The sequence below is a fragment of the Procambarus clarkii genome, chromosome 2 (genome assembly GCF_040958095.1).
Source record: "Procambarus clarkii isolate CNS0578487 chromosome 2, FALCON_Pclarkii_2.0, whole genome shotgun sequence".
Classification (NCBI taxonomy): Eukaryota; Metazoa; Arthropoda; class Malacostraca; order Decapoda; family Cambaridae; genus Procambarus; species Procambarus clarkii.
Window position 1 is genome coordinate 22,924,419 of NC_091151.1, and position 144,179 is coordinate 23,068,597.

The 144,179-nt window shown below is 43.5% G+C and overlaps 1 protein-coding gene across 1 annotated transcript; it reads left to right on the top strand.

The window, feature by feature from the left end:
• The first annotated feature begins 16,932 nt into the window (after positions 1 to 16,932).
• Positions 16,933 to 112,484, top strand: LOC138365884 (beta-1,4-galactosyltransferase 4-like). The gene is made up of 6 exons (XM_069326586.1): positions 16,933 to 17,203; positions 36,302 to 36,456; positions 74,172 to 74,253; positions 83,938 to 84,121; positions 99,180 to 99,398; positions 112,406 to 112,484. Exons 1-6 carry the CDS (start codon positions 16,933 to 16,935, stop codon positions 112,482 to 112,484), a joined length of 990 nt encoding a protein of 329 aa, XP_069182687.1.
• The last annotated feature ends 31,695 nt before the right edge of the window (positions 112,485 to 144,179 follow it).

The following is a 144,179-nucleotide window of genomic DNA, read 5'->3' on the forward strand; positions in this document are numbered from 1 at the left end:
AGGGTGTGGAGAAACTTCCGGAATAACAGAACACCAGAAAGCAGAGAGAGATACCAAAGAACCAGGAATGAGTATGTTAGGGTGAGAAGAGAAGCAGAGAAAAATTATGAAAAAGATATAGCAAACAAAGCCAAAACCGAACCAAAGCTGCTCCATAGTCACATTAGGAGGAAAACAACAGTGAAAGAACAGGTAATGAAACTTAGAACAGGCGAGGACAGGTATACAGCCCATATCAAGAGGATAACATCAGCGGCATATGCCAGGCTGGCCAACATAAGAACGGCATTCAAAAACTTGTGTAAAGAATCATTCAGAACCTTGTATACCACATATGTCAGGCCAATCCTGGAGTATGCAGCCCCAGCATGGAGGCCATATCTAATCAAGGATGAAACCAACCTGGAAAAGTTCAAAGGTTTGCCACCAGACTAGTACCCGAGCTGAGAGAGATGAGCTACGGGAATTAAACCTCACTTCGCTGGAAGACAGAAGTTAGGGGGACATGATCACCACATTCAAGATTCTCAAGGGAATTGATAGGGTAGATAAAGAAAGGCTATTTAAAACAAGGGGCACACGCACTAGGGGACACAGGTGGAAACTGAGTGCCCAAATGAGCCACAGAGATATTAGAGAGAACTTTTTTAGTGTCAGAGTGGTTGACAAATGGAATGCATTAGGAAGTGATGTGATGGAGGCTGACTCCATACACAGTTTCAAGTGTATGATAGAACCCAATAGGCTCAGGAACCTGTACACCTGTTTATTAATGGTTGAGAGGTGGGACCAAAGAGCCAGAGCTCGACCCCCACAAGCACAATTAGGTGAGAACATATATATATATATATATATATATATATATATATATATATATATATATATATATATATATATATATAAATGGAGTCCATATCCTCCCAAGACCTCTCTTCTTCCCCCCTCCCAAAGTCTCCCTTTGTGGGAAAATCTGGCTCCAGAATATTAATAATTGTAATAATATCGAATGACCACTCCCAATAAGGGAGAAATAAATTAATTATATAAATTTAATAAATTAGAGAACCCAGTGCCAATGGATCTCAGAAATAATTAATAATATAATGCGGTTGCTCAGGGAAATATTAGAACAATGCAGGTGATGAGTCACAGTGACGTGGCTAATGTAAGTTGACCAGACCCACACACTAGAAGGTGAAGGGACGACGACGTTTCGGTCCGTCCTGGACCATTCTCAAGTCGATTGTGATGAGGAAGTAGATGCAGGCAATAAATAGGCTAGAGAGAGGTGAAGAGCAAAGTGTAATAGAGGAGATAGTCGTAGGAATAAGAACTGCAAAAGCCTATTGGCTCATACGAGGCAGCTCCTATTATAACCACCGAATGAGAAGGAGATAGCAACAGGAATAAGAAGAGGATAGTAAGGGAACGTAAAGAAAACAAAGAACAGAAAAGAGAGAAGAGAGGAAGAAAAGGAAAGAGGAAGAAAGATAAATGGAAAGGCAAGCTTATGTTAGGTCACGTTTGTTAGAAAGATTAGAGCATTTAAGTATATACTGTGAAAGGGAAGAGTCAACAGCAATAACAAAGCCAGGACTCAAGTTCATGTTGGGTACATTGTGTATTAAAGCCGATTCAACAAGACGGCGTCTGTGTAGAGTAGAGGCAGAAAAGATTATTTTGGAGGAAGACCAATCAATAGGATGATTGGAATCCCCTCACATGACAGAAGAGAGCATTGTTAGTGTCTGCAGACTTAACACTTCTCTTGTGTTCTTTAAGTCTGTCATTCAGTGTACGGCCAGTTTCGCCAAAGTATTGGAGAGGACAAGACGAACAGGAAATAGAGTAGACACCAGCAGCATTAGAAGCAGGAGGCGCAGTGTGAACTAGATTGCTATGAAGTGTGTTAGTTTGTCAAAGGCGAGCTTTATGTCAAGAGGACGAAAGGTATTGGTAAAAGTTTTGAGTTCAGATATGAAGGGAAGGCATAGTACAGTGCTACTAGTGTTAGAAGCAGGTTTAGGATGAAAGAAATTTCGTTTAGCTTGAGAGTAGGCACAGTTGATGAAATGCAAAGGGTAACCAAGGCGAGAGAATGATTTGTAGATAAAAGCAATTTCAGAATCCAGAAACTGAGTGTCACTGATGCGTGGAGCGCGGGGGAAGAGAGAGACGAGGACACTTTTCTTAACAGAAGGAGGATGGTAGGAAAAGATGTAAATGTACATGCCACTATGCATGGGTTTACGGTAGATAGAGAAAGAGAACCCGGACACAGAGCTGTGAACGTGAACGTCAAGAAAGGGAAGGAGGGAATTAGATTCCCACTCAACTTTGAAATGGATAGAAGGAACCAGATTGTTAAGAGAGGAGAGGAAAGGCTGGAAAAGACTAAGGTCATGAGGTCATAAAGCAAAAATGTCATCAACATAGCGAAGCCAGAGAGAGGGACGAGTATTAATAGAAGGAAGAAGAACAGTTTCGAAGTATTCCATGTAGAAATTAGCAAGAACAGGGGAGAGAGGGGAACCCATAGCAACACCGAAAGTTTGAGTGTAATATTTACCGTTAAAGATAAAGAGTTAGAGTCAACACAGAGTCTAATGAGTTCGAGTGTGAGAATATGGTTTCTCAAGAGTCTCCCACAGCTGATTTGAATGGCTCATTGCAGTGTACAGTGCACTGATCTTGTGCACAAGCCTATCTCTCTTAATCCTGGATAGTGACCTGGCATGTTGGGTATCTCCAGAATGCCCACTTAACCAGGAACACTTTTATAATACGGAGGCCGCCGTATGTCCAGGCAGGAAGTAGATACAGGGAGTTAAGCATACTTGCCACCAAGGGTTAGTGAGTACATTGGCCGGTGCGGATCGTGAGAAGAGTAGAGGGGACGCCTGTGAAGCGACAGTGTGACCCTGAGGTCAACCTCAACAGGCACAATGGAGAATAACAGCTATGATGTGGTCGTGACGTGTTCATGACGTCACTCCTGCTACTGATCATCGAACGGTCATTATGACTGGTTCCCGCGCATTTGCTGCAATGCTATTGGTCAAATTGTAACTCTTTTTGTGTTGTGTGCCACGAGATGCCCGGCAGCCCTTGTAGAGTATTCTCGTGAGGGAACTACTGCATAGAGGACGTGTAGCTGTTCTATCTATTCGGCCAAATAAACTGAACACCGTCCATTCCTCACCGTCAAGTTAACTCAGCGTCTTTGCGATATACGACACACTCGCCCAGAATCACGAGTGTGAATATATTGTTCAGAAGCCTAAAGTGACAAATCTCCAGAGCGAAACAGACTGGTATCAGGTAACCCCTGGTGACAAAGATCGTTGTGAGTGACTTAGAGTGAACTAAGGCAGTGCCACCACCTAAGTAATCTGTGTGTGACTTTACCACAATGTACCTGTACCACAGCGTACAGTGTAGTGCATGGTACCATATAACCTGCAGCCACCAGCCGCCGCCGCCCTAACTGTACCACGTGACGTCACCACCCTTACTCACCGTTAGTGCCAAGAGTGTGTGCGTGTGTCTGTATGCCCTATTGCGAGTACCCTCCGTGTCTACGAGCGAAACCAGCTATCAGGGCACCTACGAGTTCTTGCATAAATGTGCCTGAGTGAGTGAGTGAGTAAAGAGAGGTACCTTATCTGTAAGTACAAGATCTTGTCATTGTTTTATTTTGTCTGTGTTGATCTGAGGTATCAACCACAGTTTTCACTTTCTCATACCTGTCACAGGTTATAGGTGAATCGACGGTGTATGCGTGTTTATCTGTGTGGTATCACGGCATTTCACTGGTCTGTTGAATGTGAGCTTCACATACACCACACATTTAGTTATTGTTTGATAATATTATTGCGCATGTTATTGCCTGCCCCATTGACAGTGTAGTTGTTGATTTATTGCATATCATCATTACCCGAGTATCCGGTTGGAACTCTTGTGATCCCCTTGCATACCGGCAGTTAGGTTGCCATGTTAATGATTGGCTGTCAACTGTGTTAAGTTAGGTGTTTCGCCACGAGTGGATACGAGTCGATTAGCCAGACGTCAAGAGTCTCCCTAATACAACCATAGCTTTGCTGACGCCCATCTAAAGTAAATCAAGCACCCTGTGTACTAGTGGTTAAGTTAGTAAATAAACTACTGTTAAGCTTTATGCGGTGTTTCCGTTGAACCACTTCTGAATACTGCCAACGTTACTCAAGCCTTCAGCTCTAGGTGTCTTCAACACCGAGTTGCCTAATTCACTAAACTATAAATATGATGAGGACCCTAGGAGTCCCTTAAAGTGATAAATCATTGAGGAGATTCCAACGATCAGCGTGGAGCAGGACCAGGTGAGGCTGGTCTGAGAAGAGACCCTCAAGGGCTCTAACTCGACCTTGCTGCCAGGCCCTGTACGGTTGCTCTCGTATTTTCTATTCTGCTAATTCCGACAGTTTCGTGAGCGTCTGCCACATGTACATTGGCGACGTACGCATTGCAGTCGTGAAAGCAAAAAAGAAACCCCCACATCGAGGAAAACGTCAGTGGGAAGCGGGAGAGGAAGAAGGCCCTCAGACGCCTTCTGTCTAAGGAAAGAGAGAACGTCATCGAGCGGAACATTAGTGAACAGAGAGTCGACATCAAGAGTAAGCATCTTACAAGAGGGTTGCAGGCGCAGTCTTTCTATGAAGTCCTGAGAGTGATGAAGGTGGGCAGGGGAAAAAGTGCCAAGGAAAGGCGTCAGGGTTTTAGCGAGCCAGGAGGCAAGAGGATAGCTGACACAGCCCCGTGAAGAAATGATAGGACGAAGAGGAACACCAGGTTTATGAGTCTTAGGCAGACCATTAAAATAAGGAAGAGAAGGGCAGATGACACGGAAACGTTTTCCTCAAACTCAATGGCAGGGACCTCTACAATGGGTGCCATCATTCCTTAAATGCTGAGGAAAACCCAGCAGCCATGTCCACAGTCATGGAAGTTGTAATGAAAGCATTAACTTCATATGAGGCAGCAAGATGCATGAGTCAGCTAATGGAAAGATAAAGAGCTGTAGTCATGGTAGGTATTAGGGAACAAGGAGGTTCCAGTGCAGGATGAGTGGTGGGCTAATGATAAAGCTGCAGTGTCAGGGATTCCGAAGGAGATACAAATAGAAGAGGCTGAGCAATACAATAGAAAAAGTTTTCAGGCTAGGCCAGTACAACAAAGACAAAAATCGATTGATAAAGGTAGTATTCAGGAATGAGGCCACCAAAAAGACATTATAATAAAGAAGAGCAAACTGCAATATTTAAGGGAATACAGAGAGGTATTCCTTCAGCAGGACATGAAAAGGAACGAGACTATGCAGGCAGGAAGGAAAAGGTGAAGGAAGCCTGGGAACCACAGCCTCCAACCCAACAATCCCAGAGGGGAGTGGGGAACCCAACACCAACAATTCAGGAACCCCAGAAAGTACTGCAACACCCCCACCTGCCATGCAATAAGAGTCCTCAACACCCTAAACCAAATCCTTTCCTTTCCCTTACACAATGCCCACCATACTTCCCAAATTCTCCCTCACCCCGAGCCCCCTGTCTCCCCATCCCCTGCTCTTCTTCCTGCCTGAAGGAGGCACAGGCAAGATCTAAGCCCTCTATCTCCCAAACTACCTCCCCCCAAACATCTGGTAACAACCCCACATTAGAACAAGCCCTCACCCTGAGAACTCTCTGTCCCCCTTTCCTTACCCCTTGGACTTCTTATCCTAAGCAGGCCCAGACAAGATCTAAGCCCTCCATCCTGCACCCAACCTCCCTACAAACCTCTGGTAACTACCCCACAGGAGGATGAGCCTACCCAAGTAGCCCTGCCAATGGAACAGCTTGCTACACCAGTAGAGAGTGTGTGTGATAATGGATATATGAAAATAAGCTTCAAGGTAATGGACTCAAACATCGACGGGATTACTAACGAAGCAAGTGAACTGGCCGAAAGGGCACAGGAAGAAAACCAAGATGTAATAGGACTCACAGAAACAAAATTGGAATCATAACAAATATAGTGTTTCTGCTCGACTACTATATAGTAAGGAAAGAGAAGGAAGGGAGAGCAGGAGAAGGAGGAGTGGCCCTACTGATAAGGAATGACTAGAATTTTTAAGAGGTGTAAATTCTGGGCTGTAAAGGATTCAGAAACTACATAACAGGAACTATGGCAATGGGGGGACCTACGATAATAGTGACAGTCATTTACACTCCTGCACTAAATGACATAGACCCAGACAGGAGTTCGATAGGAACAAAATGACAACCATTATTATAATAGAAAGAGCAGCTTCAGTTGACTGCAGGAATGGATTTAGACCTTAATCATGGTCGACTTCAACCATAGAAAGATAGACTGGGAGAATAGGGAAACTACATGGAGATGCAGATATAATTAGAGCTAAACTCTTGAAGTGGCAACAAGAAACTTTCTGAGCCAACATATTAAGGAATCCACAAGATTGAGAGGCAATGATGAACCAGCTAGACTCGACCTGATATTCACCTTGAATGAGTCAAAAATAAGGGAAGTAAAATATGAAGCACCCATGGGAATGAGAAACCCACAGTGTATTGACATTTGAGTATCTGGTGGAGGTAGGGATAACCTATCGAAGGAAGCGATCTGAAAGGAAAAGCTAATTTACTGAAGAGGAAAGTATGACAAGACGAGGAACTTCCTAATAGAAATACCATAGGAAACAGAACTCAGAAAAAAAGACTGTACAATATATGATGGACTACGTCACCCAGAAGTGCGAGAAAGCTGCAGAAAAGTTTATCTCGGCCCAAAATCACTATCAATGAATTAACTTAATTAACCCCATTGTCAACTAGTGGGGCTAGGTATTCTAAGTCTCCTTGTTTCATTATCTGACTTAATTTTTAACTTACTCTTAACTAGTCATTTACTGAAATTATTTAATTGAGTGCATTAATAGTTCTTCAGGTCTTATTAATTATACATTCATAACTGAACTATTTATAGTTAATAATCATTAGCATAAATTTGCCTATGTTTATTATTCAACTTTTCTTTGATTTCATTTATTACCTAGGTTGCCTAGCCTCGCCATGCTCCCTTACTCCATTGTACCCCTGGCTTTGCCTGCATCTCAAATTGCAAATTGTTACTTACAGTGTACCTGAGAGTACTTGTAAGCAATCTACCTCATTTTTTAATTTTTGCTCAATTTGTTTTTGTATTGTTTAGTCTTGTTTATATCTTTGTTTTGTATTTCTATATCTTTTGTTTTGTATAGTCCATGTTTATATGTTTTTTCTTTAATCTCATTTATTACCTAGCCTAGTCATACTCCCATACTCCATTGTACCCCTGTAAGCCCCTTGTAAGCTACCTCATTTTTTTCTTTTGTTATTCATTTTGTGTTTGTTTTGTACAGTATTGTGTACATATTTTTCCCTATTTTATAGCTTATTTCTACCGTGTAATTTGCCTTTCTTGCCTTGTTTTTCCTGCAATCAGCTTTTTTATGCAGACAAGTATAGACCCAGAACTAAACCTCTTATCCACTATCTATGACAATCATCACTTTAATTATCTAAATTGCAGATATTTTGCAGCACATGACTGTTAGATCCCTAGGTAAACACTTCGATGATGTTAGTGCCTTGATTGAAACTATTGACAACAAATTCTCTTTTATTATACTTACTGAAACATGGTTGAAAGAGGATAATACTCAACTCTTTAACATGCCTAACTACTCGGCAATTCACAACTGTCGTCAAGTTCAGAGAGGTGGTGGCACTGCTCTTTACTACCACCAAGAACTAACATGCTTAAAAGAAATTAGAACTAGAGACTGCTATGGGGAGTATATCTTCGCCAGCTTCAGAGTCAAGGGTGCCGAGTCTGTCCTGTCTGTGGGTGCAGTCTATAGAATTCCTAACACTGATGTGTCTGAATTCAACTCAAACCTTAGAAATCTAATACTTGATAACAGACTGAACAAAAACCACCTAATTACCGCAGGGGACTTTAATATTGACCTCTGCGAGCCTGAACACCCTACTGCTGTTAGCTTCCTCAACTGTATGAATTCCTGCTTCCTCATACCCTTAATCACTAGACCTACTAGAATCACTGATAGCACTGCCACGACTCTAGATCACATCTGGACAAACATAACCTCTCCGCTTACTTCAGGTATAATCACCGATAGCACTACAGACCACAACCCCACATTTCTCTTAACTAACATTAGCAAACCACCTCTAGAGTCAAGAGAGTTACGGTTTAGACTGCACAATGAAACTGCTATAGACAATTTTATAACTGCTGCTGATAATGTCAACTGGGAGTCCGAATTAGGTAACATAGAGGACATCAACCTAGCAGTGCAATCTTTTCTTCAAAAAACTCTTAGCCTTTATAGCACCCACTGTCCTATGCTTACAAAACTAGTCACAACCAAAAGGCTTAACAATCCCTGGCTTACAAAGGGAATACTTAAATCCATTAATAAAAAACATGACCTCGAGAAGAAGTATAGGTTAGGAATTGTCTCCAAAGAATTCTCAAAGAATTACTCATTATTGCTATCTAAGATAATTAAACGAGCCATAACTAAATACTACGAAGATAAATTTACCCAAATAAAGAGCAACATTAAACAAACTTGGAGCACAATTTCACAAATATTGGGATCAAAGAAGTCTTTAAATAACAAACCAACACTCCTGTCCAATAACGATGGTCAGCTTTCAGCCTCTGATTCTGCTATTGAGTTCAATAGGTTCTTCTCTTCCATTGGTTCATCCCTTGCAAATGATATTCCATCTTCCAGTACTGACATTAAGGACTATCTTACAGGTAACTATCCACAGTCTCTGTACCTAAAGCCTATTAATTCCACTGACGTCAATGAGATAATCCTTTCCCTTAAAACCAAGTCTAGTGCCCTTGAGGAGATACCAACTTTAATTTACAAAAAAGCCTCCAGATCTTTAGCCCCTGCTATTGCTTTGCTCTTCAACATGTCACTTGAACTCCAAACCTTTCCAGATATTCTAAAAAAAGCGAGAGTAACGCCTGTCCACAAATGTGGTGATCTCACAGATGTTAACAACTACAGACCTATATCAATTCTGCCAAACTTGTCAAAAAATTTTGAAAAACTAATCTATAAGCAGCTTTACTCATATCTAGCCAAACACAATATACTTAGCCCTTGCCAATATGGCTTCAGATCCAAAAAAAGCACTAACGATGCACTTATTAGTATGCTTAACTCGATTCATACAGCTCTTGATAAAAATGAGTTCCCCGTTGGGTTATTTGTGGACCTGCATAAAGCTTTTGACACTGTCAACCACCAAAACCTTCTTCTTAAATTACATCATTATGGAGTCAGAGGACACTCCCTGCAATACCTCAAATCCTACCTTACTGACAGGCTCCAATATGTTTCTGTGAATAATACAATTTCTCCCACCCTACCCATCAACATTGGTGTTCCTCAGGGAAGCATACTTGGCCCTCTCCTCTTTCTCATCTACATTAATGACCTTCCAAATGCCTCCCATCACCTCAAACAAATTCTATTTACTGACGACACAACCTTCATTTACTCCAGTCCTGACCCCCTTGCTCTAAATGCCACAGTAAATACTGAGCTAAATAAAGTCCATCTTTGGCTAACTGCCAACAAACTCACCCTTAACATTGACAAAACTTTCTATATTCAGTTTGGCAATAAATCCTCTAATCAAATAAATCTCAAAATAAACAATACTCAAATTTGTAACAAATTAGATGGCAAATTCCTTGGCATTCTCATTGACCACAAGCTGAATTTCCAGGGACACATTCTAAATATATAAAAAAAAGTTTCAAAAACTGTGGGTATTCTTTCTAAGATCAGATATTATGTACCACGCCCTGCCCTGGTGACTCTCTATTACTCCCTTATCTATCCATATGGTATGGCTCCCTTATCTCAACTATGGTATTTGTGCTTGGGGCTCTACTACCCAAAATCACTTACGTCCTCTAATTACTCAACGCAAAGCTGCTATTAGGACAATATCCAACTCTGGCCCCAGACATCACTCGGTACCCCTACTCAAATCTCTGAATATGTTAGACATTAAGTCACTGCACATTCTCTCATGTGTATTATACATATATAAAACGCTAAACTATAATGCCAATCCTGATCTCAAAAGCTTCATAGAAGGTTGTAACAGAACCCATGAGCACTACACCAGAAATAAATACAGTTTTGATATTCCTAGAGTACGACTTAATCAAACTAGAAATGCTCTACAAATCAAGGGTCCCAGAATGTGGAATGACCTTCCCAACCATGTTAAAGACTGAACCTCTCTCAACCAGTTTAAGATAAAAACGAAGCTATACCTAATAAATTCCCTGTAACCTACCTTACCCTTCTATTGTCAACCAATGTCTGTTTTTTTTTTAAAGAGCGCTGTTTGTCGACATAATTGTATTTGTGCTGCTTTTTCAGCTCTGTTTTCATTTCTTGTTTTCATTCTACTCTTTATGCTCAATTAGTATTAAGCTTGTCATTTAAGTTTTCCATGCCCGAAACGCTTTGCGTAATAGTGGCTTTAGGCATTGTATGTACTAGCTCTACCTATAAGTCAACCAATCTTTGTAAAAATTTCTTGTATGTATGTACCTTACCTAAATAAACATTTATTTATTATTTATTTATTTAAAAAAAGAGTCCCAACTCCTAACGTCGGTATCTAGAGTGGTGGCGGCCTTCTCTCATTCTACCAAAACTGTTATTTCAGTTTGTGTTCTTTTCGTTGTTGTAGCTCAATTTCTAACGCTAAGATCTATTTTCTCGTTCACGTTATTGTTCTAGTTCAGCTTCCTGTTCTCTCATTTCCCTTATTCTTTTGTCGGCGGCTGCTTCTAATCGTGCCTCTAATTGTTCATTTTCGTATGAGCTAGGGAAGATTTGTCTGCATCTTGATATTGTTCTAAGTGGTCGGAAGTGATGATATCATTGTCTGCTAAATAATCGAGAATCAGATTATAAATGTCTACTCCTGTGGTGCCAAGAGGCACAGTGAGGTGATACTCTGAGCTTAATGTCTAACAACTCTACTCTGGTGGCACGCACTAAACTAGGAAGTTCCTCCTCTGGGTTGACACGAAATGCTGCTAAGTAAAACATGGTAAATATAAAACAAATACAAATAAGAAGTAGTGGAAGAATTCGCTCGTATCCTGTAGGCTAAACAATAAGCGATATATACCAGACTGACTTATAAGCGATGTGGCAACATGCTTGTGAGTGATTGTTAATGAACTGGCAACACTGTAATTATCATGGAAGACAATATAAGACATAAATGCACAAGATAAATTACTGTACCTAATATTATAAAATGAAATTAAACTAACTCGATTGACATCAGTAAGGAATTGATGAATCAAAATAACTTTATGTTTCGAGGTAATAAAATTAAGAGGAACGTGTAGGGATGTCTTGACCCGGTACTCTAGTAAATTGTCTCTACTGTTGAGGATAAGGGCAAGAGGTTTTCTACTAGAGTTTCGGAGAACAACTGCAGAATTTATCATTCCTTGTGCTCTGTGAAAGAATAACAAACTCCCTACTTAAGCACTGAATCACGAATGGCAACGCTGTGACAAGGCTTTGTGTACGAGTCCCGAACCTACAACAAAGCTGTGATGTTAATAGAAATTTGGTCTAATACTTTCTTCCACTCTTGTAATGCAAAATGCAACTGTTTAGTTTTGAGACAAACCAAAGTACAAGATAAGTACCCGAGAGGGTGATTAGCCTGAATAAGTCACTTCAGCTGGGACAAAAACAGTATGGGCAAACATGGTAGAGCAACAGTTTAGCAGATTAACCATTATGAGCAAGAATTTGCATATAAAACATCACGTAACCACAAGTCAGTCTAATAAACAGATTACAAATTGTTACACCTGTAGTGAAATGATTCTTAGTCACAAATATAAAATTTACTTTAAAATGAATAATTAAAAAAAGTAAAATATGTATAATAGCTAAGTATACCAATTAACACATACATTTAGGCCATCGCTCCTATTCATTTATTTTTTATTATTATTTTCTACCACAGACGTGGCTACACATTTACAATGCTAACCAGCAAATATACATTTTCTTCTGTCCTCCATGGACAGGGTGAGAGATCTGTTAAACATATAGTTCAGGGATTTATTGAACAATCAAACACATAAGGTGATTGTAATGCTTTTAAAGTGCTAATCTAACCTACAGACATAAATACATAGAGTTACGTCTGCCCTACATAAAGTGGTCGATGTGTTCTATACATAGTATCATTAATGTGCATTTACAAAGGGGAAATGTAATTCTGATCAGCTTCCACATATACTTTATACACATACATATACATATGCACACATATACATATGCACACATATACATATACATATACACACACATTTATGGCTCTCCTACTCTGAGAGGGTAAGGTAGCTTATAGAGAAACTAGTGTGTTATTAAGCACTTAACCACTGAAGGTGCTTAAGGTGCTTTTACAAGCTCAAGTTATATATATATTTTTTTTATTTATAAAAGTAAGTACATAATAGCAAAGAACAAAATAGGCAATGACCAAAGGAAACAAAACATAAAAATAAACAGGACACACAGAACAGAGAAACATGAGAACAAACAGGATACACATAACAAGGAAACAAATAAGGAAACATACACAAGAAAAAATACAAAGAATATATATAAACCCGAAACGGACACTAAAGCCGTAAGTACACACGTACAAAAACCAACCAGCACCACAAACCACACACCCAAATACAGCAGATCAACACAACCAACCGCGCAAAACACATGCACAGAGTCGTAAGTACATTACCACAACCAGCAGTACAGAACAGATACATAATGACCTCGACATACATAAATAACCATCACCATACAACCTGTATACAAAGACATAATTACAGATCAGAAAAAAGGAAGTAAAAAATTAAATAACATATAACGGAAAAACAAGCCAGAAAGGCCACACACAAAACAAAGCAAAGAAATACAAAACCGGAACACACAGGAACCGAGAACAATCTTACCAACTACACACCCACACAACCACCCACCACAGAAGTGCACACACAACCACAAACACTGCAAAACAAAGACATCAATATTCATTATGTTTCTCAGGTTAAAGCGCTTCCACATACTTCCGACAATAAGCATTCCAAACTTTCCACTCCTGTTTGGTTGGGTAAATATCCCCCCAACGCCACGGCCGTTTCATGTACGTCGGAACCACTATATCAGGCGGACACTCGGGCGGACCTGGCTGCCCCTGGACAGAGGACGACGAAGACGTTGGAAGAAGTGGAAGAGACGGCAATACCACCACCGACGAAGCAGGAGACACCGTAGAAGAGGGTGAAGACTGCAGAGGCGGGAACACCGCCGCCGACACAACCGGAGGCACGGAAGAAGAAGGCAGAGACTGCTGAAATGGTAATACCGCCGCCGAAGAAGCAGGAAACACGGAAGAGGAGGGCGGAGACAGGAAAGGCGACAATACCGCTGCCGACAGATGGAGGACAAGATTCCTGGTACCACAAGAGACCCTACGCCACCTTCCGGAAGAGACAAAATTCAACCGGTGGGAAACTACGGCGCCAAATTTCTCAAAGTACCACCCTAGCAGGGCCTCCTTGAACTCGAAGGGAACACTACGTAATGCCACATATGTCAGAGAGCAACAGGGGTCGGAGATAGAAACAGTACCCACGTCGCCAGGGAGGGCAAACGAGCGCCCATCATAACGGGTCACGAAGTCATCAAACACATCCGGGGAGTGGAACTTGACAAGTGCACAGTGAGTCGTTAAAAGAACCAAACACATCCTCCACACAAACACGGAAAATCGATGAGAATAACCTCAACAGCGAGGTACGACGCCTGCTCCGTGAACTCAAGACCAATGGTCTCTGAACGGCGAATAGGGGGAAGGGGGGGCCCCCCCATCGCGCCAACCCCTAACAGCCAGAGGACTGCACCCCCAGTGCAGAGTCCACCAAAGCTGTGTCAAGACTGAGGGAGCGCTCGCAGCCCACATTCACACATGGCGTTCTCTGGTGGCCGACTCCAGCTCAGGTTATATAGTTACATCACATACATACATTGTATAGTTGATACAGTACATGGACAATCTTTGGTACAAATCCAATATATCATCAAGTGTTCCAGTATTCATATTTTATTTTTTATTTTTATAAAAAAAATACACAAGGTACAGCATGAAGAAAACAAGTACATAAACACAGGACAAAAGAACAAAAAGGGAAAACCCTAAAACGGGCACGGGAACGACCACATAAAACAGAACCGATACAGATAAATAGCATAAGAGATAAATAACATAAAACATAGGCACACGAATACAAACACAGGTGCAGAATAGTACAAAACACCACCAGGCCTCCGAAACTACTGACAAAGAGGCAATATAGAAAAATTCAGGAAACAAGAAAATAGAAATACATCAAATACATAAACAGGGAAATACAAACGGGAAGAACATAAATAACAGAAATAATGTACACATAATAAATCCAAGCACACACACACACACGTCGTATACAACCACATAAGCAGCACAAGGCAAAAAAACACATGGCACATGAAATAGACAAATAACAGTAAATAAAGGCAAAAAAACACCCAATGCACAGCAACAGTAAAACAAAAACCCCTACAAAGTAAAAAGGGGGGAACAATAATGTACAGAGACAGACGCGCAACAAGCACCCACACCAGAACGAACAGAACAAAGTAAACAAACCCACACAGGGCAAACTAGATGGCCCACGCAGGAGCCAGGAAAGAATCACACCTACACACAAGCATACCAAAACATAATCACATCTACAAAACCGTAAGTACAGAAATACAAAAAGAGAACACACAAACAAGCCCGGCCCAACCCAGACACAGGTGCAAAATAGTGCATAACAATAACAGGCCTCCTAAACCACTGAAATATAGGTAAAAGTACAAACTACAGGAAACAACAAAAATCAAAAACAGAAAAACAGCGAAATACATAAACAGTGAAATACAAACAGAAATAACATAAAAAACAGGAATGTAGTATAAATAATTAAGCAATACACGAGGCCAAGAAAAGAAACACACGCACACAAGCAACAAACACAACCACACCGCCCGCCACCCCAACACAAAACACGGGGCGCGCAATGACACGCAAGAAAGAACACCAAACACCCACAACTGCACACAACCACACCACAAACACGTATGAAAGGCAAGTACAACAAAATAGGCCACGCATGGGCAAGTACAACACCCACACTCACAGACAAGGACACCCACCTGTGCACGCAGGCACTGGGGAAACATCACACACAACACAGACTGAAACCAAACACACTAATCACTCATACTTCTCCGGGTACTCCAGAGCTGGAAACCGTAAATAATAAGCTTCCCAAAGAAGTTGGTCACCCTCATGAATCGGACGTCCATGTAGCGCTATAGGCCAAGGCATCAAATTCGGCACATCCGAGACAAAACACCGCACCCGTAGAACCCAGATGGTAGATGGGCACCAGGGAACAGGACACATCAGGTCATTACAGTCATAAACTACAGTTGCCCCGGGGCAGACCACCTCGCCGGACGAGAGGACGAAAGGGAAGGGTTTCTCCATAGGAAGCTGGTCACAGGGCCGCACACCAGGAAGCACACCGGACTGCACGACAGGCCGCACACCTGCCCGCCCACTAGCGCGTGACCTCTGGTCGACGCCAGGTACCGCACCGAGGTCCGCGGAGGGTGGCTCCGCAGGGGCCCCAGCACTCCCACCAACCGGAACAGGAGCAGAGTCCCCTCACCACACATCCTTTGACAACACCACTACAAGGTCGCGATCACCAAGGGCAACCGCCCACTGAGGGCAGCCACCAGCAGGAGGCACAGAGTCCAACACAGCGTCGGCCACAGCATCATCGTCCATTTCATCACGCTCCTCTGCCCATGACTGGCGAGGCGACGCACCCCGAGCCGAGCGACGGCGCTTAAAAAGACGCCGATGATCGTCGGAACTGTCACCCCCAGCAAGTGGTGCCCCAGAAGACCCAACGGTAGGCGGCCCCAAAGCCGGGGCAGCACGATCAATCAGAACAGTAGCCTCAACAGCACGGGGCAAAAAGCCACTACCATGCCCGGAGACCGGCAACGGAGAAGGATCAGACACAGCAGGCGGGAGAGCACACTCCAGCACACGTGAGGTATTCAGCACGGATGACAGAGGCGGTGCAGGCAAACAGGCACTAGGGAGCGAGGAAACCACCGAAGGCGACGAGGTAGATGAGGCAGAGGCAGAGGGCAGGGGGTAGGGCTCACCCACCACAACCCCGACAGCTCCGGGAAACAGACGGTCGCCGACAGGAGAAGCAGGCACCACCCCTACAGCAGCATCCAAGGCCCCCACGGAATCAACTGGCCGCGGATGCACCTCTGCAACCACCGAACGACGAAGATCCGAAGCAGGAGTCTCCAGGTCCACAGAGCTCACAGGAGGGGCAGACATACCAGGGCCAGACGGAACGTCCGCCGAAACCGCAGCAGGAACCACGCCAGTACCAGGACAGAGTGAGGGTCCGCCGAGGAAACCCCCACACTCAGACAAGCAGGGAAAGTCACCCTCCAGAAAAACCGAAGGGGCCTCAGCACGAGGAGCGTGACTGCCGGCTGCCACGTGGCCCTCAGCATCACACCGGAAACAGGTCCTTGTCTGGCCCTGATAAAAGATCCGTAGAGGGAGCTCTCGATACAAAATCCTGGACGGAAAAGGGATCGTGACTCGCATGATGTGCGCCCAAACGTACCCCTCGCAGCCGGCCCACACTCAGAGTGTTGAATCGGTGGTTCACCATCACACCATACCGCGTAAAGACCGACGTCAGCTCCTCCATGGGAAAAGTCACCGGCACACCGTGAACACTCACATATCTCAAGGACCCCCAGGGATCCGAAATCTCCACGGTCACAGCCAAATCAAGAAGAGTAAACGTGCGGGCATCCCAGAACGCCACAAGCTCCCAGTAAAACAAAGTCGTGGCGAAGGACACTGCCACTCAGGTAGGCGAGAGCTTTTCCAACCCTAACAAATCAGGGACGTCCACACGGAGCACATCCAACAGCACTACTTCCACAATGGGCCAGTCCACAGCACCAGAAAAATCCAAGCGCATCGTGTCAACCCGCCGAACTCGGGCATCACCACCAACAACCATACCGCCAGCCGGGTACACTGCACCGCAAACCGCAACCGCCCCCTCTCAACACCAGGCAACAACTGGCAGGTCAGGCGAGCACGTCTTGACCCTCTGGCGACCAACAAGCGAATCCTCAACCAGTATTCATATAGTAGTTACAGAGTTCAGCAGTCAGTCAATGTGGGGCCATTCTACAATATAATGTTCAAGGGAGTGCACGTTTTCTCTTTCACAAAGTTGACACATTGTGTACTCGACATATGGGTTTTAAGAAAGCAGATTGACAGACCCCCATTAATGTGAGGCAATACAATACTGCGGGTGTACTGGGCAGATGCTAAGTTGCACACACTCATTAAATTAAATAAAATGCACAGGCCTTTGCAGTGTGAGAATTGAGAAAGAGTGGAAGTAATACTCGAATTCGACAAACATATAACAATTTACTCTATAATAAAGAAATAACATCTGAATTACAAAAACCCCTGATTTACACCACTTGGGTGATACACAAGAGAAAGAATAACACACGAAAGATTACGTTAACACAAAGAGAATAAAATATGTGACTGAGAATAGTTACACTGAAGACAGCACATCCTGGGCAAGGAACGTCTGGCAGAACAGCTGACTTCATGACCACTCGTAATGTCATAATCCCAGAGCATCTGAAGAGAGACTGAAGATGACGGCTCGGGTCTGGTGTACTTATACCGCTGTTGGTGACGTCACATCATTTGTCTAAGGTGGCCGGAACAGGTCATCGCAGAATAACAAGCAATCTTTAGCTTACAACTGCCAACCGGCGAACACACCTGTGATGGGATGACGGGAGGTAAGGGATATACGCTGGGAGTATTGTCTAAACAGGTGTCTGGACTTTGATTGAGCTTCAGAACGGCTGATTTACGATAACTGTAGTTCTCGTTGCGTCGTAAGAAGGCTATCAACGACCAGGGTGAGAGTGAAGGGGCAGCTTACCCGGCAATGCAAGTGAATTATGTGACAATATATATATATATATATATATATATATATATATATATATATATATATATATATATATATATATATATATATATATATATATACATATATATATATATATATATATATATATATATATATATATATATATATATATATATATATATATATATATATATATATACATATATATATATATATATATATATATATATATATATATATATATATATATATATATATATATATATATATATATATATATATACATATATATATATGACCGAAATATATATATATATATATATATATATATATATATATATATATATATATATATATATATATGACCGAAAAGTAAGATTAATAATTCTAACACGAATTTTCTCAATCTTTCGTACATTTCTTTTCACTGTTGGTGGTAATTCAAAAATCAATTCTCCAAAATTCATTTTTTTTTCTAGTCTGACACGACACTTGAGCGCGTTTCGTAAAACTTATTACATTTTCAAAGACTTTAGTTAAACATACACAACTGAATAGAACTTACACATCTCCGATTTGTTTATATCTACATTTGAGTGAGATGGATGAGGTGAGGTGGTATTTAATAGGGTATTAATTTCATCAACACAAGACAGAACACGAAACAATATGTATGGAATAGAAGTGATTGTAGAAAGCCTATTGGTCCATATTTCTTGATGCTTCTATTTTGGAGCGGAGTCTTGAGGTGGGTAGAATATAGTTGTGTATTAATTGGCTGTTGATTGCTGGTGTTGACTTCTTAATGTGTAGAGCCTCGCAAACGTCAAGCCGCCTGCTATCGCTGTATCTATCGATGATTTCTGTGTTGTTTACTAGGATTTCTCTGGCGACAACACACAAATCATCGATAGATACAGCGATAGCAGGCGGCTTGACGTTTGCGAGGCTCTACACATTAAGAAGTCAACACCAGCAATCAACAGCCAATTAATGCACAACTATATTCTACCCACCTCAAGACTCCGCTCCAATATAGAAGCATCAAGAAATATGGACCAATAGGCTTTCTACAATCACTTCTATTCAATACCCATTGTTTCGTGTTCTGTCTTGTGTTGATGAAATTAATACCCTATTAAATACCACCTCACCTCACTCAAATGTAGATATAAACAAATCGGAGATGTGTAAGTTCTATTCAGTTGTGTATGTTTAACTAAAGTCTTTGAAAATGTAATAAGTTTTACGAAACGCGCTCAAGTGTCGCCTCAGACTAGAAGTAAAAATGAATTTTGGAGAATTGATTTTTGAATTACTACCAACAGTGAAAAGAAATGTACGAAAGATTGAGAAAATTCGTGTTAGAATTATTAATCTTACTTTTTCGGTCATATTTAATAATATATGTCTACAGGAAAGACTGCTACCAAAATATACTAAAATTAAAACGCACGACCCAGCAGCAAGGAATCAAGCCTTCACGATAAAATATATATATATATATATATATATATATATATATATATATATATATATATATATATATATATATATATATATATATATGCGAACAAGCCTGAATGGTCCCCAGGACAATATGCAACTGAAAACTCACACCCCAGAAGTGACTCGAACCCATACTCCCAGAAGCAACGCAACTGGTATGTACAAGACGCCTTAATCCACTTGACCATCACGACCGGACATAATGAGGTGATAGCCGAGGCTATTTGAACCACCCCACCGCCGGCACTCGGATAGTAATCTTGGGCATAGCATTTTACCAAATCACCTCATTCTTTGGGGCACACGTGAGGAACACAAATGCGAACAAGCCTGAATGGTCCCCAGGACAATATGCAACTGAAAACTCACACCCCAGAAGTGACTCGAACCCATACTCCCAGAAGCAACGCAACTGGTATGTACAAGACGCCTTAATCCACTTGACCATCACGACCGGACATAATGAGGTGATAGCCGAGGCTATTTGAACCACCCCACCGCCGGCACTCGGATAGTAATCTTGGGCATAGCATTTTACCAAATCACCTCATTCTTTGGGGCACACGTGAGGAACACAAATGCGAACAAGCCTGAATGGTCCCCAGGACAATATGCAACTGAAAACTCACACCCCAGAAGTGACTCGAACCCATACTCCCAGAAGCAACGCAACTGGTATGTACAAGACGCCTTAATCCACTTGACCATCACGACCGGACATAATGAGGTGATAGCCGAGGCTATTTGAACCACCCCACCGCCGGCACTCGGATAGTAATCTTGGGCATAGCATTTTACCAAATCACCTCATTCTTTGGGGCACACGTGAGGAACACAAATGCGAACAAGCCTGAATGGTCCCCAGGACAATATGCAACTGAAAACTCACACCCCAGAAGTGACTCGAACCCATACTCCCAGAAGCAACGCAACTGGTATGTACAAGACGCCTTAATCCACTTGACCATCACGACCGGACATAATGAGGTGATAGCCGAGGCTATTTGAACCACCCCACCGCCGGCACTCGGATAGTAATCTTGGGCATAGCATTTTACCAAATCACCTCATTCTTTGGGGCACACGTGAGGAACACAAATGCGAACAAGCCTGAATGGTCCCCAGGACAATATGCAACTGAAAACTCACACCCCAGAAGTGACTCGAACCCATACTCCCAGAAGCAACGCAACTGGTATGTACAAGACGCCTTAATCCACTTGACCATCACGACCGGACATAATGAGGTGATAGCCGAGGCTATTTGAACCACCCCACCGCCGGCACTCGGATAGTAATCTTGGGCATAGCATTTTACCAAATCACCTCATTCTTTGGGGCACACGTGAGGAACACAAATGCGAACAAGCCTGAATGGTCCCCAGGACAATATGCAACTGAAAACTCACACCCCAGAAGTGACTCGAACCCATACTCCCAGAAGCAACGCAACTGGTATGTACAAGACGCCTTAATCCACTTGACCATCACGACCGGACATAATGAGGTGATAGCCGAGGCTATTTGAACCACCCCACCGCCGGCACTCGGATAGATTAAGATTACCAAGATTACTATCCGAGTGCCGGCGGTGGGGTGGGTCAAATAGCCTCGGCTATCACCTCATTATGTCCGGTCGTGATGGTCAAGTGGATTAAGGCGTCTTGTACATACCAGTTGCGTTGCTTCTGGGAGTATGGGTTCGAGTCACTTCTGGGGTGTGAGTTTTCAGTTGCATATTGTCCTGGGGATCATTCAGGCTTGTTCGCATTTGTGTTCCTCACGTGTGCCCCAAAGAATGAGGTGATTTGGTGAAATGCTATGCCCAAGATTACTATCCGAGTGCCGGCGGTGGGGTGGTTCAAATAGCTTAGGCTATCACCTCATTATGTCCGGTCGTGATGGTCAAGTGGATTAAGGCGTCTTGTACATACCAGTTGCGTTGCTTCTGGGAGTATGGGTTCGAGTCACTTCTGGGGTGTGAGTTTTCAGTTGCATATTGTCCTGGGGACCATTCAGGCTTGTTCGCATTTGTGTTCCTCACGTGTGCCCCAAAGAATGAGGTGATTTGGTTAAATGCTATGCCCAAGATTACTATCCGAGTGCCGGCGGTGGGGTGGTTCAAATAGCTTAGGCTATCACCTCATTATGTCCAATCGTGATGGTCAAGTGGATTAAGGCGTCTTGTACATACCAGTTGCGTTGCTTCTGGGAGTATGGGTTCCAGTCACTTCTGGGGTGTGAGTTTTCAGTTGCATATTGTCCTGGGGACCATTCAGGCTTGTTCGCATTTGTGTTCCTCACGTGTGCCCCAAAGAATGAGGTGATTTGGTAAAATGCTATGCCCAAGATTACTATCCGAGTGCCGGCGGTGGGGTGGTTCAAATAGCTTAGGCTATCACCTCATTATGTCCGGTCGTGATGGTCAAGTGGATTAAGGCGTCTTGTACATACCAGTTGCGTTGCTTCTGGGAGTATGGGTTCGAGTCACTTCTGGGGTGTGAGTTTTCAGTTATATATATATATATATATATGTATATATATATATATATATATATATATATATATATATATATATATATATATATATATATATATATATATATATATATATATATATATATATATATGTCGTACCTAGTAGCCAGAACGCACTTCTCAGCCTACTATGCAAGGCCCGATTTACCTAATAAGCCAAGTTTTCATGAATTAATTGTTTTTCGACTACCTAACCTACCTAACCTAACCTAACCTAGCTTTTTCGGCTACCTAACCTAACCTAACCCATAATGATAGGTTAGGTTAGGTAGGGTTGGTTAGGTTCAATCATATATCTACGTTAATTTTAACTCCAATAAAAAAAGTTGACCTCATACATAATGAAATGGGCAGCTTTATCATTTCATAAGAACAAAATTAGAGAAAATATATTAATTCAGAAAAACTTGGCTTATTAGGCAAATCGGGCCTTGCATAGTAGGCTGAGAAGTGCGTTCTGGCTACTAGGTACGACATATATATATATATATATATATATATATATATATATATATATATATATATATATATATATATATATATATATATAGCCAGAACTCACTTCTCAGCCTACTATGCAAGGCCCGATTTGCCTAATAAGCCAAATTTTCCTGAATTAATATATATATATATATATACATATATATATATATATATATATATATATATATATATATATATATATATATATATATATATATATATATATATATATGTCGTACCTAGTAGCCAGAACTCACTTCTCAGCCTACTATGCAAGGCCCGATTTGCCTAATAAGCCAAATTTTCCTGAATTAATATATTTTCTCTATTTTTTTCTCATGAAATGATAAAGCTACCCATTTCATTATGTATGAGGTCAATATTTTTTTATTTGAGTTAAAATTAACGTAGATATATGACTGAACCTAACCAACCCTACCTAACCTAACCTAACATATCTTTATAGGTTTGGTTAGGTTAGGTAGGCGAAAAAGTTAGGTTAGGTTAGGTTAGGTAGGTTAGGTTGTCGAAAAACAATTAATTCATGAAAACTTGGCTTATTAGGCAAATCGGGCCTTGCATAGTAGGCTGAGAAGTGCGTTCTGGCTACTAGGTACGACATATATATATATATATATATATATATATATATATATATATATATATATATATATATATATATATATATATATATGTATATATATATATATTTATATATATATATATATATATGTGTATATATATACATATATATATATATATACATATATATATATATATATATATATATATATATATATATATATATATATATATATATATATATATATATATATATATATATATATATATATATATATATGAAAAACTTGCCCAATTTTATTTCAGGCTTAATGAAAATTGACAGGATTGAGGAGGGGGCCACTTATGATGCAGATATTTCTTTAGGTACGGTACTCGCGCCTACCACAACTGGCTTATAGTCAGATTCTCGATGTTATATGTGTGAAAAGTGGGTTAGGTCCCATGTGTCTTGCCGCCTTCCTCGTACTGTCAGACATCCTGTTTCACACATATATACATTTATAAAGAATGTATACAAACTTATGTTGTTACAAAAGCAGACTTAGTTCGCACACCGTTATTTCTTCCCCTTGTTAGAGGTGATCGTGTCTGGAAGAAGAGAAAACCATGCAAGTCAGACTTCGTGTGACATCTGATCGACGCCAACACTGACCAGTGTCAGTATACTCATCATGGTGAGCATCAATGATTCGCCAGACCAGTCTTCCAATCACAGCTATCCTAGGATCAGCAGGCAATGTACAGGCCAAGTTATGACGTGGCTTGGTGGTTATTCGGCACGTAAAGTGGTAAAAAAGACAGCTGTAGCATACCTGTTGATAACTACAATGATAGTGATGGTGTGTGTGATGGTGAGCAGCAGACCTGACTTCCATGTTATGCGAGCTTACAACACTCCCTCACTGCCTGGCTGCCCCTCTACACCTCCACACCTCCGTGAGTACTTAGCCCACAATATTATTTGTAGAATTTCCTAGTAACATTATTACCATAGTAAAATATTCAGTACAGAAGGTAATCAAGAAAATCGAGAACATAAATGTTTCAAAAGCTGTTGAATTGGAAAAGCCTTCCATTAGATACAAAACAAGGTTGTTTATTGATAACCTCATACGATAGTCTACAATGACGGTGACATATCATGAAATAAATGAACTCACAATTGTTTGACCCAAAGCAAATTTTATGTGTTCAACTATTTAGGAATAAATTGTTCTAAACATTAAATATGTTCAAATATTTGAGAATAAATTGCTCTGAACATTAAATATGTTCAACTATTTAGGAATAAATTGTTCTGAACATTAAATATGTTCAACTATTTAGGAATAAATTGCTCTGAACATTAAATATGTTCAACTATTTAGGAATAAATTGTTCTGAACATTAAATATGTTCAACTATTTAGGAATAAATTGTTCTGAACATTGAATATGTTCAACTATTTAGGAATAAGTTGTTCTGAACATTAATGTATTTGAAACAAGCAAAAAAGAATGATCACATATCTGTAAGACAACTAATGTTATATGTATGGTTATTTAAGAGGATATGCAGAATTGCACCTATAAACCTTTTTCACTGACATGTTCACCATACTTGGTACTAGAGAGAAAAAATAATAGTTTACCGTGGAAAATGTCTTGAAAGTTGCCATAAATTATGCAATTGAGAATAATTCACATGATGTCATCATTCCTACCGACTCTTAAATCTTCGCTCCATGCATTGTTGCCCAACCACTTGGGCAGGACTGTAGAGCGACGGTCTCACTACATGCATGTCGGCGTTCAATGCCCGACTGCCCAAGTGGTTGGGCACTATTCCTTTTTTCCCTGTTCCATCCCAAATCCTTATCCTGACCTCTTCCAAGTGCTATATAGTCGTAATGGCTTGACACTTTCTCCTGATAATTCCCTCCCTCGCTTCAGTCATTGTTATCCAACCAGCACAGAGATAATATCCAACTCATTACAGAAATCCTACATAGGAAAAGAAGCACAGAATCTAGGGCTGTCAATCACCCTAAATTGGATACGAAGTCATATTGGCATAGATGGTAATAAAAAGGCAAACTTCCACTGCTCTACCTGTTGATCAGATTAAAATATCTCCAAGTTTTTCTCAGATTAAGGAGCAAATCAAGAAGAAAATACTCCCAACTATCAAACGTTGCCACAGAGCCAAAGTAGCGGAAGAAGACGTCATTCATTGAAGACTAAGCCACCCTTTGGGTGGCTTAGTCTTCATAAATCAATCCTGTCTCCCTCCATAGCGACTACAATGATTAAAAGAGCAGTTGAAGAATGGGACCTCTACTAGCCCATTCCCACTAGCCATGGAAACGGCTAGTGAATACCGAGCATCGATATCCACCACGAAGATAATGTTTTAAAAACAGGACTAAAACCAGTGTAAATCCAGTCTGCACAACTGAGGTTCCCTTTGTGCTGGACACCCAGCTGTAGCCAAACTTCTCTTGATGATGTCATTCACTGTTTCATGTCTGGCACTCTTCCCTTGTGACTTATGCCAGATGAAACCTAGGCTGCCGTGTTGGTCTGCCGACGCATAGCAGCAGATACACCAGTGTTCGGTGGAGAAAGGGGCAGCAAGGCGAAGGGCAACACCAATATTTAGGTCCCGATGATTCATACGAGTGCCTAAGGCGGAATTAGCAACAGCCAACAGGAAGTTCCTGGCATGGGGAGCTTGCACAGCTAGGAGACGCACTTTATCCTTCCCAGAAGCTGCCTTCAACATTGATGTGGCAATGTTCTCCACTATTGGGCTATCCCATTTGGCACGTTTACAGTCGTTTGGAAAGGTTGGTCGAGGTTGAGAGTTGATAAGAATGTCCCATCCACTAATTTTGGATCATAAATCCCAATGGAGTCTCTTGGGTATTCTGGCAGTGTCTCATTCACTAATTGACCTGTAATATTGGTGGAGGATAAGAATGACGGCAATACTAACTGTGTCACCTTGCGAATACCTATACCCCCAAGTCTAACGAGGACCGTTGCTTGGTTCCATTGGTCATCTTGCAGGGAGAGGTTTAACACTTGCGTGGTTATTGACTTTAGGAGTGCGTCATATTTTGTTAATTTTGGGCTGTCGAAGGAGAGAGCACACCTTAGGAAATATGTAAGTGTGGGCAAAGCCAGGCACCTTTTGAGGAGGTACAAAGCATCGTCAGCATCCAAAGCCCCTATTCTTCCCTCCATCCTTCTTAGGTGCCATATTACACGATTTTTAATTATTGTTTAATGTCAACTAAACATTTTTTACTAGTTGTTTATAAGAAGGACTGCAACTGTTCTATGTTTCAGTATCGCACCCTAAATAGAAAGGGAGTTATTGTTATTTTTTGTTTTTTTTCCAACGAATTTTACACATTTTCAATATATTTCACAAACCATATGTTTCAAATGAAATCGTTTTATGACACTCATCTAATACATTATCATATAAAAGAGGATTTGTATTGAAAGGATTATCCAAAATATGTTGAGTTTTACTAATACAGGTAGTCAAAGTTCCCCCAAAATATATGCCAATATTTCATGTTTGAAAATGAAGTATAAAATCAATAAATGAACCTAGAAAAAGTGCTTAATATAGTCTGTAGAGACGTAAACTCTACATAGAAGATGTAAATTTCATTTAAATTGAAAAAAAGAATGAACGCTGCAAAGTAATTTTAACTTAATGGACAATAAATAAGATCAAAGATTCTGCCTCCTGTGGTTGAAGTTGACTTCAACCAATTTCTTCCAAAACTTGCATCCTTACAGATATTCTTATGTTCTGTAAGGTATATAAGTTTCATGAAAATCGGCCGATAAAAAATATGAAAAAAAAAATTGAGAGAAAAAAAATCTCAATTAATTTTTTATATTTTTTTTGGCATAAAACTAAATATTAAAATACGTTATGCTATTGTGATAGCTTAGAGTCATAGACATGATTTCAGTTGACACTTTTGTTTGATGTTAATTTTTGACCATTTTGGAAAATTTTCAACACATAATTCAACATTTTTTTTTCCCTTCCTATTTATGCTACGATGCTGAGACTTGGGCCAGTTGAACTACATTTTACATACTACTAGACAAAAAAGTTTGATTGAAATCAAACCAGTTTTCATTTATCGCATTTTTCAGTACTACGGCCCCTTAGGTCATTCAGCATTTCTTCGAGGATTACCTCAATGGCACTCGAGCCCAGAGGGGCCCATAGCAGCACACCGTTGGCTGGAGCGATCACTGGGGTGATCGCTCCACCATATATATATATATATATATATATATATATATATATATATATATATATATATATATATATATATATATATATATATATATATATATATATATATATATATATATATATATATATATATACATATATATATATATATATATATATAAATATATATATATATATATATATATATATATATATATATATAAATATATATATATATATATATATATATATATATATATATATATATATATTTATATATATATAAATATATATATATATATATATATATATATATATATATATATATATATATATATATATATATTTATATATATATATATATATATATATATATATATATATATGTATATATATATATATGTATATATATATATATATATATATATATAAATATATATATATATATATATATATATATATATATATATATATATAAATATATATATATATATATATATATATATATATATATATATTTATATATATATATTTATATATATATATATATATATATATAAATATATATATATATATATGTATATATATGCAAACAAGCCTGAATGGTCCCCAGGACTATATACAACTGAAAACTCACACCCCAGAAGTGACTCGAACCCATACTCCCACAACTGGTATGTACAGGGACGCCTTAATCCGCTTGACCATCACGACCGGACATAAGGAAGTGATAGCCGAGGCTATATGAACCACTTCCCCGCCGGCACTCGGATGGTAATCTTGGGCATAGCATTTTATCAAATCACCTCATTCTTTGGGGCACACGTGAGGAACACGGCTTGTTTGCATTTGTGTTCCTCACGTGTGCCCCAAAGAATGAGGTGATTTGATAAAATGCTATGCCCAAGATTACCATCCGAGTGCCGGCGGGGAAGTGGTTCATATAGCCTCGGCTATCACTTCCTTATGTCCGGTCGTGATGGTCAAGCGGATTAAGGCGTCCCTGTACATACCAGTTGTGGGAGTATGGGTTCGAGTCACTTCTGGGGTGTGAGTTTTCAGTTATGTATATATATATATATATGTATATATATTATTAAATATGACCGAAAAAGTAAGATTAATAATTCTAACACGAATTTTCTCAATCTTTCGTACATTTCTTTTCACTGTTGGAGGTAATTCAAAAATCAATTCTCTAAAATTCATTTTTATTTCTAGTCTGACGCGACACGAGCGCGTTTCGTAAAACACGAAACAAGGAGCCTTCGTGAAAACAAGGAGATAGTTGTCAGGAGAGGTGACAAGTCGCCAATATACGTCATTCTTAAAAAAGACGAATATCTGGCGAAAATGAACCTCATACTCTCTGACCAAACTAAATTCCAAAGGGTAACGAAGGACACTACAGCCGAATTGAAAGCAAAGGTCAACAAACTAATCGAAACTGTGAACGCCAAGAAATCAGGACTAGACCTGCCAAAGATTATTGGGGAATATAAACCTGGATATGCGTATGGAAATGTCAAAACACACAAGCCTAGAAACCCACTTCGGCCAATCATTAGCCAGATACCCACACCCACGTACAGACTAGCGAAGCGACTCAACGTCCTGCTGACTCCTTATGTCCCTTGCGCCTTCAGCCTGAAGTCGCCAAAGGAATTTGTTGACTTACTGCGGGGCACACGGGCCACAGGAATAAGAGCCTCGTTGGACGTAAAATCGCTGTTCACCAACGTACCAGTGAACGAGACAATCGGGATGATAGCCGACAGAGTGTATCGTGATCCAGCCTGTACTCCTCTTGACATACCAGAAAATATCCTAAGGAAACTACTCCAAGCTTGTACTAAAGAGGCACCCTTCTTGAGCCCGGATGGGCACATATATAAGCAAGTAGATGAGGTCGCCATGGGTTCTCCCCTAGGTGTCCTGTTTACGAACTTCTACATGGGTACCATCGAGCAAAAAGTCTTAGTCGACATGAACTTGAAACCGGATATATACTGCAGGTATCTTGACGACATTTTTACACAGGTACCTGATGTCAGACATCTGCAGGAGCTGTAGGAGGCATTTGAGATGCCTCCTTCAGGTAGAATCTACCCACTTCAAGACTCCGCTCCAATATAGAAGCATCAAGAAATATGGGCCAATAGGCCCTCTGCAATTACTTCCATTCTCACCTTCAATACCCATTATTTCGTGTTCTGTCTTGTGTTGAAAGTTTGTTTTCACCTCATCCAAAACTGATGTAACATATCACCTCACCCAAATGCAGGTATAAAAAATCGAAGATGTTTAAGCTCTATTCAGTTATAGTTGTGTGTGTGTAAACTAAAGTCTTTGAAATTGTAATAAGTTTTATGAAACGGGCTGAAGTGTCGCGTCAGACTAGAAATAAAAATGAATTTTGGAGAATTGATTTTTCAATTACCATGAACACTGAAAAGAAATATAATAAAGATCGAGAAAATTCGTGTTAGAATTAATAATCTTACTTTTTCGGTCATATTTAATAATATATATATATATATATATATATGAATGAAAACTCACACCCCAGAAGTGACTCGAACCCATACTCCCAGAAGCAACGCAACTGGTAACTACAGGGCGCCTTAATCCGCTTGACCATCACGGCCGTCAAAAGGAAGTGATTGCCGAGGCTATTTGAGCCACTTCCCCGACGGCAACTCGGATGGTAATCTTGGGCATAGCATTTCACCAAATCACCTCATTCTTTGGGGCACACGTGAGGAACACAAATGCGAACAAGCCTGAATGGTCCCCAGGACTATATGCGAATGAAAACTCAAACCCCAAAAGTGACTCGAACCCATACTCCCAGAAGCAACGCAACTGGTAACTACAGGGCGCCTTAATCCGCTTGACCATCACGGCCGTCAAAAGGAAGTGATAGCCGAGGCTATTTGAGCCACTTCCCCGACGGCAACTCGGATGGTAATCTTGGGCATAGCATTTCACCAAATCACCTCATTCTTTGGGGCACACGTGAGGAACACAAATGCGAACAAGCCTGAATGGTCCCCAGGACTATATGCGAATGAAAACTCACACCCCAGAAGTGACTCGAACCCATACTCCCAGAAGCAACGCAACTGGTAACTACAGGGCGCCTTAATCCGCTTGACCATCACGGCCGTCAAAAGGAAGTGATAGCCGAGGCTATTTGAGCCACTTCCCCGACGGCAACTCGGATGGTAATCTTGGGCATAGCATTTCACCAAATCACCTCATTCTTTGGGGCACACGTGAGGAACACAAATGCGAACAAGCCTGAATGGTCCCCAGGACTATATGCGAATGAAAACTCACACCCCAGAAGTGACTCGAACCCATACTCCCAGAAGCAACGCAACTGGTAACTACAGGGCGCCTTAATCCGCTTGACCATCACGGCCGTCAAAAGGAAGTGATAGCCGAGGCTATTTGAGCCACTTCCCCGACGGCAACTCGGATGGTAATCTTGGGCATAGCATTTCACCAAATCACCTCATTCTTTGGGGCACACGTGAGGAACACAAATGCGAACAAGCCTGAATGGTCCCCAGGACTATATGCGAATGAAAACTCACACCCCAGAAGTGACTCGAACCCATACTCCCAGAAGCAACGCAACTGGTAACTACAGGGCGCCTTAATCCGCTTGACCATCACGGCCGTCAAAAGGAAGTGATAGCCGAGGCTATTTGAGCCACTTCCCCGACGGCAACTCGGATGGTAATCTTGGGCATAGCATTTCACCAAATCACCTCATTCTTTGGGGCACACGTGAGGAACACAAATGCGAACAAGCCTGAATGGTCCCCAGGACTATATGCGAATGAAAACTCACACCCCAGAAGTGACTCGAACCCATACTCCCAGAAGCAACGCAACTGGTAACTACAGGGCGCCTTAATCCGCTTGACCATCACGGCCGTCAAAAGGAAGTGATAGCCGAGGCTATTTGAGCCACTTCCCCGACGGCAACTCGGATGGTAATCTTGGGCATAGCATTTCACCAAATCACCTCATTCTTTGGGGCACACGTGAGGAACACGGCCGTGATGGTCAAGCGGATTAAGGCGCCCTGTAGTTACCAGTTGCGTTGCTTCTGGGAGTATGGGTTCGAGTCACTTCTGGGGTGTGAGTTTTCATTCGCATATAGTCCTGGGGACCATTCAGGCTTGTTCGCATTTGTGTTCCTCACGTGTGCCCCAAAGAATGAGGTGATTTGGTGAAATGCTATGCCCAAGATTACCATCCGAGTTGCCGTCGGGGAAGTGGCTCAAATAGCCTCGGCTATCACTTCCTTTTGACGGCCGTGATGGTCAAGCGGATTAAGGCGCCCTGTAGTTACCAGTTGCGTTGCTTCTGGGAGTATGGGTTCGAGTCACTTCTGGGGTGTGAGTTTTCATTCGCATATAGTCCTGGGGACCATTCAGGCTTGTTCGCATTTGTGTTCCTCACGTGTGCCCCAAAGAATGAGGTGATTTGGTGAAATGCTATGCCCAAGATTACCATCCGAGTTGCCGTCGGGGAAGTGGCTCAAATAGCCTCGGCTATCACTTCCTTTTGACGGCCGTGATGGTCAAGCGGATTAAGGCGCCCTGTAGTTACCAGTTGCGTTGCTTCTGGGAGTATGGGTTCGAGTCACTTCTGGGGTGTGAGTTTTCATTCGCATATAGTCCTGGGGACCATTCAGGCTTGTTCGCATTTGTGTTCCTCACGTGTGCCCCAAAGAATGAGGTGATTTGGTGAAATGCTATGCCCAAGATTACCATCCGAGTTGCCGTCGGGGAAGTGGCTCAAATAGCCTCGGCTATCACTTCCTTTTGACGGCCGTGATGGTCAAGCGGATTAAGGCGCCCTGTAGTTACCAGTTGCGTTGCTTCTGGGAGTATGGGTTCGAGTCACTTCTGGGGTGTGAGTTTTCATTCGCATATAGTCCTGGGGACCATTCAGGCTTGTTCGCATTTGTGTTCCTCACGTGTGCCCCAAAGAATGAGGTGATTTGGTGAAATGCTATGCCCAAGATTACCATCCGAGTTGCCGTCGGGGAAGTGGCTCAAATAGCCTCGGCTATCACTTCCTTTTGACGGCCATGATGGTCAAGCGGATTAAGGCGCCCTGTAGTTACCAGTTGCGTTGCTTCTGGGAGTATGGGTTCGAGTCACTTCTGGGGTGTGAGTTTTCATTCGCATATAGTCCTGGGGACCATTCAGGCTTGTTCGCATTTCTGTTCCTCACGTGTGCCCCAAAGAATGAGGTGATTTGGTGAAATGCTATGCCCAAGATTACCATCCGAGTTGCCGTCGGGGAAGTGGCTCAAATAGCCTCGGCTATCACTTCCTTTTGACGGCCGTGATGGTCAAGCGGATTAAGGCGCCCTGTAGTTACCAGTTGCGTTGCTTCTGGGAGTATGGGTTCGAGTCACTTCTGGGGTGTGAGTTTTCATTCGCATATAGTCCTGGGGACCATTCAGGCTTGTTCGCATATATATATATATATATATATATATATATATATATATATATATATATATATATATATATATATATATATATATATATATATTATTAAATATGACCGAAAAAGTAAGATTAATAATTCTAACACGAATTTTCTCAATCTTTCGTACATTACGCTTCACTGTTGGAGGTAAATCAAAAATCACTTCTCCAAAATTCATTTTTATTTCTAGTCTGACGCGACACGGGCGCGTTTCGTAAAACTTATTACATTTTCAAAGACTTCACAAATACACAACTGATTAGAACTTACGTATCTCTGATTTTATATCTACATTTGAGTGAGGTGGGAGGGGTGATGTGGCATTAACACAAGACAGAACAAGAGGGGATATTAATAGGGTATTAAAAGTATCAACACAAGACAGAACATAAACAATGGGTATTGAATAGAAGTGTTTGTAGAAAGCCTATTGGTCCATATTTCTTGATGCTTCTATATTGGAGCGGAGTCTTGAGGTGGGTAGAATATAGTTGTGCAATAATTGGCAGTTGATTGCTGGTGTTGACTTCTTGATGTGTAGTGCCTCGCAAACGTCAAGCCGCCTGCTATCCCTGTATCTATCGATGATTTCTGCGTTGTTTACTAGGATTTCTCTGGCGATGGTTTGGTTATGGGAAGAGATTATATGTTCCTTAATGGAGCCCTGTTGCTTATGCATCGTTAAACGCCTAGAAAGAGATGTTGTTGTCTTGCCTATATACTGGGTTTTTTGGAGCTTACAGTCCCCAAGTGGGCATTTGAAGGCATAGACGACGTTAGTCTCTTTTAAAGCGTTCTGTTTTGTGTCTGGAGAGTTTCTCATGAGTAGGCTGGCCGTTTTTCTGGTTTTATAGTAAATCGTCAGTTGTATCCTCTGATTTTTGTCTGTAGGGATAACGTTTCTATTAACAATATCTTTCAGGACCCTTTCCTCCGTTTTATGAGCTGTGGAAAAGAAGTTCCTGTAAAATAGTCTAATAGGGGGTATAGGTGTTGTGTTAGTTGTCTCTTCAGAGGTTGCATGGCTTTTTACTTTCCTTCTTATGATGTCTTCGATGAAACCATTGGAGAAGCCGTTATTGACTAGGACCTGCCTTACCCTACAGAGTTCTTCGTCGACTTGCTTCCATTCTGAGCTGTGGCTGAGAGCACGGTCGACGTATGCGTTAACAACACTCCTCTTGTACCTGCCTTACCCTAACTCTGTAGGGTAAGGCAGGTCCTAGTCAATAACGGCTTCTCCAATGGTTTCATCGAAGACATCATAAGAAGGAAAGTGAAAAGCCATGCAACCTCTGAAGAGACAACTAACACAACACCTATACCCCCTATTAGACTATTTTACAGGAACTTCTTTTCCACAGCTCATAAAACGGAGGAAAGGGTCCTGAAAGATATTGTTAATAGAAACGTTATCCCTACAGACAAAAATCAGAGGATACAACTGACGATTTACTATAAAACCAGAAAAACGGCCAGCCTACTCATGAGAAACTCTCCAGACACAAAACATAACGCTTTAAAAGAGACTAACGTCGTCTATGCCTTCAAATGCCCACTTGGGGACTGTAAGCTCCAAAAAACCCAGTATATAGGCAAGACAACAACATCTCTTTCTAGGCGTTTAACGATGCATAAGCAACAGGGCTCCATTAAGGAACATATAATCTCTTCCCACAACCAAACCATCGCCAGAGAAATCCTATTAAACAACACAGAAATCATCGATAGATACAGGGATAGCAGGCGGCTTGACGTTTGCGAGGCACTACACATCAAGAAGTCAACACCAGCAATCAACAGCCAATTATTGCACAACTATATTCTACCCACCTCAAGACTCCGCTCCAATATAGAAGCATCAAGAAATATGGACCAATAGGCTTTCTACAAACACTTCTATTCAATACCCATTGTTTCTGTTCTGTCTTGTGTTGATACTTTTAATACCCTATTAATATCCCCTCTTGTTCTGTCTTGTGTTAATGCCACATCACCCCTCCCACCTCACTCAAATGTAGATATAAAATCAGAGATACGTAAGTTCTAATCAGTTGTGTATTTGTGAAGTCTTTGAAAATGTAATAAGTTTTACGAAACGCGCCCGTGTCGCGTCAGACTAGAAATAAAAATGAATTTTGGAGAAGTGATTTTTGATTTACCTCCAACAGTGAAGCGTAATGTACGAAAGATTGAGAAAATTCGTGTTAGAATTATTAATCTTACTTTTTCGGTCATATTTAATAATATATGTCTACAGGAAAGACTGCTACCAAAATATATATATATATATATATATATATATATATATATATATATATATATATATATATATATATATATAAATATATATATATATATATATATATATATATATATATATATATATATATATATATATATATATATATATATATATATATATATATATATATATATGTCGTACCTAGTAGCCAGAACGCACTTCTCAGCCTACTATTCAAGGCCTAATTTGCCTAATAAGCCAAGTTTTCATGAATTAATTGTTTTTCGACTACCTAACCTACCTAACCTAACCTAACCTAACTTTTTCGGATACCTAACCTAACCTTAGCTATAAAGATAGGTTAGGTTAGGTTAGGTAGGGTTGGTTAGGTTCGGTCATATATCTACGTTAATTTTAACTCCAATAAAAACTAATTGACCTCATACCTAATGAAATGGGTAGCTTTATCATTTCATAAGAAAAAAATTTGAGAAAATCTATTAATTCAGGAAAACTTGGCTTATTAGGCAAATCGGGCCTTGAATAGTAGGCCAAAAAGTGAGTTCTGGCTACTAGGTACGACATATATATATATATATATATATATATATATATATATATATATATATATATATATGTCGTACCTAGTAGTCAGAACGCACTTCTCAGCCTACTATGCAAGGCCCGATTTGCCTAATAAGCCAAGTTTGTTTTAACAAATACTTTAGTTATTTCATTTATGCACTCACTATCCAATGGCAGTACATGTGCTTATAATTTAAAATGTGCTTGCACACCTTGTATATGTGATTGGTGGCTAACCAATCTCCCACTTGCAACCATGTCTACCGACAGGTGGTAATTTGGCAATTGAGGAGAAGGTGAACATCAGTGAAGCGGAGGCGCGTCACAAGGCAGGAGTGATGCAGGGCGGGTTCTCCTCGCCACAGCACTGTGTAGCCAGATGGTCCCTCGCTGTAATTGTGCCATACAGGAATAGGGAAACCCAGGTTTGTATTCACTGATTTGTTTTTTAGTTCTCAGTTTTCTGTTATCATTGTTGCTCTTCTTTAAAGCTTTTAATGACCCAACTACCTATTATTATAAAATAAGTTTTCTTTAATCCCAAGATGACGCCTGTTATGACCTTTCTTTGCCAATAATTCGGGTTCTTTTCGTCTCTCTTTCTATAAGGCGTCAGTGCCTCTTTCTTCACAGATCCAACCCCAAGTGAGGGTGAAGTTATCAAGAACTGAGCAGTTTTTTCACTATTATTATTTTCTACCACAGACGTGGCCACGCATTAACAATGCTAACCGCAATATATATACATTTTCCTCTGTGACAACCAAACGGGGAAGAGGGTTAAACAACACTAGACTAAAACCAAACCTAACCTATGTCTATATATGCACAATATGATAATATATTATAATATAAATTTATATTTGAGAAAATTCCTGTTTTGAATGAACAACATGTAAAAATTTATCAATGCGTCTTTGGGGTTGACCGCTGGATGAAATGGACTTGAGTCGAGGACGGGTTACACAGTTTACATATGGTCAGGTCAACATCAGAAACGTGGTAAAAACTCCCAGTTATTTCCTATTTAACATATAATCCTTATTATATGTTATTATTCAGTAACTGAGTTTTGGAGGAACCGCTCCTGTGACAGGTAAGTCCACTACGGGCTTATTATAGCCCGTGTTGTATGAAACTTTTTGTTCCGAATAGCTAAATCTAAAATAACAAACAATTGCTTAATAGCTCACCAAATTGTTTAAGAAAATAATGCGCAGACTAATTTAATTCTTCTTTTGTGTGCCATAAAATATTTAAAATTTTCTTTGATTTCTGAGAAAGAAAACTTAAAAGATGAGGAACACTTCTATCAAAGTATTAGGAATGTTCAAGACAAAAATCAGAATTTAATTAATATGAAACTCTGCAGATCTTAGAAAGTTGTATGAATATTTCTTCAAGATAGAGTGGGCACCTTTGGCAAGCCGCCGACTTCCTGTCCCTGTTGAGGCCACTAGAGAAATAATAATTCACTGCGTCTGGGGACAGGAATCCAGAGTGTATGCATCCACGATTGGCTTTTAACGAGGCCAAACTTTAATCTTAATTTTCCCCAGAAAATGACACCAAATCGTTTAACAACCAGCCACCCATTCACTGCTGGATGAACATAGACTACAGTTAATGACTGCCGCCCAGTCAAACCTACCGGCCAATATTCGAACCCAGGCCAAAAAGCGCTCACGAAGCACTGGACGAGTGCCTTACCACTGCGCCACAAAGACTGTACCTGGCAAGTGTGACTGCACTGTTTCTCTCTTACTAGCAAGACGTATCACGTGAAAGGTGCCAGGTGGTTATGCTCAGGCTTGGTCAGGAGGGGGGGGTCAATGAATGGTCACAGAGGGCCAACATTCATAAAAAGCTACCAATTACCTTTTATTCAATCAATATAATTTGTCATTCTTTTCTGTAAGTATATAACTTACACTACATGTGCACATGTATACACATGTACATGTGTATACATGTACATGTGTATAGAAATGCATAAATCATAGGCATTTATCACCAAGTAATACCTAGTGAACAGTTCAAAATGGGGCCTACATATTCCATCTGGTCTGGGCCTATTACCAGCTTTGCTCAGGCCGACATTTGTGCTGACACTGTTAATGGTGACACTGTCTGTCAGTGGCAAGGAGTCAGCGGGGCGGGGCATTTGATTTGGGATAAGATTGACTTGTCACCAGTCTCCGTGGTGTAGTGGTAAGACACTCGCCTGGCGTTCCGCGAGCGCTTTGCCATGGCTTCGTATCCTGGCCAGGGAGGATTTACTGGGCGCAAATCCTTAACTGTAGCCTCTGTTTAACTCAACAGTAAAATGTGTACTTGGTTGTAACAACGATTCTTCGCGGTAGGGATCGTATTCCAGGGACCTGCCCGAAACGCTACGCGTACTAGTGGCTGTACAAGAATGTAACAACTCTTGTATATATCTAAAAAAAAAAAAAAAAATTCAGCCAAAAATGAACTTGCTGATGGAAGATGAACACAGCTGAACCTGGCAGTCCTAATGCCACTGGGAAAGCTCTCATCGCGGGCAATGAAACAATTACTGGTAAAATAGTCAATGATGAACTAGGTAAAAAGTTGGATAGAATGTTTGGGGTCAGTGTTTCACTGATAGAGCTAACACATCAGTATAGATACTAACACCTGATGCAGACCGACATATTCTGGCAGCAGAAGCAGCAACACTGATGCAAGCAGCAACACTGATGCTGGCAGCAACACTGATGCAAGCAGCAACACTGATGCTGGCAGCAACACTGATGCTGGCAGCAACACTGATGCTGGCAGCAACACTGATGCTGGCAGCAACACTGATGTCAGCAGCAACACTGATGCTAGCAGCAACACTGATGTCAGCAGCAACACTGATGTCAGCAGCAACACTGATGTCAGCAGCAACACTGATGTCAGCAGCAATACTGATATCAGCAGCAACACTGATCTCAGCAGCAACACTGATGTCAGCAGCAACACTGATGTCAGCAGCAACACTGATGCTAGCAACAATACTGATGTCAGCAGCAATACTGATATCAGCAGCAACACTGATCTCAGCAGCAACACTGATGTCAGCAGCAACACTGATGTCAGCAGCAACACTGATGCTAGCAACAATACTGATGTCAGCAGCAATACTGATATCAGCAGCAACACTGATCTCAGCAGCAACACTGATGTCAGCAGCAACACTGATGTCAGCAACAACACTGATATTAGCAGACAACACTAATGCTAGCAGTATCAGTGTTGTTAGCAGCAGCAGCATCTGGGTTGTTATTCTCATTAACATCTAGCCAATAGACGTTTGGTGAGTGCATGGTTGAGACTAAAGGTCTAGATCTAAGATTATAAGTGCTGGCAAGCGGAAGGTCTACGTCAAGTGGTCTGTCAACCACAATAGGTGGTGTCCCTATAGAAGAATCTGTCTGGGCATGGTCATTGCCATTTTTTGCATCAGACTCACCAGCAGTAATTTTAGCTAACTTCATGTGGTATAAATATTCGTTTATAAATTATCTTGTTAACAAATTCTTAAGTCTGTACTTGTTAATCTTGATAAGCTCTATTACCTTATATGGACCTAAAAATTTCTTAGTTAACGTGTACATAGGGCCAGACCTGTGTTCGTTAAGTACCATTACTACAGATCCGACAGTCATCTTACTGGACTTAGCTTGAGCATTCCTTTGCTGGAGTAAACTCTGCAGTTGTCTTGGATAAGTGTTCTCATATTTTCTTAAAGACTGGTTGCATTTGTCAATGCATTACTTGAAAAAACATCTAGGTTATACAAAGGAGTAGGGGGTGAATTGATCACTTCATTGGGAAGAATCTTATATGTACCATAAAGAATAGCATGAGGAGTGTCTCCTGTAGAAGCATTAATTGAAGAGTGTATGGCACACTGAATTAAGGATATAAACTCATCCCAATTACTGTTATCAAAAATCAATGTGACTCTCAAGGCATCTAACACTTTTCTGTTTGTACGCTCTGCATAGTCTGTTTGTATGCTCTGCAAACATAGTACTTGCTGGGTTATATGGCATAATACTACATTTTTTTAATGTTATATAATTCACACAAACTAGTTAAGAAACTATTACTGATCTCGGAACCATTATCTGAGAGAATTACTTTTTGCATACTATATCTACAAATTATTTGGTCATGGAATGCACTGGCTATAGTTTCTGCTGTTTTGTTCAGGATAGGAACTACCTTACCTTGAGGTTACCTTGAGGTGCTTCCGGGGCTTAGCGTCCCCGCGGCCCGGTCGTCGACCAGGCCTCCTGGTTGCCGGAGGCCGCCAGTTCTAGTTCGCAATAACGTGAAAATTTTTCAACCATTACAAGCAAGTGTTTGTTACCCTTTTCAGTTTCTGCAAAATTTGTCAACAAATATATTGATACTCATTCCCAAGGGGCTTTAGTTGCTGGGTACACATGAATTGGGTTAGGTCCAATGATGTGTCCCTTGTACTGTAAGCAGGTTAAACTTCTGTCAACATAATGAGCAATTCTTTAGCCCTTTTGGGCCAAAAATACTTCAATCGACCTTACTAGAGTGTACAATCCTTTCCTGGATGTGCATTTACAGGAGCATCATGGATGATCTTTAACACAGTTGGTACCAAGACAGCTGGAACAACTAACTGATAACACTTCCCTGGGGGTGTCCCTAGCTTTACTATTCTACACAGTAAATTGTCTAACATTACTAGTTCTTTCAATGTTACTGGGGCTTGTGAATCCGACGAGTATCTTGCTAAATCAAAAACTTAATGACAGGTGCCCATATGTGGTCTTGTTTTTGTTCTGTCTCTACTACTATAGCATCTCATGCTGGGTAATTTAACTGGATATGCAGCTATGTGTCAAGAAAATGCATCAGCTACAACATTTTGTTTTCCTGGGATATACCCAAATGAAGGATTAAATTCTTGAATTGTGAGTAAATATCTGGCAAATATCTGGTTGATGATCTGTAAGAACATGAACTGGGTATGTTGACCATACCACACACTAGAGGGTGAAGGGACGACGACGTTTTGGTCCGTCCTCGACCATTCTCAAGTCGATTCTCACAATCGACTTGAGAATGGTTCAGGAAGGACCAAAACGTCGACGTCCCTTCACCTTCTAGTGTGTGGTCTGGTCAACATACTTCAGCCACGTTATTGTGACTCATCGCCAGCATGAACTGGGTAAATTGTATTCCTGAAATGTTTAAAAGCCCATCCAACTGCTAGAGCTTCACGCTCTGTTGCACCATAATTTTTCTTTTCCTTAGACAATGTACAGCTAGTTGAGCTATTGCATGATCTCTGTGACCTTCAGTTTGAAGTAATGCTGCACCTAAGCCTATTTCATTAGCATCTCTGACCAACATAAAAGGTTTAGAAAAATCTGGGTACCTATGAACAGGTGAAGAGATGAATGCTTCTTTGAGCTTCCTGAAAGACTGTTCTTGGGCTTCTTCCCAAACAAAGGGTTCATCGTTTCTTTCCAACTTGTAAAGTGGAGTGGCTATTGTAGAGAATCCAGCAATAAACGAACGATAAAATCCTAGAAAACCTGTAAACTGCCTCACGGCTTCTGCAGTACGAGGCATTGGAAAATCACGGGCAGCAATAATTGTTTATTCATTTAAGGTAATGCCTGAAGAGGTGACTGTATGACCTAGGAAATTAATCTTCTCCTTTAAAAATGAGCACTTTGAGAGTTTTATTTTTAAATTTGCTTCTACAAGCTTTGCAAGTACTTTCTCAAGGTTCTGGAAGTGAGTCTGAATACCAAAAGAGTACTACCTATCAATATACTAAATAGGCTTGTCATGAGCCTTGAAAACGCGAAAGAAATCCTTAAATTCTGGCCATGACTGGAGGCTAACAATGGCTTTCTCATTATCTACAAAATGAGCATCACCTTTGGTGGAGTCAAAACTTGACCTAGCAATTGCCAAGTAGTCATCATCAGAAGGTTCTGAGAAATGCACTTTGGCCTTTGCTTCCACTTTGCTAAACCATGATTCCAATACGTGAGATACTCCAGCAAAAAGTAGAATAGCCATCTCCTGTAAGGGGCGCTGGACATTAGTACGAGCAACTGCTCCATTTGAGTCAGAAGGAGTTGCAACAGTTGCAGGCATTGTCACTAACTTAGTGTGTGCTTGAAACTCTAGGTATAAGATTAGAATTTACAGAATAACAACATTCAGAAAATCAAACTAGGCTCAAGTAAGTAAATGCAAAGAATAAACATTTAAATTATAGTTAGGCACGACAAAATAAATGGGAATCAGCAAAATTGTAAATTAAATATGCAATCTGGTATGAACATGACTTGAATCTAGAGTAATGTAATTAATTAAACCAGGCAAAGCATAACAAATTTGATTATAAACCTAGAAGGTGTAATTGCAAATTTCAAGAAAAATAATTAAACAAATATAGAATTCAACACTCAAGATGTGGCATAATAAAAGCTTAATAATTAATATAATGCAGAAAAATGCACTCAAAAGAATCAACATGTAATGCAGGACATTTGGGCAATAAGGCATCAAGAATTTAAAACAAAATTAACTTCCTGTAAAATTGTAAATAAAATGGATTGTTGAAAGAATAAAAAAATTACACTGCAATTTTATAGCAAATGCTGTAATTAACTGGTAAAGTACTATAAAAACAGGTAATTTAAGGAACACTTAAATTGATGACATGGTACAGTAACAATTTTTTTTTTAATTTTCCCCCAAGGGGTGAGTTTATTGGGCAGCGCCACTCATCCTGTGAGTGGACATACCGCCTTAGCAGCATGTACAACACTCCCCAATAGGAAGAAAACCCACTTAGTTGTTCATCCTGTCACTTGTACCCAGACACAGCTGGGACTTGCTTAACTGTCTCAAGTGAACAGTTCCTCAAACAAGAAGATTAACATCTGTCAGCCTTTAAAATCTTATGTTATCTTGCGGGTGTAAAATGGGGGAATCTTTTAAGAACAGTATCAAAATTAGACAAATAGTGTTTTCCTAACTCAAACAATGTGGGGTTTATTATTCTACACATATTTCTAATGTCTCTCAGGTGTTCACATTCTTTCAGGTAATGGTAAAGGCAGTGTCCGTCACTCTCATCGCAGATTCTGAAACTCTGCTGCTCAACTGTTTTTTTCCATTCCGAATCGCCATGGATATTTGTATCCAAGGCGGATTCTCACTATTACTGATACTCTCCCACGGTCACCTCCTCTTCGTTCATAATGATTAGGGTTGCCAGCTGCAACCATGTTGTACCAGCATACAGATTTATTGGTTTGTGCTTCTATCCTCCTTTCTTCAGTTACCCTGTCACAGTGATATTGCCTGACAATACTTCTAATTTGTAGCAGAGTCTTGGGTATGAAGTATTCAATATGGTCTCCTTCAGCGCCTTCAGCAGCCAGCACATCTGCTCGTTCATTCCCACATATTCCAACATGGGAGGGGATCCACAGAAACTTGACGACTCTTCCCTGATTGATTAGTACCCTTATATCTCTCTTAATTTCAGTGACTATCGCAAGATTTTCTGCCCGATTTTTACTTAGGCTTTGCAGTGCTGCTTTTGAGTCAGTGCAGATCACTGCGCCATTAGTGTTTCATTCAAGGAATCTTAACGCCATAACAATGACAATTAGCTCCGGTTACGATGAAGAGGCATAGTTCTCAATGCGTGCCTTCCCTCCATTTTTGCATTGAAAGGCATTATTCCTAATTACAGTGAATGCTGCACCAGCCCTGCCAATGACAGAATTAGATGACCCATCAGTGTAAATTTGTTCTAGTTCATCTCTGGCTTCTTTATAAATGTCCCAGAGATACTTGTGCCTCATTTCTTGTGGTATCATGTTGGAGTTTTTGTTGCCATTTCATTGATGATAATCCTGCATGAGTCATCCTCCCAGGAAGATAACCTCTCTACAGGCAAGAGCTCACGGGCTTGCTCAAGCAGGTGAAGCTCTTCGAGGTAGCAGGCTGATCTGTGATGCCCTTCTTTGCTTCTCCTGTTTCCTCCTATTAACAGCACAGAACCCAGAGTTTTCTTGCAAATATCATTGTAATAGGGATCTCTGGTTATCCTAATTGCAAGTTTAGCATTCAGTTCCTTAATCTTGCTTTTAACACTGGGGAAGGACAACTCCTCTCGTAGATTAGACGATTTGGCAGTTCTTGGAACTCCAAGAATGATTGTCATTGCTTCATTCTCTATGCTTTCGAGCCTTTTCACTTCGTTTTGGGAGTAGGTACACAAAACAGGTGCAGCATAGTCTATGACGGAGCGCACATGAGCTGTGTACACCATTTTAAGGACGGCAATAGAGGTTCCTTATCCATTCCAGGCCATAGGTTTTCAGTGCCCTGAGTCGACTTTTGCATGTTCCTATGAGTTGGTTGAGCTCTTCTTTCTTTCCCTTGTGAGAGCCGACAATGATGCCAAGGTACCTGTGGTGGTCAACCCAATCAAGTGTTACACCATTAATTTGTAGTTCTTCATTTGCCCCCTGCTTGTGATGGGAGTATGCCTTCGTCTTGTTTGTGGAGAGAGTGAAACCGAACTCAACACATATCCTTCCAAGGAGTTCAATGGACTGTTTAATTTTTTCCAAGGTGGGAGCTTGTATTAGGACATCATCTGCATATCCCACTTGTTGTGTTCCTTCCGGAAAATCAATATTTGCAATGGCGTTCATAAGTACATTGAATAGTGTAGGGCTTAAGACTCCGCCTTGGGAGGGGGGGTTCCCTAGTTCCATATTCATTGTTTTTGAGACTGCTCCATTGAAGCATACCTTGACCTTCCTCCCTGTGACGTAGTCTTCAACCCATTTTAAGAGTCTCCCCTTGACACCCACGCATGCAAGCTCATCCAGTATCACAATTACCTGCGCTTTGTCGAAGGCTTCATTACACACATAAATCACAATTGTGTGATGCATCAAATGAACAAATGCACAAGGGCCGTGATGAGGATTCGAACCTGCGTCCGAGAGCATCCCAGACGCTGCCTTAATCGACTGAGCTACGACATGGTCAAAAGGAGTTGAAACCGAATTTCTACTGAACTTACTGGATCCTGCAGCCTCTCCGAGGCACAAACCAGGGTTTGAGCCTCTGACGCAGGTTCGAATCCGCGGCATGGCCCTTGTGGATTTGTTCATTTGATGCATCACGCAATTGTCATTTCTGTGTGTGATGATGTAAGGGCGAAGAGGGAGAACGGTCTATTGACATAGCTCGAGTGCATGGGGGAGTTGTGTAAAACCCTGGTTTGTGCCTCGGAGAGGCTGCAGGATCCAGTAAGTTCAGTAGAACTTCGGTTTCAACTCCTTTTGTCCATGTCGTAGCTCAGTCGATTAAGGCAGCGTCTGGAATGCTCTCGGATGCAGGTTCGAGTCCTCGTCACGGCCCTTGTGGATATGTCTAAGGCTCCTTTGATGTCAACAAATACTGAGTACCTAGCCTTGTGATTAGCCAAGTAATTAACTATACAGTTTGCTGTGCTCCGTCCTTTAACAAATCCATTGGCCCCCTCCCCTAACCTGCCTATTTTGTTCAACAGTCGGCTTAGGATTATCTTTTCAGGCATCTTGCAAGTGCATGACATAAGACTGATAGGTCTGTAATTACCAAGTTCAATGGGCTTCGGTATGGGAACAATTATTGCGTGTTTCCATTGTGTGGGCAACACTCCACTTAGGAATGACTTGTTAAACAGGTGGAGTAGTGGATTCCCAGACACTTCACACAGTGCATTGAGTATGTCGTAGGTGACGCCATCTTCACCAGGTGCTGTACATTAACCCCTTTTCATAGCGCCCCTTACTTCCTGGGCTGTGATCGTTTCTCCATATTCGTCATCATTAGACAGTGCCCTTGTTATCCTTATTCTTCTGTCATTATGTCGGAGGAGCTGTTTCCTGCTTTCTCCTGCAGGGAAAGAGTAGGAGGAGGAGGATGCATCACTCCACTTGTGAATTAGTTCTTCAGCCTTACCCTGGGGCACCATTTGGTCCGGAAGACATCTCCCGTCACGCAGGGTGCAGTCGCACCACCACAGATCTCCAGTATCATCTATTGATACTGGTGATGGCTCAAAAGGGCCACCACTTACGGGCTATTTATGCCCGTGCCACCTTTTGGGTGGCTTCATCTTCATCTTAACACATTCACAAGGGAGACATCTCCCGTCATGCAGGGTGCATTCGCACCTCCACAGATCTCCAGTATCAGCTCCTGATACTGGTAATGGCTTAAAATGGCCACCACTTACGGGCTATTTATGCCCGTGCCACCTTTGGGTTGCTTCATCTTCATCTTAACACATTCATAAGGGAGACATCTCCCGTCATGCAGGGTGCATTCGCACCTCCACAGATCTCCAGTATCAGCTCTTGATACTGGTAATGGCTTAAAAGGGCCACCACTTACGGGCTATTCATGCCCGTGCCACCTTTTGGGTGGCTTAATCTTCATCAATCAATCAATTACCCTGGGGGTTTTTGTGAGCCGCTGGCCTGGCTCTGGCCCCCCTTAGCTATCTGAATTTTTGCCCACACTTGTCTTGCAGATGTTTCCCTTCCAATAGACCTAGTGAACTCAAGCCATTGTCTCTCCCGCTCTTTAATCTTCTCTTCCCTGGCTACTTGACACACAGTTTTAAACAGCTCTTTGGTACTTTCAATGGGATGTCTCCGGTACTCTCTACTCATTTGCGCTAAGCATCTTTATGTAATCGTTCTGATACCATTTTATTTGTCTTCCTCTGATGGTTACTTCGCCCAGTCGTACGGCGCAGAACTCTGAGACAGCTCTCAATTTGGTGATTAAGGTCATCAACAAATGTATCAATGTCTTCAGGGATTTGGTATTCCGTGAACCAGTCACTCATCTTATTTATGAAGTGTGGTCTCGTATCTGGTCCGAGTAATAACCTTTTTCTTCTACTTGACTCTTTCTTCTTCTTGCTCATGTCGACGGTGGTAATCAGTGCCAGTGGTCACTACATAAACTGTGTACAATGTGTGTACTGGCATCCGTGTCCTGTGCATTCAGCAGGAGAGCATAGTCTAATCTTCCTCCTCTGAGTTGAGTTGGCTGTTCATCACCCAGGACTCTAAGGTTTTCACTCCCCCTGACATAGGGTGACAGTTTCCGTCCATTGATATTGGGTTGATGACAGTTGGCTTCAAAGTGTGGGTGCCTGGCATTAAGGTCACCGACCAGCAGGGTAGGTTCCTCATTAACAAATTCAGGTAGTGTGTCAAGATCAAGTTTAGTCTGTGGCACATATAGGCTGATTATATGTAGGGCATTATTGTTTAAGTTAAGGGTTACCCCCAATGATTCATACTCATCCCCCATGTGGAGGTCATCAATAATCTGTGCAGGTATGTTGATGTTTACACAAGTGATAAGACCCCGTTTTCTTTCCCCAGCGGGATTTTTTTTTTTTGTTAATTATGAGGTACATCTGCATTAGTGAAGCTACCCTAGACTATATGAAGTGGAATACAGTGTGTCAAAAGAGAGCTAACTAGGTGATGCTAAAAAATCCCCATCACACAGGATGGTTAGTCATACAGAGGCATGTGATAAGCAGTCTGCACTGGCAGACTCCGGATGCATTTTGAGGATATCATCAACACAAGATTGAATAAGGTGGCAGTGGTAATAAAAGCCCCCATCTCGCAGGATGGTTAGTCATACAGGGCTATATGTTTAGTAGCCGGCACTGGCAAATTTTGGGTACACTGTGAGGATATCTTCAAGAATACGAGAGTGAATAAAGTAATTGCAGAGCTCCAAGTACCCCATGCCAATTGGTCTGAAAGGTCTAATAACTGGGCATTCAGTGATGTAGTGCGGGAGATCGTGCCGTAGTTCCTGTTCACAGAGTTTGAAACTGGAGTGCTCGGTAACGGTAACCCAACCTGATCCTTGCAACCACTGTGTCGCACAGTCTAGTGGACGTTTTGTGCTACCCATAGATATAGGTTTCAGATCTGAACAAATCATAGCTTCTAATACTAGTACTTTCAGGTCGTTGGGAGTCAGTAAGTTCTTTCCTATCAGATCTGAGTGTTTGAACCAATACAGTTTTGACAGCAGAGATGGGGATACCTAGATCTAATTCAACTTCAAACTTGTTACACGCTAATTTGGCTGCAATGTCTGTCTCATTATGACTCATTGTTTCTGCTGTATTGTGCCTACCAATTTTTGTCAACTACCATTCAAGCTGTCATTGCAATCAATCTTAGCTACCTATGTGCTTTAATATACTGTACCTACAATTTTCTCTCATCTTCTTTTTTTCATTTCATGTAACTGTTATCATTTTTTTGTCTATAAATTTTGCAAGTATTTACCTCCTTAAAATTTTCTTAGATTAAGGACCTGCCCGAAACGCTGCGCGTGGTAGTGGCTTTACAAGACTAATAATTACCATGTGTGAAGGTATCCATACAAAGGAGATTCGAGACCCTTTACTCTGTGCATCAATTAGGTCATTTATAATTGGGAGTAAGAGGTTCTTGCTGTCGATCTTCCAAGAGAAGTTTTCGATTGCTTGAAAAGCAAACTTTGAATCACAAAATATTATTCCTCCTCCATTATTTTTTAATGTACTGGTAGCTAGGTGTAATGCTGCTAGTTCTGCTTGTGTGGAGGTCAGCCAGTTGTTTAACCTGACACTGACAGTCTTTGTGCAAATATTATTTCTATAAAACCTACATGCTGCTGCAGTCCGTCCAGTAAAGGATTGGACTGAGCCATAGGCGTAGACACAGTGCTCGTGAGATCTTAAACTCTCGATGGAGGAGGCAATTGTTTCAAGTGTGACAGCTTTGAGAAGAGCAAGGTTTCATTATCTTTATTGGTGACAGGTGTGTATGATACTTGAATGGTGGGGTACAGATAAAGAGGAATATCACAGACAGGTAGATTGCACTTAAAAGAAATGTTAAGTTTAATGAGATTGTTGCTCAGTCAATTATCATAAAAGGAGTGAGTTGGTATGTCGGCACAAGTCAAAAGGGTGTTAACAGCACTAAATAATTTGGCTCTGAGCAATGCAGGAGATGTGGGATCTCTCATGACTTTAAGGCAAAAGGTGGTGTTGACTTGCATTATTCTCTCTAGTATGGTTGGAAGCTTCAGATCTTCCCGCATGTTGATGATTCTTGTGTATCTTGGAGCACCAAGAATTATCCTCATGGCCTCATTCTGTACTACTTCAAGTTTGTCCAACACAGAGGAGGGGAAATTAATTAAGTGCAGAGCATTGCAATCAACGAGAGATCTAACGAACATCATATAGAATAGTCTAGCATATTTAATATTGATACCAATATTCTTACCAGTAAGTGTTCTCAATGGTTTTAGTCTTTCTTTTAACCTACGGTGTAGATCATTTACAATATCACTGTTAATACCAACTCCAAGGTATTTGTGCTGCCTACACGTTTCAATGTTCTGGTTGTTGACCTTGAGGGAAGGGAAAACTTGCGATATCCGCTGAATCTTGGGTTGAAGTCATCACCCACCAGCGTCTCCTGTAGCACTATGACGTCAATTTGGTGTTCACAGACGTAGTGTATGAAAGCATTAATACTATTGCGAACTCCATTGCAGTTCCGTTGTTGTATAGTGAGATATTCTGCGATGTTATTATCCATTTTGAGGTTGTTTGTCATCAGATGCGCTATGTGTGTGTAATTATTATGTTCATGTGTGTGTTATCGTGTATTCCATGGTGTTTGGAGTTACTGTGTGTACTGGTGATACTGTGTGTCCTGGTGTTACTGTGTGTACTGGTGTTACTGTGTGTACTGGTGTTACTGTGTACACTGGTGTTACTGTGTACACTGGTGTTACTGTGTACTCACCTAGTTGTAATCACCTAGTTGTGTCTGCAGGATCGAGCATTGACTCTTGGATCCCACCTTTCGAGCATCGGTTGTTTACAGCAATGACTCCTGTCCCATTTCCCTATCATACCTGGTTTTAAAATTATGAATAGTATTTGCTTCCACAACCTGTTCCTGAAGTGCATTCCATTTTCCCACTACTCTCACGCTAAAAGAAAACTTCCTAACATCTCTGTGACTCATCTGAGTTTCAAGCTTCCATCCGTGTCCCCTCGTTCTGTTACTATTCCGTGTGAACATTTCATCTATGTCCACTCTGTCAATCCCTCTGAGTATCTTATACGTTCCTATCATGTCCCCCCTCTCCCTTCTTCTTTCTAGTGTCGTAAGGCACAGTTCCCTCAGGCGCTCCTCATACCCCATCCCTCGTAGATCTGGGACGAGTCTCGTTGCAAACCTCTGAACCTTTTCCAGTTTCATTATATGCTTCTTCAGATGGGGACTCCATGATGAGGCGGCATACTCTAAGACTGGCCTCACGTAGGCAGTGTAAAGCTCCCTAAATGCCTCCTTACTTAGGTTTCTGAATGATGTTCTAACTTTTGCCAGTGTAGAGTACGCTGCTGTCGTTATCCTATTTATATGTGCCTCAGGAGATAAATTAGGTGTTACGTCCACCCCCAGGTCTCTTTCGCACGTCGTCACAGGTAGGCTGTTCCCCTTCATTGTGTACTGTGCCTTTGGTCTCCTATCTCCTAGTCCCATTTCCATAACTTTACATTTGCTCGTGTTGAATTCCAGTAGCCATTTCTCTGACCATCTCTGCAACCTGTTCAGGTCCTCTTGGAGGATCCTGCAATCCTCATCTGTCACAACTCTTCTCATCAACTTTGCGTCATCCGCAAACATCGACATGTAGGACTCTACGCCTGTAAACATGTCGTTAACATATACAAGAAATAGAATTGGTCCCAGCACCAATCCTTGTGGTACTCCACTTGTTACTGTTCGCCAGTCCGACTTCTCGACCCTTACCATAACTCTTTGGCTCCTTCCTGTTAGGTAGTTCCTTATCCACGCTAGGACCTTTCCCCCCACCCCCGCCTGCCTCTCGAGCTTGAACAGCAGTCTCATGTGCGGTACTGTATCAAAGGCTTTTTGGCAGTCCAGAAATATGCAGTCTGCCCAACCATCTCTGTCCTGTCTTATCCTCCTTATTTTATCATTGAATTCCAGAAGGTTTGTTAGGCACGATTTCCCTGTCCAGAACCCATGTTGATGTTTGTTCACAAACCTAATGTTCTCCAGGTGTGCAACCAGTCGTAGCCTAATTATTCTTTCCAGTATTTTACAGGGGATGCTTGTCAGTGATACAGGTCTATAGTTAAGTGCCTCCTCCCTATCACCTTTCTTGAAGATCGGCACGACATTTGCCTTCTTCCAGCAACTGGGCAATTCTCCCGACATAAGTGACTCATTAAAGATCATTGCCAGAGGCACGCTGAGGGCCTGCGCTGCTTCTTTTAGTATCCACGGTCTGGTCCAACTGCATTAGTTGCATCTAGAGTTGTCAACTGTTTCATTACCTCCTCTGCTGTCACCTCTATATCTGATAGTCTTTCATCTAGGGTAACCCCTTCCAACAATGGGAGCTGCTCAGGCTCGGTAGTGAACACTCCATGGAAACTGGCATTCAGTGCCTCGCAGATTTCCTTGTCACTTTCAGTGTATGCCCCCTCTGTCTTCGTCTTGTCACTTGGTCGTTCACCGACATTTTTCTTCTTATATGACTGTTTAGTAACTTAGGTTGTTTTTTCGCTTTGATTGCAATATCGTTCTCATAGTCCCTTTCTGATGTTCGTCTTATGTTAATGTAATCGTTCCTAGCTCTGTTGTATCTGATCCTGTTGTCCTCTGTCCTTTGTCTTCTGCACTTCCTCCACTCCCGCCTGCTGGCCATTTTTGCTTCCTGACACTGCCTATTAAACCATGGGTTATTATATTCCTTCTTATTTCTTCCTTTTACTGTTGGTATAAATCTCTCTTCGGCCTCCTGGCAGTTCTCTATGACTAGGTCCATCATATCTTGGACTGTTTTTCCTCTAAATTCTTCCTCCCACTGCACTTCACCCAGATAGTCCCTTATAAACTTATAGTCCCCTTTCTTGTAGTCAACTCTCCTTTCCCAGACCTCTTGTCCCATGGTCATAAGTTTGAATTCCATCATGTACTCACACTGGTGTGACACTGGTGTGTGTGTACTGGTGTTACTGTGTATTGGTGTTACTGACTGTACTGGTGTTACTGTGTGTACTGGTGTTACTGTGTGTACTAGTGTTACTGTGTATTGGTGTTACTGACTGTACTGGTGTTACTGTGTGTACTGGTGTTACTGTGTGTACTGGTGTTACTGTGTGTACTGGTGTTACTATGTGTAGTGGTGTTACTATGTACTGGTGTTACTGACTGTACTGGTGTTACTGTGTGTAGTGGTGTTACTGTGTACTGGTGTTACTGTGTGTACTGGTGTTACTGTGTGTACTGGTGTTACTGTGTGTACTGTGTGTAGTGGTGTTACTGTGTACTGGTGTTACTGTGTTTAGTGGTGTTACTGTGAACTGGTGTTACTGTGTGTACTAGAGTTACTGTGTGTACTGGTGTTACTGTGTGTACTGGTGTTACTGTGTGTACTGATGTTACTGTGTATTGGTGTTACTGTGTGTACTGGTGTAACTGTGTACTGGTGTTACTGTGTACTGGTGTTACTGACTGTACTGGTGTTACTGTGTCTACTGGTGTTACTGTGTGTACTGGTGTTACTGTGTGTACTGGTGTTACTGTGTGTACTGGTGTTACTGTGTGTAGTGGTGTTACTGTGTACTGGTGTTACTGTGTGTAGTGGTGTTACTGTGTACTGGTGTTACTGTGTGTACTAGAGTTACTGTGTGTACTGGTGTTACTGTGTGTACTGGTGTTACTGTGTGTACTGGTGTTACTGGGTGTACTGGGGTTACTGTGTGTACTGATGTTACTGTGTATTGGTGTTGCTGACTGTACTGGTGTTACTGTGTCTACTGGTGTTACTGTGTGTACTGGTGTAACTGTGTACTGGTGTTACTATGTACTGGTGTTACTGTGTCTACTGGTGTTACTGTGTCTACTGGTGTTACTGTGTGTACTGGTGTTACTGTGTGTACTGGTGTTACTGTGTGTACTGGTGTTACTGTGTGCACTGGTGTTACTGTGTGTACTGGTGTTACTGTGTGCACTAGTGTTACTGAGTGTACTGGTGTTACTGTGTGCACTAGTGTTACTGTGTGCACTGGTGTTACTGTGTGCACTGGTGTTACTGTGTGTACTGGTGTTACTGAGTGTACTGGTGTTACTGTGTGTACTGGTGTTACTGTGTGTACTGGTGTTACTGTGTGACCTGGTGTTACTGTGTGCACTGGTGTTATGTTTGCACTGTTGTTACTGTGTGTACTGGTGTTATTGTGTGCACTAGTGTTACTGAATGCACTGGTGTTACTGTGTACTGGTGTTACTGTGTACACTGGTGTTACTGTATACACTTGTGTTACTGTGTACTGGTGTTACTGAGGGTACTGGTGTTACAATGCACTGGTGTTAGTGTGTGTACTGGTGTTACTGTGAGCACTGGTGTTACTATTTGAACTGGTGTTACTGTGTGCACTGGTGTTACTGTGTGCACTGGTATTACTGTGTGCACTGGTGTTACTGTGTGCACTGGTGTTACTGTGTGCACTGTTGTTACTGTGTGTACTGGTGTTACTGTGTGCACTGGTGTTACTGTGTGAACTGGTGTTACTGTGTGCACTGGTGTTTCTGTGTGCACTGGTGTTACTGTGTGCACTGGTGTTACTGTGTGCACTGGTGTTACTGTGTGCACTGGTGTTGTTGTGTGCACTGGTGTTACTGTGTGCACCGGTGTTACTGTGTGTACTGGTGTTACTGTGTGTACTGGTGTTGCTGTGTGCACTGGTGTTACTGTGTACTGGTGTTACTGTGTGTACTGTTGTTACTGTGTGTAGTGGTGTTACTGTGTGTACTGGTGTTACTGTGTACACTGGTGTTACTGTGTACTGGTGTTACTGTGTGTACTGGTGTTACTGTGTACTGGTGTTACTGTGTGTACTGGTGTTACTGTGTACTGGTGTTACTGTGTGCACTGGTGTTACTGTGTGTACTGGTGTTACTGTATACACTGGTGATACTGTGTACTGGTGTTACTGTGTGCACTGGTGTTACTGTGTACTGGTGTTACTGTGTGCACAGGTGTTACTGTGTGCACAGGTGTTACTGTGTGCACTGGTGTTACTGTGTACTGGTGTTACTGTGTGTACTGGTGTTACTGTGTGCACTGGAGATACTGTGTACTGGTGTTACTGTGTGCACTGGTGTTACTGTGTGCACTGGTGTTACTGTATGCACTGGTGTTACTGTGTGCACTGGTGTTACTATGTGCACTGGTGTTACTGTGTGCACTGGTGTTACTGTGTGTACTGGTGTTATTGTGTACTGGTGTTACTGTGTGCACTGGTGCTACTATGTGCACTGGTGTTACTGTGTGCACTGGTGTTACTGTGTGTACTGGTGTTACTGTGTGCACTGGTGTTACTGTGTACTGGTGTTACTATGTGTACTGGTGTTACTGTGTACACTGGTGATACTGTGTGCACTGGTGTTACTGTGTGCACTGGTGTTACTGTGTGCCCTGGTGTTACTGTGTGTACTGGTGATACTGTGTGCAGTGGTGTTAATGTGTGAACTGGTGTTACTGTGTGCAGTGGTGTTACTGTATGCACTGGTGTTACTGTGTGAACTGGTGTTACTGTGTGCACTGGTGTTACTGTGTGCACTAGTGTTACTGTGTGTACTGGTGTTACTGTGTACTGGTGTTACTGTGTGCACTGGTGTTACTGTGTGCACTAGTGTTACTGTGTGTACTGGTGTTACTGTGTACTAGTGTTACTGTGTGCACTGGTGTTACTGTGTGCACTAGTGTTACTGTGTGTACTGGTGTTACTGTGTACTGGTGTTACTGTGTGCACTGGTGTTACTGTGTGCACTAATGTTACTGTGTGTACTGGTGTTACTGTGTGTACTGGTGTTACTGTGTGTACTGGTGTCACTGTGTGCATTGGTGTTACTGTGTGTACTGGTGTTACTGTGTGTACTGGTGTTACTGTGTGCACTGGTGTTACTGTGTGCACTAGTGTTACTGTGTGTACTGGTGTTACTGTGTGTACTGGTGTTACTGTGTGTACTGGTGTCACTGTGTGCACTGGTGTTACTGTGTGTACTGGTGTTACTGTGTGTACTGGTGTTACTGTGTGTACTGGTGTCACTGTGTGCACTGGTGTCACTGTGTGTACTGGTGTCACTTTGTGTACTGGTGTTACTGTGTGCACTGGTGTCGCTGTGTGCACTGGTTACTGTGTGTACTGGTGTCACTGTGTGCACTGGTGTCACTGTGTGTACTGGTGTCACTGTGTGTACTGGTGTTACTGTGTGCACTGGTGTGGTGGTGTCCTGGTTGTGTCTGCTGACGTACCTCAGCAGCATGTGTTGCACCATCTTGCACCAGTCTCTGGCGTGCAGGACCTCCACTTGATGGACTCTGCTGTTGCAGGATGGTGAGGACTGGTTCATGAGTCGTCTTAAACCGGCAGAGGGTTTTTTCAAGTTCCGTTTGCTTTTGCAATATTTGGAGGACGGTTGGATGAGGTTGTATCATGCGGTCTAATATTGCTTTGCCACAAACGGGAGTGACAACCTCCTGGGAGTCAGGATGGGGGTCAACTAGTGGGGCAGCGGCAGTGTGGGTAGCTGGAGTGCCTGGAGGGGGAGCCAGATGGGAGACAGTGGAGGGGTCTTGTTCATTGGCAGGGGTTTGGGGGGTTGGTTGGTGGTGTGACACCGTGGGTAGAGATTGAGGTGTGGGTGCGTGGGTTCCCGGGAGGGGGAAGAGGTAACATTTAATTTGAAATGCTGAAAGAAAAACTTCCAATTAAGGTCTGGGGAAAAAAATATATATAAGAATAGTCTGTAGTGCACTTCTTACTGCTGGAAAAACGTATTTCATACTTAATAAATAATAAATAATAATAATAATAATAATAATAAATAATTTTTTATTCAGGAAAAGTACATACATACATAGTTGATTTACAAACATAATGTTGGATTTATAGACAGAGCTAGTACATACAATACCTAAAGCCACGAATACGCATAGCGTTTCGGGCAAGGTGTGGAGGAAAAAAACACTAAGACTAAAACTTAATAGTAATTGGGATTAGGTATAAATTGTGTTAAAAAATAAATAAAAAATGAAAAAGGGGGGGCATAGCAGAAATCAGCAATTTTACAAGTTGGATAACAAACAGCATTGTTTAACAAAAGCAAGACATGGGTTGATGTTTAGGGGGTAAGGTAGGTTACATGGAGTTAATTAAGTACCACTTGGTTTTACTCTTAAACTGGTTGAGAGAGATACAGCCTTTAACATGATTGCGGAGACCATGCCACATTCTGGGTCCCTTAATTTGTAGAGCATTTCTAGTTTGGTTAAGTCGCACTCTTGGAATATCAAATAGGTATTTGTTTCTGGTGTGATGCCTATGAGTTATGTTACAATCTTCTAGGAAGCTTCTAACGTCAGGATTGACATTGCAGTTCAGAGTTTTAAATATACAGAGTACGCATGAGAGGATGCGCAGTGACTTAATATCTTATATATTCAAAGATTTGAGTAAGGGTACCGAGTGGTGTTTGGGGCCAAAGTTAGATATTGTTCTAATAGCAGCTGTGTGTTGAATATTAAGAGGACGTAAATAATTTTGTGTAGTAGAACCCCAAGCACAAATACATTGAGATAAGGATAGATGAGAGAGTAATAAAGCGTCACCAGGGCAGGGCGAGGTACATAATATCTGATATAAGAAAGAATGCCAACAGTTTTAGATTTTTTTATATATATTTAGAATGTGCCCCTGGAAATTCAGCTTGTTATCGATGAGAACACCAAGAAATTTTCCATCTACTTTGTTATTAATTTGGATATTGTTTATTCTTACATTAATTTGATTTGAGGATTTATTGCCAAACAAAATATAGAAAGTTTTGTCAATGTTAAGGGCGAGTTTGTTGGCAGTTAGCCAAAGATGGACTTTATTTAGTTCTGTGTTCATTGTGACATTAAGAGCAAGAGGGTCAGGACTGGAGAAAATTAAATTTGTGTCGTCAGCAAATAGAATTGATTTGAGGTGTTGAGAGGCATTTGGAAGGTTATTAATGTAGATGAGAAAGAGGAGAGGGCCACGTATGCTGCCCTGAGGAACACCCATGGATATGGGTAGGGTGGAAGAAATGGAATTATTCACAGAAACATACTGGAGCCTGTCAGTAAGGTAAGACTGAAGATATTGGAGGGCGTGACCTCTGACTCCATAATGATGTAATTTAAGAAGAAGGTTTTGGTGGTTGACAGTGTCAAAACTCTTACGCAGGTCAACAAATAACCCAACAGGGAACTCATTTTTATCAAGAGTTGCATGTATCAAGTTAATCATACTAATAAGTGCATCGTTAGTGTTTTTTTGTGTCTGAAGCCATATTGGCATGAGCTAAGTATATTGTGTTTGGCTAGATAAGAGTAGAGCTGCTTGTAAATTAGTTTTTCCAAAATTTTTGACAAGTTTGGCAGAAATGATATTAGTCTGAAGTTGTTGACATCGGTGAGATCACCTCATTTATGGATTGGGGGATTACTCACGCTTTTTTAGAATTCCTGGAATGATTTCGATTTCAGTTGATTTGTTGTACAGCAATGCAATGGCAGGAGCTAAAAATCTGGAGGCTTTTTTTGTAAATTAGAGTTGGTATCTCAGCAAAAGCACTAGGCTTAGTTTTAAGGGAAAGGATTATCTCATTAACATCAGTGGAATTAGCAGGCGTTAGGTACAGAGACTGTGGATAGTTACCTGTAAGGAAGTCATGAACATTAGTACGGGAGGATGGAATATCATTAGCCATGGATGACCCAATAGACAGAAGAACCTATTGAATTCAATAGCAGTATCAGAGGCTGAAAGCACACCATCATTATTGGACTGCACTGGATCAGAATGAACTTGGAACCACTTGGAATATTACTAATGCACAATGGAATCTTGTTCCACAAAACACCACAATTAAGCTGTGAGTGTGGAGTGGGCAGCCACCTCCTCTGCTATCAAGTTCACTGAAGGTAGCGATGTACAACACGCCTCACATTACCCATCATCCAATTCCCTATGTTGCACGTAACGGAGCCTTCAAAGATACCATCTCCCAGGATTTTGCAACAAACTGGAAAACGTCACGCTCACCTTTGCACTATGGGTCCATTAAAAACAAATGGGAAACTTGGAAACATGTCCGATATAAAAGCAGAGAAGTAAGTAAGTAAGTAATTATCAAAAGAAGGCACCAAACCGGGAAGGCTATGTAGCACCATCAAATACGCAAAATAATCAGAGGGCGCTAAATATCACCAAGGATGCCAATACGAGAACAAAAACGCATAAGGCGAACGATATCAAAAGTATCCGAGTCACCAAGAATTCTATCGAGGGACAGGTGACCGCGAGGGGCGGTCGGAAAGCAAGACACACGCTCGTCCTGGAAGTCAGGACACTCAAGAAGGACATGCACGACCGTAAGAGGGACAATGCAACTAGGACAATAAGGAGCAGGGCGGTGCTCCATCAAGTGACCATGGGTTAAGCGAGTATGGGCAACACGCAACCTCGCCAGAGCTGTTTCCCACCGCCGGTTACGGTGGAAGGAGGACTGCCACGAGGAAACACAACATTTAAGAGTACGTAGCTTGTTACCAGTAACAGACAACCAAGAAGCTTGCCAACGGGTAAGGACTGAGGAATGGATAACCGGGTAAAAGTCGGAATACGGAATGCCTTTACGAGAGATGGGACAAGAGCGAACAGCTTCCTTGGCGGCAGCATCCGCACGTTCATTTAAAGACACACCAATATGGCTGGGAACCCAACAAAACTCAACCGACTTAAATTTACTGTGAACGAGAAACAGCCAATGCTGGATCTCGACAACTACTGGATGAACCTGATTAAAGGACCCGAGAGCCATGAGGGCACTACGAGAGTCAACAACAACTACAAAGGAAGACTGACAACGAGAAAGCAGGAGACGAAGAGCATAGAGAATAGCATAAAGTTCCGCTGTAAAGATGCTAGTCTCCGGAGGCAAGCGACACATATAAGTGCGATCAGGAAAAACAACAGAGTAGTATTATAGACTGTGGGTTGGTTGGTGTTGTCGTCGTTGATCCTTCTCTACGGACAACCCAACCCACAACTCGGTAGAGTGCTTATACTAGGAGATCACCCTTGGCGCTTCTGGCTCTTGGAGAGGGGCTCAATGTCACACGTTTAGGGGATGCGGCTCCAACACTTAGCCTCGTTGTCACGTGCACACACCCACTCGAGCCGCTGTGACTCCCCACTCTCTCCTTAGGTGATATGATCTCCTCAATCCCCTTTTTGACTTATTAGTATTACCTTTTACCCTGTCCACGGCAGTGGTTCTTGGTTCTTTCTCTCTCTCTCTCCTTCTTTACTACCTCCTGGGAAGCCTCACTAGGACAAGGGCAAACACCAGCAAATTGGGATACATTTACTGGACAAAGCACATACACGATACATACACACATATAATAATAATGAATCCTATACTCTATAATATCACAATCAGGTTGCACTCCAACACCATCAGAACTCTATTATCAGCTTATCAAATGGTATCCTATCTCCTGGTTCACCACCTGATACTATCAACCTCCTCAAGTTGATCAAGTCTACATACGCTGTTGCACTATCAGCAAGATAATGTATATATAGAAAACCAGCATTTGAATGCAATAACATATATCAGTATAAATGTTCATTGATACACAACAATGATTAATCGATCAATATCAGTCCTAGAACGCATACATCTGTAGGTAATCCAGCCTACGACTGTAACTCTAAACTTCAGTATAAAAAAACTCCTTGACATAAGAATGCCAGCAGTCACTCACCTCTCACTGCGTCTTGCATGCTAATGACAACCAAACACTATCAACTCCCTATAAGTAATCCACCAGAACTTCCCCTTCCACCTCTGGAAGTTCACTACCCTAATATCCTAAGGTTCTTCCGGGCTTCACTACCAGGATCCTCTGCAGCTCCTCCAGGCTGCTATCATGAAGTTTCCTTGAGCAACTACGGTGCTTCACCCTTCTGCTAGGGTCCTCCACAGCTCTCTTGGCTGCTACACCATGAAGTTTCCCCGAGCAACTATGGTGCTTCTCCACATCTACAGAAGCACGTGACACTCCTCTTCACTGCTGCTTCTCCTCACAGCTCGAGGTCCTCTGCTCCACTATCTTGGAGTCTCATCAGCTACTTCATCTGCTGGCTTCGAAGTTCTCAGCAACTTCTTCCCCAAAGAACAAACCTGCAACCCATCGACACTCCAATAAAATGTTCCCCTTTAACACATAAACAAAATATATTCACACAATATGTTTGCCTCAAACCTCTATCTGTTCTCTACATACAGTGAGAGTGGACTCCCCCGTTTTGGGCGGGTCCATACTCCACCTCGCCTGGCGGCGGTCCTCACTCGCTGGGAGGGTCTTCCTCCGTCAGGAGCCGGGCTCCCTCAGTCGTCCGTCAGAGCTCAGAGGGGACGGACGTCGCTCCGTGCTCCTCCCTCTTCACTCTCCTATTTCAGGCTTTCTGCCTTATTAAAACATGTCTAACTTATAAATAAACATTGCTACTGTCGCTGGGCACACGACCAACTACAAGCAATCACTATGAACTGGCGTATATCGTGCTTACCACAGATTAACTGATCGAGGGCACTTTCCCTCTGACGGCGTCTGGTCAGGGCGCTCCACACAGCCCACGAAAATGCCTCTGAGCAGCTTATTAAACTCTCCTCGCCGTCCAAGACTTGACACCACAACGTTCTCAGCTCAATTCCACAGCTGGCACGTCTGCACACTTCTCTTCTCTTAGAGATATATCACTAGGGGTTCCCTTCTGGCGGGAGCTCAAACGGAGCGCGGCTTCCCCCTGCGATGTCTGGCACTCAAGTGAGGTCAAGGTCCTCCGGAAGTGAGCCTCACGCCTCCAGCAAAACGTCCACATCTCCTCGCCTGTCATTTATCTGTTTTCTTCTTCATTGCCCATAATCTCAAACTGTTATACATATCCAAGCAACTATTTTACATATGCGTTATCACCTCAATATTTGCTAGACCTTCTAATCAGGTCAGGCTTGATGAATAACTCTCAAGGAGGGAGACTCGTTTCTCCTGCAGGCTGAGATCATAACACTCCCCTCCCCTTATTTTGAGAGTTATTCCAGTGGCAAAGCTCGGGATAATACATCCGCCACCACACTGTCTCGTTCTTCAACCGATTGGTTCTACCGGTCGATCTGCTTACGTACTCCTTTAGGAGTCTACAATTAGTTCGTTGCTCCTTGCAACATCTTGCTCACAACTCGCCAGAAACACGATCTTCTCACAAACGATTTGACCTCTCTGACACCTCAAAGCTAGGCTGTCCTCCTTGGACCCCTGCGCTCCATCGGTCCACTCTACTTATTGTTTCCACCCTCCGTTTCCTCGTCTTCTTCTCTTCACGTCCAGAGTCAGACATCTACTGTCTGTACCTCCTCTGTCGTCTTCACGCTTCCATCTACTGCCATTATACTTTCGTCTCCTGCCATCATACTTCACTCCCTCGTCTTCACCGACGATCCTCCCTTTCGTCTCTTCATTTATCCGAGACATCCTGTTTGTCTTCCATCGAGTCCTCGGCTTTCTTCTATTCCTCCATGCTTGCATCATCATCCTCTTCTCACATTTTTCACCTCTATACAACTCCCTTTCTTCTCCTTCAGGGGCCATGGTACCAGGATTTAAAAAATTGTTGTAGGGTATTCATAATTTATTATCCTGATACATGTGAAAGGTGCTGCACCTAGGCCAAGTTTCAGCATCTCAGCCTAAATAGAGACGGAGAAAAAAAAACAACAAAAAAAAAGACGAATTTTTCAACCATGTTCAATTGATTTCACAGCCCACAATTGTGAACCAAAATCATTTATACGACACTCAGCTATGACCTTACTATATAATAAAGATTTGCATGTCACATTATTTTCCTAGATGTATTTAGTGCAATAATACAGATTTTATAAAAGTTTCCCAAAAACGTATGCAACAAAATGAAGTGTATCATTATTTATAAAATCAATAAATCTACGTAGATAAGAATAATGACATGCGTTTATAGAGGCGTAAACTCTACATATAATGTGCAAGTTTCATGTAAATAGAATAATAAATAAAGGCTGTGAAATTTTATCTAGTTGTAAAAGTTGGAGTTGCGTAGCGCGCTCGACAAGTTTACTGAACCTGCGGTCACTCGTGACTGGTGATTTACGCATTGCGGCCAGCTCGTATGGAGAGCTCGCATGCATCTAGCTGTCAATGCTTTTCTCTTGTTCGTTTGGTAAGTCATATTGCAGTACAAATAGCTAAAAATAGCAAAAATAGCATGTTCTGGGAGATATTGTGTGAGCGCGTCAGCATACATCCTCTCTCCATGAGAGACACGCAGTCACTTACTGCACCACCCTCGTGTCAGACAATAGAGTGTTGCCATTTGTGTGAGTTTATATTCATTTTATGCATAACATGTTATTTTCAACGCTATTACGAAAAATAAGACATCTACAACGTAAGATACAATACCCCGCGGCGTACTCACGGCGCGAGGACCAGATTCACGAAAGTTGCAGCGGGAAATTTGACTCTAATTACGTTATTTTTCAAGATATCATTAAACGGTTTGGACCACAGTGTTGCCAGAACGTTGTAGTATTTTTCGTAATTTTTCGTAAATATTCCATTTTTCATCGGATTTTCGTTTACCATGGCCCCTTCAACTCTTCTTCGTTCCCTAAAAGTTTCTTCAGGCACTATACTACATCCAACAGCACTCGACCATACATGTCGCTTTGCCTCTCCCAAAGTGCTCGTAAGCATCTCTCCACACATACTGTCTTTTCTCCTTTCATTTTCCCGGCTATTACTCTTCTTCACTATCTCTCCTCCACGTTTTTTTTTTTTTTTTTTTTTTTTTTTTTTTTTTTTTTTGAGATATATACAAGAGTTGTTACATTCTTGTACAGCCACTAGTACGCGTAGCGTTTCGGGCAAGTCCTTAATCCTACGGTCCCTGGAATACGATCCCCTGCCGCGAAGAATCGTTTTTTCATCCAAGTACACATTTTACTGTTGCGTTAAACAGAGGCTACAGTTAAGGAATTGCGCCCAGTAAATCCTCCCCGGCCAGGATACGAACCCATGACATAGCGCTCGCGGAACGCCAGGCGAGTGTCTTACCACTACACCACGGAGACTGCTCAAACTGCTTTTCTGTGAAACATGTCAACTCTTGACATCTCAAACAACTTAACTCTACTATCCAGATGCCTCTGTGCTCGTGGACAACTTGACGTTCTACTTCCGTCCTCAGTCTGTCCACATCTTTCCTCATTCCTACTCAGCACAGTTGCATTCACCTTCCAACTCTCAGTTTCAGCAGTCTGGGCTTTACTCAGGTCCGCTCTCTTCACATGATTCTTCTTCGGCTGGGTCATCTTCACTTTTGACCTCACCGAGACTTCATTTTCCTGGGCTGGACCTTCATCAAACAGCCATGCTATATCTACATCGATATCTTCCACCGGTTGAATCGACACTGTATCATCTTCTCCAGTGTCTCCCTCGTCGGCCACCTCTGCCCTCATCACTACCGAGACAGGGTACTCAATGGCTTGGCGGTCTCCTGACGCATCTCCTCGGATGTCAGTCAGGTTCACACTCTCAGGTGTCTCACCCGTGCCGTGGCCTTCTGGGCACTCCTCTGGCACAGTCTCCGCTATGACTCTTGGCAACACCTTTGTCCCGCACAAGTCATTCCCCAGGATCACTTGGACTCCTGGAATAGGTATGTCGGGGCACACTCCCAACATCACCTCCGCCGACACATATTCCGACCTTAGCTGGACAGTACATACGGGCATGTCACTCTCAGACAATAACCCATATACTTTCATCTTCCCACTGCCAGCTAACCGTCGACCATTCAAAATCAGGCTTCTCGTAATCAAGCTCTGATTAGCTCCGGTATCTCTTAAGATACCAACTTCTACCTCAGGTTGGCCTCTTATACTGATCCAACCTTTGCTCATGAACGGCCTATACCTCTCGTTCACTAAGTTCACCTTCTGTGGTTTGTCTCGGAACACATTAGTATATTTACTTCGTGGGTCACACATGGCCAGGGTCACAACTCTCTTGCCCTGCCGACAATCTCGCATCACGTGACCCAATCCGTTACAATTGTAACATCTCATCTGGGAAAAGTCTCTTCTATATGTACCAGAGTAGCTCTGACTCTGCCCACTCGTATTGGAGTTCCTTGGGCCAGACGTACTACTCGTACTTTGTGGGGCTTTACTGGACTCTTGATTTCCTGGATAACGATCAGTTTCTCGTTTAGCTCCTCCATCTTCACTTTCAGATGAAGTGCGCGACCTACTCTACTGAGTTTTAGGGTACTTACTTTTATCTGCCCATTTATCAAAATTCTTCTCATCCCAGACTCTTCTGGGTCTCTCATAATTTCTTCCTCCCCAGACTCCACTGGGTCTGCTATTGCTGCGTCTCGCCTCGCTTCTTACTCTGTTCTCCCTCAAGCTCTTGTATGCTTCAGTAATCATATCCGCCCTATCTGCGGCATCTTTCACCTCCAATATCCCTGCTTCTTGGATCTTGAACTTTGTTTCGGGATGCATCATCTCCAAGAACTTCTCCATGACCATCAGTTGCCTCAGTTCAGCGTAAGATCCAACTCCAGCAGCCTCAATCCACTTCTGGAATCGTCTTTCCAGATCTCTTGCTGTCTCAGCAAACGTACGCGCTCCAACTTTGATCATCTCTCTGAAGCGCTTCCTATAAGCTTCTGGGGTTAACTGAAACGAGCGCAATATGCTGCTCTTTACCGTGGCATAATCCTGGCACTCTTCCAGTGACAATTGGGTGTATGCCTCCCTGCACCGGTCAATCTTAACTGGACCAGCTGGGCCCATTCCTCCTGTGGCCACTCCTTGATGCTGGCTACTTTTTCAAAGTGCTCGAAAAAGCTCTCTGCCTCTTCGGGAACAAACAAGGGAATGTCCTTCTCCCTAACCCTAACATCTGGTGAGTGTAATACCTGGGTGGTGCTCTCTGGCAACCCATGTTCAATCCTTTGCTCAGCCAAGGTTCTATTCGCTTCTATCTGCATTTGTTTTGTTCTCTCTTTTTCTTTTTCGACTTGGGCTTTTTCTTTCTCCTGTTCCAACTCCAGTTCTCTTACTCTGGTTTTCTCTTTTTCTATTTCCAGTCTGGTTTTCTCTTTTTCCTTCTCGGCTTCATTTTTCATCTGGAGTTCCAATTTCATCTTTTCCAGCTGGAACTGTCTCTCCTCACGCTGCATCTGGAGCTCTAACTGGAATCTTTCCAAGTTCCTATTTCGGCTACTCCTGCTACTGCGGCTACTCTTGCTGCTCCTACTCGATCCCTGGGATCTCACTTCATCCTGCCCATCATCCTCCTTTCCACTTTCAGCTCCTTTTTTGGCTCCTTGCTCTGCCGCTTCACTTTTGGCTCTTAACTGCCTCAGGATCTCATCCTTCATCCCAGCTACTTTAGAAGCTTTCAACCTAATGCCACATTTTTCTGCTATTTGTTTCAATTGATCCCTCGTGCAACCTTCCAAGTCCTCAGGCTTGCCTGACTCCACAAACGCTTGCACCTTATCCATCTTTGTCCTGTGAGTCTTCCCAAGAGAGAGAGTATACACCTGCGGTCACACAGGTGTGTCTCAGCAGGGGTGTACAAATCCACTCTTGGACAGGGTGTGGGTGTGTCAGTTCACTCTCCCGGACACAGGCCCCCAATTTATTATAGACTGTGGGTTGGTTGGTGTTGTCGTCGTTGATCCTTCTCTACGGACAACCCAACCCACAACTCGGTAGAGTGCTTATACTAGGAGATCACCCTTGGCGCTTCTGGCTCTTGGAGAGAGGCTCAACGTCACACATTTAGGGGATGCGGCTCCAACACTTAGCCTCGTTGTCACGTGCACACACCCACTCGAGCCGCTGTGACTCCCCACTCTCTCCTTAGGTGATATGATCTCCTCAATCCCCTTTTTGACTTATTAGTATTACCTTTTACCCTGTCCACGGCAGTGGTTCTTGGTTCTTTCTCTCTCTCTCTCCTTCTTTACTACCTCCTGGGAAGCCTCACTAGGACAAGGGCAAACACCAGCAAATTGGGATACATTTACTGGACAAAGCACATACACGATACATACACACATATAATAATAATGAATCCTATACTCTATAATATCACAATCAGGTTGCACTCCAACACCATCAGAACTCTATTATCAGCTTATCAAGTGGTATCCTATCTCCTGGTTCACCACCTGATACTATCAACCTCCTCAAGTTGATCAAGTCTACATACGCTTGCACTATCAGCAAGATAATGTATATATAGAAAACCAGCATTTGAATGCAATAACATATATCAGTATAAATGTTCATTGATACACAACAATGATTAATCGATCAATATCAGTCCTAGAACGCATACATCTGTAGATAATCCAGCCTACGACTGTAACTCTAAACTTCAGTATAAAAAACTCCTTGACATAAGAATGCCAGCAGTCACTCACCTCTCACTGCGTCTTGCACGCTAATGACAACCAAACACTATCAACTCCCTATAAGTAATCCACCAGAACTTCCCCTTCCACCTCTGGAAGTTCACTACCCTAATATCCTTAGGTTCTTCCGGGCTTCACTACCAGGATCCTCTGCAGCTCCTCCAGGCTGCTATCATGAAGTTTCCTTGAGCAACTACGGTGCTTCACCCTTCTGCTAGGGTCCTCCACAGCTCTCTTGGCTGCTACACCATGAAGTTTCCCCGAGCAACTATGGTGCTTCTCCACCTCTACAGAAGCACGTGACACTCCTCTTCACTGCTGCTTCTCCTCACAGCTCGAGGTCCTCTGCTCCACTACCTTGGAGTCTCATCAGCTACTTCATCTGCTGGCTTCGAAGTTCTCAGCAACTTCTTCCCCAAAGAACAAACCTGCAACCCATCGACACTCCAATAAAATGTTCCCCTTTAACACATAAACAAAATATATTCACACAATATGTTTGCCTCAAACCTCTATCTGTTCTCTACATACAGTGAGAGTGGACTCCCCCGTTTTGGGCGGGTCCATACTCCACCTCGCCTGGCGGCGGTCCTCACTCGCTGGGAGGGTCTTCCTCCGTCAGGAGCCGGGCTCCCTCAGTCGTCCGTCAGAGCTCAGAGGGGACGGACGTCGCTTCGTGCTCCTCCCTCTTCACTCTCCTATTTCAGGCTTTCTGCCTAATTAAAACATGTCTAACTTATAAATAAACATTGCTACTGTCGCTGGGCACACGACCAACTACAAGCAATCACTATGAACTGGCGTATATCGTGCTTACCACAGATTAACTGATCGAGGGCGCTTTCCCTCTGACGGCGTCTGGTCAGGGCGCTCCACACAGCCCACGAAAATGCCTCTGAGCAGCTTATTAAACTCTCCTCGCCGTCCAAGACTTGACACCACAACGTTCTCAGCTCAATTCCACAGCTGGCACGTCTGCACACTTCTCTTCTCTTAGAGATATATCACTAGGGGTTCCCTTCTGGCGGGAGCTCAAACGGAGCGCTGCTTCCCCCTGCGATGTCTGGCACTCAAGTGAGGTCAAGGTCCTCCGGAAGCGAGCCTCACGCCTCCAGCAAAACGTCCACATCTCTTCGCCAGTCATTTATCTGTTTTCTTCTTCATTGCCCATAATCTCAAACTGTTATACATATCCAAGCAACTATTTTACATATGCGTTATCACCTCAATATTTGCTAGACCTTCTAATCAGGTCAGGCTTGATGAATAACTCTCAAGGAGGGAGACTCGTTTCTCCTGCAGGCTGAGATCATAACAGTAGCCAACACCGTCCGCTGACTTAGACCCATCGGTGAAGACAGAAACGGAGCGGGAGTGAGAAGAAAAGTACTCGAGGAAAAGGCGTTTTAGAACCGTAGGAGGGGTAAAAGCTTTAGTGATACGGGTCAAGGATGTACAGAAGAGGGACCCTCCACGGGGGCAAAGAAGGAACAACACGAGGAGAAACATCAGAAATACGAACGGAAAGAGAATCCTGCAGGCGAGATAACCGGACAGAAAGAGGGAGGTGGTGAAGAGGAACAGGAACCGCAGCAGGGGTAAAAGTTAAAGCACGACAGAGGCGAGAGGAAGGATGTTGCAAGCACCGCGCAAGATAGCGAAGACAGTAGCGATCACGGCGGTCCTGGAGACAGGAAGCCAGTGTCAACATACAAGCTAAGGATGGGAGTCGAACGAAAGGCACCAGAACTGAGGCGCAACCCAGTATGGTGCAAAGCATCAAGACGGCGAAGAGTAGGAGAAGCAGACGAGTAAGCAGGGCAACCATAATCGTGCTTAGACAGGACGAGAGAGGAACGTAAAGCAAGGAGAGTGCGCCTATCTGCCCCCCAAGAAGTATGGGACAAGACCCGAAGGAGGGTAAGGGCCTTAGAGCACTCAACACGGAGGTAAGAGATATGGGGAGACCAAGACAAACGAGTGTCAAGGAATAACCCCAAAAGCTTCGCGGAATCTTTGTATTCAAGGGGATGACCATAAAGTGACAAAGAGGGACGAAGAACAACCCGTTTCCAGGTAAAAGTCATGGCACAAGTCTTAGAAGTAGAGAACTTGAAGCCATGATCTGTGGCCCAAGACAACACGGCATCAATTGCAAGTTGAAGCCGGCGTTGAAGGAGAGGCGAATCATCACCCTGACAACAAAGGGTAAGATCATCGACATAGAGAGCGGAGAAGACACCAGAAGAAAGAGAGGAAAGAAGACCATTGAGGGCAACCAGAAAAAGAGTAGTGCTCAGAACACTACCCTGGGGCACACTTTTGTATTGCTGAAAAGAGGGAGAGAGAGCGGTACCAAGGCGAACCCGAAAGGAATGACGAGAGAGGAAGCTGCGGAGAAAGAGAGGGAGATGACCACGAAGGCCAAAAGAATGAAGTTGAGATAGGATATGATAACGCCAAGTGGTGTCGTAAGCCTTTTCCAGGTCAAAAAGGACGGCAACAACGGAGGTCTTCGCAGCAAAAGCAGTACGAATATAGACCTCCAAGTTCACCAGGACATCAGTTGTGCTGCGGCACTTGCGGAAACCAAATTGTGAAGGGGAGAGGAGGTGATGGTGTTCCAGGAACCACATCAGACGAACGCTAACCTTGCGTTCAAAGAGTTTGCAGACACAACTTGTGAGAGCAATAGGGCGAAAGTCCTTAGGGGAAGTACCCAGAGACCCCGGTTTGCGAACAGGGAGGACAACGGCATCGAGCCAGCCCTCAGGGACTGACGACGACTCCCAGATCCAATTATACAGACTCAGTAAATACTGAGACGTGCTCGGAGGGAGATGGAGAAGCATCTCATAATGAATACCATCGGAGCCCGCCGCCGTAGAACCGCAGAGGGCCAGGGCAGAACGAAGTTCAGAGAGAGAGAAGGGATCATTATAGGGAAGCTGAAGATGAGTGCAGAAATCTAAAGGACGAGACTCAAGGACAGGTTTACAAAGAAGGAAAGATTGGGGAAGATGAAGACCAGAGCTAACAGAAGAAAAGTGGGAACCCAGTTCGGAAGCGACCTGCAACGGGTCCGCCACAAGAGTATCATGGAGGTGAAGGACCGGTGAAACATCGGGAACGAACCTACCCGCTATCTTGCGGATATGCTTCCAGATCTGGGCCAGAGGGGTTTCGGACGTAATTGTTGAGACATAAGATGGCCAACAATCACATTTAGCCGTACGGATGGCCCTACGGGCCACCGCACTCGCTTTCCGAAAGAAAAGAAAAGAATCGGTCGTCTGCCTACGGCGGTGCCTCTTCCAGGCTGCACGCTTACAGCGGACAGCCCGAGCACAGTCCGCATTCCACCAGGGAACGCACTTCCGTGGACCCCGAGAGAAAGAGCGAGGAATAGAGCGGAGGGCAGCGTTGAAGCCAATGTCCTGAACAAGGAGGACAGCGCGAGAGAGAGGCAGAAGGGAGAGGTCAGAGAGAGCAGCACTGAGGGTAAATAGGGTCCAGTCTGCCTTAGCAAACTGCCACCTAGGGAAAGAGAGGGAAGGGCGAAAAGAGAAAAAGGAAACAAGGATGGGGAAATGATCACTTCCATGGAGGTCATCAAGAACCTGCCACGTGAAATCTAAGTAAAGAGAAGAAGAGCAGAGAGAAAGATCAAGACAAGAAAGGGTGCGAGTCCGAGAGTCCAAATGAGTGGGCTCACCAGAATTCAGAAGAGACAGGGAAGAAGAGAGGAGAAACGGCTCAAGGAGGCGACCCCGGGTATTCGTCAGAACGTCACCCCAAAGAGAATGACGACAATTGAAGTCACCCAGCAGGAGCACAGGCTCCGGCAAGGAGTCTAGGTGGTGTTTCAAATCAGGAAGAGAGAGCAGAACACTCGGGGGGAGATAAATGGAACAAACTGTGTACCATTTCCCCCCAAAGATACGAGCAGCAGAACAATGGAGAGGCGAAGGAAAAAGCAAAGGAACAAAGGGAACATCAGCACGAATCAAGAGAGCAGAAGAATTAGAAGCCCCAGCAATGGCTGGGGGGGGGGGGGGGGAGAGAAAGGAATAGCCACGAAAACGACCAGGACGAGCACCAAGCATTGGCTCCTGGAGACAGACACAAAGGGGTGAAAACCGCGAAATCAGAAGTTGGATTTCGAGGAAATTGGCGTAATAACCTCGAACGTTCCATTGAAGAAAGGACAACGACGAGAAGAGAAAGGACAAAAACAGAGAACAAGGTAGAAACAAAGGCGAAAGAGCAACAGAGCACGTTAAAGAATATCAGGGTCAGCAAAGTCAGGGTTAGGGGGCATGGGTAAACTGAGCAAAGACGGAGGGAAGGAAACGGGAGAACAGATCAGAGGAGGGCGGGCGAGGTCCGGAGGAGAAGGAGGAGGAGGAAGAGGAGGAGACAACGGAGAGGAGCAGTCAAGGACAGCAGCAGGAAGAGGGGGAGTAGAAAGAGGGGAGCGCACCCCAGCAAGAGCAGCAACCGAAAGGGAAGCAGGGGTCAAAGAAACCTCCATAGCAGGAACAGGGGGCGTAATCACTGAAACGGGAGGGGTAGGAGCAACAGAGCCAGAAGTAGGAGCTGAGGAAGAAAGCAAAGCCTTCTTACCCGCCGGGGAAGAGGAAGGAGAGGAGCCAGGCTTACGCTTCTGACTTAAAGAGACCGGTGTCCCAGCAACTACGTACTGGGCAACGGATTCCAGTGTCTCAACAGGAGAAGCCGAACGAGAGCACACACGACGGCCGTTAGGAGAGCGATGGCCCGCCCGCACCGACAGGCGGTGGGGAGAGCCGATAGATGGAGGAAAAGGATGGGAAGGAGGATCGGCGGGGGACGAGGAAGAAGACACAGGAGACACGACAGACCGGGTAGAAGGAAGGGGAACCCCAGACAGAGGACCAGGAGGAGGATCCTTTGGGAGAGAACCCAAAGGAACAAAGGAGGGGGCAGTGGGCGCATCAGGGTCCAAGGCCCGGAAACGGTTGTGGGCCTGAGGAAGGTGGGAAGGACGAGGAGAAGAAGAGCGCAACACGCGAGCATAAGAGATGTTAGCATAAGGCAGGAGCCGGCGAACCTGGCGTCTCGCCTCAGGAAAAGATAAACGCTCCCGGTGCTTCAAGTTGAGGACGGCTGCCTCAAGCTTGTAATGGACACACGCACGGGAGAAGGTAGGATGGGCCTCACCGCAGTTGAGGCAACGAGCCTGGGGAGAAGTGCACTCCGACTTAGAGTGACCTTCGCCACCACACAAAGGACAGAGAGAGACAGTCCCGGAGCAGCGGAGGGCACCATGCCCAAACCTCCAGCACTTGTTGCAGAGCCGAGGAGAAGGAATGTACTCCTGGACAGAGCACCTGGCATTAGCAAGAATGACAGAGGGTGGAAGGGTCCTACCATCAAAGGTAATCTTCACAACCCGGAGGGGTTGACGACGACTACCACGAGGGGGACGAGTTAACGTGTCCACCTGGAGAATAGAATGGCCCTGGGCAGCAAGGATATGTTGAATATCATCGTGGCAGTCGCGCAGGTCCCGAACACCGGTCGCAACATGGGGCGGGAGCAAAATAGTGCCAACACTGGCATTCAACTGAGCGTTCTTTCGAGACCCTAACAGGGGTCTCGCCAAGGCAGGATAAGGCAGCCAAGCGGGAAGCAGCATCCTGAGAAGGAGCAGCAACGACACGTGTACTGAGACGAGTGGGGTTGAAAGTAATGGAGGCATCCACGGAATCAACGACATGTCGATGGAGGGAGAAATCGTCAGGAGGCGCAGAATCAAGAGGGAGGAGATCAAAATATTTGGCCCACGAAGCGGGACCAAACAAGGCTTGATAGGTAGCAGAACTGGAAGGAATCAAGCGAGGGCGGCCGTGACGAGGACGGCGGTGAGAACCCCCAGAGAGAAAGGGGTTAAAAGGCGCAGTAGTTACAACTAGAGAAGAATTATGCTGTCATAATAATGACAGCATTACACCAAAGATAGTATAATGCTCCTATTATAACACCAGAGATGGAATAATGCTCCCCATATAACACATGTGGTTATAATAATGCCTGCATAACACCAGGGATGATATAATACTCCCTGAATGACACCAGTAGTATAATGCTCCCTGTATAACATGATGGATGGTACAATGTTACCCGTATAACACAGGTGTGGTCATAATAATGCCTTCATTACACCAAGGATCCCTGTATAACACCAGGGATAGTATAATGCTCCCTGCATGACATCCAGGGATCGTATAATGCTCCCATTATCATACCAGGGATAGCATTAGGCTCCCCATATAACACATGTGTAGTCATAATAATGCCTTCATAACACCAGGGATGGTATAATGCTCCCCGTATAACAAAAAAGGATGGTATAATGCTCCTCATATATCATGGTCATAATAATGTCTGTATAACACCAAAGATGGTAGAAAGCTCGCCATATAACACAAGGGATGGTATAATGCTCCCTGTATAACACCAGGAATGGTATAATGCTCCCATTATAACACCAGGGATAGCATTAGGCTCCCCATATAACACATGTGTAGTCATAATAATGCCTGCATAACACCAGGAATATTATAATGCTGCCTGTGTAACACCAGAGACGATATAATGCTGCCTGTGTAACACCAGGGATGATATAATGCTCCCCGAATAACACATTAGTGGTAATAATAATGCCGACATAACACCAGGAATGATATATAATTATTTATATAACAGCGGAGAGTAAACTATATCTGGACCATTAGCAATAGAACCCAAGTACCTGCATGTTGACGAGTCCGCTGTGTATTATCTGCGTCACACCAGTGAAGGCGTATAGTAACCTTGTCAACACGTGTACAGACAATGTGTATTATCTGTGTCACACCAGTGAAGGCGTATAGTAACCTTGTCAACACGTGTACAGACAATGTGTATTATCTGCGTCACACCAGTGTAGGCGTATAGTAACCTTGTCAACACGTGTACAGACAATGTCTGTTGCAGCCGCGATGACACTATATTACATGGTCCGAACACATGCGGAGCCCACTAACATCTATTTGACATGAATGAAGACTTATAACACTTATGAAAATTATAAGTCTAACAAGACTTATAACGAGAGTATGCAACCACATGTGCACAATCCTAGTAATAATATACTGATGTTTATATAACAACCTGTGCACCTCAATTAATGGGTTTGAAAGTTTTAATCCCAATGACAACTATATGATACCAATAAGAACTTAATAATACATATTCATCAACCCTGACTGATTTTTTTTTTACCAGATTGGGGCCTTCCTAAATCACATGCACCCGTTCCTTCAGCGCCAGCAGCTCAACTACTCCATCTACTTTGTCGAGCAGGAAGGTTAGTGATGCTAATATTTCCTTGTTGAGGGCTTCTATCCCGGAGGGAGCCGGTCGGCCGAGCGGACAGCATACTGGACTTGTGATCCTGTGGTCCCGGGTTCGATCCCGGGCGCCGGCGATAAACAATGGGCAGAGTTTCTTTCACCCTATACCCCGTTTACCTAGCAGTAAAATAGGTACCTGGGTGTTAGTCAGGTGTCACGGGCTGCTTCCCGGGGGTGGAAGCCTGGTCGAGGACCGGGCAGCGGGGACACTAAAAAGCCCCAAAATCATCTCAAGATAACCTCAAGATCAAGATAACCTCAAGATCAAGATAACCTCTGACTAGTGCTCTTGCCTCTTAGTATAATTGGAAGAGGATCTCTCCAAATGTCATATGTGTTTGAGGTTAACTAAAAAAATCTAAATTATTTGAACAATGAACATTTCCATTTTTGTTTATATAGATTTACATTCACGATAACCTTGTTACTGTGATATTTGGGTCAAAGTTTTCAATGAAGGTTTGCTTTATTAACATTATCTTGGTGGCGGATGTAGATGCACAATGTTCACTACTGTGTCACATTCTTCAACTATTTTTTTTACCATTGTAGTCGATGTGGATTTTGCATTTAATGCAGCTGCTCTTGTTTGTTGAATGTTGAGTTTGATGCGCAGGGCTTCAGATGCTTCACAGTCCAGTAAGTAATGTAATAGTGGTGCCTCTGCTTCTGTTGCAAAGATAAGACACTCTCTAACTATTGGGTTTATTACCTCCCAGCAGCACTTGTAACCAAGTCTGAGTCTGTGTATGGCTACTGCAATGTCTTTGGATATTTTTTTGCCAGACATGAAAGAGGAGAACCCAGTGGCTTGTTCATTACACATCGCAGTGGATCTTCCTTCCGCTAATTTGGCTCTGTGGCGACTTTTGATAGTTGGGAGTATTTTCTTCTTGATTTTCTCCTTAATCTGTGAGAAACTTGGAGGTATTTTTACCTGTACAACAGGTAGAGCAGTGGCAGTTTTTGCTAGTGAGTCTGCCTTTTCATTACCAACTATGCCAATGTGACTTGGTATCCAATTTAGGGTGATTGACAGCTGTTTCGGTATCGACACCGTTGTTGGAGTGGGGAGTGGTATTTTCAATGCCATTTATGGACCTGCACTCCAACTACCAGGTATTAGGTGCGATGTAGTCAACGTCATCTGTTGGTGGTGGTGTGGCGCCGGTGAAAGACTCCTGTTTCATACCTCAGTTAGATGGTGAGGTCGATGATGATGACCTCTGGTGGGTTGCGTACTGATATCAATGCCATCTAGGTTGTGAAAGCAATTACAATTTCAATTCCCCGGTAGAAGGGTGTTATCCTAAGGTCACCCAATATGCTGACTGTCTAGTTAATGACGTTTTATGTTCACAGTGGTCACGTAAGGAGGCGATTGCGATGAGGAGGACAGTTCACCTTGGGCAGTCCAGAACTCTTGACTTGGTCTTGTGAGAGGACAAAGTGACCGCCGTCGGTAGTAGCAGTGTGTTAGTTGCTGGATTTATGTAGTGTTGTATGGACAGACGTACCCAGGAATTAGCCAAGAAGAGTTACGAGATGACGGTAGTGCATCTGTTGAGAAGTGCTGCTAGTGTATTGCTAGAGACTTCTGCCAGGGTGTTAGCTAACCCTGTACATGATTATTTAAGACCCCTGTCAGCTTGTGGCTGAAGCCCTTTGCCAGTGAATTTCTGGAGAGCAGATGTGGGGTACTAGGGCATTGTGATGATACGATGCGTAGACTGGCCCATGTCGAAGGTGTATTCGCCAGTGATTGCCATTGAGTGTAGACAATGTATATGTGAAGATAGTGGACTCACCAGGGCTTGATGAACACTACGGATCTACTGAGTGTCCTGAGTGAAAGCGACAGTGTAAATGTGTAGTTATAATTAGAGATATATATTGGTGAAGGTGATAATGTATTGGTGAAGGTGTAATTGCTTGTTGTTTATTCCCCCTTTATTCCTTGCACTGTTACTTGCTACCACCAATTCTTGAAAACTTACTATCGACTTTGGGTAGGATCAAGGAGAAGTTATGAGAAACGTATACAGAAAGAACCCTGTTACTGGCCCCAAGCTGGCTGTAAAAAGACAGTGTGCTTCTTTTCCTAGATGTAGGATTTATGTGATAAGTTGTATATTATCTCTGTGCTGGATGAATAACAATGCCTGAAACGAAGATTTAGAGATGGTATGAATGATGGCATCTTGTAAATTATTCTTAATTTCTTAATTTATAGCCTCTGTCAGGGAATATAATTCTGTTTGCAATGTTGAGTACCTACTGTTCATGCTCCAGTAAGTTTCATGGTTCTTAGTGTAACCTGCTGCCCCAGCAGAATCTTTTTTTTTATCAACTGATCCATGTGTGAAGATGTGAGTGGTTGTCGGTCATGAGATGGTTTCCATTTGTTGTTCTATTACTGCTTTGAACCTCTTGGAGTCACAAGCTGATTTTCTAACTGGTAATCCTTCAGTGATTACCTTTAAACTTGATTTTTCCCATGGAGGAGTTTGCCGAAAATGTTGATATAGGCGATCTTCTCCTTTTTCTCTAATAGTCAGTTTCAAGTCCACTTTCTCAATCTTTCGTTTCAATCTTGACCAGATTTTCCGTCCAAGTACTTGTTCTATATTGAAGGTTTCTATGCAGTAATCTGTTTACGCAATCTTTGATTGGCAGTCTGGCGGTGGTTCCACCACGTTTTACTGTTTTGGTGGATATTTTTTGTTTAATTTTGTTTTCTAAGGCTGGCAAGATGGTTTCCATTCTTAGATTCTCTCGCCATGAGAGAATAGGTGCTCGCAGTATTGTTTTGAAGGCATCGTTTTGAGACACTCCAGTTTCTCCCATTGGTTATCACTAAGGGATGTAAGAGCAGGAGCAGCATAGTCAATGAGTGACCTAACTGCTTGAACGTAGTACATTTTGAGTACTGGTAGAGATGCACCATCTCTAAAACTTGTCAGGGAATGCTAAGCTGAGTTTCTGGTTTTGTAACATTGCAGAAGATATTAAATTTCTTGAGTTAATTACAACTAGGTGTCTATTATGACACCAAAGTATTGAAAATTTTAGTGACCCACTCAATTTCCTTTCCTTGAATTGCAGCTCTGATGCCTTGAGTTCTCATTTTAACGGCCATTGGCACTATGGAGAAATGCCCGACAGACCACTGGAACATTATCTAACACAGTGCACAGTTACAAACCCATTAAGATTTCAACTTAGATTCAACAGAGCAGAGGAAGTTGTTAAACGCATAAGGCAAAATCTTACTGAAGCGACCATACGAATCATAACTACTCATACTCCGCCCAAGTAAAACAGAAACAAGCAACACTTAGTGGGCGAGCCAGGGGCTTAGGGCCCGCGCAGGAATATCCGTGAAAAAAATGGCCATTTCTTTGCATTTGTTGTTTATGCGTTCTGAGCATAAACTGCTATGCGTTCCACTTCCCTGCTGATGATATCTAGGCATTTTTGTGCACGATTCATAGCGCCTTTGCCATTGATGATAACCACAAAGTCGTCTGCATAGTTAAGCAGTTTGGCTTTTGGTAACTTGAGCTTCATGAATTGTTCCATGAGACAGTTGAAGAGGAAGGGCTTAGAATTCCTCCCTGCGGAGTCCCATTTTCCAGCCTCTTTGAGGAGGATGTTTTTCCTTGGAATTTGACTTTAGGTTCTCTGTTGATTATACTTTGGCAAATGCAAGAGCGTGTCCCTTGATTTTCTTATCCACAAGGCAGCACAGTGTAGCTGGAGCATTGGCTAGCTCTAAGGCTTTTTCAAGGTCCAGAAAAATAAGGATTCCTGGTTTGTCATAGATTTGATCCAGGTGGGAGGTAAGGCATTCTATGGGTTTTCTGTCAGTAAAATCATTTTGGTGCAGTGGTTTGGCTTTCCATTCAAATCAATTAAGAGCCATTCTTTCTGCAGCTTTGGCCTGTTCATCCTAAAGGTTTCCAATATGTCTTTTGTTGGCTTCGGTTCTTGGTGAATCAAGTAATTTATTATGAGCATTTAAGTTACCCGATATGATAATTGGTTTGGTGACTGTTATTTCAGAGATTGCAGAGAGATCCATATCGTGTTCTCATTGGCTCCTGTATACATTGAAGATGTATAGGATTGATTTCCTCATAGTGAGATTAACTCGAATAATTCCGACGTCCTCACCACAGTTAGGCAGGTCTCTGATTGCTGTGGCATTGATATGATTTCTTACTAGTATTGAAGTGCCTCTGGTGCCACCTTGTGCAATTGGGGAGTGGAAACCTTGATATCCTGTGATATTGATACTTCTTTCAGTCCTTGTAAATGTTTCTTGAAGTAAAACGATATCAATGTTGTCCTTGAGAAGCACTGCTCTGAGTGTTTGTGTTTTTTTTTGAATCCTTTGATATTCCAATGTATAATCATGAGTGTTGTTATGGGCCATTATTATGTTATAGTAGAGTCCACCAAGGACTCAAAACCATTGACTCGTTTGTAGTTTATTATGTGCTGATTTTCCCGACTGCTTGTGTCGTCTTAGTTAGAGTGGAGACGCCACTGGGCGCTGAAACCATTCAGCTTCGTCACCTTCTTCGATTTCATCGAGCATTACAGGTAGGGCTTGTAAACGTGTGGAAAAAACAAGTTCAATAGATTGTTTTTGGTCCTCTGTTAACATTTCCTTCTTTAAGTGAGGGTTGGTCTGTTCCAGTGCTTGGAATGCTTTGTCAAGCATCTTGCTGAAGGTCTGTCAGGGAGGCAATAATCATTGGAACAGTAGACACTTGATATATCTTTGGCTCCTTTTCTTTTTTCTAGGTATGTGAGAATCTGGGTTGGGTCGTGGTGTCTTTGCTACATTCAGGTACATTCAGGCATTAGAATATCAAGGGGGTCGTCATTTGTGCTTGGGATGTCTTAGAGGCAAGAGCAGGTGTACTCATTTTGCTCCCCTGATCTGTTCGGTTGTTGTTGCCTTGTGGAGTATTGCTTTGGTTTCACCAGTTATTCTAGGTCAGAGACAGGAGTTTTAGATTCAGCTACTCATAACAAAAGTTCCAAGAAGCACGGGCTATGGTGAGCTCGTAGTGGACTTAACTGGCACAGAAGCGGGGCTGTGAGAGAGAGACAGGAGAGAACATGTCGAATTTATACTGCTGGGAGGTCAGATGCATACAATTAGGTGACGAGAAAGGTGTAAAGGTAAGAGGCATGAGGAAATAACCTATACATAATAATATTAGTCACGTGTAGTGGGCATGGCGTTTTGAGCCGTGACGTCATCGTTGGCATCTTCACGTTCCGGTCTCGCTCTCACTCTTATGGTGGGTAGAGTTAATTGTTCCGCTATTGGAGTATTTATGGTATGTTGTTCTACTTTTATTTGAAGGCTTCAAGAATCTGAAATCTTTCAATGGATTTTGTCTAATATGCAAATGTTTTTATTCTGAATTTCTCTTGTTAGGGTGATGTCACGAGCCTCGTGAGCTTGGTCGACGTCGAAGTCACTCCTAATTGTTAAGTAAGTAAGTAGGCATCTATCAGTCTCAGGAGACTATGGAGTTGCGCTCTGGTTGTCGGTCTGGAGTAGCCTCTCCAAGGCGCAAATCCAGGGTAGGTTGATACGGTGGAGAAGCTGTTACCCATGCAGCAGGTCTCTCCTCTCCACGGCACCGAAATCCTCCAATGGAAAGACAAACGCCAATACAGTTGGTTCCTGTGCCGTCGCAGGAACTGTCAGAACGAGCTTGAATAACGAGGTTGACTGTAATGCATGTAATTTCTGTAGCTTCTAATTGTTAGAAGCTCCAGAAATCACATGTGTTAGTCAAAACCAAAGAGATCCCAGGTTAGGTTAGGTTATAATAGATTTGGCTCCTATTCATGTTCTCCCCCTTTCAACTGTGGGTGAGCAGGGAAACGGGCCTTACCCTTATATCCTGTAAAGAGGCTCCCATTTTCCAGGATATCAGAGGGGGAATCCGAAGGGAAATGTTGCCAAGCTGTGTGCTCCTTAAAGGGGGCCCTCCATCCATTGCCAAAGTTTGGTTATCTCCTCCCTGAAGATTCTTGATGCTGTAGGAATACACGTTGAAGGGAGCACCATCCTGGAGAGGGGAACCTGCTGTCGTCCGGTCCTCAGAAGGTCGCGCTTCTGTAGTGTAGAAAGTTTGTGTGCCTCTTCCGGTAGAATCCTCTCTGTTCGGGAAACACGACCAAATTATATAACAATCCTTCTTGAGTTCGCTGTTAACACTCGTTATCCGTTTTATTCGGATAACTAACGAATAGGCGAGAGATCTCTTTAAGGATGCTGGATGACAGGAAGTATGCAAGAGATAAGAATGCAGGTTAGAATCTTTTTAAACCATTTTAGTTTAGTCTCTTTCTCATTCAAGTTATACACAGGTGTCGAGGAAGGGTAGCTCCTTGGGGATAGATTCGACTGTAAAACCCCAATCTGGGCGGAAACCATTAGCCTATGTGTGAAAAATATTGACCTCTACCTCACACACACTCCAATCGCTGTTCCTTTAATCTGTCGGTAAGCTATTGTCAGAACACAGGAGCGTGTCCTTTAGGTTACAGTCTAAGACATGGCGCAAGCACCGTCCCACTAGCACCCTCCCAGGGGAAACGTCTTACTCCGGCGTCTGGTAGGTCGTCTGCAATTTCTCCTTTTGTGTTCCTCAAAGAAAGCTGTTACTTAACGGATTCCTGCCACTTGAGGTGTGCTTGGGTACAAGGCCGAGACATCTAGAGAGAAAAGGTTGGCTCCTTCCTGATATGGTTGGTTAAAGTCAGCAATTTTACGAAGAAAATATGTAGGGTCGTACAGTCTCTCAAGCAATAGTTTCAGTAGTGGAGAGAGGATCGCTGAGAGGGTTATATCTACCGGCCTCGTTGGAGCCCTCCAACCATTCAGATCCGGCCGTCCTACCAAGACCCTCTGGAGGGATGATAGTCTTTAAGAACTCTTGCTAAGAAATATTGAGGAGGAAACATAGTAATGTGGATCATGAAGCTATCTCTTGGTGCCGCTGAGAATATTCCTCCTCTCTTCCTGTTTTCAACTGGAACTGGACCGCCAACATAGTTGTTGTCCAGGAGGATAATAAGACTTGCTTCCGTTTGCCGCAGGTTGGAGCGTCACCTCTGGGTTTGCCGCAGGTTAGAGCGTCACCTCTGGGTTTGCCGCAGGTTGGAGCGTCACCTCTGGGTTTGCCGCAGGTTGAAGCGTCACCTCTGGGTTTGCCGCAGGTTGGTCACCTCTAGGTTTGCCGCAGGTTGGAGCATCACCTCTGGGTTTGCCGCAGGTTGTTCACCTTTAGGTTTGCCGCAGGTTGGAGCATCACCTCTGGGTTTGCCGCAGGTTGGTCACCTCTAGGTTTGCCTCAGGCTGGAGGGTCACTTTTAGGTTGGATGCAAGTTGGAGGGTCACCTCTGAGTTTGTGTACAGTTGAGGTTCGGAGGTGTGTCGCCTCCATTCCTGTTCCAAGACTGGTCTCTTCTTGTGCTGTTGTTTTAATTGTGGCAGAAATGTCCATTCCACCAATTTCCACGTCCTTCCAGTCGACTTGTTACCCTGAATCCTGTAGTTCCTTGTGTCTCTACTGAAATCCTGTCTGCATGTCTTTCCTTCTACAGTGTGGTAGAAGGGCGGCCTCTGGTTGACATGTTGCCTGTTGTACTTTATTTTTTCTTTGACTTCTAGGAGGAACCCATTGTTCTGTCTGCATGTTCCCTGGTTCTTATCAAGCAACGAGCCCCAGATGTGCATGAATGATATTGTATTATTCATACAATACTTTTCGTGACGTTAGTTTATTTCAGAGGTGGCCATACCGCGGCTCGGGAGCCACATGCCACCATTTGACCTTTAATATGCCGTTCGTGAGCAATTCTAGTGAATTCAAATATTCTAGAAATGTCGTCCTGAATCCAGAGCAAGAAACGTATGGCTATATAAACAGCTGGGATACTTAGGGAAGGGAGAATAGAATAAGTGCGGGCCTAGCTTGTACACTTCATATTAAATCTAATTTTTAGTGTATTTGAAAACTTTGTGAAGGAAAATATCTTACAAATTGTAAAATACGAAAATATGAAAAGGAAAACTCAAATTTTCAGCCATAGTCGGAGGAAGAGTTTGTTCTGTAATGAGGTTTGTGAAGGGGAAGCATCGTGCTGTCCTTACAAACCAACACCTGACGAAGCTAATTCGCTCTGACAACATATCAGCCAGATTGGGAACGACTTATATGCAAGATGAAGACATAAAAGACCAATACTAGCACTAAACAGCGTCTTAAATTGCTTGATATGTGTAGCATTGTATTTTTGTCAAAAAAATATAATTTTAATAATTAAATTTCTTACTTACAAAATTAATCTTAAAATATTTCAATTTTCTGCTCTACTTTTTTGTTAAATATTTGTCTCTCTGATTGCTGAAACTAACACAAATTAAGTTTAAAAACTGCTTGCATGAATATATATATTATGGCATTCAATGTGCAGATTTTTAAATTTAAATACAATTTTTGTAAAAAAACTGTATATAACAATAAAAACGTAAGTGTAAATTTTGTTGATGTCTGTGGCTCTCAAACATCTGAGCTTTATCATTTGTGGCTGATAAATGTGAGCAAGTTGGACCACTCTCGGTTTATACAAGGCGTTCACTACATCAGTCACACCTGACTGTCGACTCCAGCCACATGACTGGTCCCACTCCATAATACCTAATTATATCTGGTACTACTTTATTACAAGTAGCTTCTTTTACCCAACAGCTTCTAGCTTCTACCACGGTAAGTATCGTGTCCAGGTTCTGAGAGGCGGGTGATAGGCCTGATGTTGCTGCCTGACAATATGTTGATCAATACATCCACTGACTAGACTCCATGGTCCCTGGAAGACATACACTAACTTTTTTTCTTGTATTCCTAGACTAAATCCTTCCCAAATTTCTACTTTTAAATCCCAGAACAATCAAATTCCTCTCTGTTCCTTTTGTTTTGTTGTAGTAATGAGCAGCTGTCCTGCTTACACGTTCCCACTAATGTTCTCATAGTTTTCATTCAAGTTCTCATCCTGTAAAACAAAGAAATGGTCTATCATATTAACCGCTGCCTTCCTGATTATTGGCTGGCACTCCTTTGCCATGGTTCTAGCTCCTCATTTATCGTCTACTCTCCGGGTATCCTGCTGGAGAGTAGACGTTCTATGTCTTAGCATGCTATTAGATGTTTTAAGCTCTCTAAGCCTGGTAACTTCTGGCCTAAAGTTCCAGTCTTGAGTTAAGGGCATGATGTGTGCAACTGCTGTTGACTCGCCAGTTGCTATTTATCCAAGTTGTCATACATATGTTTGAAATCATTTGAATCGATCAGAGTTCCGGAATTTAATAAACAAGTGCAGGAGTCATTAGTTTACGTGCTATTTTATATTCATATTCACCTAATTTTGTTTTCATATTTTCTAAAGTCTGTTAGTTTATTGATTTTATTTCCCTAACTACAACTCTTATTTTCCTGTCAATGTATTCGTTCTACACAGACAAACCAACATGTTACAAGTAATGGTAATGTTCCCGTATTACGTTGACAATACATTTATGTATCACATCTCTGCTCTAACAGGGTCGGCACCCTTCAATCGCGCCAGTTTACTGAACGTGGGCTTCAAGGAGGCCCGCAAGGAGGGTCCGTGGGACTGCTACGCCTTTCACGACGTTGATCTGCTGCCTGAAAATGACTTCCACCTCTATCACTGTTCACCTCAGCCAAGACACCTGGCTGTTGCTCTCTCAACATTCAAATATAGGTGAGAAAAGACACCTGCATTTGATGCTCGTGTCTTCTTGTGCTAATAGTCAAATGTTGACTGTTCGCATCAAATGTTAGACATGTGCTAATAGTCATATTTGTGTTTTTATCTGGTAATATCAGAGGAAACATTATTAACTCAATAATGTATAACTTTTGGAAGGGAAGAATAAGACTCCACAGACGACTGTTAAATAATTTGAAGTCAAAACTGATGGGGATAATATTTAGTTCTCATTTCAAAGTTTTGTCGTTGCCACCACAACGGCAAAGTTATGTTGTTGCCACCACAATGGCAAAGTTTTGTTGTTGCCACCACAACGGCAAAGTTTTGTCGTTGCCACCACAACGGCAAAGTTTTGTCGTTGCCACCACAACGGCAAAGTTTTGTTGTTGCCACCACAATGGCAAAGTTTTGTTGTTGCCACCACAATGCCAAAGTTTTGTTGTTGCCACCACAACGGCAAAGTTTTGTTGTTGCCACCACAACGGCAAAGTTTTGTTGTTGCCACTACAACGGCAAAGTTTTGTCGTTGCCACCACAACGGCAAAGTTTTGTTGTTGCCACCACAACGGCAAAGTTTTGTTGTTGCCACCACAACGGCAAAGTTTTGTTGTTGCCACTACAACCGTAAAATTTTGTCGTTGCCACCACAACGGCAAAGTTTTGTTGTTGCCACCAGAACGGCAAAGTTTTGTTGTTGCCACCACAACGGCAAAGTTTTGTTGTTGCCACCACAACGGCATAGTTTTGTTGTTGCCACCACAACGGCAAAGTTTTGTTGTTGCCACCACAACGGCAAAGTTTTGTTGTTGCCACCACAACGGCAAAGTTATGTCGTTGCCAATACAACGACAAAGGTTTCGAACGGAAACAAGTAGAGTGCTGAGTACCTTGAGTGACTGCTTCAAGGTTACCGCTAATAGAGACGGAAGTGTGAGTATTATGATCACATATGTGTAAAGGAGAACTAAAATAGCAAGTTCCTAAGAACTGATGCCATAGAAGTATCTACAGAAGTAATGTAACTATGTTTTGTAGGCTTAAGACTCAACCCTGGCATGTCTGTTCAAATAATTAGGAGAACAGTTTTTGTGTAAGTTGAATAAATGAAGCGTTTTTGTGAAAAAGGAGCAGTACTAGATTTGAGACACATGCTATAAACAAAAGCTAATTAGACTTTCGTAGAGCAGTGTAATTACAAAGGAAAATGTTTATTTACATTTTATAACAGTCTCCAGTGTTGAGGCAGTCTTTCATGTGTTGTAGTGTTATCTTCAAGGACATATTAAATGTAATTTTGATATTGATAAAAGATTTGTTCCAGAAAACAGGTAAAGAATATTTATATACGAATAAAATGTGAGTAAATAAGAGCATAAATAAATAGAGTAAATAAGAGTACATGCCATATGAGTGAAGGTTTAGTGTGGGCTGCAAGGGAAGGATTACAATTGAAACGTAAGCAAGAGTGCAAATGTCATCAAATAACATAAAAATAAACAGAACTAATAATATTGAAAGATCTGTGGTAGAATAAAAGGTAGATCTGGCGACAGAAGAGAAACTTGGAGACCTCATCAATTGAGGAAGAAAGTATAGGAAAATAATCAATAGCAACTCGAGATCTATCAGAGTATGATAGAAATTATTACATGGAGAAAATGTATAAAGATTTGTTATCACTAAGCACGATGGTTTAGTATAACTTTTCATAATACTTTTATAATAAATAATTTTATAATACCTTATATTTTTATAATAATGTGGCTAAGGAGTTCATAACTAACCCACAAATCTAAAAATCAAGAAACTACGACATTTCGGGTTGTACAGGACTAAAGTCATTCTCCGACTTGAAAATGGTCCGGGATGGACAGAAACGTCGAAGTTTTATAATTTTCACCCCCTCCCCATCTGGCTAGTTGGCGCTGTGAGGGGGGCTTGGTGGACGGCTGCCGGAGTGTGATGCTCCGTGGGACAGTCCTCTGTCCTTTTCTGGCCTTGCGCTCCTGCTGCTCTCTTTAATTGTGCCAGATCGCTTTTCCTTTTCCTTATGTTTCGTTTTTCTCCCCCTCTTCTCTTATCTGCTTGTCGTTTCCTGCCGACCTTTTGCTTGTTTTGGTTATTCCTTTGGACTTCTTCTATTTTGACGCCCAGGTGCTTGAGGAGGCATACTCTTGCACCCGTAGAACTGTACTACCCAATGTCTCGAGCGAGGGGAACCTTTTATTGTCAATACCCTTTTCGTCGCTGAACCCGATCTCGACAGACTGACGGTTCTTAAGGTGGCATTTGTGGGGCGTATACTCGCGACGCACCCCTAGGGGGCCCCAGCATGATCAGCGATAGCTTACTGTTAGGTGTCCTGCCTCTAATTGCGGCTCCATGGTGGGTATTGGGGCACATTCGTGAATGAATTTGTCTCTCTTTATCTGTATGTCGTTGAATGTGTCTGTTGTACCCTCTATAGCTCGTGGGGTGGGCGACCAAATCCCCGATTCGGCCTGTATTGGAAGACCAGGCTCTGTAGCTCCCGCTGCGTTGGGCCACGACCTTGCTCCTCCTTTTACCCTCCTGACTTCTTCCCCCAGCTCCCCTCCCTCCTCTGTGGTTGGGTCGAGCCTCAAGTCCCCAGTGGTGACCAATTCGTCCCCTGGTGCGGCTAAGTCTCTCGTTGTGACTATTGCGACTTTTAACCCCTCTCTCTCTGGGGGTTCTCAACGCCGTCCGTGCCACGGCCGCACTCGTTCGATTCCTTCCAGTACTGATGCGTATCAGGCCTTGTTTGGTCCCGCTTCATGGGCCAATTACTTTGATCTCCTCTCTCTTGATTCTGCGCCTCCTGATGATTTCTCCCTCCATCGACATCTTGTTGATTCCGTGGATGCCTCTGTTACCTTCAACCCCACTCGTCTTGGTACACGTGTCGTTGCTGCTGCTCCTCAGGATGCAGCGTCCCGCTTGGCTGCCTTATCCTGCCTTGGCGAGATCCCTGTTCGGGTCTCAAACAACGCTCGGTTGAATGCCAGTGTTGGCACTATTCTCCTCCCACACCATGTTGCGACCGGTGTTCGGAATCTGCAGGACTGTCACGATGATATTCGGCATATCCTTGATGCTGAAGGCCATTCTGTTCTCCAGGTAGACTCATTTACTCGTCCCCCTCGTGGTGGTCGCCGTCAACGCATTCGGGTTGTGAAGATTACCTTTGATGGTAGAACTCTTCCATCCTCTGTCATTCTTGCTGGTGCCAGGTGCTCTGTCCAGGTGTACATTCCTTTTCCTAGGCTTTGTAACAAGTGCTGGAGGTTTGGGCATGGTGCCCTCCGCTGCTCTGGGACTGTCTCTCTCTGTCCTTTGTGTGGGGGCGAAGGTCACTCTAAGTCGGAGTGCACTTCTCCCCAGGCTCGCTGCCTCAACTGCAGTGAGGCCCACCCTACCTTCTCCCGTGCCTGTATCCATTACAAGCTTGAGGCAGCCGTCTTCAACTTGAAGCACCGGGAGCGTTTATCTTTTCCTGAGGGGAGGCGCCAGGATTGCCGGCTCCCGCCTTATGCTAATATCTCTTATGCTCGCGTGTTGCGCTCTTCCTCTCCTCGTCCTTCCCACCTTCCTCAGGCCCACACCGTTTCCGGGCCTTGGGCCCTGATACGCCCACTGCCGCCTCCTCTGTTCCTTTGAGTTCTGTCCTGAAGGGTCCCCCTCCTGGTTCTCTGTCTGGGGTTCCCCTTCTTTCTGCCCGGTCTGTCATGTCTCCTGTGTCTTCTTCCTCGTCTCCCTCCGATCCTCCTTCCCATCCTTCTACTCCATCTAATGTCTCTGCCTGTCAGTGTGGGCTGATGTCCATCGCTCTCCTACCGGCCGTCGTGTGTGCTCTCGTTCAGCTTCTCCTGTTGAGACACTGGAATCTATTGCCCAGTACGTAGTTGCTGGAACACCTGTCTCTTTAAGTCAGAAGCATAAGTCTGGCTCCTCTCATTTCTCCTCCCCGGCAGGTAAGCAGGCTTCGCTTTCTTCCTTGGCCCCTACTTCTGACTCTATCGCCCTTTCCCCTTCCATTTCGGTGGTTGCACCCCCTGTTCCTACTATGGAGGTTTCTTTGGCCCCCGCTTCCCTCTCAGTTGCTGCCCTTGCTGAGGTGCGCTCCCCTCTTTCTACTCCCCCTCTTCCTGCTGCTGTTCTTGACTGCTCCTCTCGGTTGCCTCCTCCTCGTCCTCCTCCTCCTCTGGACCCCGCCTGTCCATCTCTGGTCTGTTCTCCTGCTTCCTTCCCTCCGTCTTTGCTCAGTTTACCCATGCCCCCTAACCCTGACTTTGCTGACCCAGATCCCGACTTTGATCTTCTTTAACGTGCTATGTTGCTCTTTCACCTTTGTTTCTTCCTTGTTCTCTGTTGTTGTCCTTTCTCTTCTCGTCGATGTCTATTCTTCAATGGAACGTTCGGGGTTATTACGCCAATTACCTTGAACCCCATCTTCTAATTTCGCGGTTTTCGCTCCTTTGTGTCTGTCTCCAGGAGCCGATGCTTGGTGCTCGTCCTGGTTGCTTTCGTGGCTATTCCTTTCTCTCCCCTTCCCCCCCCCCCCCCCTCCAGCTGTTGCTGGGGCTCCTAACTCTTCTGCTCTCTTGATTCGCTCTGATGTTCCCTTTGTCTCCTTACTTTTTCCTTCGCCTCTCCATTGTTCTGCTGCTCGTATCTTTGTGGGGAAATGGTGCACTGTTTGTTCCATTAATTTCCCCAAGAGTGTCCCGCTTTCTCTTCCTGATCTGAAACACTTGTGGGAACCGACCTGTGAGATTTATATTTATTTAATTTATATGAATTTATATAGAATTTATATTTACGTTAATTTATATACTTCGATAGCAATTTGTATGATGATAAGTGGACTGTATTTCTGCAATAATCTCATAATCTCACAAATCGATCCTCTACACATTAGGGGGGTTTATTAAATTTATATATATGCCGCCAATCAAACTACAGTATTAGACTACATACATTATTAAACATTGAAGAGGTTCCTTATCTTATTTGTACAGCAGGCCTTAGTCCACCAGGTATAACCAGGATGTAGACACCACATTTTCCCTCTTTGAGGTAGCTTCCAACACCCTAGTAACTGATGCACAAAGCATGCTTCCTTGTCTTGACCTGTCAAAAGGGCGCTAGCTGTGAAGCCAGAATCCTAGTATATGACAGGTATATCAGAGAAAACACTGTACATGGAACCATACAGACCTAGGCTTAATTACCTTTAGTATGAGGCGATCTCGTGTTCTAACCGGGACACCCTACCTAATGACATCAATGGCCACAAATGATAGATAAATGGGTTTTGGTAGAACACTTAACTTGTTTTGTTGACAGGGTGTTGATGATGGTACACCTTTGGTTTCCATAACACTTCGTCCAAGTAAATTTAACAGGAGCCGAATTGCTCCCTGCGCCTCTGGTCTCAGTATAAACAATGGCTGCCCCTCCCTCACCACTGACACCTGGCTTACATTGTCCAGATGACAGAAAGTGATAGAAGGGTCACATTTACTCTACTTTAATATTGATAATTAAGTTAATTTATATGAGATGTTTTTATGATGGAAAAGTCCAAAGACTAATATATTTAAGAATAATTCCCACCATAATAGGCGGTGAATATATAATAGTGTGTGGTAATGATATCCTGTTTTCTATAGACGGGAATTCCACTACAAGTTACATTTTCTATGGGTAACTTGTTTATACAACACAGCAACTATTATCTGTCTGTATGATATTAAATGGTGTCGGATTTTCCGACATAATTCCCCAGGGGCTGCTCACGGGTCGAAGTCCTAATTAGAACAGACGAACACCGATACTCCTCCTTCGAATTATTAGATTAATTTGATGTTAGTAGTTAGTAATCACACATTTGTGCGTCTGTTCATACAGGACGGATGTCCTGTACTAGAGTTGCAGGGGTTAGAAGTCTAATGCGATTTCATTTCCCTGTCAACTCTTGAAAGGCTAATATTCAAGCCTAAATACATATTATTTAACCCAGAAGACTGGATGTGATCAAGTACTACAGTCAAGTATGATTCAGGGACTGCAGTGACATCAGTGACATTAGATATAACTTGAAGTTTGTTCAGGTAACTGGTCACTGATATATAAACACTGAGGCCCATGGAATACATCTTGATTAAATAATAAATGTATCAAATCAGTCATCAAATTTATTGGGGTTTAATTTAGTTAATTGATTCAGAAGATTGAATAGCTCATCATTGAAGTAAAGTATGGTTCTGAGACTGCAGTGGGTTCAGTGACATTGGTCGCAGTGACTTGTAGCTGTTTAGGCTACTGTTCACTGATTTGCCACTGAGGCCTCATGAACTCATCTCCAGCTTTAAATGATGATACTAACATCAACTTCTGTTGGTATAGTCAGCTGTAATCTCCTTAGTATAATGCTACTGGAGAAATATAATCAGCTGACAAATTTAGATTTCTATTGGTATTGTTTATCTGCAGTCATAGGTCTCCTCAGGCTTGATACTGGGCCTGAGAGTAATTTACCTCCTGCAGAGTTTAACATGGTTATGCCCTGATATTTAGTAGGGGCTACCGATGAATCGATGGCAATAGTCTGCCCCTACAAGGAGACCGAAGTCGGTGAGGTGATCAGACATAATGTTATCTGCCAATTTTATTCCTCTATTTTTCAGGAATTTGGCTGTAGCTCTCAGACCTTGAACTTGTAAGTCTACTGGTATTTTGTCCACCACAATGGCTTGTACTCGACAGACGTACCTGCCTAAGCGTACTGATGGTTGTACCACCTGGTAGACTTGAGGTCCTGCATCTGTTACAAACCCTGAGATATTGAATGACATCTGGGCTACAGGCTTTAATTGTAGTTCATCTGCCAACTTTTTAGTGACATATGTTCTATGGGATCCTTGGTCAAACAACCCACGGGTATGGACCTTGGCCCTCTTATTCAGGATGGTAATTTGGGCAGTAGGCAAAGTCGTATTACCTTTAGACTTTGCCGATTGGACACTCTTTGTTTGTTGCACCTTGCAGTACTGTACTGTGGTGGGAATGCTATCTTCCACCTTGGGTCTTGAATACGTTAATTTCGTATATTTGCACAGTGCTGCATGGTGCCTACCTCTTCTACACCTGTTACAGGTGTTGAATTGGGTATCACAATAGTCTATGTTGTGTGACTTGTTAATTGGGCACCACTGGCTCATAAATTGTGAGCAAGTACTGATGGTAGCCTAGGATAAAATTTCTGCACTCACTAGGCGATAATCCTACCTCCACTAGAGGTTAGCACTTAAAATTAATACACATTATATATATACAATCATACACACTAATGATTTGAGTGATAAACCAGTGTCATGGAAGTACCTTTAGGTTAGCTCTTCTATATCACCCTAGGATGGAAGAGACACTAATTAATCACTCAAAGGTGTGATGATCATAAGTAAATTATTATATATACAACTCAACTCGGGTTGATAAAAATTACACCCAAAATAGGGTCTATACCATTCATTAATGGTGCTAGGTTGTTCAATATAGTACAACTGACTATGGTAATAATGGGACTAGGATGAACGGTAATAGTTCAACTAGTCAGTGGTAATATCCTACCCTGTTGTGGGTTGGCAATTAGTAAATATTATATTGTGAACACTAGTGCAATATATATTAAATAATTCTTTGTTTTGGAGAAATAATATACACAATTATTGATGATAGCCTCTTAATTAGCCTCTATAAAACTTCTAATATTATCAAGAAATATTAAATATTATTAGTGACCTCGCGAAATAAACTCCACAAAATTCGTGGATAATCTCTCGCGATATTTAACACCACGAAATCCGTGAACAATCTCGCGAAACCACAGCCACTACTTTGGCTGGCTTCAATATTAGCGCTGTCATTTCACAGAATAACACGCCACCAAATCTGTGGGTGTGCATGAAACCGCTGACTAAGGCTGATCTGAACTGAGCGGGGCTCGTGAACTCGCTCTTGAGGCAACGCCGCCGTCTTTGACTGCAGGCCTTTGTTTAAATCACACTGCACTAGTTTATTTAATGAATCCACTGGTTAACTGGTTCATCCGTTACTAAGATGACCAAATATGGGTTCATAGGACCAATAATCTGTTATCCGGTTCAAAGATGACCAAATAATGTGGGAACCGACCTGTGAGATTTATATTTATTTAATTTATATGAATTTATATAGAATTTATATTTACGTTAATTTATATACTTCGATAGCAATTTGTATGATGATAAGTGGACTGTATTTCTGCAATAATCTCATAATCTCACAAATCGATCCTCTACACATTAGGGGGGTTTATTAAATTTATATATATGTCGCCAATCAAACTACAGTATTAGACTACATACATTATTGAACATTGAAGAGGTTCCTTATCTTATTTGTACAGCAGGCCTTAGTCCACCAGGTATAACCAGGATGTAGACACCACATTTTCCCTCTTTGAGGTAGCTTCCAACACCCTGGTAACTGATGCACAAAGCATGCTTCCTCGTCTTGACCTGTCAAAAGGGCGCTAGCTGTGAAGCCAGAATCCTAGTATATGACAGGTATATCAGAGAAAACACTGTACATGGAACCATACAGACCTAGGCTTAATTACCTTTAGTATGAGGCGATCTCGTGTTCTAACCGGGACACCCTACCTAATGACATCAATGGCCACAAATGATAGATAAATGGGTTTCGGTAGAACACTTAACTTGTTTTGTTGACAGCGTGTTGATGATGGTACACCTTTGGTTTCCATAACACTTCGTCCAAGTAAAATTAACAGGAGCCGAATTGCTCCCTGCGCCTCTGGTCTCAGTATAAACAATGGCTGCCCCTCCCTCACCACTGATGCCTGGCTTACATTGTCCAGATGACAGAAAGTGATAGAAGGGTCACATTTACTCTACTTTAATATTGATAATTAAGTTAATTTATATGAGATGTTTTTATGATGGTAAAGTCCAAAGACTAATATATTTAAGAATAATTCCCACCATAATAGGTGGTGAAAATATAATAGTGTGTGGTAATGATATCCCGTTTTCTATAGACGGGAATTCCACTACAAGTTACATTTTCTATGGGTAACTTGTTTATACAACACAGCAACTATTATCTGTCTGTATGATATTAAATGGTGTCGGATTTTCCGACAACACTTACTGGACTTCTTACCGGAGCCTGTCCTCCTGCTGGGTGATTTCAATTGTCGTCATTCCCTTTGGGGTGATGTTCTGACGAACACCTGGGGTCGCCTTCTTGAGCCGTTTATCCTCTCTTCTTCCCTGTCTCATCGGAATTCTGGTGGGCCCACGCATTTGGACTCTCGGACTCGCACCCTTTCCTGTCTTGATCTTTCTCTTTACTCGTCTTCTCTTTACTTAGATTTCACGTGGCAGGTTCTTGATGACCTCCATGGCAGTGACCATTTACCCCTCCTTGTTTCCTTTTTCTCTTTTCGCTCTCCCCTCTCCTTCCCAAGGTGGTAGTTTGCGAAAGTGGACTGGAACCTCTTTGCCCTCAGTGCAACTCTCTCTGACCTCTCCCTTCTGCCTCTCCCTCCCTCTCTCCTTTTTCATGACACTGTCTTCGACGCTGCCCTCCGCTCTATTCCTCGCTCTTCCTTTCAGGGTCCACGGAAGTGCGTTCCCTGGTGGAATGCAGACTGTGCTCGGGCTGTCCGCTGTAAGAGTGCAGCCTGGAAGAGACACCGCCGTCGACAGACGGCCAATTCTTTTCTTTTCTTTCGGAAGGCGAGTGTGGTGGCCCGTAGGGCCATCCGTACAGCTAAACGTGATTGTTGGGCATCTTATGTCTCCACCATTACGTCTGAAACTCCTCTGTCACAGATCTGGAAGCGTGTCCGCAAGATAGCGGGTAAGTTCGTTCCCGATGTTTCACCGGTCCTTCACCTACGTGGTACTCTTGTGGTGGACCCGTTGCAGGTCGCTACCGAACTGGGTTCCCACTTTTCTTCTGTAGGGCTGGTCTTCATTTTCCCCAATCTTTCCTTCTTCGTAAACCTGTACTTGAGTCTCGTCCTTTCGATTTCTGCACTCATCTTCGACTTCCCTATAACGATTCCTTCTCTCTCTCTCTCTCTCTCTCTCTCTCTCTGAGCTTCGTTCTGCCTTGGCCCTCTGCCGTTCTAAGGCGGCGGGCTCCGATGGTATTCATTATGAGATGCTTCACCATCTCCCTCCGTGCACGTCTCAGTATTTACCGAGTCTGTATAATCGGATCTGGGAGTCGTGGTCAGTCCCTGAGGACTGGCGCGATGCCGTTGTCCTCCCTGTTCGCAAATCAGGGTCTCTGGGAACATCCCCTAAGGACTTTCGCCCTATTGCTCTTACAAGTTGTCTGCAAACTCTTTGAACGTATGGTTAACGTTCGTCTGATGTGGTTCCTGGAGCACCATCACCTCCTCTCCCATTCTCAATTTGGTTTTAGCAAGTGCCGCAGCACGACAGCTGTCCTGATGAACTTGGAAGTCTATATTCGTACTGCTTTTGCTGCGAAGACTCTCTCGTCGTTCCTTTCGGGTGCAGCTTGGTACCGCTCTCTCTGCCTCTTTTCAGCAATACGAAGGTGTGCCCCAGGGTAGTGTTCTGAGCACTACTCTTTTTCTGGTTGCCCTCAATGGTCTTCTTTCCTCTCTTCCTTCAGGCGTCTTCTCCGCTATATGTCGATGTTCTTACCCTTTGCTGTCAGGGTGATTAAGACACTCGTTTGTCTTAGTTTCCCCATTTCTCTTACCTCCGTGTTGAATGCTCTAAGGCCCTTACCCTCCTACGGGTATTGTCCCATACTTCTTGGGAGCGGATAGGCGCACTCTCCTTGTTTTACATTCCTCTCTCGTCCTGTCTAAGCTCGATTATGGTTACCCTGCTTACTCGTCTGCTTCTCCTTCTACTCTTCGCCATCTTGATGCTTTGCACCATACTGGGTTGCGCCTCAGTTCTGGTGCCTTTCGTTCGACTCCCGTCCTCGGCTTGTATGTTGACACTGGCTTCCTGTTTCTCCAGGAACGCCGTGATTGCTACTGTCTTCGCTATCTTGCGCGGTCCTTGCAACATCCTTCTTCTCGCCTCTGTTGTGCTTTAAATTTTACCCCTCCTGTGGCTCCTGTTCCTCTTCACCACCTTCCTCTTTCTGTCCGGTTATCTCGCTTACAGGCTTCTCTTTCTGTTCGTATTTCTAATGTTCCTCCTCGTGTTGTTCCTTCTTTGCCCCCATGGAGAGTCCCCCATTCCACAGTCGCCCCCTTTTCCTTGAGCACTTTGCTTCTCACTCCCGCTCCGTTTCTGTCTTCACCAATGGGTCTGAGTCTGTGGACGGTGTTGGCTGCTCTTGTTTTCCCTGATCGTGCTTATATGTGTCGCTTACCTCCGGAGACTAGCATCTTCACAGCGGAGCTTAATGCTATTCTCTATGCTCTTCGTCTCCTGCTTTCTCGTGATCAGTCTTCCTTTGTAGTTGTTGTTGACTCTCGCAGTGCCCTCATGGCTCTCGGTTCTTTAATCCGTTTCATCCAGTAGTTGTCGAGATCCAACATTGACTGTTCACAGTAAATTTAAGTCGGTTGAGTTTTGTTGGGTTCCCAGCCATATTGGTGTCTCTTTAAATGAGCGTGCGGATGCTGCCGTCAAGGAAGCTGTCCGCTCTTGTCCCATCTATCGTAAAGGCGTTCCATATTCCGACTTTTATCCGGTTATCCATTCCTCCATCCTTACCCGTTGGCAGGCTTGTTGGTCGTCTGCTACTGGTAACAAACTACATACTCTTAAATGTTGTGTGTCCTCGTGGCCGTCCTCCTACCACCGTAACTGGCGATGGTAAACGGCTCTAGCGAGGTTGCGTATTGGCTATACTCACTTAACCCATGGTCACTTGATGGAGCGCCGCCCTGCTCCTTATTGTCCTAATTGCATTGTCCATCTTACGGTCGTGCATATCCTTCTTGAATGTCCTGGATGTTCTGAATGTTCTGAATATCCTGAATGTTCCAGGACGAGCGTGTGTCTTGCTTTCCAACCGCCCCTCGCGGTCACGTGTCCCTCAATAGAATTCTTGGTGACTCAGATACTTTTGATATCGTTCGCCTTATGCGTTTTTGTTCTCGTATTGGCATCCATGGTGATATTTAGTGCCATCTGACTATTTCGCGCATTTGATGGTGCTACATAGCCTTCCTGGTTTGGTGCCTTCTTTTGATAATTACTTACTTTATCTTTATAATTTTCAGATGTGGGGGTTGATTATACATAACTTATATTCTCTCCCACAAAACCAAATTTGCCACAGCAATAACTATTCTCCAGGTTTACCTCCAACACATAACTGCACTAAATGAAACGACGCTCTCACTCACGAAGTGGACACCACAGTGCCCCGACGCTCTCACTCCCCAAGTGGACACCACAGTGCCCCGACACTCTCACTCCCCAAGTGGACACCACAGTGCCCCGACGCTCTCACTCTTCAAGTGGACACCACAGTGCCCCGACACTCTCACTCCCCCAAGTGGACACCACAGTGCCCCGACGCTCTCACTCTTCAAGTGGACACCACAGTGCCCCGACGCTCTCACTCTCCAAGTGGACACCACAGTGCCCCGACGCTCTCACTCTTCAAGTGGACACCACAGTGCCCCGGCGCTCTCACTCCCCAAGTGGACACCACAGTGCCCCGACACTCTCACTCCCCAAGTGGACACCACAGTGCCCCGACGCTCTCACTCTTCAAGTGGACACCACAGTGCCCCGACGCTCTCACTCTCCAAGTGGACACCACAGTGCCCCGACGCTCTCACTCTTCAAGTGGACACCACAGTGCCCGACGCTCTCACTCTTCAAGTGGACACCACAGTGCCCCGACGCTCTCACTCGACAAGTGGACACCACAGTGCCCCGACACTCTCACTCTTCAAGTGGACACCACAGTGCCCCGACACTCTCACTCCCCAAGTGGACACCACAGTGCCCCGACGCTCTCACTCTTCAAGTGGACACCACAGTGCCCCGACACTCTCACTCCCCCAAGTGGACACCACAGTGCCCCGACGCTCTCACTCTTCAAGTGGACACCACAGTGCCCCGACGCTCTCACTCTCCAAGTGGACACCACAGTGCCACGACGCTCTCACTCCCCAAGTGGACACTACAGTGCCACTACGCTCTGACTCTCCAAGTGGACACCATAGTGCCCCGACGCTCTTACTCTCCAAGTGGACACCATAGTGCCCCGACGCTCTTACTCTCCAAGTGGACACCATAGTGCCCCGACGCTCTTACTCTCCAAGTGGACACCATAGTGCCCCGACGCTCTTACTCTCCAAGTGGACACCATAGTGCCCCGACGCTCCTACTCTCCAAGTGGACACCATAGTGCCCCGACGCTCTTACTCTCCAAGTGGACACCATAGTGCCCCGACGCTCTTACTCTCCAAGTGGACACCACAGTGCCCCGACGCTCTCACTCCACAAGTGGACACCACAGGGCCCCGACGCTCTCACTCCCCAAGTGGACACCATAGTGCCCCGGCGCTCTCACTCCACAAGTGGACACCACAGGGCCCCGACGCTCTCACTCCCCAAGTGGACACCACAGTGCCCCGACGCTCTCACTCTCCAAGTGGACACTACAGGGCCCCGACGCTCTCACTCTCCAAGTGGGCACCGTAGTGCCCCCGACGCTCTCACTCTCCAAGTGGACACCACAGTGCCCCGACGCTCTCACTCTCCAAGTGGACACCACAGTGCCCCGACGCTCTCACTCTCCAAGTGGACACCACAGTGCCCCGACGCTCTCACTCCCCAAGTGGACACCACAGTGCCCCGACGCTCTCACTCTACAAGTGGACACTACAGGGCCCCGACGCTCTCACTCTCCAAGTGGACATTACAGGGCCCCGACGCTCTCACTCCCCAAGTGGACACCACAGTGCCCCGACGCTCTCACTCCCCAAGTGGACACCACAGTGCCCCGACGCTCTCACTCTCCAAGTGGACACCACAGTGCCCCGACACTCACACTCTCCAAGTGGACACAGCAGTGCCCCCGACGCTCTCACTCTCCAAGTGGACACCACAGTGACCCGACGCTCTCACTCTCCAAGTGGACACCACAGTGCCCCGACACTCACACTCTCCAAGTGGACACCACAGTGCCCCCGACGCTCTCACTCTCCAAGTGGACACCACAGTGCCCCGACGCTCTCACTCCCCAAGTGGACACCACAGTGCCCCGACGCTCTCACTCTCCAAGTGGACACCACAGTGCCCCCGACGCTCTCACTCTCCAAGTGGACACCACAGTGCCCCGACGCTCTCACTCTCCAAGTGGACACCATAGTGCCCCGATGCTCTCACTCCCTAAGTGGACACCACAGTGCCCCGACACTCACTCCCCAAGTGGACACCACAGTGCCCCGACGCTCTCACTCTCCAAGTGGACACCACAGTGCCCCGACGCTCTCACTCCCCAAGTGGACACCACAGTGCCCCGACGCTCTCACTCTCCAAGTGGACACCACAGTGCCCCGACACTCACTCCCCAAGTGGACACCACAGTGCCCCCGACGCTCTCACTCTCCAAGTGGACACCACAGTGCCCCCGACGCTCTCACTCTCCAAGTGGACACCACAGTGCCCGACACTCTCACTCCCCCAAGTGGACACCACAGTGCCCCGACACTCACTCCCCAAGTTGACACTACAGGGCCCCGACGCTCTCACTCCCCAAGTGGACACCACAGTGTCCCGACGCTCTCACTCCCCCAAGTGGACACCACAGTGCCCGACACTCTCACTCCCCAAGTGGACACCACAGTGCCCGACACTCTCACACCCCAAGTGGACACCACAGTGCCCCGACACTCACTCCCCAAGTGGACACCACAGTGCCCCGACGCTCTCACTCCCCAAGTGGGCATCTCAGTGCCCCAAAATGTCAGCTCACTCTATTTCTCCCACAGGATTCCCTACTATAGCTATTTCGGAGGTGGTTGTCTCATGATGGAGAGCCACATATTAAAGGTGAATGGCTGGAGCAACATGTACTGGGGATGGGGATGCGAGGACGATGATATGTGGAATAGGGTTACGTCTTCAGATATGACGGTGTGGAGATACCCGAACCCTTACGTCAGATACAAGATGATTCAACACAGACCTGCAGCTCCCAATCCAGAGAGGTAAGAGAGAGGCCGTTGTTCAGGTGGCTCCAAATATCAGTGAGTGCCATTTTCTGTCCTAATGTGGTCGATTGCAGTTATTTATATGTAGTTAGGGTTTAGGGTGAGAGCTTTTCTTGTTAGTGTGTGCTGGTAGTTTGATTGTATTCACGTATTGTTAAGGGGAGGTGGTTTGGTGGTATATTTTCTTGTTAGAGACGGGGCGGTAATTTGATTATTATTGGTAAGGGCTGTTCGGATTGGGAATTGTAGTGAGAATGGCGGTAGTTTGAGTGTGGCCATGTTTTATGAGAGAGGGATAGTCTATTGGTTCCATTCGTGACTTCTTAATGAGGAAATATAAATTGGGTGTTGTCTTATTTTATCCAAAAGGGGAGGTAGTTTGGTTAGTTTTTGTCTTTGTAGTAAGGTGTTAGGGTTAGGATGAGCTGGTCTTGTTAGTGATGAGTGGTAGTTCGGTTGCAGTTTAGTCTTGGTAGTAAGGGGGTGGTGGTTTATTTAATGGTTCACTCTTGTTAACGACAGGTGGTGGTGTGTGTGTGTGTGGGGTCTTGTTATCCTAGTGAGGGGTGGTGATGGTCTGGGTGTGGCCTTGTTATCTTAGTGAGGGGTGGTGATGGTCTGGGTGTGGTCTTGTTATCTTAGTGAGGGGTGGTGGTCTGGGTGTGGTCTTGTTATCTTAGTGAGGGGTGGTGGTCTGGGTGTGGTTTTGTTATCTTAGTGAGGGGTGGTGATAGTCTGGGGGTGGTCTTGTTATCTTAGTGAGGGGTGGTGGTCTGGGTGTGGTCTTGTCTTAGTGAGGGGTGGTGGTGGTCTGGGTGTGGTCTTGTTATCTTAGTGAGGAGTGGTGGTCTGGGTGTGGTCTTGTTATCTTAGTGAGGGGTGGTGATGGTCTGGGTGTGGTCTTGTTATCTTAGTGAGGGATGGTGGTCTGTGTGTGGTCTTGTTATCTTACTGAGGGGTGGTGGTCTGGGTGTGGTCTTGTTATCTTAGTGAAGGGTGGTGGTCTGGGTGTGGTCTTGTTATCTTAGTGAGGGGTGGTGGTGGTCTGGGTGTGGTCTTGTCGTCTTAGTGAGGGGTGGTGATGGTCTGGGTGTGGTCTTGTTATCTTAGTGAGGGGTGGTGATGGTTTGGGTGTGGTCTTGTTATCTTAGTGAAGGGTGGTGGTGGTCTGGGTGTGGTCTTGTCGTCTTAGTGAGGGGTGGTGATGGTCTGGGTGTGGTCTTGTTATCTTAGTGAGGGGTGGTGATGGTTTGGGTGTGGTCTTGTTATCTTAGTGAAGGGTGGTGGTGGTCTGGGTGTGGTCTTGTCGTCTTAGTGAGGGGTGGTGATGGTCTGGGTGTGGTCTTGTTATCTTAGTGAGGGGTGGTGGTCTGGGTGTGGTCTTGTTATCTTAGTGAAGGGTGGTGGTCTGGTTGTGGTCTTGTTATCTTAGTGAAGGGTGGTGGTCTGGGTGTGGTCTTGTTATCTTAGTGAGGGGTGGTGGTGGTCTGGGTGTGGTCTTGTCGTCTTAGTGAGGGGTGGTGATGGTCTGGGTGTGGTCTTGTTATCTTAGTGAGGGGTGGTGATGGTTTGGGTGTGGTCTTGTTATCTTAGTGAAGGGTGGTGGTGGTCTGGGTGTGGTCTTGTTATCCTAGTGAGGGGTGATGGTGGTCTGGGTGTGGTCTTGTTATCTTAGTGAGGGGTGGTGGTCTGGGTGTGGTCTTGTTATCTTAGTGAGGGGTGGTGGTCTGGGTGTGGTCTTGTTATCTTAGTGAGGGGTGGTGGTGGTCTGGGTGTGGTCTTGTTATCTTAGTGAGGGGTGGTGGTGGTCTGGGTGTGGTCTTGTTATCTTAGTGAGGGGTGGTGGTCTGGGAGTGGTCTTGTTATCTTAGTGAGGGGTGGTGGTCTGGGTGTGGTCTTGTTATCTTAGTGAGGGGTGGTGGTCTGGGTGTGGTCTTGTCTTAGTGAGGGGTGGTGTTGGTCTGGGTGTGGTCTTGTTATCTTAGTGAGGGGTGGTGGTCTGGGAGTGGTCTTGTCTTAGTGAGGGGTGGTGGTGGTCTGGGTGTGGTCTTGTTATCTTAGTGAGGGGTGGTGGTCTGGGTGCGGTCTTGTTATCTTAGTGAGGGGTGGTGGTCTGGGTGTGGTCTTGTCTTAGTGAGGGGTGGTGGTGGTCTGGGTGTGGTCTTGTTATCTTAGTGAGGGGTGGTGGTCTGGGTGTGGTCTTGTCTTAGTGAAAGGTGGTGGTCTGGGTGTGGTCTTGTTATCTTAGTGAGGGGTGGTGGTCTGGGTGTGGTCTTGTTATCTTAGTGAGGGGTGGTGGTGGTCTGGGTGTGGTCTTGTTATCTTAGTGAGGGGTGGTGGTCTTGTTATCTTAGTGAGGGGTGGTGGTCTTGTTATCTTAGTGAGGGGTGGTGGTGGTCTGGGTGTGGTCTTGTTATCTTAGTGAGGGGTGGTGGTCTGGGTGTGGTCTTGTTATCTTAGTGAGGGGTGGTGGTCTGGGTGTGGTCTTGTTATCTTAGTGAGGGGTGGTGGTCTGGGTGTGGTCTTCTCTTAGTGAGGGGTGGTGGTGGTCTGGGTGTGGTCTTGTTATCTTAGTGAGGGGTGGTGGTCTGGGAGTGGTCTTGTCTTAGTGAGGGGTGGTGGTGGTCTGGGTGTGGTCTTGTTATCGTAGTGAGGGGTGGTGGTCTGGGGGTGGCCTTGTTATGTAGTGAGGGACGGTCTTTTGTGTGTGGTCTTATGTATCTCCTTCTGGGAGATCATTTACGTATATCAGAAACAGCATAGGTCCAAGGACAGATCCCTGTTGAACTCCACTGGTGACTCCCCGCCACTCCGAGACCTCACCCCTCACAGTGACTCGCTGTGTCCTGTTGCTTAGGTAATCTCTTATCCAGTTGAGTACCTTTCCTTTCACTCCTGCCTGCATCTCCAGTTTGTGCACTAGTCTCTTATGTGGTACTGTGTGAAAAGCTTTCTGGCAGTCCAGAAATATGCAGTCTGCCCAGCCCTCTCTTTCTTGCCTGATTTTTGTTGTCTGGTCATAGAACTCAATTAATCCTGTTAGGCACGATTTGCCATCTCTGAACCCATGCTGATGTTGTGTTACAAAGTTCTTCTGCTCCAGATGTTCCACTAGCTTTTTTCGCACAATCTTTTCCATCATCTTGCATGGAATGCAAGTTAGAGACACTGGCCTGTAGTTCAGTGCCTCCTGCCTATCACCCTTCTTGTATATAGTGACTACATTGGCCGTCTTCCAAATTTTTGGCAGTTCATCTGTTACCAGCGATTTGTTGTACACCATGGAAAGTGATAGGCACAGAGATTCTGCTCCTTCCTTTAGAATCCATGGTGAGATTCTATCCGGGCCTATAGCCTTTGTCACGTCCAAATCTAGCAGATGCTTCCTCACCTCCCAACTGGTAATCACAAACTCCTCTAGTGGTGTCTGGCTTGATGTTCCCTCCCTATATCTGGGACTTCTCCTTGCTCTGAGGTGAAGACTTCCTGGAATTTTGTATTGAGTTCCTCGCACACTTCTTTGTCGTTTGTAGTGAATGTTTCAGCCCCTATCCTCAGTTTCATTACCTGTTCCTTCACTGTTGTTTTCCTCCTGATGTGGCTATGCAGCAGTTTGGGTTGAGTCTTTGTCTTGCTCGCTATGTCATTTTCATATTGCCTCTCTACCTCTCTTCTCACCCTGACGTATTCATTCCTGGAGCTCTGGTATCTTTCTCTGCTCTCTAGTGTTCTGTTGTTTATATAGTTTCTCCACTCCCTTTTACTTAGCTGCTTTGCTAGCTTGCAACTTTGATTAAACCATGGTTTTCTCATCTCCATTTCATTTTTTTCCTTTTGGACTAGGACGAACTTGACTGCTGCCTCCTTACACTTCTGTGTGATGTAGTCCATCATGTCTTGAACCTCCAGCAGTTTCGCTCTCCATGCTTCCTCACCTCCATGTGGTTCCCTGTTTCCCAGTCTATCCTTCCATAATTAAAGTCCCCCCATTATGAGAAGATGGGATTGATTTCTACAGGCAGCAGCGGCTGCTCTCTCCATGATAATGTTAACTGCCATGTTGTTTCTGTCATACTCTTGCCTGGGTCTTCTTTCATTTGGTGGTGGGTTATATATCACTGCTACTACTACTCTTGGTCCTCCCATTGTCATGGTGCCTGTTATGAAGTCTCTGAACCCTTCGCAGCCCGGAATAACCATCTCGAAACTCCATTCCTTTCTCATCAGTAGAGCCACTCCTCCGCCTCCCTTTGATTCCCTCTCTTTCCTTATTACAGTGTAGTCCTGGGGAAACACCGCATTCGTTATGATTCCTGAGAGTTTTGTTTCTGTGAGTCCAATTACATCTGGGTTTACTTCTTGTGTTGTTTCCCAAAGTTCACTAGCCTTGTTTGTAATCCCATCTATGTTCGAGTACATGACCTTAAAGCTGATTTTCTTCTGTCCATTCTCAGTTTCTGTTGATTCATCTGGAGTTGGGGGGGACATGGGATATCTGGGATGGGTGAGCCTAGGAAGGAGGACCTGGGGGGTCTGGGGTGTGAGAGGGCTGTGAGGATCTGGAACAGGGGGGGCTAGGGGGGTCTGACGTGATGCGGCTGAGGGGGTCCGGGGTTGGGGGTTAGTTGGGGCATGGGATGGGGGAGCTATCCTAGGGTGGGTTGACAGGGAGGTCAGGGGTTGCGGAGGGAAGCCTGGAGAGGAGGGGCCAGGAGGGAGGGGAGTAGGGTAGGGAGGAGAGTTGGGGTGGGGAAACTGGGAAGGGTACAGGCTGGAGAAACAGGGAAGGGCATGGGTTGCAGGAACAGTGAGGATCGGGGGTAGGGGTTGGGGAAGAAAAAGGGCATGGGGGAAATATGGGGTGTCTGGTATCAGGGAACATGGGGGCATGGTCTGAAGAGGGACTTTACTGTCTGGGGAGGTACAGGTGATTGGTGGGGGATGGCTGAGAGGTTGGTTTGTGGAAGGCTTCTGTTACAATTCCCCCTGGGTGTGCTGGCCTGCTGGTGGGGGGGATTTCCACTCCCTTCTGAGGTACCTGGAGAAACTGAGCTGAGTCCTGTGGCTCCCATATCCCCACCCCTTTCTCTGCGTCTCTACCTTGCTTTTGCAGCCTTTCTTCTCTCTTCCCTCGTCATGTCCCTTTGCAGAAAGACGTCCTCGTATCCCCCTAACCTCACAAGTCTTTATTCATACTGCTTTTGCTGCGAAGACCTCCATTATTGCCATCATTTTTGACCTGGAAAAGGCTTACGACGCTACATGGCGGTATCATAATTTATCCCAGCTTCATTCTTTTGACCTTCGTGGTCATCTCCCTCTCTTTCTCCGCAGCTTCCTCTCTCGTCGTTCCTTCCGGGTGAGGCTTGGTACCACTCTCTCGGCCTCTTTTCAGCAATACGAAGGTGTGTCCTAGGGTAGTGTTCTGAGCGCTACTCTTTTTCTGGTTGCCCTCAACGGTCTTCTTTCCTCTCTTCCTTCAGGCGTCTTCTCCACTCTTTATGTCGATGATCTTGCCCTTTGCTGTCAGGGTGTTGATTCGCCTCTCCTTCAACGCTGGCTTCAACTTGCGATTGTTGCCGTGTCGTCTTGGGCCACCGATCATGTCTTCAAATTCTCTTCTACTAAGACTTGTGCCATGACTTTTACTCGGAAACGGGTCGTTCTTCGTCCCTCTTTGTTACTTTATGGTCATCCCCTTGAGTACAAAGATTCCGCGAAGCTTTTGGGGTCATTCTTTGACACTCGTTTGTCTTGGTCTCCCCATATCTCTTACCTCCGTGTTGAGTGCTCCAAGGCCCTTACCCTCTTTTGGGTATTGTCCCATACTTATTGGGGGAGCGGATAGGCGCACTCTCCTCGCTTTACATTACTTTCTCGTCCTGTCTAAGCTCGATTATGGTTGCCCTGCTTACTCGTCTGCTTCTCCTTCTACTCTTCGCCGTCTTCAAGCTTTGCACCATACTGGGTTGCGACTCAGTTCTGGTGCCTTTTGTTCGACTCCTGTCCTCAGCTTGTATGTTGGCACTGGCTTCCTATCTCTCCAGGACCACCATGATCGCTATTGTCTTCGCTATCTTGCGAGGTTCTTGCAACATCCTTTCTCTCGCCTCTGTCGTGCTTTAACATTTTCCCCTTCTGCGGATCCTGTTCCTCTTCACCACCTCCCTCTTTCTGTCCGGTTATCTCACTTACAGGATTCTCTTTCCGTTCGTATTTCTAATATTTCTCCTCGTGTTGTTCCTTCTTTGCCCCCGTGGAGAGTTCCCCTTCCGCAGTTTAGTACATCCTTGACCTGCATCACTAAAGCTTTTACCCCTCCTACGGTTCTAAAATGCCTTTTCCTAGAGCACTTTTCTTCTCACTCCCGCTCCGTTTCCGTCTTCACCGAAGGGTCTAAGTCTGCGGACGTTGTTGGCTACTCTGTTGTTTTTCATGATTGCACTTATGTGTGTCACTTACCTCCGGAGACTAGCATCTTCACAGCGGAGCTTTATGGTATTCTCTATGCTATTCGTCTCCTGCTTTTTCGTTGTCAATCTTCCTTTGTAATTGTTGCTGACTCTCGTAGTGCCTTCATGGCCCTTGGGTCCTTTAATCCGGTTCATCCAGTGGTTGTCGAGATCCAGCATTGGCTGTTTCTTGTTCACAGTAAATTTAAGTCGGTTGAATTTTGTTGGGTTCCCAGCCATATTGGTGTCTCTTTAAATGAGCGTGCAGATGCTGCCGCCAGGGAAACTGTCAGCTCTTGTCCCATCTCTCGTAAAGGTATTCCTTATTCCGACTTTTACCCGGATATCCATTTCTCCATCCTTACCCGTTGGCAGGCTTGTTGGTCGTCTGTTACTGGTAACAAACTACATGCTCTTAAAAGTTGTGTCCTCGTGGTCGTCCTTCTACCACCGTAACCGGCGATGGGAAACGGCTCTGGCGAGGTTGTGGATTGGCCATACTCGCTTAACTCGTGGTCACTTGATGGAGCGTCGCCCTGCTCCTTATAGTCCTAATTGCGGTGTCCCTCTTACGGTCGTGCATATTCTTGTTGAATGTCCTGACTTCCGGGACAAGCGTGTGTCTTGTTTTCCGACAGTCCCCCGCGGACGCTTGTCTCTCGATAGTATTCTTGGTGACTCGGATACTTTTGATATCATTCGCCTCGTGCGTTTCTGTTCTCGTATTGGCATCCTTGGTGATGTAGCGCCCTCTGATTATCCCGCACGTTTGATGGTGCTACATAGCCTTCCCGGTTTGGTGCCGTCCTCTGATACTTACTTACTTACTTTACTTTAAAAGTGGAAAATTGGCCAAAGGATGTTGATGGCTGCCCCAGGTCCTGAAGGGACCTTTCTCCAAGTTCTGCCCAAGACACTGAATTTTAATATTTTCATAAACTCTCTCAGTGGGAACAGCTCCTCCCACTCTAAGCTTTCCTAGGCCCAATAAGCCCTGCCTCTCAAGACTCAATCCAATGGATTTAAAGTCTTATTCTAGGTCAATCAAATACCCTGACTGGCTCCGTCCACTAAAAGCCTCCCTGACTTGGGTAGAGGCCTGCCATGAAAGTTATATTTTATTCCCGTAGACTTCTGAATTGTTCCCACGCTACATACCGGAAACCAACTTGAAGTATATGGCCCCTCCCCAGCCACCTAATGAAATTTGAGCCTTAATTGTTTATGGCACTGAGTGAATGACTCCTCAAATTTATCAACGGTTATGGCGATGGCAGGGGGAAGAGGTTAACGATTGGAAGGGGTGGGGGGGGGGGAATTGGGAAGGAAGTGTGAGGATTGGAAAAAGATGATATATGGCCTGAGACTGCCAGACAAAGTCCCTTGCCTTCACTTGAGTTTATGACCGGATATGGTCAACAGGGGAGGGGAGGGGGAACAAGAGAAGGAAAGGCGAATGAGGGAAGAAGGGGAAGGGAAAGGAGAAAGAGAGTGCGCTCAAGAGAATATTGTTGAACTAAAACTAAAGAATACAGTACTCTTTAGTTGATCCCAGAAGTTTAGATGTTTTACTGAGTGGATTCTAGCAGCAAAGGATCTCTGCACGCTCTCCAGGTCAGCAATTTCTCCAGCTTTGAAAGGGGCTCTCAATGTGCAGCAGTACTCCACTCTAGAGATCACAAGCGTTTTGAAAAGTATCATCATCGGTATAGTGTCTCTAGTGTGAAAAGTTCTTGTTATCCAACCTATCATTTTTCTTGCAGTTGTGACGGCTACTTTATTGTGTTCTTTAAAGGTAAGGCCTTCGGACATGAGTACACCCAAATCCTGTACATTGCCTTTTCGTTTTATGTTATGATTTGACTGAGTTTTGCACGTGGTTTCCGTTTTTATATTTTCAATTTTTCCGTCCATCTAGGACCTGAACCACATAAACATTCTAACCTAGTCCGAGGAATATCTGTCCTGCTGCAAACGGGGTATAATTACTCAGAGATAAGGTATGTGGAAATATGCATAAAAAAAATTATTAAATGCAATAAAATAAACTAACTTGATAAATTAAGATTAATGGATATGGGTATTCTGATTATATGAATATTCAGCAATAAAAGAGATTCATTCACTAAGAAGATTAAGGCACAAGTTACTAGATGATGAGGCATTACCTCGCTGCCTAACGACTCTCAATTTACATATGGATATATTAATGTTATAAAACATGTTAATTGGCAAATTTACACTCTAAAACAATTAATAACTTATCCGGAATTGAGAACTGGAGTCTATCTGATAGTAGCCAGATGATGTCTCTCGTGCTGACAACAGACTTAATATTTTTGATAGGGATTTGGCAGCCTTGATGTTGGTTGTGTTCCTGGCAGCCTTGATGTTGGTTGTGTCCCTGGCAGCCTTGATGTTGGTTGTCCCTGGCAGGCTTGATGTTGGTTGTGTCCCTGGCAGCCTTGATGTTGGTTGTGTCCCTGGCAGCCTTGATGTTGGTTGTGTCCCTGGCAGCCTTGATGTTGGTTGTGTCCCTGGCAGCCTTGATGTTGGTTGTGTCCCTGGCAGCCTTGATGTTGGTTGTGTCCCTGGCAGCCTTGATGTTGGTTGTCCCTGGCAGCCTTGATGCTGGTTGTGTCCCTGGCAGCCTTGATGTTGGTTGTCCCTGGCAGCCTTGATGCTGGTTGTGTCCCTGGCAGCGTTTGCTGTGGGACAGCGTCTTGTAGGGACGCTGCTTGGTAGGATCAGGTTTATATTGGAGAAAATATTATGAGACTCTGGCTACATGAGCTGGCCTCACGCCGCTTGATAAGAGTTCTAAAGATCAAATTGCTGATCAGATTATTGATCACTAGGTTCCCTGGTATATAGAGAGTTAACACTGGAGATTAGATATGTAATTCGTTTTTTAATGTCCGTTGAAATGTTATCAACACTGCACACTTGCATGCCGCTCCGATTTCAACAAGAGACGAATAGGTACTCCCCTTGGCGCTTCTGTCCCACTGGCCTCTGCCCGTGGCATCAGTCAAGGTGCCGGCAGTGTTTATAGACTTATTATTTTCATTATTTAGACTGATTATTGTGATAAGGTTATATAACAAGACAATTCCCACGTGGATTTAGTGATAAATAATAGTAATGGAAAGTAAAATTTGTTCTTTATTGTGGATTTTGAAAACACGTCATTGGAAGCTGATAATTTAGTTCCAATAATGTTTTTGTTTATATGGAAGCTTCTAGATTCTTGTGATCATGTCAACAATATTATATAGGCATTAATCCCAATGGTGTACTTGGCCAATGGTCATGAAGGATGCTGATGTAGATAAAGTAGATATGATTAATAAATAATGAATCCGATGATGAGATATAGATTTGATGAGATATAGATTTGATATGAATAATACATTACTTAGATAATAATATTACCATGATAAAGGGAACTTTCCACATGTGTTAGTGGTCTGTGTTTGGTCTTGTTAGTATGTGGTAGTGGTCTGTGTTTGGTCTTGTCTTGTTAGTATGTGGTAGTGGTTTGTGTTTGGTCTTGTCTTGTTAGTATGTGGTAGTGGTTTGTGTTTGGTCTTGTTAGTATGTGTTAGTGGTCTGTGTTTGGTCTTGTTAGTATGTGGTAGTGGTCTGTGTTTGGTCTTGTTAGTATGTGGTAGTGGTCTGTGTTTGGTCTTGTTAGTATGTGGTAGTGGTTTGTGTTTGGTCTTGTCTTGTTAGTATGTGGTAGTGGTTTGTGTTTGGTCTTGTCTTGTTAGTATGTGGTAGTGGTTTGTGTTCAGTCTTGTTAGTATGTGTTAGTGGTCTGTGTTTGGTCTTGTTAGTATGTGTTAGTGGTCTGTGTTTGGTCTTGTTAGTATGTGGTAGTGGTCTGTGTTTGGTCTTGTTAGTATGTGGTAGTGGTCTGTGTTTGGTCTTGTTAGTATGTGGTAGTGGTCTGTGTTTATTTTTGTCTTGTTAGTATGTGGTAGTGTTGTGTGTTTGGTCTTGTCTTGTTAGTATGTGGTAGTGAGTAGTGAAGTTGAGGACTAGAACCGCGCGCTGCACCTGCCAGGTGGCACTCAGGTGAGTGCCACCTGACAGGTGGCGCGCGGGTGTCTAGTCCTCACGGGTTTGGGGGAATTTCCCGGAAGTTTGGCGCGTGTCGGAGGTAATTGGAGCGCGCGCGCGCGGGTCTAGTCCTCGGGGGTTGTGGTAAGTGGTCAGGAAAGATTGGAGTTCTTGTTGTGTGAGAGAGTAAGTGGTGGAGTAAATGAATATGTATGTGTGTTTAGCATAGACTTAATCCTGTGTGGGGATAATAATTTGATGATTGTGAGTCATCACAGTCTGTTATGTTGTTTGAGGTATGGGAGGGTATGGGATGGATGGATTGAGGGAATGGTGAGTGGGGGGCTTCCCCTCGTCGTCGTGAGAGTGCTCTGGTCATTATGCGGTTAGACAAAACCATTAACTTCCCCCTACAGGAAGCCCTTAAGTGGGTTGTAAGAAATGCATGGAAAAGACCCGGGACTGCACCTGGCTTTTTTCTGTGTGTTCGGGTCATGAAAGAGTGAAGCCACTCTCGTTGTGAGACTGCAGCAGGCCATTATGCGGTTAGACAAACCATTTAACTCTCCCTACAGGAAGTGCTAAGTGTGCGAGGATGGGGGCGAAGACTCCTGCAGGAGGACTGTGTACCATTACTTTAAGCGTTTTTCAATGTCTGCGGAGGGGTAAGCGTAGGGTCGCAGGTTGGAGCCCGACTGAACGACTTTCCAAGAAGCTCGGGTATTTCTCCTCAGACACCCCGGAAGTGGTGGGGCACCCATTACCAATGCGTTTCGCCAGGGTCCGCGACTCTCTCTATCTGTCTCTGTCTCTGTCTCTGTCTCCGTCTCTCTCTCTCTCTCTCTCTCTCTCTCTCTCTCTCTCTCTCTCTCTCTCTCTCTCTCTCTCTCTCTCTCTCTCTCTCTCTCTCTCTCTCTCTCTTTCTCACTCTCTCTCTCTGTCTGTCTCTGTCTCTCTCTCTGTCTGTCTCTGTCTCTGTCTCTGTCTCTGTCTCTGTCTCTCTCTATCTCTCTCTCTCTCTCTCTCTCTCTCTCTGTCTCTGTCTCTCTCTGTCTCTGTCTCTCTCTCTCTCTCTCTCTCTCTGTCTATGTCTCTGTCTCTCCTTCATATTGTTCATTCATAGTTCCTTTTCATTAAAACTATTTCAGTTTTACATATATAAACAAAGCCAGGGACTAGTTTTTACTAATACATCTTCTCTAGTATCCAATGATTTTCTTCGAGATTTAAAACACAGCTATTTCAAACATATTAAAATACAATAATTTGGTATCGAGCTTCAGCTCCTATCCTGCCTTAGTCCCCTGTCGTATAATGAATACGAACAGTCCAATCCCTCTAAAATTAAAAAATAATTTCAGACTTAGTTTAGTAAATCCAAACAATTATCAAACTCTAGCTCTTGTCCCCAGCTTAGTTCATTTGTACAAGATCGTTAGTAACAGATCAATTTTCCCCGAAATTTAAAGCAGACATACTTCAAAGTTAGTAAATAAGATCAAGTCAGTTACTGAGCTCTAGCTCTCGTCCCCCAACTTAGTTCTCTCTCGTATATTTGTAAATAACCCATCAATTTCACTGTAATTTTTACCCTCTGTATTTCAGACAACGTAAATAAGATCAAAACAGTTAACGAGCTCCAGCTCTCGTCCCCACCTTAGTTCTCTCTCGTATCTTTGTAAATATCCTATCAATTCCCCTGATATTTTTACCCTCTGTATTTCATAGTAAATATGATGTAAACAATTATCAAACTCTAGCTCTTGTCCCCAGCTTAGTTCATTTGTACAAGATCGTTAGTAACAGATCAATTTTCCCTGAAATTTAAAGCAGACATACTTCAAAGTTAGTAAATAAGATCAAGTCAGTTACTGAGCACTAGCTCTCGTCCCCCAACTTAGTTCTCTCTCGTATATTTGTAAATAACCCATCAATTTCACTGTAATTTTTACCCTCTGTATTTCAGACACCGTAAATAAGATCAAAACAGTTAACGAGCTCCAGCTGTCGTCCCCACCTTAGTTCTCTCTCGTATCTTTGTAAATATCCTATCAATTCCCCTGAAATTTTTACCCTCTGTATTGCATAGTAAATATGATGTAAACAATTATAAAACTCTAGCTCTTGTCCCCAGCTTAGTTCATTTGTACAAGATCGCTAGTAACAGACCAATTTTCCCTGAAATTTAAAGCAGACTTACTTCAAAGTTAGTAAATAAGATCAAGTCAGTTACTGAGCTCTAGCTCTCGTCCCCCAACTTAGTTGTCTCCTGTAAATTTATTACTATCAGTCCAATTCCCCTGAGATTTGAACACCAACTACATTTTCAGTCATAGTAAATAAAACCGGTTCAGTTAACAAGTTTCAGCTTAGTTCATTTTTGTACAAGTTCTTTATTTTCCATCTAAATCACCCTGAGATTTAAGATCGCCTTATTTCTAACGTAGTAAAATTAATCTGGACATTAACCAAGCTCCATTTCCTCAGTCTTAGATCATCGAGCATAATTATATCCGTTCAAGCCCTCTCCAGCCTAACTGTTTATCAGAGTAAACACCATCCATAGCGTGAGTTTACACGCATCATCAACCATTAGTAATCGTTCGATCCAACAGAAAAAACAGAGACTCGTGTTAACATAATAGGTGAAAAAAAGTTAATCTTTCTCTTATCACGTTTTATTCAATGACTGGTAGACACTTACATATTTATCTTGGTAAAAAAAAAAAAACATAATAACTGTCAGACAGACAGACAGACACAGACAGACAGACAGACATAGGTGAAAGTTAATCTTTCTCTTATTACGTTTTATTCAATGACTGGTAGACACTTACATATTTATCATGGTAAAAACAAAACATATTAACTATCAGACAGACAGAGACATATCACTCAGCTTAATGCAGTTATCAGCGGAGTTTCAAAAAGTTTTTGCTGGCTTTAGACTTAGATTTTAGATTTTTGCTGGATTTTTTTTCTATAGTTAGACGAACATCCTTTCGTTTAATCTGTCGTTTGGGTGGGGGAGGTGCGATTATTTCACGCTCAACCTCACTATCACACTCGCTATCACTGGTGGTGGTGTCAATATAGCGGGATCTATTAAGATCGTCTCCAACTCGAATCCTTCGTAGAGGGGTAAAGTTTTCATCATCACTACTTATTATCACAGTCTGAGACATAGTGCTACACTCATCACGAGGTCTAGCCCGAGATGTGGCTTTGTGTGAACTTAGTTTAGAGTTGTGGGATGTGGAGGAGGAGAGACGAGCGCTGGGTTCGGGGTCAAGGTTGGTAGACATACCTTGGAGTGCGCTAAGTTGGGGGTTGAAGAAAAGATTCACATCAACGTCAGTCAGCAATCCACGTTGCTGACTGTCTGTAAGCATTATACGCTCGCCCAGTAAAGCTTCTACATTCAGATCATTTTCGGTTTGAGTAGCGGGGTTATCCTCTGAGAGTGAAATACCGGCAAACACCGAATCATCAAGACCTCCGCTCATAGTCAAGAGATCTGGATACTCACCACTCTGTGAAATATCCTCACTCATTCTCACTACTACTTCTTCTTCTTCAGTCCTATTATCCCTTGTAGTACTACTAGTAGTAGGGTCACTACTTACTCCACACCCCCCAGTTAAAAGGCTGGGGGACAACACCTCTTCAACGGTGTTCATAAAATATAATACCTCACCACCCCTCTGATCAGCAGTAGGAGTGGTTGGTACACAATGAGGGATGGTGTTACTACTACTTCTATCACCACAATCTCCACCAACCGGGGCAGTAGTGGGGTGTGTAGGGAGACACACTCGCGCGGGGCGTGTGGCGACACCTGTCGCGACCTGATCGCTACGGTTGGCATCACCAGTGTGTGAGGGGAGGTTGACACCGTAGTCGACTGGAGTAGGGGGAGAGGACACAGACACTTCCCCCGTGTTCGTGTGTATGTGGGTGGTTCCCAAGAATATATAGATGTTGCCACCAGAGGTGGATCTGGTGGGGCCACTGCTGCTGCTGCTGCTGCTGCTGCCAGCTTTCTCCAGATAATCTAAAAAAAAGTTTACATTACTAGCATAACACACACACACACACACACACACACACACACACACACTCTTCACATTATTGTTATTATTTCTTACATCAACATTAGCAAACAACATCAACAAGCATCTTAGCACAATATGACTCAACTTAAGGGAAACGTACCTCGTATTATTGCAATAGCCTGTCCTAAGCGCTCATCCCCCTCTGAGTGAGGAGAGGCCACACCGTTGGAGGCACCAGAGGCACGTGCGGTCATCTTGGATTGGTGGCTGGGTGGGTTGGTGACGGAGTGTTTGCCCTGACAGGTCAAGGGTGAACTATATACCCCCGTTCACGAGGGTGCCTCCTTACCACACACCTCCAACTCCCTCACCCTTAATAATAATAATAATAATAATAATAATAATAATAATAATAATAATAATACATAAGGATAATATAAAAGAAACAACTTTGGATTTGTTTTTGTTAAGAGATGATTGGAAGAAGTAGATGTACTATATCTCCACGACATACAGGACATTTATCACATCGTGTTACACAATCCAAACATACGACCATATGCCTACACGGAATGAGAACCGTGTTTATTTCTTGAGTGAAACATACCTTACAATAAAACCTAGCTGCACTGTGCACTGCATTCTCTTCCTCTCCTTCATCTACCTCCACTACTGGGGGAACTGGGCGGGGGAAAATAACACCTTGGGATGATAATACTTCTAAGGGAGATTCAGTTACTGCACCTGTGTCCTCACTTTCACCCACGCCATCTAAAAACCACAACATAACCTCTACACAGTTAGATTTGCTAAGGAGAGGTAATACATCCTTTTTAATCTTGAGGTATTCTCTTAGTGCACCTCGCAGGGCGATGTAAGGAAATCCTACAGTAGCGGCGAGTCCATTGTAATAATCGAGACCGTGCAGGAGCGCATTTATCAATGTTTCATCAACTGCCACTGTCGGTTGAGGAGGTGAGAAAGGAACCGCATTTTTAATGAAGGCACGATCTTTCTTCCAGTTTAAGTATACACAGCGTGGGTAGTACAGGGCGTGGAGAGTCCAGGGGTCGTCTGAAGGTGTGAAGTTGACAAGTCCACCACCACAATAAAAGCATCGTATATGGTCTCCAACTCCATCGTATAAGAATATATATATATATATATATATATTTATATATATATATATATATATATATATATATATATATATAAATATATATATATATATATATATATATATATATATTCTTATACGATGGAGTTGGAGACCATATACGATGCTTTTATTGTGGTGGTGGACTTGTATATATATATATATATATATATATATATATATATATATATATATATATATATAAATGTGAAAGTAAATACTAGCACGTCTCAAACAGAGTGGGCTTGTGTGATTACATTAAGACATCAATAATAATAATAATAATAATAATAATAATAATAATAATAATAATAATAATAATATCTTCCAATACTTACCACAAGAGAAAAAGCCAGCTCGAGATAACTCTGCCGGAGACTGACCGCACATATCAGGCCAGATGATGCCGAATGATGCCAAACGAGACTTATACCCTGCCATCTCTGGGTAAATGGGCATAGAGAATGGTAGAATTCCAGAGTTTTCCTCACTCCATTCCACAGTACCTACAATTATTAAAATAATATATATATATATATATATATATATATATATATATATATATATATATATATATATATATATATATATATATATATATATATATATATATATATATATATATATATACGCTTACCGCTCCTATAAACACACACTATGAAAGATAACTATGTGTTCAAACACTCACACACTCACACACACACACACACACACACACACACACACACACACACACACACACACACACACACACACACACACACACACACACACACACACACACAGTGTGGGTGTGTGTGTATACCATGCAAGGTGATGGAGAAGATCGTGAGAAAAAACCTGGTAACACATCTGGAGAGAAGGGACTTCGTGACAAATCGCCAACATGGATTCAGGGAGGGTAAATCTTGCCTTACAGGCTTGATAGAATTCTACGATCAGGTGACACGGATTAAGCAAGAAAGAGAGGGCTGGGCGGACTGCATTTTCTTATGCGTACCTCTTACCTGTGTACCTCTTATGCGGTACACAGTACCGCATAAGAGGCTGGTACATAAGCTGGAGAGACAGGCAGGTGTAGCTAGTAAGGTGCTCCAGTGGATAAGGGAGTATCTAAGCAATAGGAAGCAGAGAGTTACGGTGAGGGGTGAGACCTCCGATTGGCGTGAAGTCACCAGTGGAGTCCCACAGGGCTCTGTACTCGGTCCTATCTTGTTTCTGATATATGTAAATGATCTCCCGGAGGGTATCGATTCATTTCTCTCAATGTTTGCGGACGATGCTAAAATTATGAGAAGGATTAAAACAGAAGAGGACTGTTTGAGGCTTCAAGAAGACCTAGACAAGCTGAAGGAATGGTCGAACAAATGGTTGTTAGAGTTTAACCCAACCAAATGTAATGTAATGAAGATAGGTGTAGGGAGCAGGAGGCCAGATACAAGGTATCATCTGGGAGAGGAAATTCTTCAGGAGTCAGAGAAGGAAAAAGACTTGGGGGTTGATATCACGCCAGACCTGTCTCCTGCAGCACATATCAAGCGGATAACATCAGCGGCATATGCCAGGCTGGCCAACATACGAACGGCATTCAGAAACTTGTGTAAAGAATCATTCAGAACTTTGTATACCACATATGTCAGGCCAATCCTGGAGTATGCAGCCCCAGCATGGAGTCCATATCTAGTCAAGGATAAGACTAAACTGGAAAAGGTTCAAAGGTTTGCCACCAGACTAGTACCCGAGCTGAGAGGTATGAGCTACGAGGAGAGACTACGGGAATTAAACCTCACTTCACTGGAAGACAGAAGAGTTAGGGGGGGACATGATCACCACATTCAAGATTCTGAAGGGGATTGATAGGGTAGATAAAGACAGTCTATTTAACACAAGGGGAACACGCACAAGGGGACACAGGTGGAAACTGAGTGCCCAAATGAGCCACAGAGATATTAGAAAGAACTTTTTTAGTGTCAGAGTGGTTGACAAATGGAATGCATTAGGGGGTGATGTGGTGGAGGCTGACTCCATACACAGTTTCAAGTGTAGATATGACAGAGCCCGATAGGCTCAGGAATCTGTACACCTGTTGATTGACGGTTGAGAGGCGGGACCAAAGAGCCAGAGCTCAACCCATGCAAACACAACTAGGTGAGTACAACTAGGTGAGTACACACACACACACACACACACCCACACACACACCCACACACACACACACACACACACACACACACACAATCTTATTATCAAGCTATTCACAATGACTATACAAGCAACGTTATTCACAGTGACTATGAGATAACACATAATTGTGATGGATACTTACAACTGTTGGCTGAATTTCCGTCTCTTTCCAGTTGCAGGACGGAGTAGGTGAAATTCAATCCATAGGCGTAGACCATGTTGCTTAGCGCAATGCTGACATTTTCAGTACGTTCACCGGTGATGAAAGGACAGTGTGGAGCTGCAGTTACATGACGACTGCGGGGGGTGTCCTCCCCCTCCACCCATCCTCCAATTAAAGCGTAACAGAAACTGCATATGCAGTAATCCACGGATTTGGTGAAGTAGAATCCATCACTGGCTAAATCCCGGGGTAAAAGCCAGTCAACACGCCATCCCACAAAGGTGTCTAACCTCATCTGCTCACAACGCAAACGTTCCATGCTTCGGAAAGTTTTGCTGCGAAAGACATCCATGCTGGGTCGAACACTCAAAATTGTGGTAAAGGTTTGACCGTTTCCGGGCTATTTATCCTCGAGAATGGGGTGACGCATATCGCTACATATTCATTGAGAAATCTATGTATAAGCTTAAAGGTAAACCCAATTAGTTTAAGCAGAAGTATTGGGAAAGATGAAATAGCTGGCATCGCACGGATTGAAAAAAAAATCTAATCTGTTCTATCCAGTAGCGGATTAAAGTTTGCACTCGCTCTAAACACCGCTCGAGGGAGTAGTTTTTTTGTTGGGGATAAATATGATATATATTATTGTTGGATATTGTCTTCTGTGACGGTGGTGTTATGTTTGAGTCTCGACCTTACTCTCACGGTGAGTAGAGTAATCACCTCCATGATTTGGGTGATCATTGTAAGTTGATCTATTCTTATGCGAATTGTCTCAAGAATTCACAATCTTCTTGCATCCATGGTTTTGTCTATTATGCAGTTATTCTTGTTCAACATTTCTCTTGTTAGAGTGATGACATGAGTCTGTCTCATGCGATTCCTGGGGGGTGGGAGATTGAAGATTATGTGACATTCACCTCCACAGTTTGGTTGGTTGGTGTCATACCTATGTACTTAGATTGAAGGTTGCAGCCTTCGTGGGGGCAAGTGTGCATGTATACAACGATTGACTGCTGTAGAGGGTTCTCCTTCGGAACTGTTTTGATAAGGAGTTTGGAAGTCTTCTTGTTTTTGTAGAATATTATCGGGTCTATGTTTGGTTGGGAGTAGTGCATATATATATATATATATATATATATATATATATATATATATATATATATATATATATATATATATATATATATATATATATATATATATATATATATATATGCTCCACCTTAGATTAATTTCTATAGTGAAGGAGATGTGAAGGGATGTACCAAACTCTCCACAACTTAGAAAAAAAATCATAGCTTGGTGCGAAGTTAATATAAAACCTCATTGTTGAGAATATAGTATTACACAGATCTTACTGCTAGAATGGACTATAATCCACGTTTATTAAATAATAATAAATAATAAATAAATAATATAAAATATGAAACTATGGAGTATGATTAATCATTAATTGGAAACTATCCCGGGAGCCTGCGCGCACGCGCGTCACACACGACGAGGATAAAAGGGGGTGGGTAGATCACACTAATTCATTACTGCCCGCTCATCTCTCCCCTGTGTTTCATCTATAGCGCGTTGGGGGAAAAAAAATGAACTCCATAGCCAAAATGAACTCTGTAGAAATTCATCATGGATACATGACGGATGAGGAGTTTAACAATCGAGAGTGTTGCATTGTCTACTCTGTAAATTGTATATCATGCTTCCCCTACGGCATGTCCCAGGACATTGCTGATAAATATTCTCATGCCACCGCTTACGCCAGAACGCAATTGTATAATCTAAAGAGATGCATCAGAGAAGACCGTCCAACACCTGGATCCATTCACATCAGCAGAGACAGTCAAGGACCAAGCTTAGTAGCCTTGGCAACGCAGTATGGATTAGGGAAGCCTATTGAAAGGAATGATATTGCTCAAGCCATTGCCGGTAAATGAAAAGATTACTCCATGGTTAAAGGGTTGCGTGCTGATACGAAAGAAAACCGCTTGTTATACTTGACAAAATCATTAGAAGAACTCTTATTGTATATTGAAGATACCGAGGAGATCACGAAAGTTATGCTTCCCTGGGGTGTGGGTATGACAGGTCGGTGTGAAGACGCAGAGTGGGAAAGTACTCACCTCCCCATTATTCAAAATATGCAGGGGAGATTAAACCCTTATAACGTCAAAGTGATTTTAGTCCGCCCCATGGAAACAGGAACGAAACAAAACAGGAAACCCAGTAACCTTCGCACGACCGTATAAAGGGGCGGCTGCTCTCCCCTCTCCGACTCATTTCCTCTACTCTACCCATTCAGATAAGATGTTGACGACTGTAACTGGCAGCCTTTCATCTTTTTCGGAGTACTCTTACTCTGACTGCATCTTCTATGATATGGACGCCTGTAGTGTGATGACGAGTGGGGTGGTTGAAGAATTATGGAGTCGTTTTCCCTATGCTCGCATTCATCGGAGCAAACTACCCTACAAAAATCGTGCAGAGAGAAGAGACCGAGCCCTGCCTGGAGAGATTGTCTATGGTGAACCCCCTCAATTCAACAATCGAATTGGTGATGACCCGCATCTACCTCATCTCATCGGATTAATAACTCATCACGCCGGAGGGAAATCATCTAAACCCCTGAACATGACGATGAAGGAAATCGAGACGTTATATGCTGTCGACCCACACTACTACAGAGGCTTACAGTTGGATACAGAAGAAATGCGTCGCTATTGGTTTACAAAATCTCTGCGTAAGGCCTTTGCAATCATCTTAACAAGAGAAGAAGAATATAAAATTAACCGCATAATTTTCCCTTTTGGACTTGGGATGGGCTGTGGTCAGTACTGGAAGAGCTACAATCAAGAAGTGTGGAGACAGAAATATCTACCCATAATGATGAAGTTGGAGCGGTATTATCATCGTCGCGGGTTGAAATTTGTGATGGTTGACTCTGCAAGCAATGCAATCCCTGTAGCATTGCCTACACACAGTGTGCTTACACATAAGTTAAGTGAAGGAGTTGCCTCTGCTTATCATCGGATGAAGAACAACAACTTGAACGCAGATGTGGATGAAGCTGGAGGTGAAACTACAAAACCCCATTGCAAAGCTGTGCCTATAATAGATCTCACAGGAGATATCGAAGTGATCGATTTAACAGTTGACTTGAAATATATATATATATATATATATATATATATATATATATATATATATATAAACTATTGACTTTATTTATTTACTATTGTTACCATTTTCCATGCTTGCAATTAATAATAATAATAAAAAAAAAATTATACTCTGTGTTTATCTTCCCGCTTTAACAAACAGTTGAGTGTGTTTATAGATGTGATAGAGGAATGAAAAAGAGTAACTGATAACTCTATACTGTATATAATTCTTACATCCGCAAACTTGCGTTTAATAACTGTCAAGATGTGTTCAAGGTACATGCTTCAGAAACTAACCAGTCTTAAAGAGTGTAAAGTAGAAGGTGATTATCTGGCAATGGATGAGATCCATCCTGGTGACTGTATAGTGTATGATATTCCTTCAATTCACACCCATTCAGGAGGAATGTCTTGCTAGATCTGGGAAATGTATCCTTATACACGAGTACAGCGAGCGATCCAACCATTAAGTAACTATGTGGTGGTGGCTGATCGCGTTAAAGTGGGAGGAGCTGTCTTTTCTCCTTCCCCCTCACCAGAAAGTCTACCACATGTTATAGCTATCGTGACCAGATATAGCTTAGGACCACCAATAGAAAATAATGCTGTTAACCAAAAAATTCTATTAGAGCAGTGTGGGGAGGATAGAGATTGTATAATGGAGGGACTCCGCAACGATACTAAGATCAAGAGACGATGGAGCTTTAAACTATGCATTAATCAAATTTTAAGCATGACTAAGCGACATAATTCAATCAAGCGCATTAAAATTCCTCATGGCTTGGGAATGATTGACAGTGATGACTTGAATCCTGATGAAAAGCTTGAATGGGAGGTCCACTACTACACAGCTCTGGCTCACTTAGCCATGGTGTTAAAGAAACATGGAAAACAACTCATAATAGTTGAAAAACAAAAAAAAAAAACTTTTTGAAACTCTGCTGATAACTGCATTAAGCTGAGTGATATGTCTCTGTCTGTCTGATAGTTAATATGTTTTGTTTTTACCATGATAAATATGTAAGTGTCTACCAGTCATTGAATAAAACGTAATATGAGAAAGATTAACTTTCACCTATGTCTGTCTGTCTGTCTGTGTCTGTCTGTCTGTCTGACAGTTATTATGTTTTTTTTTTTTTACCAAGATAAATATGTAAGTGTCTACCAGTCATTGAATAAAACGTGATAAGAGAAAGATTAACTTTTTTTCACCTATTATGTTAACACGAGTCTCTGTTTTTTCTGTTGGATCGAACGATTACTAATGGTTGATGATGCGTGTAAACTCACGCTATGGATGGTGTTTACTCTGATAAACAGTTAGGCTGGAGAGGGCTTGAACGGATATAATTATGTTCGATGATCTAAGACTGAGGAAATGGAGCTTGGTTAATGTCCAGATTAATTTTACTACGTTAGAAATAAGGCGATCTTAAATCTCAGGGTGATTTAGATGGAAAATAAAAAACTTGTACAAAAATGAACTAAGCTGAAACTTGTTAACTGAACCGGTTTTATTTACTATGACTGAAAATGTAGTTGGTGTTCAAATCTCAGAGGAATTGGACTGATAGTAATAAATTTACAGGAGACAACTAAGTTGGGGGACGAGAGCTAGAGCTCAGTAACTGACTTGATCATATTTACTAACTTTGAAGTATGTCTGCTTTAAATTTCAGGGAAAATTGGTCTGTTACTAGCGATCTTGTACAAATGAACTAAGCTGGGGACAAGAGCTAGAGTTTTATAATTGTTTACATCATATTTACTATGAAATACAGAGGGTAAAAATTTCAGGGGAATTGATAGGATATTTACAAAGATACGAGAGAGAACTAAGGTGGGGACGAGAGCTGGAGCTTGTTAACTGTTTTGATCTTATTTACGGTGTCTGAAATACAGAGGGTAAAAATTACAGTGAAATTGATGGGTTATTTACAAATATACGAGAGAGAACTAAGTTGGGGGACGAGAGCTAGAGCTCAGTAACTGACTTGATCTTATTTACTAACTTTGAAGTATGTCTGCTTTAAATTTCGGGGAAAATTGATCTGTTACTAACGATCTTGTACAAATGAACTAAGCTGGGGACAAGAGCTAGAGTTTGATAATTGTTTGGATTTACTAAACTAAGTCTGAAATACAGAGGTAGAAATTTCAGGGAATTTGAATAAGTATTAACGAAGATGTGTGAGGGAAGTAAGGTGGAGGACAAGAGCTGGAGCTCGGTAACTAAATTACTGTATTGAACTACGTTTGAAATATGATTATTTTTTAATTTTAGAGGGATTGGACTGTTCGTATTCATTATACGACAGGGGACTAAGGCAGGATACGAGCTGAAGCTCGATACCAAATTATTGTATTTTAATATGTTTGAAATAGCTGTGTTTTAAATCTCGAAGAAAATCATTGGATACTAGAGAAGATATATTAGTAAAAACTAGTCCCTGGCTTTGTTTATATGTGTAAAACTGAAATAGTTTTAATGAAAAGGAACTATGAATGAACAATATGAAGGAGAGACAGAGACATAGACATAGAGAGAGAGAGAGAGAGAGAGAGAGAGAGAGAGAGAGAGAGAGAGAGAGAGAGAGACAGAGACAGAGACAGAGACAGAGACAGAGACAGAGAGAGAGACAGAGACAGAGACAGAGACAGAGACAGAGAGAGCGAGAGAGACAGAGACAGAGACAGAGACAGACAGAGAGAGAGACAGAGACAGACAGAGAGAGAGAGTGAGAAAGAGAGAGAGAGAGAGAGAGAGAGAGAGAGACGGAGACAGAGACAGAGACAGAGACAGATAGAGAGAGTCGCGGACCCTGGCGAAACGCATTGGTAATGGGTGCCCCACCACTTCCGGGGTGTCTGAGGAGAAATACCCGAGCTACTTGGAAAGTCGTTCAGTCGGGCTCCAACCTGCGACCCGTACGCTTAACCCTCCGCGGACATTGAAAAACGCTTAAGGTAATGGTACACAGTCCTCCTGCAGGAGTCTTCGCCCCCATCCTCGCACACTTAGCACTTCCTGTAGGAGGAGTTAAATGGTTTGTCTAACCGCATAATGGCCTGCTGCAGTCTCACAACGAGAGTGACTTCACTCTTTCATGACCCGAACACACAGAAAAAAGCCAGGTGCTGTCCCAGGTCTTTTCCATGCATTTCTTACAACCCACTTAAGGGCTTCCTGTAGGTGGGAGTTAATGGTTTTGTCTAACCGCATAATGACCAGAGCACTCTCACGACGACGAGGGGAAGCCCCCCACTCACCATTCCCTCAATCCATCCATCCCATACCTCAAACAACATAACAGACTGTGATGACTCCAATCTATACTCAATCTCTACTTACTCACAATCATCAAATTATTATCCCCACACAGGATTAAGTCTATGCTAAACACACATACATATTCATTTACTCCACCACTTACTCTCTCACACAACAAGAACTCCAATCTTTCCTGACCACTTACCACAACTCCCGAGGACTAGACCCGCGCGGCGCGCTCCAATTACCACCGACACGCGCCAAACTTCCGGGTAATTCCCCCAAACCCGTGAGGACTAGACACCCGTGCGCCTCCTGTCGGGTGGCACTCACCTGAGTGCCACCTGGCAGGTGCAGCTCGCGGTTCTAGTCCTCAACTTCACTACTGTAGTGGTGTGTGTTTGGTCTTGTCTTGTTAGTATCTGGTAATGGTCTATGTTTATTTATTTTTTATTTATTTATTTATATACAAGAAGGTACATTGGGTTTGAGAGAATACATAGCATGGTATTTACAATCTTGTAAACCACTAGTACGCGCAGCGTTTCGGGCAGGTCCTTAATCTAACAGATAATTTTTAGTAGATAAATTATATAGTTCCTTGATGACCTCCATGGCAGTGACCATTTCCCAGTCCTTGTTACCTTTTTCTCTCTTCACCCTCCCCCTCTCCTTCTCTAGGTGGCAGTTTGCCGAAGCTGACTGGCGCCTATTTACCCTCCTCTATCTCCGACCTCTCTATTCTGCTTCTCCCTTGCGCCCTCCTCCTTTTTCATAACACCGTCTTCGACGCTGCCCTCTGCTCTATCTCTCGGGGAAAGCGGAAGTGTGTTCCCTGGTGGAATGTGAATTGTGCTCAAGCTGTCCGCTTTAAACAACCCATCCTCCGAATTGACAGTACGTTTTAATACTAAGTGTAATAGTACATTTCCTGACTATCATACATAGTACATAATTGCATTTATGGGGCTGGTACATTTACCTCTCCATTTAATTCTCCTCGTTTTCTGTTAAAACATTGAGAATTTTAGGATGAAGCTTTAAAATTCAATTTATCAATCAATCAATCAATTAAATATAGGTCAAGATACCCTAATGGGTGAGCGTGGAAGTGGGGATAGGGGAAGAATTAGTGGGGGTGAGAGGAAGGGTTTTCAGTATGAGGTAAAGTGGTAGGGCTAGACCCAGCTGCATGGCATTGAAATCGTTATGACCAGACTAGGCAATGAAGGCAAGGAATCGGATCTTTGTGACAACATTTCGTCTTTCTGAGCACCCACGGAGATAGCAGCCCTCAGCTGGGTGTGCCCTGGAGGCTCACACCAGATGTGGTCTTAGATCTGCTAATCAGCATCGTGCCCCCACTCAAGGCACCAGAAAACGGGAGCTAGCTAGTCCCCCCCCCCCCCTAAAGAGGGGGGGAGAAGAGTTAGGAGGCTATAGTTGGAAGTTTGGTGATTTGAGTAGTGGTATATTAGAGGAGAGGGGTCATGTAAAGGACAGAGCAGGAGGTGGATCGTCGATCAGGTTAAAGAGGTTGTGCGTATGTCTGGGTCTGCTTAGGACGTTTCTGAAGAACGCGTCGTAGTTGTCATGATAGGTGAGAATTCTATTAATCTGTTTCTTCCCCATAGTATCCCAGGTTATGTTCAGAGGTGGGATGTTCGCCCACTCATGCAGGGCCTCACTGGTGGTGAAGTCCTGCCAATGGGTATCGAACACCCATCTCAGAGCCCTGTTCTGGGTACGCTGGAGTTTCTTCCTATTTGTTGGTGCTGCAAGTGAGAGTGGGATCGGTGCATATGTTAGGAGTGGGAGAATAAGAGTTTTGTATAGATAGAGCTTGGTGGCTTGGGAGGCATGTTTGAGTGGGAAGAGTTTTGATAGAGCGTTTAAGGCTATAGCTTTCTTGGGTGTTATATGTGTGTGAAAACGAAGGTTAGAGTCTAATGTGAGTCCAAGTACTGTGGTGTTGTTGACTCTTGGGATCTGGGTTGCATCTGGTGATTGAGAGTAGAGTTTTACTGGGTCAGGGTTACGTCGTTTGTTGTAGAAGAAGTATGTAATTTTAGACTTGTTGGGGTTTGTTTTTATTCGCCAGTCGTGTTCCCAGAGGGTGACTTTGTCTATTTCTTGCTGTGCTTTCCGTGTGAGGGCTTTAATCGTATAGTACGAGATCAGATGGGTTACGTCGTCAGCGTAGCAAAGGGTCATTGATGTCCAGTATATTGGGTCAGGAATGTCGTTTATATAGAGTATGTATAAGGTTGGTGAGAGAACTGAGCCCTGGGGGACACCTGCATTTAGGTTGAAGTAACCTGACAGCTTGCTGAGGAACTTGATCTGCATCTTTCTATTTGTTAGAAAGCTGCAAAGTAACCTCTGCATGTTGTAAGATAGTTGAAATAGAGTGCAGAGTTTGTAACGTAGGCCGTCGTGCCATACTGTGTCAAAAGCCTTTTCGACGTCCTTTGCAATGAGGGCCATCTTGGCCCTCTGGTGCTTATTTATGGAGAGGTAGTTTGTTATTATGTTCAGTGCGTCTTGTGTTGAGCGGTGTTGTCTGAAGCCAAATTGTTTGTCTGTCAATATGTTTTTGTGTTTTAGGTGATTCCTGAGTTTATGATTAATGAGTTTTCCATATACTTTCCCTAGTGTCTCTAGTAGGCTGATCGGTCTGTAGTTTTTGTGGTCTGTCGGGGATTTTTGGGGTTTTGGAATGAGGATTGCTGTGGCTTCTTTGAATGGGCTTGGGAAATATCTTGATGCTAGTGAGGCGTTGTAGACGTCAGTGAGTGCAAAGATTAGGGGTTCTGGAAGTTGCTTGAGGAGAGCTTGGCCAATGCCGGTGGCTCCTGGGGCTTTACGTCTGGAGTTCTTGAGCATGAGTTTAACTTCTTCAGGTAGTATTGATTCTGTGAGGTCACTTTGTAAGTCGTCTAGTGTCGTGAGGTCAATGGTAGGGTAGTGTGTGATGGCCTGAGGGTTGTGTTGGATCCATGTTTCTACTCTGTTTATGTTTTGTATTGCTGTTGGCTGGGGGGGGGGGGATTGAAGATGTTCTGCCAGTGCAAAGAAATTCAATTTACTATACCCACGGTTTAAATATAAGGAGTTGTTTTTCAGTTTTATTAAACAATAGAGATTTTATACAAAATTTGAAAATATCCTGAATTACTTTACAATTCATTGAAATATTTTAGTTTTGTTTTATTTGTTTTATAAAACTGTAATATCAATATAGCTATGGGTTAAGTATTAATTGTAATTAAGAAGCAATAAAATGCTTATCTTCGAAAACGAAGACAGTTAGGTGAGGGTGTGGTTTTCTATTCAGCTTTTCAGATAAATTCAAATATTCACAATACATATTTGACTACGATTTAATACTAAGTGTAAATAAGTACAATTCCTGACTTCCATACAAAGTACATAATTGCATTATGGGGCTATTACATTTACCTCCCCATTTTTGGAGGACGGGCAGCTTTAAGCGTGCAGTCTGGAAGAAACACCGCCGCCGACAGACGGCTGATTCTTTCGTTTTGTTTCGGAAGGCGAATGCGGTGGCCCGTAAGACCATCTGTAAAGCTAAACGTGAGTGTTGGAAGAGTTATGTTTCCACCATTACGTTCAAAACTCCTCTGCCGCAGATCTGGAAGCGTATCCACAAGATAGTGGGTAAGTTCGTTCCTGATGTCTCACCGGTCCTTCACCTCCGTGGTACTTTTGTGCCGGACCCGTTGCAGGTCGCAACCGAACTGGGTTCCCACTTTTCATATGATAGCTCTGGCTCTCATCTTCCTCAATCTCATCCTTTAGATTTCTGCACTCGTCTTCGGCTTCCCTATAACGATCCCTTTTCTCTCTCTGAACTTCAGTCTGCCCTGGCCCTCTGCGGTTCTATGGTGGCGGGCTCCGATGGCATTCATTAAGAGATGCTTCTCCATCTCCCTCCGTACATGTCTCAGTATTTACTGAGTCTGTATTATCGGGTCTGGGGGTCGTCGTCAGTACCTGAAGACTGGTTCGATGCTGTTGTCCTCCCTGTTCGGAAACCAGGGTGTCTCGGGACATCCCCTAAGGACTTCTGCCCTATTTCCCTCACGAGTTGTGTCTGCAAACTCATTGAACATATGGTTAACGTTCGTCTGATGTGGTTCTTAGAACATTATCACCACCTCTCTCCATCTCAATATGATTTTCGGACGTGCCGCAGCACAGCAGCTCCTTGTATTGTTCCTTCCTTGCCCCCGTGGAGAGTCCCCCTTCCGAAATTTTGTACTTCCTTGACCCGCATCACTAAAGCTTTTGCCTCTTCTATGGTTATGAAACGCCTTTTCCTTGAGCACTTTTCTTCACACTCCCATCCCGTTTCCATCTTCACTGATGGGTCTAAGTCTGTGGATGGTGTAGGCTACCCTATTGTTTTTCCTGACCGCACATATATGTGTCGCTTACCTCTGGAGACTAGCATCTTCACAGCAGAACTTTATGCTAGTCTCTATGCTCTTCGACTCCTGCTTTCTCGTTGTCAATCCTCCTTTGTGGTTGTAGTTGACTCTCGTAGTGCCTTCATGGCTCTAGGGTCTTTTAATCCAGTCCATCCGGTGGTCGTCGAAATTCAACATTGGCTGTTTCTTATCCCCAGTAAATTTAAATCCATAGAGTTTTGCTGGGTTCCCAGCCATATTGGTGTTTATTTGAATGAGCGTGTGGATGCTGCCTCTAGACAAGCTATCCGCTCTTGTCCCATCTCCCATAAAGGTACTCCCTTTCCCGACTTTTACCCGGTTATTCGTTCCTCAATCCTTGCCCGTTGGCAGTGTTGTTGATCTTCTGTTGTTGGTAACAAACTGCGTACTCTTAAGCCCCGTGTCCCCGTGGCCTTCCTCCTACCACCGTAACCGGCGATGGAAAACGACTCTAGCAAGGTTACATATTGGCCATACATACTTAACTCACGGTCAAATAATGGAGTGCCGCCTTGCTCCTTATTGTTCAAATTGCATTGTCTCTTTTACAGTCATGCATATCCTTGTTGAATGTCCTGACTTCAAGGACGAACGTGTCTTGCTTTCTGACCGTCCCTCGCGGTCACTTGTCCCTTGATAGAATTCTTGGTGATTTTGATATTGTTCGCCTTATGCGTTTCTGTTATCGTATTGGCATCCTTGGTGATATTTAGCGCCCTCTGATTATTCCGCACTTTGATGGTGCTACATAGACTTCCCGGTGTGGTGCCTTCTTTTGATAATTACTTACTTCACCCATCCCATCCTAAATCTTTATCCTGACCCCATCCAAGTGCTATATAGTCATAATGGCTTGGCGCCTTCTCCTGATAGGTCTCTTCCCTTCTCACTGACGACCAAACCAACATGGCCAGTCATTCCTCCCCAACACTCACCCTCTCGGTCATGTCACAACTAATAGTCATTACATTGGCTGTTTGGCTGTTTAATTCTAATCATTACAGAGTCTGAACTGAATATTTTGATTTGTTGAATATATGTTAGATTTTTTCTCCACACCTTAATTCACCAACGAGGCTCACCAACGAGGCTCACCAACGAGGCTCACCAACGAGACCTAAGAAAGTAGTTCCGTTCCTCAATCTTCGTGGTGACGTGGAGCTAACTGACGTCACAAATGTCACGTCACTCAGTAATATTATTATAATTTATATATTGAGAACAGGAATAATCCTCATAATAACTCGGTTTAAGTAGTAATAATTCTTATTTAGTCATGTAAACTTAACAGAGGACGAATCCTCATTGCTGTACATTATTATAAATATTTATTAGGTTTATAATAAATATTAATTATGTTATAAGTGGGAAATATTCCCCACAGTCCTGCATTTGACGGAATTCTCACCTTTCTTCGCGCACTGGCAAAGGCATCTGTCACAGCGTGTGATGACGGGTCATTCTGGTGTTCTCAGAATAGTTATGTTTTTCCGGACAGCAGTGCCTGTATCTCTTCATCGTTTTCGTCGAACCAGTCCCAGTTTCTGCGGGACGCTAGTCCGAGGTGCTCAACGCATGCGAGTAGACTGAATCCCAAAAGGCTGCATACGCTTCCTTAGTGCTGTCCTGAACATTCTGGGGTGTGTCTTGCATACTTCTTTCTTGGTCGTTGGAGAATTCTTCAGCAACTCTACTGATCTTCAGCTTGGAGACAATCTCTTCTGACCTTGAGGTCTTCTCTTGGGTTGGGTGCGAAGGTTGTATTTGGATCAGATAAAGCGGTTGTCTGTCCAGCAGTCGATGCCATATATGACCTCAACCACTCTCATGTCCTGCCTGTAAGTTCAAGCAAGCTAATACATTGGCTGCTTGAATTTTCTCGCAATTTATGTCTGTCAAAGCCAAATTTCATGGGAGAGACATGAAATATCTTATTAACTGATAACGGTTTCCACAGGAACAACCTCCCTTAACACTTAGGACAACCAATCGTTAACTTGGCTTCATCAACCATTTCTGGTACTCACCTGAGACAATGGAGCTTACTGTCGTTCGAGTAATCACAATTCATGTCCAACAAATCTCGATATCATGTCAAATGGACAAGTATTCGTCATGCAGAATTATCATGCATTAATCTGTAGCAAGCTAAATGTGTATGTATGTAATCCTCAGAAAATTACTCACTCAACCACGAACTTCATTTAAAGATAAGTTACGCGTTAACTGCCTTTGATATCTGACATAACCTGTCCAATTGCTGAGAAGGTTAAAACCCATTAGTGGTTCGCACTGAGCTGAGCCCAACCACTTGGTTTGCACGGTAGGGCGATAGTCTCGCTTCATGCAGGTTGGCGTTCAATCCCCGACGGTCCAAGTTGTTGCACACTATTCCTTCCTTTCGGTCTATCCTAAATCCTTCGCCCTTTGAAATGGTATATAGTCGTAATGGCTTGGCGCTTTCTTCTGATAGTTGCTATCCCTCCACCCTGATCTTCACACATAAATATAATCTATCAATAATACCGAATACTGTGTTTATTGTGGTTAGGACCTCTTTCACACTTTTGTGCAACTACTCAGGTGCTTAATGGTGGAGGTCTCCTTCATACAGTCACATGCACTAGTCTTCTTAGGATAATGTATCACTGAGTACAACATTCTCTTATAACACCTGGTAGATGAGTGATGAACAGGTAGCTGGTAACAATGATCCGTTGGCAGGTAACTCTTTTGGGGTTCAACTCCTAACTTTGGCATTTTCCACACTCTTATAGGTAGCTACTCCTGTTGGTGTGTAACACACACTTGTTGTTCCTGAAACAAGACAGATGAACAACAAGCAGCTGAAGTCTCGTTCCCTTGACAACCAATATTATGGTGAACATGCAGACAATACTCGTGGCAGTGCTTCACAATGGTCCAATGTTGGCAAGAACTATTTTACCCTTCTTATGTCAATGAGGAAATAGATGAACCTTGATCATGCAGCAACACTTTGAAATTCAATATTTCTCATCTTTCACCACTTCGTGGTGCTCCTTGATAACTCAGTTACGTCAAAAATTACACAGCTGTGATTCTAGGTGTCCATGACACATCTATAGTAATAAGTATCTTCTTGCATAACTTAAGGCTTGAGTTTGGTGAAATGATAAATTATCTATTTGACTTAATAGACAGTAAGTAATCAACCACCAAACAGGCTTGCCAGTAAAACACACAATGTTTCCTAACGTTTTTAATTAGTCACAAATGGTGACACTGTAACTATTACACAGGGAAATCACACTAACGTAATATATACATATCAATGAGAAAATCCACTGGAGCTCTGAGTTGATTCAAACCTGCAACCAAGAGAATCCCAGCCACTGATGTTAACTACTGAACCACCTTGACTTGGTAAAAGTCTTACAACCAGATTTCAACTGAAATCACAGGAAGTCTGAAGGCCTATCCTGAAGCCAGTCAACGTTTTACATATGATCCCCAATCACCCCGGAGTAGGTAATGTAGTTCATCCACCGTACCCCCTCCCTGTCCAGCTCGTTGCTGCCATGAGAGGGCTTGGTGGGCGGATGCCAGAGTATGATGCTCCTTGGGGCAGTCTGCCTGTCCTTTTGTAGCCATGTGCTCCTGCTGCTGTCCTCACGAATTTTGCTAGACGCCTTTTCCTTTTCCTTTTGTTTCGTTTTTCTCCGCCCTCTTCTCCTTTCTCGTTGTCATTTCCTGCTGACCTTGTGCCTGTTTTGATCATTCTTTTGGCCTACTTTTGTTTTGACACCCGGGTGTTTGAGGAGGCATACTCTTGCACCTGTAGAACTGTAGTACCCAACGTCTCGAGCGAGGGGGAACCTTTTATTGACAATCCCCCTATCGTCTCTGAACCCGATCTCGACGGACTGACGGTTCTTAAAGTGGCGTTTGTCGGGTGTATACTCACGACGCACCCCTAGGGGGCCCCGGCTTGATCGGCGATAGCTTCTTGTTGGGTGTCCTACCTCTAATCGTGGCTCCATGGTGGGTGTGGGGGGGGCACATTCGTGGATGAAAGTGGGTTTTTCGTATGTATGTTGATGAATGTTCCTCTTGTAACCTCTCAGGCTCGTGGGGTGGGCGAACAAGCCCTTGAGTCGGACTGTATTGGAAGACTGGGCTCTGTAGCCCCCGCTGCGTTGGGCCCCGACCTTGCTCCTCCTTTGACCCTCTTGACTACTCCTCTCGGCTCCCCTCCCTCCTATGTGGTTGGGTCGAGCCCCAAGCCCCCAATGGTGACTACCTCGTCCCCTGGCACGGCTCGGTCTCTTGTTGTAACTACTGCGCCTTTTAACCCCTCTCTCTCTGGGGGTTCTCAACGCCGTCCTCGACACGGCCACAGATTCCTTCCTGTTCTGATGCTTATAAAGTTTATAAGGACCTTGTTTGGTCCTGCTTCGTGGGCCAAATACTTTGATCTCCTCCCTCTTGATTCTTTGCCTCCTGACGATTTCTCCCTTCATAGGCACCTTGTTGATTCCATAGATGCCTCTGTCACCTTCAACCCCTCCCGTCTTGGTACCCGTGTCGTTGCTGCTGCTTCTCAGGATGCGGCCCTCCCACTTGGCTGCTTTATCCTGCCTTGGCGAGGCCTCTGTTCGGGTCTCCAAGAGCGCTCGGTTGAATGCCAGTGTTAGCACTATTCTCCTTCCGCCCTATGTTGCAACCGGTGTTCGGAATCTACATGACTGCCACGATGATATTCAGCATATCCTTGAGGCCCAGGGCCATTCTGTCCTCCAGGTGGACATGTTTACTCGTCCCCGTCGCGGTCGTCGCCGTCAGCCCCTTCGGGTTGTGAAGGTTACTTTTGATGGTAGGACCCTTCCGCCCTGTTATTCTTGCTGGTGCCAGGTGCTCCCTCCTGGAGTACATTCCCTCTCCTCGTCTCTGTAATAAGTGCTGGAGGTTTGGGCATGGTGCTCCCCGCTGCTCTGGAACTGTCTCTCTGTTCTTTGTGTGGTGGGCGAAGGTCACTCGAAGTCGGAGTGCACTTCTTCCCAGGCTCGCTGCCTCAATTGCGGTGAGGCCCACCCTACCTTCTCCCGTGCCTGTATTCATTACAAGCTTGAGGCAGCCGTCCTCAACTTGAAGCACCGGGAGCGTTTATTTTTTCCTGAGGCGAGGCACCAGGTTCGCCGGCTCCCGCCTTATGCTAACGTCTCTTATGCTTATGTGTTGCGCTCTTCCTCTCCTCGTCCTTCCCACCTTCCTCAGACTCACAACCGTTTCCGGGCCTTGGACCCTGATACGCCCACTGCCCCCTCCTCTGTTCCTTTGAGTTCTGTCCCGAAGGGTCCCCTCCTGGTCCTCTGTCTGGGGTTGCCTTTCTTTCTGCCCGGTCTGTTATGTCTCCTGTGTCATCTTCCCCGTCTCCCTCCGATCCTCCTTCCCATCCTTCTCTTCCGTCTCTTGGCTCTCCCCGCCGCCTGTCAGTGCGGGCTGATGTCCATCGCTCTCCCACCGGCCGTCGTGTGTGCTCTCGTTCAGCTTCTGTTGAGACGCTGGAATCCATTGCCCAGTACGTAGTTGCTGGGACACCTGTCTCTTTAAGTCAGAAGCGTAAGCCTGGCTCCTCTCCTTCCTCCTCCTCGGCTGGTAAGAAGGCTTTGCTTTCTTCCTTGGCCCCTGCTTCAACCTTTCTCGCTTCTTCCCCTCCCATTTCGGTGGCTGCGCCCCCTGTTCCTGCGATGGAGGTTTCTTTGGCCCCCGCTTCCCTCTCGGTTGCTGCCCTTGCTGAAGTGCGCTCCCCTCTTTCTACTCCTTCTCTTCCTGCTGCTGTCCTTGACTGCTCCTCTTGGTTGTCTCCTCCTCTTCTTCCTCCTCCTCCTCCTCCTCCGGAGCCCGCCCGTCCACCTCTGGAGCCAGATTCAAGAAGCAGTTACGCAAGTACTTACGAACGTGTACATCTTTCCTCAATCTTTGACGGCTTTGTTTACAGTTATTAAACAGTTTACAATCATGAAAACTTGCCAATCAACTTTTATTATTGTTATAAATAGCCTCCTGGTGCTTCGGGGCTCATTAACTGTTCAATAATTGTAAACAAAGCCGTCAAAGATTGAAGAAAGATGCACACGTTCGTAAGTACTTGCGTAACTGCTTCGTGAATCTGGCCCCTGGTCATTTCTCCCGCTTCCTTCCATCCGTCTCTGCTCAGTTTACCCATGCCCCCTAACCCTGACTTTGCTGACCCAGATCCCGTCCCTGATCTTCTTTAACGTGCTATGTTCCTCTTTTGCCTTTTTTTTTGTTCTCTGTTGTTGTCCTTTCTCTACTCGTCGATGTCTATTATTCAATGGAACGTTCAGGAGTATTATGCCAATTTCCTTGAACTCCAACTTCTGATTTCGCGGTTTTCGACTCTTTGTGTCTGTCTCCAGGAGCCGATGCTTGGTGCTCGTCCTGGTCGTTTTCGTGGCTATTCCTTTCTCTCCCCCCCCCCTCCAGCTGTTGCTGGGGCTCCTAACTCTTCTGCTCTCTTGATTCGTTCTGATGTTTCCATTGTCCCATTGCTTTTTCCTTCGCCTCTCGCCATTGTTCTGCTGCTCATATCTTTGTGGGGAAATTGTACACCGTTTGTTCCATTTATCTCCCCCCCCCCCCCCCCGAGTGTCCTGCTTTCTCTTCCCGATCTGAAACACTTACTGGACTCCTTGCTGGAGCCTGTGCTCCTGCTGGAAGATTCCAATTGTCGTCATTCCCTTTGGGGTGATGTTCTAACGAACACCCGGGGTCGCCTTCCTTAGCCGTTTATCCTCTCTTCTTCCCTGTCTTTTGTGAATTCGGGTGAGCCCACGTATTTGGACTCTTGGACTCGCACCCTTTCCTGTCTTGATCTTTCTCTTTGCTCGTCTTCTCTTTATTTAGATTTCACGTGGCAGGTTCTTGATGACCTCCATGGCAGTGACCATTTCCCCATTCTTGTTACCTTTTTCTCTTTTGACCCTCCCCTCTCATTCCCTAGGTGGCAGTTTGCTAAGACGGACTGGAACCTATTTACCTTCAGTGCTGCTCGCTCTGACCTCTCCGTTCTGCCTCTACCTCGATCTCTCCTCCTTTTTCATGATACTGTCTTCGACGCTGCCCTCTGCTCTATTCCTCGCTCTTCCTCTCGGGGTCCACGGAAGTGCATTCCCTGGTGGAATGCGGACTGTGCTCGGGCTGTCCGCTATAAGCGTGCAGCCTGGAAGAGAGACCGCTGTCAGCAGACGACTGATTCTTTTCCTTTCTTTCGGAAGGCGAGTGCGGGGGCCCGTAGGACCATCCGTACGGCTAAACATGAATGTTGGGCATCTTATGTCTCCACTATTACATCTGAAACTTCTCTACCACAAATCTGGAAGCGTATCTGCAAGATAGCGGGTAAGCTCGTTCCTGATGTTTCGCCGGTCCTTCACTTCCATGGTACTCTTGTGGGGGGACCCGTTGCAGGTCGCTACCGAACTGGGTTCCCACTTTTCTTCTTTTAGCTCTGGTCTTCATCTTCCCCAATCTTTCCTTCTTCGTAAACCTGTCCTTGAATCTCGTCCTTTAGATTTCTGCACTCGTCTTCAGCTTCCCTATAACGATCCCTGCTCTCTCTCTGAACTTCGTTCTGCCGTGGCCCTCTGCGGTTCTACAGTGACGGGCTCCAATGGTATTCATTATGAGATGCTTCGCCATCTCCCTCCGTGCACGTCTCAGTATTTACTGATTCTGTATAATCGGATCTGGGAGTCGTCGTCAGTCCCTGAGGACTGGCTTGATGCCGGTGTCCTCCCTGTTCACAAACCGGGGTCTCTGGGTACTTCCCCTAAGGACTTTCGCCCTATTGCTCTCACAAGTTGTGTTTGCAAACTCTTTGAACGTATGGTTAACGTTCGTCTGATGTTGTTCCTGGAACACCATCACCTCCTCTCCCCTTCTCAATTTGGTTTCCGCAAGTGCCGCAGCACAACATATGTCTTGGTGAACTTGGAGGTCTATATTCGTACTGCTTTTGCTGCGAAGACCTCCGTTGTTGCCGTCCTTTTTGACCTGGAAAAGGCTTACGACACCACTTGGCGATATCATATTCTATCCCAACTTCATTCTTTTGGCCTTCGTGGTTTTGGCCTTTTGGTCTCCCTCTCTTTCTCCGCAGCTTCCTCTCTCGTCGTTCCTTTTGGGTGAGGCTTGGTACCACTCTCTCTACCTCTTTCCAGCAATACGAAGGAGTGCCCCAGGGTAGTGTTCTGAGCACTACTCTTTTTCTCATTGCCCTCAATGGTCGTCTTTCCTCTCTTCTTTCAAGCGTCTTCTCCACTCTCTATGTCGATGATCTTACCCTTTGCTGTCAGGGTGATGCTTCGCTTCTCCTTCAGCGCCGGCTTCAACTTGCGATTGATGCCGTGTCGTCTTGGGCCACCGATCATGGCTTCAAGTTCTCTACTACTAAGACTTGTGCCATGACTTTTACTCAGAAACGGGTCGTTCTTCGTCCCTCTTTGTCACTTTATGCTCGTCCCCTTGAGTACAAAGATTCCGCGAAGCTTTTGGGGTTATTCTTTGACACTCGTTTGTCTTGGTCTCCCCATGTCTCTTACCTCCGTGTTGAGTGCTCTAAGGCCCTTACCCTCCTTCGGGTATTGTACCATACTTCTTGGGGAGCGGGTAGGCGCACTCTCCTTGCTTTACATTCCTCTCTCGTCCTGTCTAAGCTCAATTATGGTTGCCCTGCTTACTCGTCTACTTCTCCTTCTACTCTTCACCGTCTTGATGTTTTGCACCATACTGGATTGCGCCTCAGTTCTGGTGCCTTTCGTTTGACTTCCGTCCTCAGCTTGTATGTTGACACTGGCTTCCTATCTCTCCAGGACCGCCGTGATCGCTACTGTCTTCGCTATCTTGTGTGGTCCTTGCAATATCCTTCGTCTCGCCTTTGTCGTGCTTTAACTTTTACCCCTCCTGCGGTTCCTGTTCCTCTTCACCACCTCCCTCTTTCTGTTCGGTTATCTCGCTTACAGGCTTCTCTTTCCGTTCGTATTTCTAATATTTCTCCTCGTGTTGTTCCCTCTTTGCCCCCGTGGAGAGTCCTCCCTTCCGCAGTTTTGTACATCCTTGACCCGCTTCACTAAAGCTTCTACCGCTCCTATGGTTCTAAAATGCCTTTTCCTTGAGCATTTTTCTTCTCACCCCACTCCGTTTCCGTCTTCACCGATGGGTCTAAGTCTGCGGACGGTGTTGGCTACTCTGTTGTTTTTCCTGATCGCACTTATATGTGTCGCTTACTTCCGGAGACTAGCATCTTTACAGCGGAGCTTTATGCTATTCTCTATGCTCTTCGTTTCCTGCTTTCTCGTTGTCAGTCTTCCTTTGTAGTTGTTGTTGACTCTCGTAGTGCCCTCATGGCTCTCGGGTCCTTTAATCTGGTTCATCCAGTAGTTGTCGAGATCCAACATTGGCTGTTTCTTGTTCACAGTAAATTTTAGTTGGTTGAGTTTTGTTGGGTTCCCAGCCATATTGGTGTGTCTTTAAATGAGTGTGCAGATGCTGCCGCCAAGAAAGCTGTCCGCTCTTGTCCCATCTCTCGTAAAGGTATTCCAAATTCTGACTTTTACCCGGTTATCCATTCCTCCATCCTTACCCATTGGCAGGCTTCTTGGTTGTCTGTTACTGGTAACAAACTACGTACTCTTAAATGTTGTGTTTCCTCGTGGCCGTCCTCCTACCACCGTAACCGGCGATGGGAAACACCTCTGGCGAGGATGCGTATTGGCCATACTCGCTTAATCCACGGTCACTTGATGGAGCGCCGCCCTGCTCCTTATTGTTCAAATTGCATTGTCCCTCTTGCGGTCGTGAATGTCCTTCTTGAATGTCCTGACTTCCAGGCCGAGCGTGTGTCTTGCTTTCCGACTGCCCCTCGCGGTCACCTGTCCCTCAATAGAATTCTTGGTGACTCGGATACTTTTGATATCGTTCTCCTTATGCGTTTTTGTTCTCGTATTGGCATCCTTGGTGATATTTAGCGCCCTCTAATTATTCCGCACATTTGATGGTGCTACATAGCCTTCCCGGTTTGGTGCCTTCTTTTTATAATTACTTACTTATTTTCTTCATGTGAGGTGGTTGTTCTGTTGTGTTTTTGTCTTCTTAATGGGGGTTCGCGGATTGGAATTGTCTTGTCTTCTTAGTGAGAGGTGGTAGTTTGAAACTGGTTATGTGTTGTTAGTGAGAGGTCATAGTTTGGATGATGTTTTGTCATGTTAGTGAACTGCAGAGGTTTGGGTGAACGTTTCACTTTATAGTGCATAAGGGTGGTTTAATTAAATTTTTGTCATTTTAGTGAGTGGTGAGACTTTAGTGGGTTTTATTTTGATAGCAAGGGACTCTTTTTTTTATTACAAGTGATGAGTGATAGTTTGTGTTTGGTTTTGCCTTATTCGTAACTAGCTGTACCCGACCACGTGTTGCTGTGGCACAGCACCACATGTGTATTGCTGAGCCACAGCCCTCCCCTACTCCTCCTGTCCTCCCAACATTCTCCCCCTCCCTCTCATCCTCCCAACTATTCCCCACTCTACTGCCTCTTATCCTCCCTACCCTTTCCCCCTCCCCCTCCCCTGGACCTTCATCCCAACAGCCACATCCCCTCGTCCTCCCCAGAATTCCCCCTCCCCCGTCCCCTAGTCCTCTCCATCATCCCCCACTCCCCCATCCCCTTGTCCTCCCAACCATTCTTCATCCCCTCGTCCTTCCCACCATCCCCGATCCCCTCTTCCTCCCCACTATCCCCCACTCCCCAGTCCCTCGTCCTCCCCACCATTTCCCCCTACCCCATCACCTCATCCTCACAACCATCCCTTCATCCTCACTACCATCCCCCACTCCCGTCCCCTTGTCCTCTCCACCCCATACCCTCGTCCCCACCATCCCCCACTCCCTCGTCCTCCTCACCATTACCCCCTCTCCCGTCCCATCATCCTCCCAACCATCTCCCACTCCTGTCCCCTCGTCCTCCCTATCATTCCCCACTCCCTCGTTCTATGCATTCTCAAATGATTTGATGTTCCCATCAGAAAATGAGAACATCAAATGATCTGATGTTCCCTTTACTTCAAAATAAGAAAAACAGTTAAAAAAATTATGTGAAAAAATGAAAAAATACAAAATTAAACTATACTCATGAAATGAATGGTATGGTAAACAACACAGCTCAATTGCAAGTCTAAGTCTGTCAAAGTCACACAAAAAAATTAAACCAAATGAAAATAAATCGAAATCTATGAAAATTATATTTATCAATGCAATTGGAAACATTGAATTGGAATCGTAACATATTTAGTATAGAGTATATTGCTTTTACATCTAATAGATGGCGCTGTTTTTTAAGCACGTTTATACCTGTCACAGGTATGGCATCCATATAGTAGGTATATAAAAACACGTGCATATTCGAATGGGACCCTGTGTCAAAATTTCAAAGCAATCGGTGAAGAACTTTAGGAAATAACGATTTTGAACAAATGAACATTTACATTTTTATTTATATAGAATGGTGGTGTTTGGATGGGATCATGTCTTGTTAATAAGTAATGGATTTATTGTATTCTTGTTAGTAAAAGATGGTGATTGTGTAAGGTTTTGTCAGTGAGGTTTTGTGATATTAGAATTGACCTTTGTTTATTGTGAGGCTTGGAGGCTTGGGTATGCTTTTGATTTGTTAATTTATTGTTTGTGATTACATATGATACTGTTAAAAATGTTGTTTGTTTCATTTAAGGAATGGATAATCTGTGGTCAAATATTAGGCATTGTGCATTTGATCTATCTTAAATACAACTTCAATTTTAAATAATCAAAACAACGATAATTGGGAATCCAGACATGATTCTTTCATGCATGATGTGTCTGAACAAGTAAATCTAATTTGATAATGATCACATTCTTCCAGGGTGTACTTCACTTAAATATTTTAAATCAGTTATTCACAGTTTGCTAACACTAAATAAAAAATACTGTTCTGCTAAGATATATCATTATTAAACATTGTCAAAAAACAATCACTGACAAACCTCTCCCCAAAAGACCTCCGCCTCAGCATCACCTTGCATTTCTGATTAGTGTATTTTATCAAAATAGAAATCTCCCACTATATTGCTACTTCTATTCCTTGATGCTTTTTTAATTCTAAACTAAATACATTTTTCTTGTTTTGTTACGATTACGTTTCTTAACATTATTGTATTAATTTTAAAACTATTGTGTAATGCACAATTTTGTTTTTGTGAGGGGAAAACATGTTTGTTTGAAAAACTGTGTTTTTCATGTGAGGGAAATCTTTAAAACCTCTTTACCGATTGCTTTGACATTTTTACACAACGTTGCATTGGAAAAGGCGCGTGTTTTTATATATCTACTATATACAGGCCTCACCTGTGACAAGAAAAAACATTTTTTTTATACAACACCATCTGTTGGACATAAGAGCAACACATGGTATAATCTCTGAAAGTTCTTCACCGATTGCTTTGACATTTTGACACAACGTTCCATTCGAATATGCCTGTGTTTTTATATGCCTACTATATATAGATGCCACACCTGTAACAGGTAAAAAAATGTTTTCTTTTTTAAAACAGCGCCATCTGTTGCACGTCAGAGCAACACACACTAAATACATTATAATTCCATTTCAATGTTTCCAATTTCATTGATTAAATGAATTTTCATAAATTTCGATTTATTTTCATTTTAATTTAATTTTTTTGTGTGACATTGCGTTGGAACTGAGCTGTGTTGTTTACTGTTCTGTTCATTTCGTGAGGATAGTTTTTTGTTTGTTTTTTCATTTGTTTTAATATCTTTTTTTAACTGTTCTTCTTATTCTGTAGTGATGGGAACATCAGATCATTTGATGTTCCCTTTTTTCTGATGGGAACATCAGATAATTTGGGAACGCATAGGACGAGGGAGTGGGGAATGGTGGGGAGGGAAAGGAGACAGGAGTGGGAGATGGTTGGAGGATGAGGGGAGGGGGTAATGGTGAGGAGGATGGGGGAGTGGGTGATTGTGGGGACGAGGCGACGGGGAAGTGGAGAATGGTGGGGAGGACGAAGGGATGGGTGAGTGGGGAATGGTGGTGTGGGAAATTTTTACCCACCATATCTAATAATCATCTAAGAAATGTATAATTTCTATATCATATCTAAATCATATCAAAATCATATCTAAATTGTATCAAAATCATATAATGAATCTTTAAAGATTCATTATATAGCTTGATCCTGGATGACAATGGCACCATGAACACGTACGCAACAGGGGCCCTTTTGATGCCTACGTGACTTTGTACATGATCTTTCAAGGATCCAGAAGCTTCTAGAAGGACTTCTTAATTAAAAAACTATTGGAACATTGATTCAACATCCGGTAGGATTAAAAATCGAATCCTTAATAAGATTCAGTGGTACTTTCAAATACTACTTATAATCTTTAAATCTTATATCTAATTATATTATAATCACATCTTATCTTAATCATAAGTCTAGACTGTAAAAATAATCAATCAATATTCATTGCAAGCTACCTCTCAAGGGAGAGGGGGAAGGCTCTCGGGGGGCGAGAAGCGCCCACGACGATGCCTCGCGGCACTCCGCGTTTGTTTACAAATGAGTGAACAAGTGACTGATCCTTAGCGAACATTACCAGCTCAAGGACACCTTATCTAATATTTTTTATCGCCAGTGAATACTCTCTAGAACTGGGGGAGTACCTGGACAATATCTACAACGAAAATCATAGAACATTCATAAAATAAGAGTGTATAGTGGAGATCACGGTGACACGGTTTCCTCCACCTTCATTCTTTATCTTTATCATATCATTCTTCTGCAACGCAGTTAAAGAAAAATCACGTAGCAACGCTACCAGATCATCATACAGCAACGCTGTAGCAAAATATCGTGCCTAAACTCAACAAGAGAGATTTAATCAGTCTGGCAAACTTGTCAGACAGGCACCCCGACTGGCAGAGAAGTATATTGAGGGTTATTTGGTGTATGATTGGCCAATTGTATGCTTGTGTAACTTTAATATCCAATAAATCTGTCTGTTGGTTAAAAAGCGAGGCTAAGCCTCACATTTCAGTAAGTTTATTAAAATTGTAGTGTAGCTGTGAATCTTATCCAAACACTGAACCTCATGAGTGTCCATTCTGTCAGAAAAGAATTCAGCCTCAATAAGTAAAAACCTCACAAGTGTCCATAGTCTTGGAAGAGATTCAGTCAAGCTAACCATATAAATTGAATATGTCTGCATATATATTTGAATATATAAATTAAGTTATCAATAGCTTGCTTAGTTAATTTTTAAGTTATCATATAAGTTCATTTAATTGAATATAATTTCTAGTACTAAGTTAATAGTATTAAGACTACATTTAAGGTCATTTATTTATACTTTTACAATTTAATTTGTTGTTTATAGTATAAGTACATATTGGCTGTTAAGTTATGGTACTAGGTTAGACTATGTATGTTTAAATCCCTGATTTAAACAGAGCCAGTGTTCAGTCAGATAACTGAATTTATCAGATCTTATCCTTGTATAAAATACAAGCTGATGTGAGATCCCTGTCTACAGGTGGATTGGAACTTCTATCAACATAGTCATTCACCCCACCTGTCCCTTACAGCCCACAGTTTGTCATTAGGAAAAGAGGATTTAGGATTTACAACCCTAGCTAGAGATTTTAATTGAATTAATTTGCAGACAGTAATTTTTTAATTTAGTTCAGTACAAGTCCCTGGTAGTCTCCTCTTATATCAATCCCAACAGGTTTTTCCCACATTAATGGTCCTTCGAACCGGATAATAATGGTCCTTTGTACCTAGATATTTATGATCATTCGTTTACCGAATATTTCAATGCCAAATACATAAGAAACTTCTTGATTTTGCATTGGAATAATTTTTACATATTCTAGCCTAACCTAGCTATCAGCCAATATTTATCATAGCTATATATCTAAGTAAACAAATAGTTTGCAGTGGCTTAAGCCACCATATCCATTAACTAGTAAGCATTCATAACAAACTGATACTGTTTTGTGTTAAGAAACCACAGTAATTAAGTATATCAGTGTCAAAGACACAACTGCATCTTAATCATAAATACCAATTATCTACCTCACTTGTGGTAACATTACATATATATTTAAGTGTATTATCTAGCATTATCTCTAATCTACTGATTTTCAGAGCTGCTCATTACATAATATTCTTTAAAAAAGTGTTATCATCACTGTAAGAGCATTCATTACAATCTAACCATAATATACTGTACATACCCTATAACAGGTAAAACCAGTAGGCATTCTACTGTATTTTATCTAGCAACTATTATGGTAACAGATTTTGTAATAACTTTGCAAAAATAGTGCCATTTACTATTTTTAAAAAATTATTACAAGATTTACCAACTTGGTGCATTCGTGCATTCGGGTCACAAATCAAATTATTACAGTACTTTTGATAATTGAACACCTGCTACAACCAGATTCCAAGGAGGAAATGAAGGACGATCTTTGGAATCATTACCTAAGTAGACAGGAAAGCTCATTTATCAAAATACATTAACATCATACATATTTATCAGAAAAAAGAGAAAAATCTCGGAATCTCCGAAACTCGGAAAAGGTCAAAATGACTAACAGTATTCCACCAGCAGCTGAAACAGAAAAGAAAAGGACACAAAGTGTCTAAAAAAATCACTTGAATCTACAGCC

Coding starts and splice junctions, on each gene's coding strand:
- LOC138365884 (XM_069326586.1), top strand. CDS start 16,933: ATGTGCGCCCAAACGTACCCCTCGCAGCCGGCCCACACTCAGAGTGTT. Junction 17,204..36,301: donor CGAAGGACACTGCCACTCAG/GTAGGCGAGAGC, acceptor GTCTACCGACAG/GTGGTAATTTGGCAATTGAG. Junction 99,399..112,405: donor GCAGCTCCCAATCCAGAGAG/GTAAGAGAGAGG, acceptor CCATTTCCTCAG/TCTTAGATCATCGAGCATAA.